We start from the raw sequence: 111,851 nt of genomic DNA, 5'->3' as shown, positions 1-111,851 counted from the left end.
TAAAAAAATTAAAAAAAACCAAAAAAACAAAAACGCAAGTTGCACTTGCGTGGTATTAAAAAGGAGAAAAAAAAAATTAAAAAAAAAAAAAAAAGAAAAGGTAAACCGCAAGTCCCACTTGCGGGGTAGTTTAAAAAATAGAAAAAAAAATATAGGAAAGTACCCCGCAAGTGCAAGTAGCGGGGTACTGATTTTTAAGGGTACCCCGCAACTCCAAGTGAAGTGGTACCAGAAATTCTGAAAAAGTAGGGCATTTTTGCAATTTTTCGAAAAAGTAGGGCATTTTTGTATTTTTTTGCACAAACTAGGGCAGAAAAAAAAAATTTCCTAAAAGGTCTATGGTCATGAACTTCTTTTCCTGGAGAAGAAATAATGATGGGATCGAGTAAATAAGCATCGGCTAACTCTGTGCTAAAAACCGCAGTAAGATAGAAGATGCAAGCGTTATTCGGTATTTTATTTCAATAAACATTTAAATATTTAACCATAAAAAAATATTTAAATATTTATTTTTAAGATGTGTTTGATATACTAAGAAAAAAGTGTCAATAAGATAAGAACAAGCTAAAACAACACAGCACGATTCAACTTGATAAAAACAAGATAAAACAACACAACACAGTTTGATAAGAATAAGATAACACAACACAACATAACACTCTATGTAACAACAAGATAAGAACACACAACACAACTTGATAAGAACAAGATAATACAACTTGATAAAATAAAATAAAAAAACAAAGTATAACAACATAAGACAAAAAATTTATGGGTTTTAGTTTTTTGACTCAATAATATTTTGTGGATAAAATAGTATTTTGATATTTTAGACAACTTATATTTTAAAAAAAAAAAAACAATTGTGTTTCGTGTTAATGAGTAAAAAAAAACAAATTGTTTTATTTCTTGACCCCAGTTTATCGTCTCACTAAAGGGGTTGTTCCTCCAAGTCTCTAATCCCTGGTTTTGTTTTTGTTTTATTAAATATTTTTCCTCAACATTAGTCATTAAATTTTCTAAATTTTTGCTACGAAGTGGAGTTTACACGACGGATTGGAAATTTGGAGATTTTATCATTGTTCAGTTTCAAACGATGAATAAAAAAATTAAACTAATGAAAGCACGTGTTGATAATTCTGAAAAATTACACATTTTTAAAAACATTCATAGAGGGTTCATAATTCACACTCATGCATGCTCGTTCATTTTAAACTTCACGCAGAGCTGGTCCCAGGGCATAGGTCCGAAATGCGACGGTTTAGGACCCATGTTGGTAGGGGTTTAAAAAAGTTTTTAAGATAGGGATGAATATAGAAATATTTGGTTGTTGGGGACAGATATAGCAAAATTCTCTGAAAATGCTCTAAACATTGACATGATAAAGGGGATGAATTGAAATCAGTTATTGTTTTTTACGCGATTTGCTATATATACCCCATGTAGCACAAGTATTTCTATATACACCCTCTTGTAAAAAAAATTGGTTGTTCTTAATAATGTGCTCAAAAATTTACTATCGAAGAAATCAGTGATATTTTTTGTGCCCTTTGTTCCTAATAATGTGTCTCACTAATATTAAAAATATCGATGATATTTATTATCCAAGAAATTGGGATAATTTTCATAACAAAACAAATTCTATTTTAGTTGAAAATATGGGCTTACTAGATAAATTAATCTTAATCTTGTCTCTCAAAAATTCCAAAAAATAAATAAATTATATCAATATAGTAATGTCAACTTTCTTGAATTGATCGAAAGGATTTCATAATTGAATTTGATAATGCAAGATCATGCAAAACACATTCGTCATTATAAAACCAATGTGAGATCATTACCAAAAAATTGATGTCAGACGCATCAGCTTTTTTGTTTTGTTATTCTTTTTATCAATAACTGCATTTCACATACGATGTTTTGCGATGCTAAAATTTCAGTCTACTTTGCATGTGTTATTGTTCTCTACTTTTACGGTATTTTGTTTTGTTTTTGTGTCTGTAGTATTTGATTTATTTTTAGATGTTGTCTAAAAAAATATTTATTTGGTAGTGAAAAGCGAAATAAAAAAATGAAATAAAGAGCTAATAAAAACATAACAATGAACTAAAAAAATTATGATGATGTAAGGGACATTTTTCTCATATTATGCCTAGGACCCGTAAAACTCTAGAAAAACCCTTATTCTTTGGTTTATTTTAACATCAAATGTCTGCAGGTACCTATAAAATACACAATTTAGATGTTCAATTATGTGTTCAAAGGAAGGAACAACTAGACTATGAGTTGTTGTGCAGCAAGCGTGAGTCCGAAGTCTCATATTATTTGAAAAATGAAGGTTTAACAACATACAAGTGGAGTTAGTCATAAACTCATTGTCTTAAACTTTTAAAATGATATTTGGGTGGGGGTGATATGTTAGAAGGTGAGTTGAGTAGTTTTTCATGCAGTGCAGGAAAATATTATACATAAAGGTCGTTGAGGTTTGCAATATTATTGAAGGACGAAGAATGTAGTTGTGGAATGGAAAGAGGAAGTTGTTTCAATGGTAGAAAGAGCTAGTAAAGGACTCTAAGGATATTGTTAACTAAGTGGAGTTTGAAAAGTTAGTTGAAGACAAGTTATAATGGAGTGAGGGATTTGGTTTGGTGTGTAATGTAAAATCTGCACACATATTGATTACTAAAGATATGGTGAATGAAGCATCAAGAATGAACCAAAGTATAAGTAATATTTTTTTTCCATTCGTGAACCAAAATAGATTATCCATAGAAGACAATTTAATTAAGAAGGGGTGTCATATAAGGAGAAGATGGCAATCATCTTTTTTCAGTGGTTGGTGTACTTAGTGAAATGGGTAGACAAATTAATGAGTGTGAGCATGGTATGAGAAGATAAAGGTATAGCACATTTTAATCTATTTTCAGGAATGTTGAACCGTGGTAGAGTTGTTTCATAGTGGCTCGTGAAGTGATTCAAAAATAGACATTGCAAAGAGGATCATCTGCAAGCAAGCAGGACACTTTTTAGATTTTGAGTGTGATGTAGTAAAAAATAAAAGAGTGATGCTATATCGTGAGAGAAATCCTCACGAGAGCATCACGAAATTAGATTTGGCCATTGATAAATCAGCATTTAGCGGCAAACATGGTGAAAACATGGGACCACATGTATCTTAAAAAACAAAAGGCTTGAATGTGTTTTTGGTCCCTTAAGTATTTAATTGGTATCGCTTTGGTCCCTTAACTAAAAAAAAGATTGTTTGAGTATTTTATCTTTATCTCCGTTACCTGTTTTGGTCCATTCCGTTAAATAAATTCAAAAAAAACGTTAGGGTTTATATTATTCATCTTCTTCCTTCTCCTTCCATCCTCTTCTTCATGATCTTCATCATCAATAACACACCAATCTAGAGAAAAAAAAAATCTTTTTCATCATCATCTTCATCAAATCTATAAACATTAATCAATTTCATATCTCCATCAATAACCAATTTCTCATCATCATCATCACAAATCATAAATCCAGAAAATAAAATTAAAACAACCAAAAATCATAATCATAATAACAATTTTTTCACTCAAAAAACATCACTTTCATCTATCTTATTCATTCATTCTTCAAGCATCTAGATTCATCCCTTTTTAAATTCTTATCATGAATTAAAAAAATGGAGAGAGAGAGAGAGAGAGAGAATTCAGAATAGAGAGATCCAAATCCAACCCTTTTTTCTCTTTGACTCTCTTATACCCTATTTCTCTTTGAATTCGGATTCAGACTCCAAAGGAAAAACATGAGAAGAAATTCAGATTCAGATTTGAGATCGAATTAAATTGGTGGTGGAAACTGGAAATGAGAAACTAGAAATTCAGATTCTGATTTAAAATTCAGTGTTGTTGTGTTGCATATGTTTGAAATTGGAAACTAGAAATGGGAGAATAGAAGATGATGATGAAAAAGATATTTTTTTTTGGTTGGTGTGTTGTTGATGATGAAGATCATGAAGAGGAGGATGGAAGGAGAAGGAAGAAGATGAATAATATAAACCCTAACATTTTTTTGAATTTATTTAACGGAAGGGACCAAAACAGGTAACGGAGATAAAGATAAAATACTTAAACAATCTTTTTTTTAGTTAAGGGACCAAAGCAATACCAAATAAATACTTAAGGGATCAAAAACGCATTTAAGCCAAAACAAAACCCACCGCCACCGCCATGTTGCTAAAACCGTAATCCCAAACACATTATGAACTACATCCATATAACTCACTCCATTGCAAGCATGCTATACCATGACATTAGCAGTAGCAAATTGACCCAATTAGATTCAACTTCACAAGCATTAATTAGTTGTTCATATTGGTCCAGCTAGAAAACAAGCATGTTATGCAGGCAATGGAAGCTTCCAAGAAACCATCGACGGTGAGTCAAAGTGGTGACGATCTTCTGGACGTAGAAGGTGAAAAATATTATTAGAGGAGAAATTCTTGTGTAGGAACGAACTTAACATATCATTTTTACAAATAACAAATTAAAACATGACACGTCATTGTTTTATTTTAAAATAATTAGGAAATAATTTAAGAAATGAAAAATAATTGCTCCTCCTCTTTCTCAACCATTATTTGCACTTAGTATTCACCACCACCAATCATGGTTAAAAGAAAAAAAATACGTGTCATGTTTTAGTTTATTGTTTATACGAATGATAGTTAGGTTCGTTCCTACACAAGAATTTCTCTTATTAGAGAGACCAAACTGGTCATTTGAAGAGAGAAACGGAATGAATAAAGGAATGGAAGACGATGTTGTCTTATTCGTGAAATAGTGTAATTTGTGTACAAGTTCTAAGATTAAGAAAAAAAAACTCAACATTTTGTGGATATATTTAAGTATATAAGCTCAACAATTTGTGAACTAGTTCTAAGATTAAAAAAAAAAAGAAAAAGAAACTCAACATTTTGTGCATATATTTAAGTATAAGAGCTCAACAATTTGTGAACTTACAAAATTGGGCCTAGAATTTAGAGAAAAGCTAAATCTCTTAAACTTTGACATGTGAGTTTTAAACCATATAATATTTTTAACTAAAAAAAGTTGATGCCCCAAAATATAGGATTTATGCAATCACATACTCTAATTATGGTTAAGGTCACCATTACCCATAAACTTCATTGAGATAATGATATCTCTAACATTAACAAGCTCACTACATCATAGGAAGGCATAAATCAACAATTTTAAAGCCAAAATAGGGTCGACCTTAGGTATAGATCGGAGGTGCGACGGTCTAGGGCCCATGCTGATAGGGGGAACTAAAATGAATTTTAGGGAGAGGTGTATATAGAAATGTTTGGTTTGTGAGGGTATTTATAACAAGACTATTACTTTTCCCACCTTGCTGCCTCCTCGCGCGCCCTGCAAAATTTACTAAAATACCCCTGGTCCGGATTACGTAATCCGGACTAGATAGTTAGTGTTTTCAAAAACAAAAATCCAGACCAGATGTTATGTAATTTTCGGTGTCTTTCTTTGATGCAAAGGGTCTATGTTGACCGTTATATGAACCCCACACAAGTTGCAATGCATTGCAATTGCAGGGTTTCTATGAACGGTCAACAATGACCATGACACCATCGACACCCCTAAAAAACTAGAAAACATTTGAAGAAAATGTAAGAAAAGAGGTGAGGTGAAGAATGAAGGTATTTGTTGAAGATGGAAACCTATTTATAGCCTAAAACAAGTCATAGATCATTAATACAGTCAATGAAAACGTGTTAGTGGTTGTTGTAACCGTTCAAATCCACATTAATGGCTCTGAATCTTTCCGAATTTTACATTTCGGAACGCCCTTAGCCCTACAGGAAGTGTCAACTTTTCTCTCATTCACCATTATCGCATTAATCCGGAAAATATATTCAGGAAAATAGATGTGCATTCCAGATTTTATATTCTGGAATGCATCAGTCATGGCCGGTGGTCTGCACCACACGTTTTTGTCGGTGGTCAAGTAAAAAAATATGGTAAAACGCATTTTTTGACTGTATTTATGGCCTCCCAACCGTTTTTGACCCACCTCTCCCTATAAATAACCTTCCAAACCCCACCATCCTCTCCCATCCTCTCTTCCTCTTCTTCCTTCTACAACCATGGATTTCCATCGCTGGCCTTTCATAGATAAGGGCCTCGTTGAAAACTTTCAGGGTTTGTATGAACGGTCAATGAGGATGGAACCGCGCTACAATGAAGCGCGGTTCATCTGAGGGTCATGTGGGTCAGTGTGGTTCTTAGCTTGGCCTGCCTGGGCGTAAGTTTGAGCACCCCACCTCCCTCAGGGGCATTGTTTTCTTCTTCCCGCCCTCCTCTTCCCTCCTCCTCTGGTTTTCCTCCAATAGGCAAGCTACTGATATGTCCCATCACGTACCAGTGGTTAGGCTCTTAGGAGATTAGAATTAGGCTTATAGGAGATTAGAAATAGATTTAAGATCTTATGTAATAAGCTTAAAAATTATTGTAATGTATTGTTCACATATTAATAAAATGAGTTGGTTTTATGTTTGTGTCTTTTTATTTATGTTTTTTTATTTTATTTTACGAATTTTGAAGATTAAAATTGCAAAACTTCTCGTAAAACATTATTCTGGATTTTCAAATCCGAAAACATCTGCAAAATTATAACAATGCAAGGGCTGAGCTGAAAGGCTCCAAACATTAACATTATGAAGAGCTGGGCTGAAGTCTGTTAATGTTTTTAGCCCTTATGGCACGATTTGCTATATATACCCCCATATAGCACAACAATTTCTATATAAACTCTCCCCGTAAAAAAATTTGGTTGTTCTTAATAATTGTCAAAAAATTATTATCGAAGAAATTGATGATATTTTTTTGGGTCCTAGTTCCTAATAATGTGTCTCACTAACATTAAAAATATTGGTCATATTTATTATTCAAGAAATTTGGATAATTTTCATAACAAAACAAAATCTATTTTAGTTGAAAATGGGTCTACTAAATAAATTAATCTAAATCTTGTCTTTCAAAGAATAAAAAAAAAATACAAATTATATCAATATAGTAATGTCAACTTTCTTAAATTGATTAAAAGGATTGCATAATTGAATTTGATAGTGCAACATCATGCAAGACGCATTCACGTTCATGAAACCGATGTGAGGCGCATTTGGGATCACGTGGCCCACTCAACTCTTTTTGTTTTGTTGTTCTTTTTATCAATGGATGCATTTGACAAACTATGTTTTGGGGTGCTAAAATTTCAGTCTACTTCACATGTGTTGTTGTTCTCTACTTCTACGGTATTTTATTTTGTTTTGGTGTCTATGAGGTATTTGATTTGTTTTCAGATGTTGTCTAAAAAAATATTTATTTGGTAGTGAAAAACGAAATAAAAAAATGAAATGAAGAGCTAATAAAAACACAAGAATGAGTTAAAAAATTTATGATATACTATGTAAGGATCATTTTCTCATATTATGTCTAAGGCGCGTAAAACTCTAATAGAGCCTAGCCAAAATGTTTAGGAAGTTATGACATCCTTTTAACAAATTGTCATTGTAAACTAGGTCTCTTCTTTTAAGTTTTTGAATCATAACATGTTTAAATTTTATAATTGTTCTTCCTTAGGATTGTAACACCTTCCTTCTACCACCTTAATATATTCCATTTTTGTTTTTTTTTTTTGGTTACTTTTTCCATTTTTGTTTGTTTCTTCAAATTTTCTCATCCTTTAATCTTCCATTTTGTGGGCAAAGCTCCTCCTTCGATTTTTAGATTAGAATTTGTTGAGTCTTTCACTATGGTGATTTTTGTTTCTCACTTAGAAAAATGTTTGTGAGCTTTCAATAATTTTCTTGATTTGATTTTGTTTTAGTTTTCACATCTTATAAATCTTTTTTTTCTCGCTAAACCACTAATCCGCCTTCTGAAATTGAACGGGTCATACACTTACCCACTAAATTTTGTGAATAGGCAAAAAGATATTGTGATTTTGAATAAAATCTAGACTTTATTTCTTCGAATAACGTGTAAGGATCAATTTGATAGTAAATGATATATTTTAGAGACTAATTTCTATGAAGTAATATTATTCAAGAACCAACTTTATAACAAATTAGATACAAATTAACATAATGAACCAAGTTGTTCAATGTCATTCAAAATCAAGATTTTTATCATCTATACCGACCCATTCAATTTCAAGGTGTGAAAATGGTGATTTACCTTCCTTTTTTTCTTTTTCTTGTTTTAGTTTTCCTTTGAATTTATTCTACTTAACTTTGGTCATCATTGGCATGTATTTCGGGTTTTGACCTTTTCAATGTTGCCTCTTCTTTCTCTTTCGCATATTGGTTTAGTTGAAAAATTGAATCATGGATATGTCCTTTCATATAATCCGTTAATATGTCCTTCCATAATGCGAGCAACACATTCTTTAACGCATACTTCCCATCACATGTGAATCCACCAAAAACATCTGGATTCCGTGAAAATTAGGAGGAACTCACGTAAATTTAAACCAATAGAAGGGAATGTGCTAAGAGTTTATTGTTAGCCTTTCTCTAACAATTAAGAAATAAAATATGTTTCATGCTATGAAGCAACACATATACTCCTTGAATTAGGTGTGTGCAGTGGTGTGTCGGATACATATCATATCCAACACTGACACAACACCAACATATACGATCAATGGCGGAGTCAGGAAATTTATGGAGCCCGGGCAAAAAATTAATCGTAAATTCACATGTGACATAATATATAAACAGTCATAAATCGAAATATTTTTTTTTCTAAAAAAAAATCGAAATAAAAGAGGTTTATCATTTTGTCAACAAAAGTACAATTTAAAATAGGGTTATTAATTGAAATTGACTACGTAATATACGTGAAGTCTAAAAATTGACCATGTAATTAAATAACATGTATTCTAACCATGTAATTCGAGTTTTTTATTATTTATAACCTGCAATATACACGAAGTCCAAAAAAGCAACCGAGAGATTGAATTTTTTCATTATTTCCTAGAGGCGAGTTAAGAACGTTAAAATATGGCTTTAACAAAAAAATTATAAATTTTCGACAAACGACAAATTAATTATGAATTTTTAAAGTGTCAGAAGCTCAAAAAACAAAACAACGGAAATCTCGATCTATAAATCGAATTTTGAGCTCATTATTTGTAGAGACATCTATAAAAATACATAAAAAGGATCTGTAAAGTTTCATAGCATTTCGAAGTCGTTTAAATTTATTTTGATTTTTCAATTGAAACGTGCAAAATTGAAGTTTTGTTCCGCGTAAGCGTATACTCACAAGTCAAATTTAGTTCCCTAATTTTGTAGGCATGACTAGAACATGATAAGAACCTTCACAATGAAATTTTGTAATTTTTAAACGAGATACAAATTAATTATAAACTGTTTAAGAAATTCATAATTATGAGGGAATAAAAATTCATAATTAATTTATCCCTGGTCGAAGAAATTTAATTTTGTGTAAAGCTATATTTTAACGTGCTAAACATGTATGAAAAAAATAGTGAAAAAATTCAAACTGTAGGTCACATTTTTAGACTACACGTATATTATAGGGTGGTCAAAATTAAATAAGAAGAAATTCAAGTTATAATGCTAGAATATATGTTTTGTATTTTATTAGATCATTTTTCAAACATAAAGTATATTACAGGGTCAATTTGAACAATTAACCCGTTAAAATAAGAGAGATGAGCCCGTCAATAGTGTGCTAAATAAATTTCCAAGACCTATTTGCGTGTGACAATTTTCAGATTGCCCAAATTTTTCTTTTTGTAAATGTGTTAATGGGCTTTTGGGTTGAGTCTAATGTGCAAAAATTATCGATCGAGCCCGAGCGACCGCCCGGGGTCGCCATACGGTAGAACCGCCCCTGTATCGATTACATCGTATTATATCCTTCTCTCAAATTATTATCGGTGTTGACGTGTATCATGTGTGATTTGTGCTTTGTAGCAATAAATATACCTTTCCAACATGATCCTTTTTTAAGAAGCATGATCAAGTATGAAAATGGCATGAGATTTCACATTTTGTGAAGAATTGCATGATAATTCATCTTTTGAGGCAATTCCTTCATTCTCAAGATATAAATGTAGGGTGTGGGGTATAATTTTTCTCCTAGCCACCCCAAAATTGCCTTAATACCTTGAATGGAGGTTATATGTCGTTTGGTATCCAGCAACAATTAACTTCTCTTCACTCTTTTTTCAACGACAGTTAACTGTCGTTGCATTCTGGTTTTATTCCAGAACAACAACAACTCTCATTATTCTAAAACACAAAAACCCACCAAATTCACTTCAAACTCACCCAAACCAATCTCCATTCAATTTGTTTCTTTGAAGACAATCAAATCATCAAGAATATAACAAGTGTTTAAATCCCCTATATTCACATAGTTAGTTTTATGTGTTGTTATTTATTTTAAATTTGGTAAAATGTTAGTGTTTAAGGTCTTAGAAATAATTAATTTTTTAGTTAGTTTGTGATCACATATTGGAAAGTTTTGGCTGTTTAGATTAGGTTTAAGTTCAAAGGTTATATATGTTTCTTGTGCTTATAAATATATCAATTTTTTTATTATAGTCTCTCTAAAAAATTTCTTCGACTTTTAGTCCCTATAGAATCTTCAATCATCGCTTTTGATCCTTACTTTTAAGTAAACACATACGTAGACTTCCTATTTTTTAATAATTTTTTGCAACAAAATTATAATATTATAAGAATCTCTTCCAAAAATAAAATTTTTTAACTAAACATTAATTTTTATATTTTTGGCCGTTAAAAATTCATATTTAATTCACGTTTTGTTAAAAAATTCAATTTTTTGAGAGATGTTTATAATATTCTGCACATTTCATTAAAAAAAACACCAAACAAGAGTTGAATTAAAAGTAGGCACTAAAAGTGGAAATTGAAAATTTTATGGCGACTAAAAGTCGAAGGAAAAATTTAGGGGGAGTAAAGTGAAAAAAATTATATATTAATAGGGATCACAAACATATTTAACTCTTAAGTTCAATATTGTTGTTTAAAAGTCGAAATAATACAATGAATTAAAATTGTACATTCTGCACTCCAGATGTTTGATAAAATGCTTCATTTAGTTTTTCATTTATTATGTTGTGGAGGTATGGATGACAGACGCATGTTAGACATGGAGACCATGACTAGTAGCTTACACATAGAGAGGCAGACGACGAACCCTATGCTTAAACGGGGATGTTGAAAGCAAAATCCTCTTTTGATGTTTTAAAGATAACAAACAAATTTTATCTTGTTATCTACTAATGAATTTTGTGAGCATGTTTCATGAGAATGATCCTGAGAACGTTCTTGCCTCACAAAATGATTACAAAGCATTTTCATCAAGATACCAAAAGCAAGTAATAGATAAATGGGAACTTTTGCACACATTCAATATATGCATCAAAAAGATCTTAATTGAATTTGATTCTCCTTGTCTCACTAAAGATGGAAATAAAGGATCGTAAGGATAAAGAGATTCTTTTAAAGCTTTTAAATGGCAAAAATAAATCAATGCAATCAAAGACAAATATGTGTACATGGGCCACAAGACTACAAAGGAATAAATCTGAATAGGCCCCATAAGATTTTTGACCCATTAAGGAATAAAAGAAAAAAGATCCATTAAAGAAAGTTTCTTCAAATGATATTTTCATATGACATCATCAAAGGAATCACTCTAGACATCATGCAATGACATCAAGAGTACATCAACTCAAGTGGCCTCCAAGTTTCTTCAAAATAGGCAAACATCTCATAGAGACTTTACAAAAACGTGTTACTTCATGCCCAAGTTATGGTTGGATCACTGAAAAATGTTCTTGAGGACGTTCTCTGAAGACAGCTTGCACACTTGTTCCCCAAGCAACTTTTGGAGCGCATTTTTAGTTTGAAATGGATTCAAACAACTCTTTTATGACCTGTCCTCAAAGGCCATTCGTCCTCTATAAATAGAAGAGGTCATTGAAGGTTTATGGCAAGAGTTTGAAGTACAAAAACACTTATCTCTCAAAAGCAATCAATCTCTCAATCAAGCTCTTCAACAAACACAATCAAACTCCATAAGCTCTCACTATATTTATTGTATCATTATCTCTTTGAGTCTGTATTTGTAAAAGTTTCATGTGTTAAGATATCAAGATAAACACAAAACCAATCGCCATACAAAGCGTGATATTAGTTCTCAAGTTTATTGGGCTTAATAGTTTAAGATAGAAAATTCCAACCTTTCTTTTGCTAGTGCAAAGAATTGTAAGAAGCCTGTTGAGGTTGATAATACAAGGGTTACAGAATGATCTGGTGTGATCAAGACCTTATAGTGTTGGTTAGAAGTTTCTACCAACTGAATACTATAGTGGATAATCTCACATGAAGTGTGGGGACTGGAAGTAGCCGGATTTGGTGAACCAGGATAACTCTCCTGTGTTATTCTCTCTTCCTTACTCTTGTCATCTATTTTACATTATAATTCAAAGTGCTCTGGTCCTAACAACTAATCTTTAATATCACCTTGCTAATTAATTTAATTACTCTCTAGAATAATCTGGTCCAAATTAATCACAACCATATTAATCCATAGTTCTCTGGTCCTCATTGAATTATCACTTTATTAATTATATAACTGTTTCCAGAATATTCTGGTCCAAGATTAAACAACTGCTTAATTACTTAACTAAAGATAAAATCAGATTAAAACTTAATTTTTCTCATTCTGCTTATATAATCATTCTTCAGATTATATTTATATCAAATATTATTTGTTTGAACTAATATCTTAACCAAGAACATTCTTGAGTATATAAACTTGATTTAAAGTTTCAGGAATAATTCTAAAAAGGGTCACAAAACCCCCCTTTATTGCGACGGTTATTGCTACTTCAATGGGGGGGGGGGGGGGGGGGGGGGGGGGGGGTTGCCATTCACTAATCATGTTGTTTACAAGATTTGGAATTATGTTGAAGTATAATTACGTTACTTTATCGTTCAAATATTTAAATTGGTTCAAAGTCACACTCGTATTTGAAACTAATGTATTGACCATTCACTAATCATGTTGTTTACAAGATTTGAAATTATGTTGAAGTAAGTATAATTACGTTACTTTATCGTTCAAATATTTAGTTTGGTTCAAAGTCACACTCGTATTTGAAACTAATGTATTGGCAAAGGCTAGTGTGCTACTATGTGCCATTATTAAGAGCAAATGCTAAATAATTTGATTTAATATAAAAATATATTTTAAAAATCATTGTTTTAACATTTTAATTAAAAATATTGTCAAATGTTGTATTGTATAGAAGAGTAGAGAGAAATAGATAAATGGAGAGAACAAGAGTTTCAATTTTGTTAGATTATTTTAACATGTGTGTTAGAGACATAACTTAGCAAAATTCAATTATAACACCTTCGTCATAACAGAAGACAAGACTTAACCCTTTTTTTTTTTTTTTTTGTTTTGACGTGAACTTAGCCTTAACCTACCACATCCAATTCAATTCAGTTCAGTTCCATTATATTGTATGAGAAACATACTTTACTTTCTTTTTAAGCTTAATTATAATTTTGGTCATCGTGTTTTAACCTGCCCTTTTAAATCAGAACAAAACTGTCATGTCTTTCAATTATCATTTTTGTTGCACTTTTCGTCCTACCCCCATTTTATCCTCCAAAAACGCACATGTCATATTTTTAACTGATGTGGCAAATAAAACACCTATGTGGCACTGCATATGTGGATAATATCATTTATAAAATTGAAGAAATTAATTATATTATTATGAAAAAACATTTTAACAAATAATAACAAATTAAAAATTAAAAATATACAAGGAGGAAACTTAATAGAAACCCTAGTTTCTCAAAATCCCCAATTCCATTTCTCTTCTCCTGAACTAGATTTTGTTTCGTTACAATCTCATCAGACAAGATCTTTATCCCTTTATATGTCCAGATCTCAACTCTATAACAAACAAAGATTCAAACTTTACACACAAACAAAAAAATTAAAACTTTACAAAAAACAAAGATTTGTTCCTGTCCTTTGAAGACACAAAGAAGAACAACACTTCATCTTCATCTTCTACAAAGATCTTTTTACAGCGAATCTGTTCTTGTCCTTTGAGTGAATATGGATTTTTGGATTTGGGTTGATGCCACCCATTTTCTCATAAATCAAAAACAATGATTTCAGATTTGAATTTGGGTTTATGATACCATGAACCTCTTGGAGTTGGATTCGAATTTCAGATTCGGATTCGGATTCAAATTTCAGATTTTGGTTTGTTTTGATTTGGGATAGATGTGAGAGAAGAGAGATGTGTTGGTGTGTGATGGTTTTTTAAGTATGAGTTTTATCCCTAGGTTGATGATGGGAGAAATTTGTGATGTTGTTACCTTTTTGTGCTAAGGAAGAAGAGATGAACACGAATGTTGTTGTTAATTTTTCCAGGGGTTCAGAGAGTTTGCTGCCAAGGATGAAGAGAGGAATATGAGTAGTGTATTTATTTTTAATTTTTGATTTATTTTTTAATTGTTAACTTATATAAATGTGTTTTTTTAATTAATAAAATATGATTTGCTGACGTGTGTACAAGTGTTTTTCCACTTGTGATTTGCCACCTAAGTACTTTTTTGGACACCTCATAAAAAAATACGACACATCAGCTTTTTTGGAAGCTAAAATGGGATAAGGATCAAAAGTGTAAAAAAAAAATGGTAGTGTATATGAACTGCTTTGTTCGATTTTAAAAGGATATGATCAATTTTGTGAGTTGGTTATAATGCGAAAATCAAAAAGATAATTAATATTTTTTTTTAACTACCAGTAAATGGTAGTAACAAACAAGGACATGATTTGCAAGGTAACTGGTGATCCGACACTATCCAACTGTAGTAGACAGTAGACGCAAACTACTAAAGGAAGAACTAAATCATAAATTTTATCTCAAGTCCAATCTAATGTCCCATCTGATCAATAATATATATAAGTAAGATAAGTACATGTACCTTGTAAGAACAAAGTACCGAAAAATAAGGGGTAAAGGTTTCACAGTCTCACGTTCATGAATCATGACAAAAACAAAACGAACAAATTTTGCTTGGATTGCACCACTGTCTCCTTGTCTTGACATGCTACATCTCTAGCAACGTAGGTCGTATGTAACTAGAAACTAGAACTAGAATTATAACTATTGGTTGGCTGTTCTTTTAACTGAAACGAGTATACAGTAGTAGACTAGTAGTTTACTATTCAATCATAGGTAGTTTTTTTTAAATATTATGTCATGTCATGAATTTCTATAAGTTCTTTTTTCTATGAGAAAAATACTCAATCCAATCATTGTTATACACAAATTTATTGAATAATTGATTATTTGACAAATATTTTAAAGTAATTTTAATGTAAAAATTTCTCAATTTCTTAATTTTTTTACATGACTTTCAAAAATAGACCGATTCAGAAAGATTAATAATATCATTTGAGAAGAGCAAAGAAATCACGTCACCAACCTAGATGATCAACATCGTGTTCATGGCATGCACACTAAGATATAAAGCTTCTTCTTATATATTTGGCGTACTTTATATTAGTATTTGAAAAATGCTAACAAAAACACTTAATGTATTGTTTAAACAATTAAAAGTTTGATCTACATACTAATATTTGTATTGATATATTAGTTAAAAAATATGATTAAAATAAATTATGTGAATAATACATATTGTAAAAATACGATATGTATTTTAAAAAGGATAGAATTATTTGTGTTCCAATAGTTTTTTGTTTTGTTTTTGAAGCAAGAATTTTTGTTATTTGACTGGTTGGTTGTAACCAAAATCATACTCATTCATTGATTAGTCATACTCATACCCTTGTGACCTTTGGAACACGAGCGAGACACATATTGCTTTGCCTTACCATAAAGGGGTTTACTTTTTTCAACACTTCCCCACACACACAACCTTTTTCTTTCGAGTAATATACATAGACACCATTTATTCCCATACATCCTTGTACATCCCATGCATTAGGAAGAGAGAAGAGGAGAGAGAAGAGAAAGTGTGCTTGTGCGGGGTCCACGTGACTACGTGTCAGATTTTTGTGTGGGTGTCAAATGATGTATTGCCACCTAAGGGTGTCTATGTATCTTTACTCTTTTCTTTCTGACTCTCTTTTCATTGGTGCCTTTGATCAAGATATCAAGACCTCACTAACCAAATAAACATCACCAAAAACCCACGTTCATTATTGTTCCTCAAAAAGGAAAGTTAAATCCACAAAGTACATTTCACACACTACTCTTCCTCCTAACCCACCACCATAATTCATCCACAAATAAATATAGAAACCACCCATTTGTTCACCAGTTTCTTCTCCATGTAGGATCTAAAAGAGGAAGGAAACAATCCATTTCATTATATTATAAATTCTTAACAAAACTAAAATTAGCTAAATGCCTGCATGACTGCATCATTTCATCATCCACTAACACTTCTCTTTCTTTTGTCTCTTCTTTTTTAGGTTAGTTTTCTTTCTCACTTTCTATTATACGCTGGTTCATTCTGTGTGTTATTATCATTCATTCATATACATAGCAAAAAATAAAGGTGTTAAATTAACTATCTTTCTGTTATTATTATTTTATCCAAAAGAGGATAAATTAAGGTAAAGAAGGGATATGGCTCGTGAGAAGATTCAAATAAAGAAGATTGAAAACTCAACGGCGAGACAAGTGACTTTTTCAAAGAGAAGAAGAGGATTAATCAAAAAGGCTGAAGAACTTTCAGTTTTGTGTGATGCTGATGTTGCTCTCATCATTTTCTCTTCTACTGGGAAACTCTTTGAATACTCCAACTTAAGGTCTTTCTTTCTCTCATGAATGCCTGAAAGTTAGAGTTAGAACACTGTGTTTTTTGGTACTTTTAATTTTTATATTCTTAAAGTTTATGTGTGCATCAATGGAAGCAGACTATAAAAGATGAAAGGAAGTCTATAAATACATTTTCAAATATTGACTAAATTCTCTTATGCTTATTCAAATTTCAAAGTGAAAACAAACACAAAAATTATGTAAAGTAGACAAACTCCTATTGGTGCATTTGTTTAGAACTTATTTTTTCAACTTTTATTTCTACCAACACTAATTAGGGTGTTTGGCTCCCAACTCCAATATCAATTCTTTGGACCACGACCACCTATGACATTAATACTCGATCTATGACTTAGTTAGTCACACCTAAAACTCTTTGTGAGTATAGTTGCTTTTTTTAATAACTAACAATAACCAAATCTTATCCCACCGTGGACTAAAGATCAAATTATGCCATAATGCTCGATCATAAATTCTATTTTGGACTACTCTTTGTTAGTATAAATTAACTGTTGTCATGTTAATTTGACATCGATCACGTGTTATGATTCTTTGTTATTTATTTGGTATAATTTGACTTTGATATTTATGTTATGATGAAGCATGAGGGAAATACTTGAAAGGCATCATTTGCACTCAAAGAACCTGGCAAAGCTGGAAGAACCGTCTCTCGAGTTGCAGGTTGGTTTTATTTGAACATCACTGTATGTTTTGTGAAAACATATTGAATTGAATCACGATTTTTTATGTGCCAAAATGAACAAATAAAACATTGATGATGGTCACTGCTAAAACAAAATCACAAGTTCATTATTGTTGAAACAGATTTTGATGCTTAAATTTAATCTGCAGCTAGTTGAAAACAGCAACTGTTCTAGATTGAGCATGGAAGTTTCTAAGAAGAGTCATCAACTAAGGCAGATGAGGGGAGAAGATCTTGAAGGTTTGAATGTGGAAGAATTACAACAATTGGAGAGGTCACTTGAAATTGGGTTGGGCCGTGTAATAGAAAACAAGGTCTTCAATTCTACCTACTAGTACTTTTTTTTTTTTTTTTTTTTTTTTTTTTTAAATTTATCTCATGATTATATATTTATCTAAAATATCGTTTTGTTTTTTCAGGGAGAGAAGATCATGATGGAGATCAATGATCTCCAAAGAAAGGTTAGAAATATTCAAAGATACTCAACATGTTATATTAATTGGACGACTAAAATTTAATTTGATAGAGTCGATAGAGGAGTTAGAAATGATAAAAAAGATTGATGTTATTACTTATATTCTCCACTTTGATTAAAATTCTTGTTTTACTTTTACTAAAAATTGTAAGGGTCCATCCTTGGAACATTTTTTAGAGGTCTGTATTAGACCAATTTATACATTAAATTGTGTTATTTTCAATATATATTCACAAAAGTTTAAAAATATAAATAACAAATGATGTATTTATTTTAGCTTGTTTCCTACAACCCTTACTTTCATCCCTAAAACAACCGACGTTTACTGAAACCTGCAGGGAAGGCAATTGATGGAAGAGAACGACCGACTAAAGCATCATGTATGATGTTCTTTCTCTTTTCTATTCTAAAATAAGTTTTCTTTTTTTTCTCACATAATTAATTAAGTCCAATATTTGCATGAAATTTTTACTGGTTTTAGAATAAACTTTTACATTAGCTAATAAATTACTTGTATATGATGGATCATAAGGTTGCGGGCATCATTAACGACAGAATGGTTGGAGGTGATGAATCTGAGAATGAGAATGTGGTTAATGAAGGTCAATCCTCAGAATCTGTCACCAACGTTTACAATTCCATTGGTCCTCCCCAAGATTATGAGAGTTCGGATACATCGCTCAAGTTGGGGTGAGTTCAATTTAATTACCACATTATTATTAGTTCACTTAATGCATTCTACATTCTGAATGTAGAATTTCTTTTTGAAGGATTGTGTAAGTAGAGTTGAAAGCTATATTTTGTTTACCGATCTTGTTTAATTTCCTAACGCTTTCATGTGCTATTTGCAGACTACCATATGCCGGCTGAAGGAATGTTTGTGTGCGAGGGATTAACCTTAGAGGCTTGAGATTAACAAGGATTATATGATTGGCTAAATTTCCCAAATGATTGCGATTTTAAGAGTAAATATGTACGTATAGTAATTGAGCAACATGACTTCATGGGGTACTCTATATTATCTCATTTCGAAATTGTTAACGTGAAATAGATTAATTTCCAGTTAGAGTTTTAATATATGAAGCACGAATACAAACGTAAACACCGGATACAACATAGACACTGATACGTCGACATCATTATTAATTTGAGAAAATCACATAATTAGTGTAATTATACGTTAACCTGAACTTAGAAGAATCTGAAAGTTATAGGAAGCTATAGTTAAGCACTAAGTTTTTATTAGGACTCTTGTCACAGCTAAATGGTCTAGGTCCTGAATTCGTTAGGAAAGGGTGAACACCTAACCTAGCAATTGTTGCGTGTTAAGTTCTGCGTAATTGTACCTCTAAGAGTGTGTCATTAAGACCAATTGGTTGCCAGGAAGTCACATAGAGATATAGCTTCGTGAATCACCTCACATAAGTTAAAAAGCTATAAACGGCTATAGCGATGTGAGTCACAATAGCTATACAAAGCTATAATTCTTTAAATCGCGGTAATGTTTAAACCACGCTTTCCATGTTGAGAATTTCTAGATCATTTTAACTATTTTCCCAAACTTAAACTTTTATACTTTAGTGTTGTGACAAATGATTTATTTTATTTTGTTGCAAACAAGTTTTCTACTGAAAAGTTATACGAAGTTATATCTCCACAGTCCTTAGTCCTTGTGGGATCAATATCTTTTTATATTATAACCTGGACAATGTATACTTGCACTAAGTCTTTCCATCTTAAAATACTCATAATGTTTTAGGAGACATCAGTTTAATTGGTTGAACTGGATAACAAATAAACGAATAAAATAACATAAAATATAAGGTACCTTTGATTTGCTAAACAATATCTATTAGATATAACAATCTTTTATGATATTGAATAATTCTTTCTCTAAAAGTATTTTGACCCAACAAAGGACACACTACCATCACCGTAAAAACTCACCCTCAACCATTTTACAAACGTGGCACACATTCGAAGACCATCTCATCACCGCCGTGGGTGGTCACCGGCTATGAAAGGTCAATAGCTTGATAATTGATTGCATTTGTATATTTATTTATCTATTTTCAAATTTTTATTATTATTTTGCTTTATGTTTATCAATCGGCTTATAACTGAATCCCCTCCTTTCCCAATTCCTAGCCATTGGATGAATCAAATGGTGGAAATATTAAAAGAGAAATAAATGAATTGAATGAGGCTTGAAAGAGAGTGGTTAGTTCACCGCCCCACTGTTGCAAGAAAACTTAACCCTATTCACTACTTTTCCTTCCTGCATCGTTTTCTCTTCGCGAGGTCTCACAAACACATGACGAATTTTTGAACAACAAACTTCGCAACTTCAACAGGTAATTGAATCTGATTCGTGCAATGCACCTCTCTCTCTCTCTCTCTCTCTCTCGGGAGCGCAAGATTTTGTCCTGCGTTTTGCTCAGAGGCTCGTTTCTATGTGAATTAGTATGGTCTTTTGTTGAAATCTACTTGAGTGAGAGAAATTTCGTAACTTCAACATAAACCCATAAATAAGCAATTCAAGAGAGAGAATATCAGAATTTCCTCTTCTTCCTCTCTTCTCTCTCGCCAGAATCAACTAAGAAACACAATCCTCTACCATTCTAAGATTGGAAAAGATCTAGGTTTGTGGAAATTATGAGAAATTGAGGAAAAACTTGAATAAAGAGCCAAAAGAGAACATTAGGAGCAGATGAAGGCAAATTTGTGTTATTTCTCTTAGATTGAGTAATTTATTTTATATGTATCTCATACGTGTCACTTTGAAGGTAGTGAGAACCATCATCATTATTAAAGAATTTTGATTCATAATATGCATATGAGATGTTTGTGAACTGTCTTATGTGAGTATTAGTGTTTAGATTAGATGATTTATTAGAGTTTATTAGTAATGATATTGTTACTTAATGTTACTTGTGTATTTGACATTGATAGTTCATGGATTTAAAGAAGTATATGGGTGATTAGTAATAAAAAGAACATATAAAGTTATACGATATGTGTATAGATAATTTAAGGACTTGTTTGGTACTGGATTAAGATGGTGATTGATGGAATGTCTATGAATTGTTATTGCAATAATGTGAAAGTTGATGTGTTGATTAGATGAATGCTAGGTAAATTCTACTTAGTATGAGAATAAACTTAAACTGGAAATGTTTAATTCCTGTAATGAAATAATGATGATGATAGCATAGTTGTATATGCATTATACTTAATTACTATTTGATTGTTATACTTTGATGCTACTTATGTATACTATATATATGTGCAGAGTAAGTAGAAGCATAGGCTATTTCCTAGTTAGTCAGACTTATGTATACTATATATATAACTAGTTATGGAAATGCTAAGTATGAATGATAATATATGATGAAAAAACAATTAAGTTAAAGGTATTCAAGATTACTAGATGTCTAATATGCATCTAGGTAGTACAAGAGTGAATGATAAAAATGATCATTCAATTGTGGGGTAGATAAGGTAATCTCAGAAAACAGTAAAGTAGATGGGGCACCACTTACCGTCTTTTAGCATACTTTACTGGTAGGTAACTATCTTGGCCTCTTGGGTATACCCACACTCGGGAGAAGTTACGAACACAATTACAAAATACAAATGAACGAATAAATCTTACGATCATAGAAAGATTTAATTTTATCTGAGTTTTAACTAATGATTTTCTAAGGACAAATTTATACTTCATCCCTCTTTGGGAACTCACTGAGATAGTAAATCTCATCACATGTTGTTGTTTCTTTTCAGGTATTAATTCATTGGAGGACTGAAGAGTACATAAGAGACTCGTTAGCCATCCAATGTGTTAGTCGGAGCTGGATCACAGTTTGAGTCTAGGGTTAGGGTCTTCATATTGTACTCTTCACTTTCAACGGTTTTGTAAAAAAAATTTTTTTTATTAAGTTTCATTTGAAGTGGAAGGAAGTTTGTTCAAGTATTTCAAGTATTTTTATGTTTTTACAAGATTTTTCCTTTAAGATATTCATAAAAGAATTATGTAGCTTAAAAATTTATTATCTTGTATAAGTTATTTTACAAGAATTTTTTATTTAAAGTTAGATGTCATATTCCGTCTCTATCTTTTTTGTAAATAATTTGCATTTGGCCTAAATCTGCAGAGTTATATGCTTATGAATGGCGGCTTTGCTGAAGCTTGGAAAGAAGGTAAGTTGACTTTTATAATAAGCACCAGCTCCTTTCATTTTAAATTGTGTAAAATACCATAATTATCCATGTTGCAGGGGGTTTTATTTTTCCTATAATAATTAGTGTATATAGCTCATTAAGTTTCTGATAATACACTTTTTATCATCTGAATGCAGAGAATATATATGAACTTCACCAGAGCTTTGGCTACAACATCATGTAGGCATGTGGTAGGGTCAAGTTTTGCATCTATATTTGCTTCACAATCTGTTTATGCATCAGCAAGATGCATGCCTGGTAATTGACGTCATTTATGCTTATAATGTTTCATTTCCAGCACTTGTTTATTGTATACTATTATACTTACACGTACTTCACATTACCTGATGCAGATTTCATCAATCACTCATGTATAGGTGGGGCTGGTTATAGTAGTGGGACTAAAGAATGTGGAATACGGTGAGATAGTACTCAAATTTCAAGTTTTAAAATGAACAATTGATAGCATTACAGTTTAGGTGGTTTAGGATGATAGCATCATTTGGCCTATGCATGGTGAGTAGGGCTAGGAGAAGTTAGTTTACTTTTAAAGATATGCATAAATTACAGAGGGATGGGGGCACTTTTAAGAGGCCGTAATTTATGTACTGCTTTGTGAGTTGATAGGTATACTACATCGGTGATAATATTCCTGATTGGTAGATTGGGTTGGGTTTATTTACATGCTAATAATACTGTAATGAATGGTCCTGAATTTTTCAAGCATATCTCGGCCGTAGACGAAAATGTCAACGCCAAAATTTGTGTGATTGCACATGGAAGAAAGAAGTGACATTAGTTGAAAATTTGGTGCTTATACGTAAAAAGATGGACAATTGTGAAAACAAAAAGCTAGATGTAATTAGTTTTGTTTTACGTTGGCAGGTGCTTCCATGCTAGCTCACAAGTCTGGTCAAGAAGTGATGCAGCGTATGGTTTGAAGCCCCCAAAGAGGGAGAAGTATGTGAGAAAAGGCAGTAGAAACCAGCCTCCTGTTGACGCTCCACACGTCCCTTGTAAAGTCACTGCAACCAAATCTAATCCCGATAAAACGATAGAAATATTTGAAGGCATGACCCTTGTTGAACTGGCAAAGCGTTCTGGAAAATCAGTATCTTCTTTGCAAGATATTCTCACAACTGTTGGCGAAAAAATTCAATCAGAGTTTGAGCCTCTCAGTATGGATATTTCTGAGCTTGTTGCAATGGTATATCCTTCTTAGTCATAGATGATGTTAAATCAGTGAATATAGGAAATCAGTATCGTCTTTTGATTCCATTACTTGTTTGCTAGCCTTTTCCCATTTGTAAATGACAGCTTGTTAGGGAAAAAAATATTTTGCTCATACTCTCTACTCATTGTCACATTCTGCTTCACTTGGAGCATATAGGATTCAAAGTTATCTTTAATAATTTTTTAGTTGCTTGAGATAAAGGCTGCTAGCAATGTTTTGATGGAAATCAATGGAGTTTGAGATATACTTTTCCTTAAATTGATAGTTGGCATTGGTAGATTTTGTGCATCTCCCCATTTGTTGTAAGGTTCAATATGCATAGGAAAGTAAAAGGAAAATAAGTAATCGATAGTACTAGGCCTAGAGTCTTGGTAGGTAGGTTTGGGGAAATATTTAGTTTCAATCCATCATTGTAGCATTACTTGGGTATTCTTACATCTATTTTTGTTTACCTTTCATGATGATTTTTTAGGTTCCTGTTTGTGGATATTTGTTTTCTTTCACTTAATTTGTTCATTTCTGTTGCAGGAAGTTGGTGTCAATGTTAAGAGGTTGCATTCAACTGAAGGTAAAGAAGTTTTACCCCGCCCTCCAGTTGTAACAGTGATGGGTCATGTTGATCATGGAAAAACTTCCCTTCTTGATGCCTTGCGTCAAACGTCAGTGGCAGCTAAGGAAGCTGGTGGCATTACTCAGCATCTAGGTGCCTTTGTGGTGGGCATGTCATCAGGAGCATCAATCACATTTCTCGACACTCCTGGTCACGCTGCATTTAGTGCCATGCGAGCAAGAGGTGCAGCAGTCACAGATATAGTAGTGCTAGTTGTTGCTGCAGATGACGGTGTAATGCCCCAAACACTTGAAGCTGTGTCTCATGCGAAATCAGCTAATGTACCAGTTGTAGTTGCAGTCAATAAATGTGATAAACCAGGTGCAAATCCTGAAAAAGTAAAACTACAGCTTGCTTCAGAGGGCTTGCTGTTAGAGGAGATGGGTGGGGATATTCAGGTTGTTGAAGTTTCCGCGCTTAAAAAGACTGGACTGGATAACCTAGAGGAAGCTTTACTCCTTCAGGCTGATATGATGGATCTTAAAGCACGATTTGATGGTCCTGCTCAAGCATATGTGGTTGAAGCAAGACTTGACAAAGGACGGGGTCCATTGGTGACTACTATAGTGAAGGCAGGGACTCTAGTTTGTGGACAGCATGTGGTTGTAGGCTCGCAGTGGGGAAAAATAAGGGCTATTAAAGATGCAGCAGGGAGGTTAACTCAACGAGCAACTCCGGCAATGCCTGTGGAGATTGAAGGGCTTCGAGGGCTGCCAATGGCCGGTGACGATGTCATTGCTGTTCATTCTGAGGAGCGGGCTAGAATGCTTAGTTCTGGTAGGAAAAAGAAATTTGAAGAGGACAGGCTTAGAGGTAAGATAGTGCATATCCCAACTACTTCAGATGATACTGAGGAGGTTCCAAAGAGGGTTGAAATGGCAGTAATTGTAAAAGGAGATGTTCAGGGAACTGTTCAAGCTGTTACAGATGCATTGACAACTTTAAATAGTCCTCAGGTATGCGATGGTTATTATAACTATAATGTGGTAAACTTTTATTTTTGCACAAAGAACAAGGACGTGGAAGGCCGTCCACAACAGATTTTGTATTAATTGGAAATCATTACATCCGTTACAAGTAATTATAAAACAGTAGGTTTTAAGCATAAGTGTTTGTGATATTTAACTAAGATCACATTAACAGCATGGATGTAAGAGCTTGACCTTTTTCCCTTTTTTTTCTGTTGAAGCCTTTGATCAAGTTATTATTAGCCTTAGATGTTCATTTTTTGCTGTTTTCTATCTCATAAATTCTGATAATATAAATGTGTCACAGTAACGTGGTTTGTGCTTTGTCCAAATGTTGAGATATAAATAAAAAATTCTGATAAGTTTAGTGTTGTTTTATTAATATTTTATGTGCTATTTGTTGCTATATAAAATAACTATTCTGTAATTTCATTGTTAGGTTTCTGTGAATGTTGTCCATGTTGGCGTGGGGCCTATTTCTCAATCCGACGTGGACCTAGCACAGGCTTGCGGTGCATGCATAGTTGGATTCAATGTCAAGAGTCCACCTATTTCTCTTACCCAAGCAGCAACTCGTGCTAGTATCAAGGTATTTTAAGCCTTTTCCCGTATTTAACTACGAGTAATCACTGATTTAGTCCCTAAGATTATAAGACGTCAACTTAATCTCTGAAATTAGCGAAGTTTCAGAATATTCCTAAATTTGAAAATTTTCAGTCATATTATTTTTATTAATAAAATTCAGGTACTGAATTGACGCCATACAATTTTAAAGATTAAATTTGTGATTTACTCATTTAGTTATTTAGTGATTGAAATTTTTTATTTCTTGGGTTCAAGTCCTGGAAGCAGCCTCTTGTGTAAAAAACAGGGTAAGGCTGCGTACAATACACCAATAATGGTGGGACCCCTTCCCGGACCCCGCATATGCGAGAGCTTTAGTGCACCGGGTTGCCCTTTATTTGATATCTGTTTGGTTTGGTTTGGTTTGTAGGTAATTATGCACCGTGTGATTTACCACGTATTGGAAGACGTAGCCAATCTGATAATAGAGAAGGCCCCAGGTACACCCGAGACTCAGGTGGCTGGGCAAGCAGAAGTGCTGAATATCTTCGAAGTGAAAGGGAGCAAATCTAAGGGACCTGATGTGAAAATAGCTGGTTGCAAAGTTGTTGAAGGTTTTGTGAACAGGTCAGCAACCATGAGGCTTCTAAGGAGTGGTGAAATGGTGTTTGAAGGACCTTGTTCGTCTCTTAAGAGGGAGAAGCAGGATGTGGATTCTGTGAAGAAAGGAAATGAGTGTGGACTAGTAATCAATAACTGTTGTGATTTCCAGATTGGTGATGTTATACAGTGCTTAGAACAAGTAGTTAGGAAGCCCAAGTTTATTAAGTCGGAGAGTGGTGCTGTTCGAATAGAGTGCTGATGAAAAGCTGGTACTTCTTTCAGCACACATTTTTGTGGTAAAATTATACCTGAGCTGCCAAAATAACTATTAAATACAGATGGATTGTTATAGTATTGAATTAATTTATTGAAGCCTTTAAGTAGTTTGTATACTAAGTTTTTTGATATGTGCATTGCACATATACTGACATGCGTTCATGAATTACATGTTAGACCGCAGCTCTAGCAAAGTATGGAACTGTGTTAATTATATACCATTTCAAAAGGAAGCTACTACCTTCTTATTAAGAAGTATTATGAGAGGAAAATAATTTGATCCTGGCAGTTTCTGGGTAGTTATTAGTTATTTAATTGCAGTTATTATAAGTAGTTACTTTGCAGTTTGTGTGTATTTTTTTGTTTGCTAGGAATAAATAAGAAAAGACAAGACATAGTCAGTCATCCTAGAATATTTGAGTGGGTTATTTGGAAAGGGAGAGGTCCAAGGCTCTCATCTTTGGCAGGAATCGTGCCTTTGCCTTTCTGTTATATGTAACATTACATCCCTGTTCAAGTTTGTAATTGTATATTCTATGATTGAAGACCTTTCTCCAGAGATTTTTCAATAATAAATAGTTATTCATTAATGTATGATATTGGTACCAGTTTCTATCAATTGGTATCAGATCATCAATCTTGAAATTGTGGTACATCATGCTTAAATGCATATTTAAGTGTTTGACGGTGTCAACAATGCCTACTGGTAGGTATTTTGCACCGATAAATATTTTGTTGCGAAGGGCATCGGAACAGAGAAGTTGGCACAAGTTGTGACTGCGATGCGTGGATGTGCTCGTCCTTGGTGGCACTAACATTATCCACATTCAGGTTGAATATCATTTGTAACTGCCTTTTTGTGGTGTTGTAAAATAGAGCATGGAGAAGTTTTGCTGCTAATGGGCGACAAACAAAGGTGGCAGAGGAGGCTAAGGATTCATCTTGAAGGAGAAAAAATGGTAAAAGAATCAGATCCTTATGTCGACATTAATTTCACTGTAGATTCTGATTCATTATCTTCCATTCTTCCAATATCATGTGCCTACTGTCAGATTTTGGTACCAAGCCTCACCTTGTATCACTCAATTTGGCATATCGTCCAACTTTGATTTTTGAATCTCAGAACCCCACTTCGTATTACAATATTGTCCAAGAACCAAACTCTTATGATGATGTTGATTCCATCGTTGATCCTGATTATGATCACTTCAAGGCAAGTATACTTCATACAATGAAAATGCACATGGAGTGGACCCAGTTTTTACAAAATGAGGAAGTAAGGATACGTACTTTTTTTTGAGCAAGTAAGGATATGTACTTATAACAACTGTTATTAATTATTTAATAGCAGCTGCAGTTACTACAGTTTGTGTGTATTTTCTGTCTGAACTATGAATAAATAAGGAAAGACAAGACATTGTTAGTCATCATAGAATATGTGTATGTCTGTTCTATGCAACATTTCATTGTTGTTCAAGTTATTAGTTATATATCTTATCTCTGATTGAAAACCTTTCTCTAAAGATTGTTCAACGATAAATAGTTGTTACTCAATAAAGTGTTATATTGTTACTAGTTTCTATCACCTTACAAGGATCTTGGTGTATATTTAATCAATGAAACTAAATTCAGAAAAACGATAATATGAAGATTTCAAAATTGAATTTTTAAGAAAATGTATAATAGCCCTTAAAAAAAATGTATAATAGGATATCCATATATACTTCAGGACTAAGTCATATGTATTTACTTTTTTTATTCGAGAACACTTCAATGAGATTTTGTCAAAAAAAAACTTGAATGAGATGATAATAGATATTTTTTAGCTTAACTAAAGGTCTTCGGTTTGAACCCTGGACATCCCATTTCTCCACAATTAAATTGTGTGAGTTCTAGCTACTAGGCTACTTGACAAAAAAAAAAGTCTTCGGTTCGAATCCAACCCTGAGAATGCAACAGTGTTAAACCATTTGAGGGACTGCTCTTTGTAGTTGTGCGCAAAGGATATTCGACTCACATAAAAACTATTTAGAATTTTTATCAAATGTAAATATGATTATTAAAAAAAAAAAAATCGAAAGCAAATCCAAATAATCCAACTATTGAATCACAAGATTTTTTTTTTGATGAAGAGGAAATTAAAAGACAAGAAAACCAAACTAGCCAATCCGCTGCCTAAATACCCAAGAGGTATCCGCAAGCATGATGATATCCAATTGAGGAGGAGGAGAAGTCCACATCTTCAAGGAGTCTGTATTAGTTGCACCAAATTTAGCCAACCAGTCAGCACATTCATTCCCTTCTCTCAAAGTATGACTAAATGAGACCACTCATGGAAGAGAAGAAAACTTCCTAATGAGAGAAAGCAAAGTTGCATGAGGATGAAAATCCTTTTGTTTAGTATCAACAATAAGATCCAAAGCTACCTGAGAGTGAGATTCCATGATGATGAGAGTGAGATTCCATGATGATAGACCTATAACCAATATCCCACGCCAACTGAAGACCCTTCCAAATAGCTGAAAGTTCAGCAAACAAATTAGTAGCTCTTCCACAAGATCCGGAAAAACAATGAATCCAAATCCCCCTATTGTTTCTCAAAAGACCTCCAAAATCTGCATTACCAAGATTACCAAAAGAAGATCCGTCCACATTGATTTTAATAAAGTATTCCGGTGGAGGATTCCAACGCACCTGATGTTTATTTGTTGGGCCACATTGAATCACAAGATTTAATTATGTGAAGAGAGTACATTCTTGAAATTTAAATAAAAATTTAAATAAATTATAGATTTATAGCTATATTACATTATGTATAATCAACATTTACTTAGATTGATTGGCGTCTTAAAAAAAAAACATTTACTTAGATTGTAAAAGCTAAATAATCAATTAGTTTTTAAATTATATAAAACTATTGCGTAATAACTTCAAACAAATCAATAGTTGAAGACTTGAAGTAATGAAAATAAAAAATTAATAAAAAAGTTGTTGAATGTTGATTGGTTTGAGTGGATTTTCCCTTTTAGGAGTAAGTGGATACCAGATTATTACTTATTTTTTATACGTATACTTTCTGCAAGAAATTAAAATACTTTTCTTTTTGTTACTATAAGACGGCTATAAACATGGACAGCTACTTGTGTTGTTGCCTTGTTGGGAGTGCCTGGCTTCTTGAATATATTTTATCTCTCTTATAAGATATGAGAATGTTATGTTTATAACTTTTTAGATGTTCGAAATCTAAAAATAAAAATAAAAATAAAAATTGATGTTCAAGACAGAATGTTATGTTTATACATACTATTTCATTTTCTATGTAGTAGTTGTTTATCTTTCTCATAGTCATTGATTTTTAAATGTTCAAATAACATTATATCCCTTCACCTTAGCTTCTCATCTAAGGTAAAGTTTTTCAAGTTTTGTTGATTATTTATTCATGTGTTGGATAACAAAGTTTCAAGTCTAGTTGTTGAAGGGTATCTATTTGAACGTGAATACCATTAAAACAATAATGGAAGCTTGTAAGAAGTTGGTCGTCTATCCCTGCCTCACATGTCTCCCATGCAAAACATGTCTAGCTCGTACCTCATCGAAAGGTCCAAGTAGCTTTAAGTTTTAATTTTATATAATATCTAATTAATTAAATAGGCTAAGAAATGTGTCATATTATGAGCCTTATCTACTATCACTTTCTTACTAAACAATGCAAGTTCAACATGTTTTGTGTTTTCTTTTTACTCTAACAAGACCTAATTAGAGCTTTTAAAAAGAAAACAAGACCTAATGATCATAGTTGATAGGAAAAACAACGAATACAAAAACAGATCAACCGTCTTTTTAATATCATGTTTTTGTTATCATTAAACTAACTTAATTAATTACGTACATTCTTCATTGTTTCTTCATTGTTTCTTTTGTCATGATTTGAGATTAGTTCATACTGGACTATAAGACATGCGCGTTGCATGGTTGCAAAATTTATTTTCATTTAACTATAAATCAATATAACCAATTAAGTATAAAGTTACTTTGATCAATTATGGATTGATACATAATTATTTAGTAGGGATGTTGTAATAATTATTTAGTTTGATCAATTATGGATTGACATAATTAAATGCTATATTTACCTTTTTTACAAATTGTTGTAAAATTATTAATAATATAAATTATAGTTAATTGTTATAAAACCATAATTATTGATGAATATTACAATTGGGATATTGTTTTTTGAATAAACCATGATGTGTTGAACTATTCCATTAAGTCAAACGAGCGGTCATTGCCCCATATGTTTAATTATTTAAACGTGGTAAAAACCTAGACAGCAATTAGAATAGTCATCCTCTCATAGTCTTTATGATATTTGTCTTTTAAATCCTAATCTTAAAGAATTAATTTTGCCAATTTGTCTCCTAAAAGTTTGATTTTATAAGCCTAACTATTAAGTTATATGCGCTAAGAACAAAATAATGTATACATAGTCATAGATATATTATTATGTTAGTAATAATTCAATGAAACTTTAGACCAATTGAGTTAAAAGTTGAGTCAAAGTTACAGTTGTAGTGGCAGAATGCATTAACAAAAAAAAAAAAAAGTAATGCATATGAAACTGTAGTACTCATACATAAACCCAAACTCAATTATTTCATGAAACTTTGAAGTGGTGCCAGTAAAATTGAACATTTTTGGAAGTTTATTGTTGACTCTTGAATAAGTACCCAATCATAAGACATTAATGAAATTATACACTCTAGTATTTTATTACAAGTATTTTTGACATTTTCATGCATATTAGGAAATATCGTTAATTTTGTATTGGAAATAGAAATTGAGATTGATTTTACAAAATTATTCTTGTATATGTATTTTTTTTGTGGTGGTCGGAGTTTGTACCCCAGACCTTGCATATATTATGCATTGTTCATATCGACTGAGTTAAGCTCACGAGAACGTATTGCAAAAGCATTATTACTTTCGATGCATGATTCTTTTTTTTTTAATTGGCCAATAAAATATATTTGGAAACTTTTTTTTTTGACAAGTATATTTGGAAACTTAATTACACCAAATTTGTTTTTATCAATTTTATTTGACAACATTTAAAATATTAAAAGATAAATCAAGTCATTTGACTGTATCCATATTTGTTTGACAATCAATAAAATACATGATATAATTGTCTCACATTATTATTTTGAAAATAAAAATAAAATAATTGTACATTTCATTAAATACCAAACTCATGACATTCCTTAGTTTGGTTCAAGAGGCCACGTGTCATATGAGAAAAACATTATCATATATGTCTTTGAGAAAAACCTTCAAATATATATAATATAGATAGAATATAGATGCTGCGTTGCTTATGAAATTGTTCCCAAGCACCATCACTAGGAAAAACATTTGATATCTGAAACAAGAAAGACGGTTTTTCATTGAATATGAGTTATTTGAAATCAATCATTCTCATCAATGTTATCAATTATGGATCATGAGCAATTGCAATTTGTTCAAATCCCACGGCACGATGATGTTGTAGTGCGCGATTTGACATGCTAACAACTTATGGCTTAGCATTTAAGTCTTGATAATTAAAATGGTAAATTCTATGGTACATCAAAAAATTTGAGTGCATTGGTACACCTAATCAATAAATTAATAGTTAAATGTGTTATTTTTTGAAGAGAAAAAATATTTTATATCACCTATAATTATAATAATTAAATATCATTTACCAAAAACGTCGACGAAATAAAATTTAATTTTTCTGAATTTTTAGTACTTATAATAGAGAATTTTGATTATTTTTACAATAAAATGTAAAAAAAATTAGTATGATTTTTATAAACAATGAAATAATGTTTTTTCTTATGAAATGACATTTCCTAAAATATAAATATCAACAAATAGCTCTTTATTCCATAAAAATAATAGTTAATTTAAAGATTTTTAAAGTAGGAGTATCGGTACACCTTAATTTGCGGTGTACCGTAGAAGTTCCCAATTAAAATATGAGAATTAGTTTCACTGTAGAAAGAAGATCGTGCATCAGCTATACATGCACTATGAGCTGCATCAATCATGATATAATACTCGAGTAAATTCAAGGAGAGAAAACATCACATAGAAGTGAAGATCTAATTTGTAACATAATATCTTAATAATTCGACAACTGATAGTTGATGGCACAAACAAGATGCTGGAGAGATCTTTCATTTCTTACTGACTCATGATAACTCGTCATGCTTGAATGCGATAATACCCGATATTTTTACGCACAGTGTGATCTGAATCAATGGGATCAACGAGTTTACTTGAAGTCAAAAGAACATTTCTTAGCAATCCTCGTAATCTTTTTCAATAAATGAATCATCTACAATTTTAAATAATAATTAGTAAACAAAACATATTTACATTTCGTTTCCGGTGGTGACAAGTGAAAAACATGTCTAACTTTCCTTTTTGTTAACCCTAACTTTTTTCAACAAGTTGAGTTTCTCTCAATCTTGTTTTATTTTCAAAATTACCTTTGCTATTGTCACTAAATTTGTTTGTTTTTTTTCTTGTATTGGATTAGGTTCTCTGTTTGATGATTTTATTGGATTTTATCACTGATTGAGTTCTCTGTTACTAGATTTGTTTGTTGTTTTTCTTGTATTGATTAGGTTCTCTATTACTAAGTATGAATCATAAGGAATGAGTTGGAATCTTTGGATTTTCAACCAGAATTTTGTAAATATCGTTGGTTGGAATCTTAAACTCTGCATCATGGTGTACAAACATAAATGTTTTGTAGAAAGAAAACATTTATTTTATAAACATATTTCATAGCATCAGAAGTCTTATCCTTGAAGACAATTTAACAATTAAACTTTTAACAGAAGTCTTATCTTTGTTCGATTCAAACATATAAGCCCCAAAAGTCACTGCTTCCCACAGACTGCACCTGAGACCAGAAGAGATGGTAATAAAATCTTTACCACAGTCGATAAACAGATCGTGGATGGGTCGTTGGAAGACACAAATAGACAACTTTGTCAATATCGTTTTGATGCTTTTACAATCTGCATCAACATCCTTGCCTATGCGTATGTAGTTGTGAAAAATTTTCTCCTTATCATCCTATTCATATTTGGCCTCCATCGCATTGAAACAGGATTCTAAACTTCTTGCATAGTAGCCTCCCACTAGCATATTTTCTCCTTATATGTTCTCTTACTTGGAATATGAGAAACAAATGGATCAGTGAGATTATATGACATAGTTGTTGTTGATGATGATTGATGATCATTTGTTAATGTGATGATGACTCTTATTTGAATTATGATTGGGATGTTGTGTGGACGTAATTACTTGATAATACAATTGTTGAGGAGATGATCAATATATTTGGAAGATGTCCTTTATATTATTGTGAAAGTTTGGAGATCATTTGCATTGTTGAGTCCTTACTTGTATGTTCATGCATCATAGTCATGTTGAGTCTTGTGGTTGTAAAAGGGTTGAGCTCTTTTACTTCGGTGATTATGTAAGACGGGTGTGAGATCTTATATACGATGTTTTTGTTGCATCAAAGGTGACGACCTTGAGGTGATTCGGTACCACATGCATTTATGTGTCATGTTTAGGGACATATCATTTTGTTGCATGAGTCCTATATGTGGAATAATTGTCATACTTGTGGTTGCGATTGATTGGTTGTGATATTTGGACTTATCATTATGAATTATTATTTGAGATTAATTATTCATGTCAATTATTTGGAATTTGAATTGGTTTATTCATGTCTAACTGTTTATGTGGATTATGATTGATGTAATACTTACCCCCAGTGGTTTTGACCGCCTACCTGTCTGTATGGATGGATAAACGCTGTGCAGGATTAGTTGCTCTGGTGAGTTGATTGATGCTTGGTTGGATATCGGAAGCTATCTCCGGTATCCGTTTAGTAGGGTCTAGGATAGGCTCTGATCTAGGCGTCTGTTATGTTGGTCTAAATTTATCTGTTTGGATTTATTCATGTTGGAAATTTACCCCTTTTGTCGGGACTTGGAGAACATTTATGTTGATGTATTTTTTATATTCATGACATGTATGCTTCGAAGTATTTTGGTTTATATTCGCTGCGACTGTTGAGATTTGTATGCATGCATGTTGACTTTGAATTTTGTATGATGACGTAGCGTCTATTTCTTGAATATATGCTTTATTCGCGAGTTTTATGGCTTTAATAGAAATAGGGCGTTACAGCTTTCAATTTCTCTGTACTAATCTTGATCATGTAAGATAGATTACCAATTTTCATTGCTACTTTTGATATAACAATTAGATATGATTAATAAAACAACAAAATTATAAAAGCAATTGTCATTTCTAAAGCAAAATGAACCTTACATTTTCTTTCAACAAAGTTTGTTTTGATATGCTTAGCGTCAAACAAAAAATTTGCATTTATGGAAACAAAATTAAAACTAGTAGGATGTGAAAAATAATTGAGTATTCACAATAAGTAATAATATAGAATAAATAATCTAAAAAATTTATATTTATGGAAACTAATATTGTTACAATACACATTTAAAATAATCTAAGATTGTTCTAAACTATTGCATTTTTCACATTTCTCCACACTTATAGATTTTCAATATTATTACTTATTGTGAATACTCAATTAAAATTCCAAAACATAACCAAATTATAAATTATTGATAATTAGTTATCAAACTATCATGACAAAAAAGAAAAACAAATTGTGTCAACATCAATACAATTTTCATGTACATAGGTTAAAGAACATAGACATTTAATTTATTAGTCGAACATCAATGCAATTTTCATGTACATGGATTAAAGAACAATACACATTTTATTAATTAGTGGAACTATAAGTCTTGTATGGACTAGTCTAGTACATGAATTGTTAGCACATGAATGATTTGAACCTGAAACATATAGAAGAACACACTCATGTGTTCTCAACCATACACCACTTGGTCAACCTTTAGGGTTAACAACAAATAATGTTAACAAGATACACCATCTTATTTGTTAAAACTTAAAACTAATGTGTGTCAACAAATTTATGTGAAAACTACATAGTATTTTAGTAAGACATGCATGTTAGAGTTTGAGTAAGTAGGAGCAACTGTGTTGAAATGTTTTCTAAAAAAAAAAACTATGTTGAAATGTGTGTATTAGAGTGTGTTGCTACATATACTAGAGGGGGAAAAAAAGATAATTATTTTTAGTTGATACAATTAGATTTTTTTTTATTCACAATATGGATGCTAAAGAAATCATATTATTTAAACAAAATCTTTACCCTATTTCATGCATGCGGAAAAGAGAAAGAGCAAGTAAAACATTATTGAGAAGATTTTAATGTGTATGTTTACATGGGTGGGTTTAAGAAAGTTCATTAGAATATAGTAATTAGCGCTAAATTTGAAGTTTGAATTTAGGGAAACAAATTGAAAACTATAGTTAGATGAATAGATAGTTTACTTAAGCACTTATGTATAAGATAAACTACTTCAACCATTGAAGAAGAGAGAATGTGATTAAATTGTTTTACATTCTAAGAATGTGATTAAATTTAATCTGCAGGACCACTGAGGAGCAGATCTCTCTCTGGGTCCAATAAGTGAAGGAATTTCACATAAAATTGTTCACTGCTTCAGTGGTAGAGAATCAGTTACAAAAGAAAAATGTCCGAAGTATATCACAACATGAACGGTGATGTACCCTTAGCTAAAGATGAGATGGATTACGCTGATCAAATTATGTTTCTTGAGTGTGATATCAAAAATGCCCAAGATGGGTTGATACCTATTATCAAAATATGAAGGCACTGATTAAAAAGGTAGATGCTGTTATTGTGGGTTGGCAAAAGGAACTCAACCCTATTGAGGAAAAGAGGAGTGATCTTCTTAAGAATATCTCACTGGCTAATGAGGCTAAGACTCGCAATTAACATATATTTTCTTTTTTACTATTTCAGAAATTAACACTAATTATTAGTTTACTACATAACGACATGTATGTGAAATTCTGGCACATATTATTAGAAGACCTTTTCTTAATAGTATCTGATAAAAAAAGTTTTCAATATTGCAATTGATTTGATAAAAATGTTGTCAATTTAATGAAATCATTACATTACGTGAGATAAAGATTGGTGGCAAACAACTCCTGATAACTCATTAGGCGTGAGTTTTCTTTTGAGGTCAGTGAATTTTCTTTTGAAAGTATATTGATAATAGTAATGTATTGACATACGAGAATGTAAGAAACAAAATATAAAATCAAATAAAACTTTAAATTAGGGGATAAGTTCCTTAGCAATACTAAATTAATAATGTATTGGCATCATAATCAGGGTGTGAGCCAGTATCTATGAAGCAAACACACCTTCAGGTAATATATCAAATAGAAGCACAACAAATGACAATATTTTTATCACATCAATTGCAATATTGAAAACCATTTTTATGAGGTATTCTTAAGAAATTTTTTCTAATAATATGTGAAAGAATTTCACGTATATGTCGCTATGTCTTTGAATAAGCATGTTAGTCAAGATAGCTTGCAGAAACAGTTTAGAATGAAAAAACAATTTAATCACATTCTTTTTTCTTTGATGGTTGAGATAGTTTATCTTATGCATAATTGCTTAAGCAAACTATTTATCCATCTAACTATAGTTTTCAATTTGTTTCCCCAAATGCAAACTTCTAGTTTGATGCTAATTAACATATCGAAATGAACTTTCTTAATCTCACCCATGTAAACATACGCATTAAAATCTTCTCGAGAATGTTTTACTTGCTCTTTCTCTCTTATACGCATTTCAAAATAATTATTCTCTAATTTTTGACTAATATTGATACACAGTGAAAATTAAACAATTTTGTCCTTTTTTCCGCAATGTATGTAACAACACACTCTAATACACACATTTCAACATAGTTGTTCCTACTTATTGAAATTCTAACATGAATGTCTTACTAAAATATATAGTTTCCACATAAATTGTTGACACTCATTAAGTTTTAACAAATAAGATGGTGTATCTTGAGAAATATGTGTTAGGTAATGTGTGTTGTTAACATTATTAGTTTTTTTTAATGACTATTTACTTTTCATTTAATTTACTAAATCATTTAAATATAGTGTGCAGTAACATTTAAAGAGGTTAACCCTACGGGGTGGCCGAGTGGTGTAAGGTTGAGAACATAAAAGTGTGTTCTTCTATAGGTTTTAGATTCGAATCCTTCGCGTTCTAACAATTCATGTACTAGACCGGTCCATACAAGACTTATAGTTCTACTAATTAAATAAGAGAAATGTTAACTTGTGTCCTTAGGGCACATGTTAAGGATTCCACTAATAGATACTCCCTCCGGTTCTATTTATAAGAAAAAGTTGACTTTTCAGATTCATTGAATAATTAATGTACTTGGTATAGAATGTAGACCAAATACATCATTTATGCAATGAATCAAAAAAGTAAAATGTTTCTTATAAATAGGACCGGAGGGAGTATTATGTATCAGAAATTGTGTTAATTTATTGCTCAATAAATTTAATATTAAATTTTTTCAATTAATACTTATCATTTGTGGCAAGAATTAAATGCTTAAGCCCTAAGGGCACAAGTTAACATGACTCATTAAATAAATGTGTATTGTTCTTTAACATATGTCCATGAATATTGCATTAAATGTGTACTGTTCTTCAAACCATGTACATGAAAATTGTATTGATGTTGCACAAATTAATAAAATGTGCATTGTTCGTTAACCTATGTGTATTGTTCTTTAACCTATGTTTTTATTTTTGTCATGATAGTTTGATAACTAATTATCGATAATTTATAGTTTGTTTCTGTTTTGGAATTTTAATTGAGTATTGATAATAGAGCTTTTCTATCATGTACAAATTTGTACAAGTTGAGAAGTTCAAAGTATCACCGTGATCATATCTAAAACACAATTGAATCATGAAATCAATCGGACAAGAGCTGTCATCAAAACTCTAGCACCCAATAATTGTAAAAACCAAAGAAAAATCGATAAATAAATTAAAGTGAAACAAAATTTGTTGGAACACTAGAGCAAATAATTGAAAGTTGAAAGAGTAAAAACAAAGTCCCACATTGGATACAACTATTGTTGTGTGAATTGAAAAAAAAAAAAAAAAAAAAAAGAAGTTCTACATATGATATAGAATACATATTAGTAGTGTTTATATAAGAGGGGAGCCACTCCCAAGATGTGCCTTTAGCGTACTCACTTTTGTGAACCGAGAGAGCGCTCAAGAAAATATATATCACACATGTGACGCCGTCGTCTGGGCCGTGTTTGGGCTAGGGATAACTTAATAATTATCTAAAAGCATTTTCTTAATGAATAAGTTTTGTTTAAATCTGATCCAACAAATTATTTGGATATTTCTGGTCTTATCCGCTCGCTTGCATATATTATACAATATTCTTATTAATTGAATTAAACTTACGGAGATAAAGTGAGGTGCAATACACTGTATAAAAAACTCGCTATGGCTAAATAACGTAAAATTTTATCATTTAAAATAGCTATATTGTACGATTGATGTAACAAAAGTTTTCGCAATGTTCAAATTACTTCATCTTATAGATATTTGGAAAGATGTTTAAAAATCAAATATATGATGATATAATATACTACAATATAATATATTATTTCAAAACATATAATATATTAGATGTCGCTATAAAAATGTAGACTATTATAATATCTAGTGCTTAAAAAATAATTTGTTGAATGAGTTAATATGATAAAAATAGGACCCCATGCATTCCTTATGTATGATAAAAATAGTATCCAACATGGGCACCACCAGCTTGCAACAAATTGACCCATCAACCTCTAATCTTCAATCAATTTTGGTTACATATTAGTCTTTCTTTGATTGGAACTCTATCGTCCCTACAAAGAGGACCCATATATTATGGACAAGGGCAATGCAATGTATATCTAGCCATGAAGATCCTGCAAACAAAAAGAGAACACACAACATTCCATTTTTACATCAATAATGCGTATCTCACATTTTCCATAACTTGAGTACTTCAACTAGGATATAGTAGTAGTATTACTCGTGCAATATGCATGGAATAAAATATACTAAAATAAAATCCATTTCAGTCATCATCACTAGTGTGTAAAAGATAATAAATTCAAAACTGAATAGTTTTTAGTCATGTATGATTATCTTTGTTCCTTATAATTTTCCTTTTAATGTAATATTTCTAAAATTTGTATGTATTGTTCACGATTCCTATAAAATGAGAGAACTTCCTAATAATTTTCCTTTTAATGAAATATTTTTAAAATTTTTAAGTATTGTTCACGATTCCCTATGGTTTTCCTTTTAATGTAATATTTCTAAAATTTGTAAGTATTGTTCACGTTTTCTATAAAATGAGAGAATTATGATATTTAGAGATTTACTATAATCTTATGACTTTTTCGTTCTCCAACTCATTAAGATTTTGTGGAGTCATTGCTCTCCAATTTTTTCCTAACCTCCCTTATTTTTTTTTAGGACTTCTCCATTTCTTTAATATAGAAGTCTGTCTTCCTCTTTGGGAGTCCTTTTCCTATCCTTTTGTTATTCATTAAGCAATTAAGCTTAGTGTAATTAAAAGGGTATTTAAGAAATGACGTGACTATCAATGAAGATTGACTAAGTTAGTGAAAGGTTGACTCACTCGCAAGATCTTTGATTAAACTCTCGATGTAATGATTATTTTGGTAGATGGATTTACAATTATCTCTCTTAGCGTTCATCGAATCTTAAAGTCTGTCCTAATTTGATGCACTCTTATAACCTAATTCGCCTAAACAATACAATATGTTAAATTTTCAAAAGACTAAACTATATTCGAATTTGAAAGGAATTTAGGTACTCATATAATTCAAGATATTTGGCGTTGATACATTGATCCAACTAACTCCGAGATTATCCACGTAGAGAAACTACCTCATTCTCCACGAACAAAAATGTTTAGTCAGGTAACTCAATTCATTCATCAAAGTGTCTCAATGATATATATATCACACTTTCACACTAGACTTTTAACGTAAATGCTTCTTGTAAAAAAAAAAAAAAAACTTGCTTTTTCTGAAAATAACTTTGCTCAAAACAATCATAATTGTCTTTTATTTTATGTAAAGAAATCAACGGTATGAACACTATTACAAATTTACATGAGCATCTTCCATCGATTTGCTTTTCTAAATAAAGAAAAAGGCAGCGCAAATGTCGCAAAAAAGAGTAAAAGGTAAATAAATCCTGTTACCCCTTTATTATTACTATGATCAACAAACACAAAACAGAAACGACAAATCATTAATTTCATTGGTTACATCTACAACATCTGTCAATTGGTCACCACATGCAGATTTATTTTGCATCTTACTCAAACCATAAAATATGCAACCATTCCATTAATGTGCCAACTTACTAATAGCTCATATACACTGTCAAAAAAAAGTAACATATCGTATTTATATAAAAACATTATCAATGAATGTAGTTGACAAATGTGGACCTTCCTGGAACTTCATTAGCAATCTAGCATGATACTATATCGTGTTTGTTCATATTAAATAAATAAATTAAATATGTTAGTATTATTCTTTGTATATGGGAAAAGATCTTGACTTGCTTCTGATTTTAATGCACTAAATACTGAAAATAATAATCCAGGATCTGATTCAGATCGTTGAAAATGAACTTGGACTCTTGTATGGGGCATGTGAAAGAATAAAATAATTGTAAAACAATTCAGTATGTGGTACGGAATTCTTCAAACTTGAGAATATTATAAAAAGATGATCAACATTATTAATTTAAAATATAAATTTTATGAATTGTGACACATTTATATTTGTAACTATATATTAGTTTGGTAGCTGTAACTATTTATTTAGAAATTATTGACTACACAATAGATTTTTTGCATGAGATGGTGTCATTCCTTATCAACTCATTTCAAGTATGATCTCCATATATAACTCTATTTTATATGAGATTGAGTTTTTTTCAATACAAACCTTAAGACTGTTGTGCACAAGTGTGAGTAATTATGTTTCACATCGGATAAAAAGTGATGGTTGAACACTTTATAAGTAAGATGACCCGTAAATCTATTGTCTTAAGATTTTGGATAAGAGTGTGATGTCTCTCTCACTATTATGATTGTTCTGGCCTCGTTGTCGACGGTCCCTCTAACTCCCCTCATGACCCATCAATGGTATCAGAGCCTAGTTGGGCAAAAGGCACGACTGAGGTAGCCGGTCTGTTGCGCAGAAAACAACAACGACGGTACATGTAGCAAGTGGCTCTTTGTGCCGGTTCCGTTGCGGAGAAAGCAGCAACACCGATACAAGCAAGTAAGAGCTTCCGCTTGAAGGGGAAACATGATGAATAGATAGACTCACATTTGAGGGGGAGTGTTGTGTGGAAGTGTGAGTTATATGTCCCAAATCGGATAAAAAGTAATAGGATCTATAAACCCATAACCTTAAGGTTTTAAGTAAAAGTGTGGTGTTTCTCTCGTTTGTATGGTTGTTCTAACTTCGATGTGGACGGTCCCCTGACTCTCCTTCATGACCCAACAAATTGATGTAACTAAATAATTTTCCTTAATTTTTTTTTTTTTCATTTCAAGTAAGGATGCCTAAACATTATTTATTTGTGATTGTCCACGAAATTTTTCTCATATTTTTAACGTTTGTGTCTATAATAATGATGAATATGTTATCTATGGAGGGGAAGAAGATAAAAAGTACAGTTTGTCCACCGATATATTTGATTGATCTCATTGAGATGTGTTAAAATGTACTCTCAAAATAAAATAAATTTCGATTACCCTCGTGTCATGACTCATGTGTACTAAGAAATTGAACTTTTCTTCAAATCAATAATCTATTAAAAAGTGTACAAACTTCCATAATTTCTCCAGTGCTGGTACATTGGTAAACAAAAATTTACAGGATGTTTCGCTAAAGAAAGTTTTTTAAAAGTCGTGTAGATTGTCATTAGAGACTTTCTTTTATCCTTTATCGATTAGGTTAAACAAAGAGTTTTATAAAACGGTGGTGGAATCAATGATATTATTTTATGTGAGTTATATTAACAAGTGTTCTAAAAATACTTTTTAAAAATTTAAAGGAGAAAATGATTTAGAAATTTCATGTAAAAAAATTCATATTTAAAGTTTTAATGTGTTGAATATACAATTTGCAAGATTTTTTTTTTTGGAGTTATAAATAATAGCCATTGAAACACTTGCTAACATTTATCTTATTTTATTATTGTGATCTTTATCCATTTCTAAATATAATTGTGTATAGCTATAAAATTGTAGGGATTTTTTTATTTTTTATTTTCATGTAAGTTTTTTACATGCGTCGTTGTGGCCTAGTTGATATAGAACAAAGTTTTTTTGTTAGCATATGCACTTTCCATTTATATGTTGAGTTTTCAATAATTATTGTTATATCATCTATTTATAAAAAGAAAAAAACAAAAGTGTTAAAATCAAAAGAAATCTATATTCAATTAATCAATTATCCGAGTCACTCATTTTATAGACTATTTTGCTTGAAATCACTTGCTTCGTGGATAAAAAACAGTTTATTGGACGTTGTATATTATATATGCAGGAGTCGGAGTTCGAACCTCATAAACTTTACTTCTCCATGTTTAAAATGTATAAGCTCTAACTATTAGATTACTTGAAGAAGAAAAAAAGCAATTTATAAGAGATATATATTTTTTTACAACCATAAGTTAGAAGTATGAAGTATTTATAATATGAACTCTCATATACAAAAGTCAAGAATCGAATATCTCCTTACTTAAAATGTTGGAGCTCTCTAACCATTCAATAAACCAACATATTGGTAATTATAAAAGTATCCAAAAGTGTCTATTATGGACTGAATTATCCTAATTAGCTTAGGTTAAAAAAATGGAAAGCTATAGCCTCATTAAAATCCAACCTCTAACAACCAATGGCTCCATCTACATTACTACAAAAACAGTGATTGTTCATAGTGAAAGGGTAGATTCTCATGCTTGGTTGTTGAAGGTGGAAAAGATAGTGTCCAATTTTACCACCTTGGATGTGTCGGTGGTCACACAAAACAACAAACAAAAGAAAAAGGATTGTGTTGTTGTAAACTCGTGAGTGAGTGAAATTAATAAAAAAAACATTTCCACATCCACACACAACGGTCTAATCTACCACTACCCCAAAATACAATGCATCATCTTTCAACACCTGTGACTCTCTTTCCTGATTCCTATTTCTCTCACCTTTGTTATTAACATTATTCATTTAATATTAAAACTTTAGCTATCATATGTCGATAAAGTTGATAAAACTCGACTACTATATATATATTATTAGTCTAATTTTAATTCCTTAAAGTAAATGATTAGTAGTTTAACATTTGGTTATTGCTTATGAAAAAAAATTGATTGAAAGAAGAGAATGCATCTTGTGTGTTTTTTCAAGTTTGTCAACGAAGATTAATTTTCGGTAATGACGGTAAAAATTTCGTAGCAATAACAAATTAATATAGAAAAAGTTGATTCATACATACTTCAACTTTTGTTTGCATCGTTGAAATTTCGTTAATGGACAATATGTAAGTATCTATATCAATGCAATGAGGAATCAAAATTCTTTGCAATAAGAGAAATTGTGTAATAATTGAATAGTCGTGTTCGAGCTATAAGTTTAAAATATCAATATTTATAAAATAAAAACAAATCTATTTTTTTTTTACTTACAATCAATATCGAACGGCTCTGCATACACTGATATTTTCTTAATTACAAATAATTTACATGCATACTCAGATTATTAAAGATATTCTAATCCTAATGAGTCCGATCATCGAGTCGACTGAACTTTGATACACTAAAGAAAATCCTAAGTTTATGCTGCTTATTATGATAGTGGGCCCCACCATGATAAAGACTCCAACCTCCCACAATTATTAAATTCGGTGACTTAAGCCAGGTGTCCATATTCACAAAACTTACTTTTTCACAAAAAAACTAAAAACATTTCACTCACATAACTCCAAAGAACACACTATATATATAAATACAAGATCATTATAATCTTCATTTGGATCTTCTTCTTCTTCTTCTTTTCTTCTTCTTCTTCTTCTTCTTCTTCATCTTCAACATTACTTCATCAAATTCTTCTCAAGGGTCAAAACCGTCATTTTCTAGATCCGAGGTTGAGCTCCTTTTACCTGAACCATGGAGCCTAGCTTCCTTAATAAAGGAGCAACACTTGTTGTTTCGCTTTCCTTGTTCCTTTTCATTCATCATGTCTCTTCGTCTTCTATGTATTCGGTGAGTTTATTAAATCTTCATTTTTTTTTCTGGAAAGTTTTTTTATTTTTTATTTTTTCTAATTTTGGTGGAACAGTAACATTACCGTTATGTCTTTTATTTCATTTTCAGTAATGTTTTTTTCCTTGGATTATTTTATGTGTGTGTTTGTTTAATTAATTTTCATGTGTGTGATATTGAAAGCTCAACTTTATGCAATTTACTTTGTTAAGTGTTTTTCCTGATTTGTTTTTTTTTGTTAGTTGATTTTATTATCAGAAATCTTTTGAGTTTCATAGTAAATTTTATTTTAGAAAAATTTAGAAATTGGGGTTTGTTTGATCAATATTTGTGTGTTTTTGGGGTGGTGGTGAAATAAAATATATGGGGTTTAGATAATAAGCGTTTAGATTATTTGTTTGATGCTGTTTAGCGTTAAGATTAATTTTTTGATTGTGAATTTGACAGCTTAGAAAATGAAAGTAGTGACTAAGGTATAATGGAATTAATTGGGTTGACTAGGTTAGCTAAATTTGTGTAACTAATTTAACAGCCTATTTATTATATAGATCACATGGTTTAGGACATCCTATTACTCATTTTGGTGTGGTGGGTGAGGTTCTTTGTTGGATAGTTACTTGCAATTAATTTGAGGAAATCTGAATTAACAAAAATAAAATAAAATTGAAGAGGCAAAATTAGGAATTATTTAAGTAAATATTACTATATTGTGTCTAGTGATGGAATGAAAAAAAAATTGTCAAAAAAATGATATGATGCTTGATTAACTTGCCTTGTAAAAGTCACATAATTCCTGTTTAGATAAACAACTTAATTAAGCGCTTATGGCATAAGCACTTATCATATAGTGCTTATATAAGCTATTTTTGTAGCAAATGGTAAATTAAAGTCAAATAGTTCTTGTATAAGCTATAACCTGTTTTCATAAGCTATCTTGAAATTTATGTGATTGGAAAACAACTTATGCACATGTCATAAGCTATTTCTACAAGCTCTACCAAACAGTCTCACAAGTACTTATGTTAGTAGATAAGCTCAGATAGAGACCAATCCAAACAGGCTCAATATCTATTAGAATGAATAACATCGTCGTGTTCATGCTGTTTAAGTCCTAGTTTTTTTTTTCTTGTGCCTTCGCATCTCGTTATGATTTTAGTTTATTGGCTTTCCACACCTTATAACTTGGAACTTGGTTTATGTAGGAAATGAATCCTATAAAACCTAGACATTCACGCCTTCTGAGGAGTGCTGTGCAGCGAGAAACAGTAAGTTAATTGAGCAGCGAATGCTTTCTTTAAACAACTTTTATTTTGGTTTTTGTTAGTTTTGGTTGTTCATTTTATGTATTTTATAATTTGTTATTGTTTTCTGCTTGTGAAGCCAACATCACAGCTTTCCGAAATATGGGCACCACTAGAAAATCAAGGTTGGAAATCTTGCGATGAATCGGGAAATAGGCCAAGTGAGTGAAAGTTACTTTATTTTATCTTTGAGAACACATGATGTTTGGTTATGTATATTTCTTTATCCAATCATTTTGTGACTGGAACTTGAATTGAAGCAGCATTACCAGAGAAGTCTGAAGGATACATCCAGGTATTTCTTGATGGAGGTCTGAACCAGCAAAGGATGGGGGTACGTATTTTAAAGCCTGTTAATTAGATCAAACTTATTCTTTCGTGTGTGCGAAAGGTTTATAATTTATACTCGGTGTTTAATTATTTTTTTAGATATGTGATGCAGTGGCTGTTGCGAAGATACTGAATGCAACTCTTGTGATCCCATACCTTGAATTAAATCCTGTGTGGAAGGATTCAAGGTAATGTCAGAAACTAGAATTTATTGTATTATTTTGTTTTGTGGACTGTGCACAATGTAATGTACTGATCGAGGTTGCTTATGTTTCTCTGCAGCTCATTCGAGGATATATTTGATGTGGATCATTTCATTGATGTATTGAAGGATGATGTTTCTATAGTTAAAGAGCTTCCTGAAGAGTACTCATGGAGCAGTAGGGAGTACTATGCATTGGCTATTCGAGATACCAGAATCAAGGCTGCACCTGTACATGCAACAGCCAACTGGTATCTGGAAAATGTTTTGCCTGTCCTACAAAGGTTAGTAGTTACCTGAATCTGTACTTTTAAATGCTAGTGCATTCATGACTTGAAATGTTCCGGACCAATAAAAACATTAGTCAATTCAATGACTAAGATTATAGACACTTTTACTCATAATTGCAATTACAACTGCTTTAGCATATATATAACGTTATCAATTACAGAACCTGCACTGAACATTGTTTTGAAGATTATTACTTCTTTGTTCTTTAAATAATCTTTCTATCGATTTTAAATGAAGATATGGCTGAGTTTAAGGTGCATATTACGGGGACGCTGCAAGCTCTGTATATTCTCTTTGAATTTTGAAATTCTAATATCATGGTGTTTTTGTTTGATGCAGTTATGGTGTTGCTGCAATCTCTCCATTTTCTCACCGCCTGAGTTTTGATAACGTGCCGATGGATATCCAACACCTGCGCTGTAAAGTCAACTTTCAAGCTTTAGACTTTGTTCCACATATCAGAGCACTTGGAGATTCCCTGATCAGCCGCCTTCGCAATCCTCAACGCTCGTCTGAAGAAATGAACTCCAACTACCTTCAAGAGGTCACAAATGTAGATGATAATAAAAATGCAGGGAAATTTGTTGTTCTGCACCTCCGATTTGATAAGGTATTTATCTTTCTCTCATTTATCATCATCATCATCTGTACATACAATGTTGTAAACTTTGTCTCTGTTTGTTTCTTGATTTGTCTATTTTTTTGGTATAACAATCCTGACATTACAGGAGTGCTAACAACACACTCCCTGCCCTATTGTTACATGCATTTGTCTGTAAATTGAGAAAGTTTGTGCAATAATATTTTTTGGCAGGATATGGCAGCCCATTCAGCCTGTGATTTTGGTGGTGGAAAAGCTGAAAAGTTGGCTCTCGCAAAGTATAGACAAGTGATTTGGCAGGGAAGGGTTCTTAATTCCCAATTCACTGATGAAGAGTTGAGAAGTCAGGGACGTTGCCCAATGACTCCCGAGGAAGTCGGATTGTTGCTAGCTGCTTTGGGATTCGACAACAGCACTCGTTTATATCTTGCCTCTCATAAGGTTTAACCATGTTATTTTTTAGTTTGAAACAGTAGAGTCTCATTCATTTTAATTATCAGTGCTTGTTTTAAAATGACTATGTTTTTCTAAAATATCTTCCCTTTTCCAGGTCTATGGTGGAGCAGCCAGAATTTCTACTTTGAAGCAATTGTTTCCTCTGATGGAAGACAAAAAGAGCCTTACTTTGCCTTTTGAGCGTGCTCTGATAAAGGGAAAAGCTTCTCTATTAGCCGCACTTGACTACTACATTAGTATACACAGTGACATCTTCATTTCTGCTTCCCCAGGAAATATGCACAATGCATTGGTGAGTTCTCCCCAAGATTTACCATATATGACTCCAATGCATATGCATTGCCAATATTAGTAACTTGTCTAGAATACTGATAATGGACCTTGACTTAACCATGTTGAGGCCATGTTCATATTCAATTATTCATTATGAGATGCATTTGGCCATACAAACAGAATTCCTGTGAACATGGGACATTAATGAGTTTGTCATATAACAATTAATTACTCCCTCCGTATCATATTTAGAGTATTGTTTATCTCACATTATTTGTCATTTTAAAATACCAATATTTTTTTACTGATATACTCTTATTTAGTAAATGAAACACATTTTATCATAGAAATTACTAGCACACAGAATAATTTTCTTAAAAAGTGTGTATATCTATAAATGACAATGACACTTAATACATGAGATGGAGGGAGTAACTATAAGAAATCTATGTTTAGAACTGTCTAGACAGCATATTTATGATGTACTGCAAGGCTGTTGAAACAGTTGAATTGAATTTAAAAATGACAATCAATGCTTTGTTGATGATAGGTTGGACACAGGACATACTTGAACTTGAAGACTATAAGGCCAAACATGGCATTGATGGGTCAACTGTTCTTGAACAAAACCATGGAGTGGTCAGAGTTTGAGCATGCAGTGGTTGAAGGTCATGAAAGTAGACAAGGTCAACTCAGGCTTAGAAAGCCTAAACAATCCATATACACATACCCAGTTCCTGATTGCATGTGCCAAGGTTAATAGATTGCTTACAGATTAGTAGGGCTCTATAATATATAGTTCAGTGTCTTATTATTTGACATCTGCATCTGGTTAATAAAATAATTATCACTAATCATATTCACGAGGTTTTTTTTTTTTACGTTTATGATGTTCTTGGTAAGAGTGCTTGATAATAGTAGTATAGTAGTTGTCTTGTGTGAGAGATGTATGTATGAGATGATGGCATTCTTAGCAGGAGCAGTATTATTTATAATGCAATACCAGGAGCCATATTGTTGTTTATCATTCATATATTATTATGCTTTTTTGCTTGAATCACGTTACAGTGTAGAATAAACAATACAAGAAAAAGAGTTTATTGATCAGTCTTTGCAAATCAATCAAATAGGTTAAGAGTTTAAACAGTATTTCTATGAAATTTTTGTACTTTAGATGTTACATTTTGGCTTATATCCTATATAGGAGAACTCACTTGGAAGAGTTTTTTTTTGTCTTGAATTACAAGTGTCTAACAATATCAATAGAACATCAATCTTTATTTTTCTATTTTACTTTTTACCATTTATTACTTCATCTTTTTCCCTTTCTTTCATCTTTCTCATACCAAAATAAATATTCATAATTTCTTTTTTGCATACAATACTAATTACATTTTTTATGTGAGATTGCCTAAGTTTTTCATACGAGGGTAACTGTGTAAAGAAACTCATAATTTCTCTTTATCATATAATACTAATCACATTTCTTAATTTGTATAAAATTGTCAAATGACTTATAATATGAAATGGGAGAGTAATTGTTCTTCAAATCCGCATGTTCTTAATGCATGATATATGCAAGGTCTGGGGTTTGAACCCTGGACACCAAAAAAAAATAAAAAATCTGCATGTTCTTATATTAAATGTACTTAAGTGAATCTTCTCATTTTTTTAATCTCACGCTATAATAAAAAATAAAAAATAGAAGCCATATTTGTGCTATGTCCGTGTGTAAGTTATATAATCAAAAAATAATGGAAAATGATGACGAGTGGCCTCAAAAAAATATTTACATATCAAGACATGTCAGTGTCGTGTTATTTAAAAAATAAGGTAAGATCCAAACTTATTTCATTATTTTTTTTCTCATTCCTGATCTTGGGTGGTAAGAAAAATACATGATAGTAGTAAATTGGCAGTATACCAGAATCATATATGCATTGGTGAAACAGCAAAAATAGTGAATTAATATTACAATAAACCTCAAAGACCTTTGAGGGGTATATGAATTACATGAAGTGATAGCATATACAGCTTCTCAGTGATGAGAATGTGCTCAAATTTTCAGCATTGAAAGACTAAGCCTTCAAACAACTACCTAGTTAAACTCACTGATAACTAAATATTCCTCTAGTAGCAACTACAATCTTACTTCACATTCCCATCTGAAGCCTTTGGAGATCCATTTCCACCCTGGGATGCAGCCATTTCCTTTGTCTCTTGAGTTGTCACAGTGTCAATCTCATCATTGATAGGAAGTGTTCTCTTTGATCCATCCAATGCAACACCTAGTACTATATTCTCTTCAAGAACAGGCCTGGGTGGAGCAGGTTTCCTTTCTCCTTGCTGGTTTGTTGCCATATTTCCATTGGCTTTGTCAGCGTTGTTTGTTGATGAGGAAACTAGATTGTCCGAGTCGACGTTTGGCTTGGTGTTTTTAACTGTTTGAACCTTGGATTGTTTGACATGGATGTCCTTCATGGTTGAATTATCTACTTCCAGACCAGTTACTTTGGAGTTAGAAGTAGAAGACATTTCCGGCACCTCCATGTTTGCCTTGTTTAAATTAGATTTCAGTGGCTTGTTTTCACCCACATCAGAGTTAGATGCCATGACTTTGGCATCTACCTCGGATTCATCTTGAGTTCCTCTAACCTTAGTATCTGGTGCTCCAATTGGTTCAACCTTATCCTCTGTCTTGGAATCGAGTTTAGTTCGCACGGTTGTTTTGTCATCTTGATCAACAGTTGCACGTGTTGATCGACTTTTTGTTTTATCATCTGCATTGTTCTTGTAAGGTGAATCAATCACTAATAATGGGCGGTTAGATACTACTGGTCCAGCACCATTAAATGTGGTATCTGCGTATGGTATGTTGTCCAAGTCGGCATCAGCATATATTTTCTGCAGGGTACGGACTGGTGTTGCAAGCCGGGCCCGGTGATGGCTGATAACTCTAAGAAGATCCAATAGTATAGTTTCCTGTTGTTAAAATCCAATAGATGGAAAATCAGCTTAATCCTTGAGCAAATATAAACTGCTGCCAGAACTAAGATCATATTTGAAGTATCATGTCAAGCCAACAAACAAACAAGAACACGCTTCTAGAATACTATAAACTGGTACACTAAAATTAGGAAAATTTAGCTACATCATCACAATTTAAAGAATAATTCATCATTGTTTACTTCTTTATTATTATTATTTTTTTTTGAGAGGTTGTTTACTTCTTTATGGTTTTAATTATTTAAGACGATTTAAACTTTCAAGCATCTGATATAGGATTGGAAATCAAGTTCTACATATAGCCGTCAAATGAATTACATCTTAAATCCTAAAGGCCTAAAGTTCAAATGCAAATCAATAACACCAAAGATTGAACATACAATAAATGCAAATTAGGGTCGGAATCACCCGATCTTGAATCATCAATGACTGCAATTTTATGGGTTGATTTCTCTATCAATGGTTATAACTCATTCAAAGGAGCCAAATCCAAGCTACAAATATGAAGCAGTCATCGCTCATGGTATATCCATCTTCTACTGATTACTACTAGACTATAAAATAGTGTAAGCAAGATGCAAGTTGCAACACTAGAAAGTTGATTGTAAGGTTCAATGAATGGCACGTGGAAGGGCCTCTCGCCTGATTACTCATGAGTTCTATTCAAATGATCAAATCTATTTTGTAGGAATTTTCAAGCCTAATCAAGAGCTTTGCAGGAGAAGTGCTTGTTTTATCTGATTATTTACTGTCTATCAATAGTTTGCAAGTTGAGTTAGAAGTTATGACTGTGTGAGGAAAGTATCATAAAAGGTGCATATTCTACATAAATAAGAAGTATTCTTACCTTAACACACAAATATTCTTCAAAATGTGAGGTCTTGACAAAACACGAAATCAGAATCTGTGAAAGTCAGAAAAGAATATATCATATTTTATATATAAATACATAACTATCATAAGATAGCACATTGATATATGGGTAAATAGTTTGATTTGATCATAACCAACGAATGTTCGTACCAGTGAAATGTGGGTACACAAATCTGATTTGGGAGAACAAAAAAAGGAAGGTACAGGTGCAAGTGCGACTGTTCAAGCTTATGCAAGTAGATACACACGTAATTAAGGCAGGCTTAAGTTTATGCAAGCTCCTCTGTTGTACAAATATGATGTACTGTAGTGTTCAAATGTGCACTATTACTTCTTAATATTTTTTATAAGGCTTTAGACACTAAATTGTACAAATTATCAATTTATTTGGTTCAGGTACTTATTAATATTTTTAAGTTTTAGATGCAAAAATGTTGAATCTACCCTATTTTGGCTGTGAATACAGTATTAATAAAAGTACCCCAAGTATTTGACCATGACAATTACAATGTAACCTCAGGGTAGCCCGGTGCACTAAAGCTCCCGCATACGCAGGGTCCGGAAAGGGATCCTGCCATTTGGTGTATTGTGCGCAGTAAAACATTACACGTTAAAATGTTATTTAGGATATGTTATTGTCACGTATGCCAAGTATAAAGCATTTCACGTGATTCTATCTAGGATATGTTATTTATAGCATAATCAACGAAAGCACTCGTCGAAGGTCGGCTGCAGATTAAAATATACATGTAATTCTGTCCTGGTACTGATAGCTACCTCAATCTAAAACAGAAGGAATTTTTCCTCTATTTTTTATGGTGCAACCATGTATGTGGCTAACAACTTCTATAATGTGGAATAAATAATTATTCTTATTTAAGACCCCTGTAAATTAGCCCGGAATCATTGATTGCAAGATACTGTAACCAGTTCATACATACCATAAGCGCCTGATTTTCAGGGTTTATGTTGTCCAAAAACACTCTCCTGTGCAACCTCTGCTGCTCAACTTGAGGATTTTTGGCTAATACTTTCCGCATGTCAGCAACAATGTTCTGCAGAAGCATTAAACCATTTGTCATTGGGAAAAATATCATAAAAAATACTGGTGAAAAGTAATTTCAATATAAACAACAAAATAATTTCTTACATTAATCTTATTTACATCCAAATGACTAATGGCTAGGTGGGTTTTGATTCTCCAATGTGTTTTTTGAGTTAGATTCCGCACAACATTCACTGTGAATTTGTGGTTTGGAATGTGTACAGCTTCACGATCTTCACCTCGTATAATTGTTGGTGACCACCAGCCAACATGCTGCATAGCAGGAAAACATAGCCTTACTGAGAGAACTCAAAATCACTACACTGTATTGTATGATTACTTTATGCTAAATTATTATTTAAACAGAACATGATACATGTTTAATATATAATTCCAACATTCAATAATTAAAAGGAGCAATTCTCACCTCAACAGTGCCAGACACCTCATATCCTTCAATCTTCGTTTGAATCCATTCATTTACCACAAAAGGTCGAGTTGCATGAATCATCGCGCTTGAAAGGAAGTTTGTAAATATCTAAACATATAATATTTAGTGTTAATAAGTTCCACAATATCATAGGTAGCTACCACTAGAACAGTAAAGTACAAAAGAATTGGGATGATTATAAGCAAAGATAAATCTCAAACCTCACGGCCAGCAAGAGTCAACAAAACTGTTCCAAAACCTCCTGCTGTGACCCATTTCTGGGTAGAAAAGCCCAGCAATTCCATAAACAATGAAAAAGCAGCAATCCATACTGCAGAATAAACAGCTTTGCCTGCAAATTGGAATCCCATCTGACAAAAACAGATAATTCATCATACGTATGAAATTGAACCACAACCAATAAACAAGCACTTAACTGAAATCCAGGTTTCTACAATTGTTATCTTCCATACATAGTAGTTGCAAAGCTACTAGTCTTCTATAAAATATCTCATCTAAATACATACGCAGCCATAACGAATTATTTTAGCTCCTATACCTGGGAGCTGTCGTATATTATATTCAAGTGATTCGAGTTCTACATGCTTTTCTTTCTGTAAATTAAATTTAATCTAGTGAATTGCTAATGGTCACTGTCTGTGATACAAATTAATAGAAATAAATGGTAAATCTAGAAACCTAAACAAATACACCATTACTTCATCCGGTCTCAATTTTAAGCAAAAATACCTAAAGTCACCCTAATTAAGACTTTTAGTTAGCTGCAATTATATTTCTTAATGTAATAAAAAAAGCAACAGTATTTTCTAAACTACCCTCCATGACAACTTGTTCCATAGAAAATAAAATATACATTATATGCATGTAATTTCAGGAATGATGTCATTAAATATGGTGAAAGTAGTTGAGATTTACTTCTACTTTTTATCACCGAATATGATTATTTTTACTTAAAATCAATACCAGGCAAAGTATATAGATGGGTAACTAACTATATTGCACAACTTTTGTTACCAGCTAAACGATATCAATTAATATATGGGATTGATCAAGTGAGAGTAGCTAAAATAAGAGATGAGAGGAGTACATAATAGCCATAAGATCAAATTAATGGTTAGGATTAAATTCAGTTTTAAAGTGTGCTGCCCCCTTCTGATCTCTCTCTCGCCGCCTACGATTTTTTTTTCCTCGTATTCTCTTCCCTTCAATATTTTTGAAAAGCGTCGCAGATCCAACCCAACCAAGATCATATAACTTGATTGCTACTTTTTTTTGGATATTTGTTTGTGAACGAACAATATCAGCCATGTTTATTCCCCCAAAGTTGTGACCTTTTCATTAGGGGGAGTTATGTTCATTAGTTGCAACAAAGGGAGTTGACAACAAATGTGTAATTCAACACGATCAAGCCACCACAGTGGGGAAAAATAAAGGGAATATAAAGAATCCATTTTTCAACATAATTTAGGAGAAATGATTGAGACTCAACTTTTTGAACTAATAGAAATTCTCAGTCACAATCATAATTAAGTCAAATGGAGAAAGGACTGGGAGATTAGAAGAAATCTTAATGGGTTCCCTTGCTCACTGACGTGAATTTTGGGCGGTGATCTGCAGGAAGAGAAGAAGCAGAAATTGAAGAAGCGTAGGCGTGTGGAGAGAGATTAGAAGGGGGCAACACATTTTAAAACTGAATTTGATCCTACCATTAATTTGATCTAATGGCTATTATGTACCCCTCTCATCTCTCATTTTAACTACTCTTCTCACTTGATAGGCCCCCTTTATATATATATATATATATATATATATATATATATATATATATATATATATATATATATATATATATATATATATATATCATATTAGACTATAACATCAGTTGCCTTAACATATAGAAAAGGTACCAACATTTCTTGTCTCGCTTGCATCTACATTCTCTGTTACAATTTTCTGTGCTTGTTGAATCACACTGCATAAGAATAGCACACAACAATTAGTTCATGGAAGAAAAACAGAATAGGCACTGCAAATTGGATCCAAAGATTTGAGGAAAGTCCTCTAGCATGCTACAATAATGATGTATCTTGGAAACATTCAGTCCTATTGTTCAATAGAGAAAAACAAAAGAAAGCAGTTAGACAAAAAAAATAGAAGGTATCACAATTTTTAAAAATAATAGACAATCGCATAAGGCTTCTCATGAAAGGGGGATGAAAACCCCGAAATAGCTTAATTAACTAGGCATACAATTAAGTGACCAAACAATTCATCATTTTGAACAGATATTTTGAAGGTAAGGAAATAGGCATACCTTGATAAACAATAAGCAAAAGCCACTACAGTCGCCAACGATTTAACAAAATTCAAAAGTCGTTCCTTAACAGCCTGGCTAGCTTCTGTAGGCAGAATTACTGGCTCAAATGCTCTGCAATTAGAAAAAAAGTTAGTAAGTGAAGAATATGTTAATCAAAATAAGATATAACGCATTCATCATCAGAGAAAGTTATTATTTTGTAATAGTGAAACCTGCAAATAAGTACGGCTCCAGTCCATAACAGTAGTGGTCGAAGGTATGAAGTTACTATGTAATGAGTGGTACTTTTTTTCCAACTATTATCACTCTTCTGCAGAATACAGTGTATACTGTTAGACTTACGTGTCAAAAGCATTGAATCTTTAGTGCAAAGCTGAATTATTAAATGATTGCTAAATAACCTGAAAAAACAGTTTCCTTGTCTGAAACGTTAATGGGCCAACACCCCATACTGCAAAAATGATAATGCCAACAGCGGGAATCAACTTTACAATGACTGGACTGTTTTGTAAAACATTACAGCACCTGCAGAAAAGTATGTTAGTGCATACCAATTAAAAGATAGAGCACTTAAATTTGAGCGCTTGATGGCTGCAAAATCACAAAATTCACCTTGTCAGTACTGTAGTAGCCACCTTAACAGAAGAAAGTGCAATTCGCTCGCCTGGCACTAAAAAACAATGACATTTAAAAGAGCGTGATTTGCGAGACAATCTATGTGTTGACCTGTTTATATGATGGAGGTGTTGAAGACCCCTGTAGTCCTGTTTCATGAGCTGCAAAGGAAGGTTGTCTAACTGTAACTTGCATCTCCCCTTTACCCTCTACAAAGCATAAAGTGGTAAGAAAAATGAGAAAAATGCAAAATGGAACCCTGAACAAAGAACATAGAACTGAAGAAGATATTTCTAGTACCCGATCTTTATTACTGTTGAGGTTCCTGCAAAGTCCCAGGCCATGAGACAATTGCAGGGAACCAGGAAGAGCCATTATAGTATCAAATTATATAGCCTTGCAGACGGACGTCTATACTCTAAAGAGATAGAGATGTATTGATGCAGAAACAATGTTTTAACTCAGTTTCCTGCAGTTAAACTCATATTAATCAACTAAAGCATCATAAAAGTTAAGGATTTAAAACATGTACATTATAATTAGAAAATTTAAGCATCACAAGTTCACAACTGCTATTTATTTTTGTGATATGCAATTGACAACACTGAATAAACCTCTAATTGTAGTATCTAACATTTGGGGCACAGCAATTAAATTCCAATATAACTAAGTTACCCTAAATTATTTATTATTAACCAGCAAATGAAACAATTTCATCAATAAAAGAATTGAAAAACTCGGTTAAGTTTTGTAGAATTGATTTGATTGGTTACCTGTGATTGTGATGAATAACAAGAGTTTGTAACCCAATTGGATTTTTTTTGTCTATCTGTTTGTTTTTACGAGGCGCAATGCAAATGCAAGAAAGAACACAACAACAAAGAAATAATCTTTTTTGTTTTTTTATTTATTAATAAAAAAATTAGTTGATTATTGATTGTGGACCCAACCGAAAGTGTTGAAATTCTGCGCCAGAATTTTCATCTTTGTCGTGTCAGCCATGGATTTCATTTCCACGTGTCTACTTCAAACGTTCACGTTTCTGTAGTACTCTGCTTCAAACGCCAATTGTTTTTTGCCCATATTTTTTTTTTATTGTCTAATAGTTGTTGTTTTTCTTTTTTTGGGATAATAAGTTAATACAATCATTATCTCATATGGCATATGCTATTAGTATTTTCAAGATATCTTCATTGAAAAATTGGGTCATATTGTGCTTGCTTCATACTGCAATCCATGATAACTAAGAAAATGACATTAGAAAATACATTTTAATAATAAAGAAATTTTTATATATGTATATTAACCAAAGTTTTCATTTAAAAAACAAACTACACCTTTCGCTCCGTTGTGAAGACTACACCATCATCGTACCAGAACACCGCATGCAATTGTTGCCTCTATCTAATCACTACCGGACAAATCACTTATAAAAACAAACTACACGTAATTTGTGGAACAATTGCATTGAAACACAACAAAAATAATATACATAAGCTAAAACAAATAAATTCCATATGTATTATACAATCTAATGAAATGATCATATACTTAAAACTACCTACATAACAACTATCAACATAAAAAAAAAAAAAAAAAAAACTACCTACATGACTATTTTGCTAATATACTTAACCTATACACATTCCATTTCCATTCCTCTAGGATTTGACAAATCTTTTTTCTATTGCAACTTATTATCAAGCTCCACAAATGGTGACCTTATATCAGATAAACTTTCAGGTTTATTTAACCCTGTAGGAGAATGTACTATCATGTTCTCTTTTACAAACAATCCATCATCATTTTTTAAATTCATTCCTCCTACACATTCTTTCTCAAAAGATTGAACTAAGCTTCTCAACACATGAACGAGATTAGTATCTGCAGTTGTGCAATCGTTCATTTTATCGCCTAATCCCATAATAAAACTCAACAAATTTTCCCTTTCTAGTGACAATCTTGCACCATTGTCAAGCAAACTTCTATTCTCAATCTTGATTTTTTGAAGCAAAACATCTGAGCCTCTTAGCTTATTTTCCAAGTGATCATTCAACTGCTTTATTTTCAACTGTTTTGCATCAATTTCCATTTCAATATCACATGCAAGTAGTTTTAACTGGCTCAAATTCTCTTCCTGCAATTTTAGTTTATTTTCCATGTCATTAATATCATCCTCAAGTTCTTCTATCATTAACTTTTTCTCTTCAAATTCAATAATAGCTAGAGCCTCAGCTTCTGTTATCTTATCACAAACTTCTTGAACCTGAATAATTTCAGCATGCTTCTCCATTAGTTGTGAATTAAAGGGTATCAATGAGCTAATGAACTCTTTTTTCAATGAAGTAACATACTTCATGAGTTCATTTTTTGCCATATTTTTTCCCTTTATAGGAATCTCTTTCTCAAACTCATTGGTTCTTTCCACATTGCATTTTTCAATCACAACACTATCAAACTCTCTTCTAAATTGTTCTGGTTCAGAAGCTTTTGCGTCCCTTTCTTTTAGTGCTTGTTCCAATACAAAAAGATGTAGTTGAAGATAATTTATTTTATTCTCTTCCTCTTCCAACTTATGTTCCAAGCTATCTATCTTTTGCTTGAGTCTTACATTAAAATCTACTTGAGCAAGTAGTGAATTTTCGAGTGCTTTTCGCATTACGCGGCTTTCTTCAAGATCGTTCTTCAAACTTTTGACAAACGACTTCCACATTTGTAATTCAAATTCCATTTCACTTATTTCACATGTTCTATCATCCAATTCAATATTTGGCTTGTCTAGAGCATTATAAACTTCGAAAAGTTGTTCCTTCAAATCCATTTTGGTTTTACACTTTGTTGATTCTTCAAGCATATCCTTGTGGATATTATGTTCTTTACGCTGCGAATTCTGTAATTCATTGTGCTCAGAAATTCCTTCCTTTAACACTAGCAGCATAACAAACATCTCTTCATTGAGCAACATCATCTCAATATTAAAAGATTGAGAACATTCCAACTCCTTCTTGAGCTTTTCTATTGTTGCAGCTTTAACTTCTAACGCATAACGATAGTTGTCAATGTTGTCTGACATTTGTTCTAGCTGAAAGCTCCATTCAACTTGTCTAGCCTTGAAAATTTTGACACACTCTCTGTGAGTTTTTTGCAAACCTCTAAGATTGGATCGTAGCATCGAAATAGAATATGAAGCTCTCGCATCTTGAGATTCCTGAAGTTCTCTTAGAGACTTCCTTAACTGTTGATTTTCTTGCTCTAATTTCTCATTTGAGTATTTTGATTCTTTATAATACACCTCTTGTATTTTCAATGCCTTCCTAAGATCTTCAATATCTTTGTCTTTCTGAGAATTTAATCCTTCAGATTTTGATTTCAAATCTAAAACTTCAACTTCTATAGACTTTCTCTGGCTTTCTTCATGTGCAAGTAATTGCTTACACATGTGTAACTGATGTTGTAGATCTTGTGATACTTTTATATGAGAATCTAACTTGGATTTCAAAAAGGAAATTTCATCAAGCAATGTAGATTTTTCCGACTCACATTCTTTCGTACATGGCTTAAACTGTTTTAACTGATCATTGGTCCCGTGTTGTTCCTGGCGCTCCACCAGACTAAAATTTGAGTTGTGACATTCATGTATTTGGTCTGCATAAATGAACTCATCGGCTTTTTGTAGTAGTTCTTGTTCAAGCTTCTCGGCTTTGGAAATCGCTTCTTGTATTTGATTGACTTGCACATCATGTGATCTCTTCAAGTTCTTATATGAACGCTTTTTACCTCTAAGTTCTGCCTTGAGTTTCTTAATTTCACCTTTAGCTTCATCTAGCTCTTCATAAACATTATTCATTGTTTTCTACATTCAAAAAACTTGTTTGCTACCTATAAATAAAAAGAAATAGACAATGACAGTTAGTAACATTGAAGTTTGCAGCTAAAGAGGCCAAAAGTTGGTGGTTATGAAACATGATTTGAACTGAGTTTGAGAACATATTCCATATATTTCATACTATCTAGGTAAACTATATAATATCAATAACATATGTCAAAGATATTCACATAAATAACTTTTTCAAGTCATTATAATGTACCTCTAAAGTATATTTGTTACTTGGTTAATTGATTGGCTTAGGCATAGACAAATGAACATAATGATAACAACGTGTCATACAATCTCTCATTAATTGATTCAAACTTATGAAAGTGTTGCCCTAATTTTCTATTCAATTATTTATGTGACGTATTTATTTGTTCATATAGATGACAAAATACCTTAATTAATTAAAACATAATATGTATAATAGGTTTCAATTTTTGTTTCATTTGATTTGATTAGATTACATTGGACATGACATAGAACCCTAAATTCAAATTAGGTTACAATGAAATATTTGCATGGCTAGAAATGTTAAATCAAATAACTTGAAGGAGGAAATGAACATACCATACACGTGAAATCCAGAAAGTGTCATGAGTTTGAACGAGCAAAGTGTTGGGTGAAGAATGTGAAAGGAAAATGGAAGAAGAACAAGAGAAATGGGAAGAAGAAGATGATGATTCCATGTTACGTTTCATAACCAATAATAGATTTTAACATCATGTATTAACCGTTTTCCAAATCATAAAAACGAAAAATTAACCATTTCTTTTGACCGGATGAAAAAATAACCACACTAGTTTTTTGGCCCAACGTTTTCCTCCCAAAATCGTATAGCATTCGAAAATACACACCCAGACAAAAAAATATTAATATTGTTTCGAGATACACACCTGAAAACATGATTTTTTTTCTTAGACATGACTAAAAGTTACAACTATTATTTTTCTCATCTCATATGCGTCATGTGCGCTTTATTTTTTATTTTAAAAATGCATTTTATTTGGATTATGAAATCCGAACCATATTATAGAAAAATTCGGATTATGAAATCCGAAACAGAGTAAAACCAAACAAATGTGTCGTGATTGATATCAAACGGGGTAAAATAAAAAAATTAGAGGGTGTGCAAGGGGGTAGAGGGTGGAAAAAGAAATTCTCCAAAATCTTTGCATGACTAAGTAATAATTTGATTAGTGTTGGCACATAGCTCAGGCCTTAGGGGAGAGGTATTCGTGTACTCCCTTTTTCTACATGCATACTCCCATATTTTATTTGAAAATTCTAACATACCCCTCTTATATATTTCCCAACAAAAATCCCTAGTGGAGGAGACATTTTGATAAGGACAAAATTTAAATAAATTTCTTATATGTTTTCATGTAGTTCTTTACATTCCCTCAAAAAAAATGTAGTTCTTTACATAAAATGATCGTAACTATCAATTATTTTTTAAATTCACAATTTTCCCAAATTTTGTTATAATCACAAGAAATGTGTTTTATATGAAGAATCATATGAAAACACATTTAAGGAAATATATCTAAGTTTGTCTTTTAGATAAATAAGACAGGGAGAGTGTGAATAGAAAAAAGAGGGTGTAACTAACACTTCCTAAAGCCTTAAATTTAAGGCTTAATTGCACTTTTGGACCCCTATCTTTCAAAAAATTGCGGTTATGGACCCCTAACTAATTTAAATACAAAACAGCCCCCTATATTTTGATTCTTTGGCAGTTTTGGACCCCTAGTCCATTGTTGACTCGGTCAACGCTGACGTGGCACCCTAAATGAGGTGCCACGTGTCAATTTTTTAATTTTTTATTTTGCCTTGGGGGTCCAAAACTGCCAAAGAATCAAAACATAGGGGGTTGTTTTGTATTTAAATTAGTTAGGGGTCCATAACCGCAACTTTTGAAAAGATAGGGGTCGAAAAGTGCAATTAAGCCTAAATTTAACAAGATAGGAGTAAAGTCGGAGCTTGTTCATAAAGTATGGTCTACCGGTCGAATTGTAACTCTCATCAATGCTTATTATAAGAAGAAAAATATTTATAAAAAAAATTAAAACTAAAACAAATAAACCCTCAATTTAGTCCCGAACTATTGTTCTCTCTCTAATTTGGTCCCTAAAGTATACAACAATCACTAGTTGTTGTAATTTTTGAGCAAAATAAAGCCGTCTAAATTGAGGGATCAAATTAAACCGACTTGATAAACATAAAAGACTTTTTTTACCGTTTGTGGTCTGACTTTTTTAACTACATAAGACTTCTACAAAAATCTCAACTATCTCTCTTTAACAAAAGAGTGTGTCGTAAACTAACCTAGACTAAATTATAGACCTATTGATCTATCAGCCCTATTCACACTTTAGTGGGAAGTTGTTTGAATTGTTTCCATTTGGTGTTCTTTAGTTCACTAAGTTATAAAATCTAAAATAAAATTTCCCAATAATTATACAGTAAAGTGCAATGTGATTGGCCATTAACCAATAGTTGAAGCCTTTCTACTATTCACAATACATAATTGATAAGTCATGAAGAAATAGAAAGGGCAACTACAGGCAGGATAGATGATTGTGCACTAGGCAGTACTCCAAAACACAGTCCATGTGACATGATTGGTAAAATAGTTTTTGTACATCTATTACACCTTGATGATGATAGTGATTCATTCACTTATAGTATACAATTTGATGAGAGTTGTTCCAAGTTGTAATGAAATGTGACTTCATGTGTCTTGGACACCACATACATGTTCCCTTCTATCCGGGAGCATGCCCTTTTGTTTCAGTACTCTCTTTTGGTTGCATTGACCCCTCACCGAGGCATGCTCTTACTCTTTTTTTCTTTCTTTCTGTCGTTTGTAAATTCATCAACTATTTTATTTTAGTTATAATATCTAAAATGATAACAAGAGAGAAGGCTCATCCTATATATCTCCTTGAATTACCAAGTTTATGGCATATATTGAGAGATTGATTATGTTTGGGTGTATCACAAGGTGGAGAGGTAGGATCAGTTGTTCGTAAGACATGATTTAACTAACAATATCGATATTATTATATTTGATCTTTACTTCTATTCAAATTAAATACAACACGAATGTGTGTATGAATTTTAGATGATGTTTATCATTTCTTCTATAACAAAAACGATTAGAGAACTAACTACTATGCAATTCAACCAATATAACCAAGTTGCCGAATTGGTATGATACCGCTTCTTTTTCAATGCAAGTTGCAAGCATAGAGAGACGAAAACATCATCAAGCATCAAAAACTGTTCCAACACTTTGTCTTTTTTAAGGAGATTAAGTAAAGGAAAAATCACGATGATGCAAATAAGGCCAAAAATACGTCACTATATTCCTAAAACACCCCTGCAAGGGTAAGCCATAGGGTGACCAAATACATTATGAATGATCACTACATTCAAGTGGCTAGCTTCGGTTGATTGTAACTATGTAAGTATATCATATCAAGAATCAGTCAAGTTCTATCTCATATATTACCCATTCAAGGAGACATTGCCACATTGGTTACTAGAAAAATGTGGATTCAACATATAATTGCTCAAGCGTATACTATGTTATTATAATGGGTTGAAGTATTCTTGAACTAAATTTCAATATTATTTTTCTTGTAACAAAAGTATAGAAAATATAAATAAAAAATACTTATTTTGTTGTTTGGAGTCCAAGGCACATAGAGTGCTCAAGGGGGGAAGGTAAAGAGTTTCCAGCAAGTTACAAGAAGTCATGTTACCATCAAAGATGGTAGTTGTGTCCCACAGCCCATGTTTGGACAAAATGCAAGTGGCCACAATTTGATTTAACAATTGTACTTTGCGGCTAATTGATTACCTCAATTCATGTAGACCCATATATATATATATATATATTACGAAGATTGCAATAAAAAAAGTTGGAATTTGTGGCAATGGTGTTTTTTCCCCCTCAAAGTGAAAGAAAATAAAATAGAACTAAAAAATGGTGGTTGAGTATTACTTAATCTTGTTAAAGATACTTTACATACAAAGGTCAACTTCAGCAAAACATAGGATACTATACATGGAAATATCATGTACGAGACATGTGAAGAAAAAAAAAGGAAACATTGATATTTGAAAAGGTAAAAGGTTCATAATCATTTCAAAATAAAATAAAATGTATGTGAGGCATAACCAAAACTTGCATTGTAATATATTTAGGTCACTTTTTCCTTAAAAATATATATATATATATATATATATATATATATATATATATTTAGGTCACTTTAGAATTTCAATTTTCTAACAATAATTATTTGTAGAAAATAAAACTTTTAAAATCATAATATATGCATTTTTGCTTATGAGAAGTGAGAAGCAATTTCTTTTTACAATAATACAAGAAATCAAACCTTTTAATCTGTATTAAAAAAAGTTTGATTCTATTTTTCTCAAAAGTAATTGACATGATTAAGTCCATCATTAACTTTGTTTCAAAAAAGAAGTTCATCATTAACTTTTTCTTTTCCTAACAAATTTATTTATTTTCTCTTTTACCAATCACACTACTAGTTTCTATACAATATTATCAATCATCCCTTAATCCTAGATGCTTAATTAATTATAATAACAATATTCTCTATTTTTCACCGCATGTCAGTCTTCAATCATTTTTCGAATATGTTTATGTGGGGGACATGACCTCTAGCCCTCTAAAAGTAAGACTATATTCTTGGTGCACTTAGTCAAGGAATTTCTCAATAACTTTTCTTAATAAAATATTCAACCAAATCCAATGTTTGTGCTAACTGCGCTGCTTACGAGGAAAATGTAGATCGTTTGTTTTTAGGGTGCATGCTGAGTAGCTTAATTAGTTTGAGTTAAACGTTAAGAAGTTGAAGGTTAGTTTAGATGAGCTAATTTAACTTTTGAAAAGAAGAGTTGGAAGTCAATGTTTAAATTTTATCGTAGAGAAAAAACTAACATAACAATTAACATATTAATATTTGTCATTAAATTTTAGAGTGTATTAACTTTGACAACATTTGGTTTCAAATTAGGCAATTAATGGGGCTTATTTTTGCGGACCCTCTTCATTTGTCCGATCATGTTTGGTTAGCCATTGTTTGGGTTAGTTTAATGGAAAGAAATATTTATGTTGTTTGCGACAAAAAGAAGAGACAATCGTTTACTCGAGTTAAATTATCTTTTTTGTGGTTGAAAGCAGTAAACATGAGTTTATTTGTTTTATATTTCTCCGTTTTAAAATGAATGTCGTTTTAGTCAATTGCAAATAAATTAAGAAATGGAATAAAGTAATCAAATGTCAGCAATTTTACAAAATTATCTTAATCAACTATTGGTTTATTTTTCATTAAAGAAAAAAGGATTTATGGATATTAAAGTAGTAAGTTTATATTGGAACTTGTGTATTTTACATTAAATATATATTCTTTTTTATAACAAGTGTGATTTTCAATAAAAAGTTGCTTCTTTTAGTATCCTTAACATGTGCAAATTTGCACATGTTAGAAAAATCCAAGAAAAAATAATACTTTGGAAGTAGTGTAACATAGTATTAATTGAAGGGTACAATTGAAAAGAAAAATTTATTATTGCATTGAAAAGTGAAAGTGACATTCATTTTGAAACAATTTTTTGATTAAAACGACACTCGTTTTAAAACGAGTATTAATTAGTGTTGGGTTACTATTTGTGAAAAAAAGTTGATTCCCAATATTTTTTGAGTGAAATTTATATGATTAAAAACAATACAAATTAAAAAAATCATGCGGTGGTGTTGGATAAATGAAGGGAAGGGAAGGTCTTCGTGGTAGGGAGGGTGGAAGGAGATGCAGTGGGTGGGTCATGTCTTGATGATGGAGGCTTTTGATTTTATTTTTCTTCTTCCTTTTTTCTTAACTAAGTTATTGCGTTGGTCTAATAAATTAAAATGTTAGATTTATCAAATTAAATAATTAATAAATGAAGTAATTAAATTACTGAATTTAATGATTAATTAATCTAATTATTTAAACTGCTCAATAATTAAATCAAGTATTCTTAAAAAAAATAAAAAATATTCAATCAAGTAATTAAATTAATTAAATCATTTTTATGTAAAGGATTTCTTAGCTCAAGGGTAATTTTATACTTTTCAATATAATCAACATTTCTCTCCTTTCTATTTCTCTTCTCTTTCTCTTGTACCAAACAATCCATCAAATCTACTCTATTTCTCTCTTTTCATACTCTCTCTCACCAACTTCTCTCTTTCAAACTTCTCTTCTCAACTAAACATATACTTAGTGTACATGGGGTAGTGTAGGTGCTGATGTTCTTCGTGTTATTGTATTTTCAATGATTTTGTAAGAAACATTTTGTTCTCTCAGTTCTTCCCGAACAAATCTTATATTAGGGAGAACTTTTCGCTGAGTTTATAATTTTATTTTGACTTGATAAAAAAAAATATTCATAAATATTATCATTGATGCGTAACAATTATCTTACAATATTGTCATTTACCCTTCTCTCATTTAAGTTCATTGTCTATGTTGGAACCAGTCCCATAAACAGGGGCGGATTCACCACCCAACTAGCCTGGGCACGCGCCCGAGCTCAACCAATACTCAGGACGGATCTCTTTTGAGACCTATGAGAGCCATACCATCCCCCAAGGTTGCTATATCTACTTTATCTACTTAGCATTTCTTGTTACAACTTCGCACGGACTTGAACCGGCTCCCCCACACTAAAATTAAAATGAACTAACGACTTTATCTACCTAGCATTTCTTGTTACAAATTGAAACGGTTCTATATATATTACATACCATTTTGGCACCCCGAACAAATTTAATCAAGATCCGCCACTGCCTATACTTTATTTGTATCGCTACAACAAATTTACAACAAATTTGAATTTTTGTGACGGCCAAAATCCGTCAATATAGGAAAAATTTATGTAGCTAAATCCGCATGTTAGTGCCAAATGGCTGTCACAACAAATTTTCCACCTTTACCTACGGTTTTTTCCGTAGGTAAAACTTATCATTATTTTATTTTGCTCAAGCTCTATAAATTTCTTGGCTCCGCCACTGTCTATAAAGTCACACCAACAAGCAGAGACGAAGCCATGAATTTAAAGCTAGGGGACCGAGTATAAGGAGCATAATTTGATTAAAAAATAATAACTATTTTTTTAACAAAATTAACTTATTAAAACTATTATTCTCTTATTTTCATTTAAAATTTATCCTAAGTGTAAAATGTGCTAATTTGATAATCTCTGTGATTCCTTCAAGATAAAAGATAATCTCTAATCCTGGCTTCTTTTTTTCTTTTTTGGTACGACAAAGTTGTCATTGTTTTGGATATGTTATTTGGCTATTTTTGAAGATTATAACTCTGTTGCCATATTCTATATATATTCTTTGAGTGTTGATTACTCTACGGATACCCACCTCCAGTTTTTTCCAGTAGAAAAATTGATAACTGACTTCAAATCATTTTCGTAGAAATTTGGTGATCAATTCCCACCATGGTGCGTCTTAGCTTCTTAAAATTGAAAATGATTTGTCCCCAATATAACTTCATATAAGGAATACTCTTGCACAGGCAGCACATCACATAGTCTAACAGTTACCAATTCATTGTTATTGTTGTTAATTGAAATTATAAACTATAAGTTTTTTTTTAGGAAGAAACTAGAAGTTATGATGTTTATACTACCTCCGTTCCTAATTATAAGACCCTTTTGAGAATTTTTTTTGTCCCTTTTTATAAGACTTCTTTGCTATTTCCAACTACATTAATTATTTTTTTACATACATGCCCCTATTAATTATACATCTTTTTCTTCAATCAACAATAAATAGCATGTTGAAAACATAAAACATCTCTCTCTTAAAGGATAAAACTGTAAAAACAATACTAATTACAAACATATTTAATACAAATATTCACCATCTTAATTTCCGTTATTTTTTCAAAAGGGCCCTATAATTAAGGACGGAGGTAGTATATTTAAGCAAGATATTTAAAGTTTATTTTAAATGCGTCTATAAGGCGTAACTCAACTTACAATATCGATATTGTTATGTTGAACATCTTCGTTCAGTTTCAAACTCAAAAAATCACAATTGTTTGTGTGAGTTTCACGTATCACTTCAATTACGAAAAAATCATTTTTACTATATCATTATCCAATTTAATAAGTGTGAGAAATGATACTAAAAATGCATTATGATAATGATGTCGTTAATTACCGAGCCAGTAGTCAGTATAATTATTGAATTTTTTTTTTGTTATAAAGCTAATCAAACAAAAGAAAAGGAAAAAGGCTAAGACCTATTGAAGAAAGTTCCTGTTGCGTCAGTCCTGAGCAAAGGAAGGAGGTCTGCTGGCGGAGATGGAGGAGCGATGAAGTCAACATCTGAGCTATGGCCTATTGAAGTTTTAAGCTTTAGAGATATAAAGTGCCTACGAAAAATACTATTAAGCAATTAAAAAATTAGTAATATGTACATACAAAATTTACTTAGCACCTGTTTAGAATTACGTTGGTTCATCGTCAACGTGCGTTTAAATCCATTTATTCGTGAGAGTTCAGAAGTTACTAATTGAAGTGTTAGGCTGGATATACATTTAATGTTATTTCACCGTTAAAACAAAAATATACCTAATCACTTAAAATTATGAGGTCCATTAAAACTACTCTTATTTTAGAGTGGAGAGATCTCTCCTTCAATTTTACTATTATCATATATATATATTTTTGAAAGTATTATCATATTTTCCTTTACTCTAATGTTTGTCGGACACTAAAATACATCTTTCGATCAAAAATCAATACTTCATCATATTAAAAGAGTTTAACTCATTCTACTAAACCCAACTCTTATTATTGGTCAAACACTCTTTTAATTTAACTAAATCAAATTTATTTTTCAAACAAGTTAATTTAAACTTAATCATCATAAATCCTTTATCTGTCATTGAGATCTTCTACATCATTTTCACCTAAATAGAAAACAACATATTCAATCCCTTAAATTCTTGCTAATTCATCTTTAAGATTAATTTCTTGCTACTTACCAAAGTAAAGAAGAAAACAACATATATCCATTTTAATCCGACATTATAGACACGTGTCAACCAAATGAACCGTACATGCACATGTTGATGGTCAACCACGTCAGCAAATTTGGACGGTTCCAATCCCTTTCATCACAAGGAACCAACGTCCAACATTTTCTCATTAATTAAAAAAACATATTTATAAACAACCATAACACCATAATTCAGAGTGCATGATAATATTATAAAACTCCAAATCCAACCGTTCATCAAACATCCAATTCAATCAGAACCATTGAATACAACACCATTGAAAAAGCAACCACTCTATAAATCCAGAAGAAGACGAGTTTCATAGTAACTGGGGGATTTTCTTCCGTGTAATTCGCGAGTTAGGGTTCCAAATTCGACTCACTGAGTCTCTTCTACCCATTGTGTTCCCGGTTTATTTATTATCGCCGGAGAAATACTCTTAATTTTGTTTCCAGTAGCGTAAATGATCGGATTTTCCGGCGAGAAATTTGGGATTTTTTCCGATGATTCTTTGAGTGTGTGGGGAAATTTCCAATTTTGACCCTAAAGCTAAGGTCTTTACTCAAAAGTGTTACTGGGTTTCTTTGACTGTTCCATTTTGAATCAGAATATGAGATATTGGGTTTCCATTTTTGAGATATAAAATTTAAAAAAAAAAAAATCATTTTTTTTAGGGATCGGATAATTTTTATTTATTTTGGGGGTTAATTTATTGGAGTGTTGTGTTTGAGAATTTTTGGTGACATTCAATTTTGGGGAATGGGTCAGTAAAATCCAGTCAAATTAATTTCTTCAATTTGCTTAATTGGGTTTGATATTTAAGGAAACCTTGTCCTTTGATCAATTTATTGCATCAGTTTCATAATTGCTTTTGTTTTTTAATTTATGATTATAATAGAAACAATTACATTTTTGGCTTTTATGAATTGGTATTGATACCATTTTTTGGGTTCATGAATGGATCATAATTTTTTCTAATATATTGCCCATTCCATGTCTCAAATTTGCTTTGGCTTTCGATTCTTTAACAAATTCCTTGGTTTCGGTCCGAGGGATTAGTCTCTGGAGATTATGCCCGGTTCACACCAAAAAAATCCTTGGCTTCACCTAGTTGTGTAACCCTTTAGCTTTGCAAGTTTGCTATTAGAAGAAAAAAATTGTAACTATGGATGTGTCTTTGACACGTTTGTCTTGTTGGTTATGGGGAGGTAGTAAGGAGAAAGAGCCTATTGTTAATGGAAATCCATCTTCTGAATGGAGTTTTTCATTGAAAGAAAGAGAGTCTTTGAAGTTTCCTTTGATAAAGGGAACAAATAATCAAAGGAAGGTTAGGAAGAAGTGGCAGAGTAGGGAAGAGAGGAGAGTTGATAGAGAGTATGATGTTGTTTTAGTATCATCTGATGGTGGTGGTGGTTGTTTATCAGGCTCTGAATCTGATGACTCAGATTGGTCTATTGGGTGGTTAGAGCCTCATGGTTCTGATTTTCAGAGTGATGATGATGAGTCTGAATCTGATAGTAGTTTTGCTGTTTTGGTTCCTTGTTATAGACCAGGTTGCAAGGAAGTTGAAGGCTCAAATAATCATCTTTTGAGTGCTATCAAGAAGAATCTACCAAATCAATTTTCTTCTGGTAAGACTTGGAACTTGCTATTGAAATTTCTAATTTTTCTGAGCTGATTTACTTTTTTTGCTTAGATGCCTGAACAATCTGTAATAAAATTGGTTTGTTTGGCCTGTTGATGATTTTGATCTTGATGAAGAAATGTGTGTCATTATCATCATGGTTATTGTGTTTGTGATTTTGCTATATTGGTAGTTTGGTAATAATTCAACTGTAAGTGCAATGATGATTAGGTCTTTTAGTTAGCTAAATCCAAAAGCACAATTCATGACAAACAATTCTGCTTTTTTTTATTTATTGTTGGAACTGTCTTCAAATGTATCAATCTACGAGTTTATTGTTTTATGGTTTTTATATTTTAATGTTTGGTTTGTGTAACTATGTATGAAACTGTGGATACTGTAGAGTAGAGACATGCTTTTCTAGCCTTGTAAGTTTTTTTGGCCCCTCTTTATTTTCTGAGTGCTTTCATGCCTCATTTTTTCTCTCTGTTTTAATGGTTTTTGTGTGTGAGTAATGAGTACTTTGAACATAATATCTTTGGTCTATGAGTGAGATTTATAGATCTTTTAAAATAACAAATTGAAATAGAAGATAAGCATTTACTATATCATACTACGTTAATTTGACATGTTAAACAGTTACAGAAGCTTCTATCTTATCTAATCATAGAACTGTTTTCTTGTTTATGGAAAATGAGTTGTTTTTTATATCTTTACGATGATTGAATTTGAATGTACGTTCATGCTTAAATCATCTTATATGATAATAGAACTAATAATGTCACACGGATCAAGATGATTGAATTTAATATGTAACAATTGCTTACTCCAAACTGCAAGATGGGTAATTGTGTTTAAAAAACCCAACCTGCCATTGTAATTGGGAAAATGCTAAATCAAGCGAAGAGAGTTATCGCAAAGCATTTGCGATTAAATGTGATTGGCTACTTATCACCATTACTGCGGTGATTTCCACCAGTTCACGTGATTTGCAGTTTCCTTTTCAACTCACAAAACACACACGCTCGCGAGATTTCAAGAAAAAAAATCTCTACATATAGCCGTGCTGTTTTAGTTGAGGTGTTTGTGCTTGGTACAAATCAAGAAAAATTAATGATGGAAACTCTACTCTATTCATTCACTGTACTCATTTTTCTTTTGATCTGTTGATACATTCATCTCTATCTGTATCCATGCTTATTGTGTTTTGGATTACTGATTGAATTTGCAGCTGGCAACAATTACATGGAACAATGGTTAGCTTCACTTCAGAATTTTGAAGCTTAGAAAACTACTTCCAGTGTGTTTGTAAACTTTGATCTCCACTGCGCCTCGATCGATGGCCATGCGCGGTGGAAGGATTTCTAACACGTTTCCAAGCACATACAGCTTCATCTTTTATGATTAAGGACCTTTCTGACTACCTTTTATAAGTAGAGGAAGCAAAAACAATCCATTATGTATCTAATGTAATCTAATGTAATTTTTTGTACATAGAATCCATTTCTCTTCTTATTGTAAAAGCTCAATTTGCAATGCAAAATTTGTAGCTAGAACATACTATATGGCCAGTCACTACTACAATAAAAAAGCAATACTATATGGATATTAAGTTGAGATTATTATTTGTTACTCAACTTCAATATTCTACTTCGGACAACTAAACACAAATTATATTTTAACAAACTGAATAAAATTTATAAAGTAATTTTTTTATGGTTATAAGGTAATTTTTTTATAAAGTATTTTCTTTCGAGGAATTTGTAAAGTATTTGAATTTGTCGTTTTTTGTTGACGTTCTTGATAATTTACTCTCTTCAACTTATTTACAAGAGAAATTTCACTTTTTAGATTCATTTAATTATGAATGTAGTTTTGGATACAGATTAGCTACATCATTTATCTTGATAATTTACTCTCTTCATGTTATTTACAAGAGAAATTTCACTTTTTAGATTCATTTAATTATGAATGTAGTTTTAGATACAAATTAGATACATCATTTATAAAATGGAGAAAATTTATGTACAATTACTTAGGTGTTTTTCGTATGGTTCTTAACTAAAAATACATATTTTTTTGATATAGCAAACTTTGAGAAAATTATGAATTTGAGGAAATTATGGTGAATTTAGTTAAGAATCATACGAAAAACACATAAGGAATTGTACCTAAGTTTTCTCCTTATAAAATTAAGGTTAAAAGTAATTTTTCTTTTATAAATAAGAACAAAATAGTATCTTATTTTAACTTTTGATTATAATATCTTATTATAATATCTCAATTTAATATTTGATTATAATATCTCAATTTAATAAATGGTTTGACAAAAAACATGCTCACTCTTTTTTGTCAGGTAGCCTAGCAGTTAGAATTCACCTTATAAGATGAATAAATGGGGTGTCCGACGTTCGAACATCGACCCCTGCATATAATAATGTATTGTCCTACCAACTGAGTTATGTTTACGGGACACATTAATTAAGAAATGTAATAAATATGATAGTTTTATTAAATAAGTATTTTTTAAATTACTTTCTGCTCATTAATTACAAAAATTGGAAGAAAAAAATTATATTAATATCTTTGAGCAAATTTCCAAGTACGATTTTTTGTGAACTTTATGATTTTAACCTTTGAATAAAGGGTTTTTTTAACGAGTACTTCAATAAATTACTTTTTGGGAGAACCGTATTACTTTTTGGCCTCATCTTCTGCAACATTGAAACCCCTTGCTTGAGAATAAATGTTTGCATTATTAAGGATTGTATAATGTATATCAATCAGGGGATATAGTTTAACTAACCAAATATTTCATAAGAAATGAGAGAACAAAAGGAAAGAAAATAAGAAACTAGAAATTGACATTAGAGCATCCAATAGATTGCAATTACTAGTAATCACCATGCAAAAGTAAACTGTTGAGAGGAAACAATAATTAAAGAAAAATAAATAATTAAAGGGAGATTAGTCACTTTAGTCCCTAAATAGGAAAGAAGTCGTCATTTTAGTCTCTGAATGCAGATAAATTGCAAAATAGTCCCTAAATGTAGACTCTGTAAGTCAATTTAGTCCTTAAATGCAGACTCCGTTAGTCAATTTAGCCCCTGAAAGTAGACTCCATCAGTCACTTTAGTCCCTGAAATTGACCAACAGAGTCTACACTCAGATACTGTTTTGCAATTTCTCTGCATTCAATGACTAAAGTGACTACTCATTTTCTATTTAGGGACTAAAGTGACTAATTCCCCATAATTAAAAGAAACATTTTACACGCAATATTTATTTTTTTTATTAAATTTTACATATAATTCTTATATGTAAGTGAACAACAACATAGGTATTATCTCCATAGTGCAAATACAAGTGAAATATTTTCTATCTAGGGCCCCTCTTCTCAAGCTCTAGTAGAAGAAGCTTTCTTATACAAAAAGTGTTAACTTTCCATGACAAAAGCCGGCCACCTTCCCATCACATTACTAGAAGCTTTACTAGACGACTTTTGTGCGATGAAATTTAGGAATAGATTCTTAAAGAAGACACTTATAAAGTTAGGAGATCAAAACATTAATGTCAATTATTATGGTGTTATTTGTTTTTTATGCATATGTTTGAGATATGTGCAAAGTTTAGACCATAAGAGGCTAATATAAACGCATTCGATGTCAAATATAATTGATAGTATTTTGATGTTTAAATAATACATAGTATTAAACAAAAAATTAACTAATATATTTTACGGAAACAAAAAAAAAAAAACTAAACAAACAAATGATCAAAAACATAATTTAGTTTGAGTGGTAAACAACTTCAATTTCTTAAACATATTATTAGAGGTTCACCTTTAAAAAAGATAACTCTTGAAAAGAAAAATGGCAGTAGTTTCTACAATTTTATTCAGAAATTTTTAGAATAAAAAACAAAAATTTAAGATCATCATTCGTTGAAAACTCGTTAAACAAATTACATGGAGATTCATCAAAAGTATATTATAGTAAACGTAACCATTAGTTAAATCAAAATAGACTAGAACTAGTATAATTTCAAATAAAATGAATATAGTCATTGTCAAAAAACTTGTAAGACTTATCTCAGCTGACAATGTTAATATAATTAGATTGAATTTTTTTATCTAAATTCAAACCTAAAACATCACATTTGTGAGTTTTCTGTCACTTCGTGTAGGACAAAAAAAGGTGCAGTAATAATACATTTTTTTAAAAATATAAATTATTATCTTTCATCAAACATATTTTCCTCAAAAAAAAAATCATTAAATACATGAATAATTTTGTCAAAAATAAATAAATATATGACTATTTACGGCATTTATTAAAAATGAAAGAGCTGATTACAACTAGCATTCAAATTTTGTAACAACCATCTTTGAAAATTTTGAACTTTGATCCTCTTTAAAAGCATTGATTTCCTTAATAAACACCCTAATTAACTCCAAGGATACTGAAATCTTTTTGTTTTTGAAGCAAGGATATTTGAGATCTCAAAAATAAAAAAAGTCTAAGAAAAGAAAAGAAAAATAAAAGGTGGGTGTCAAAAAGCAAAAGGGGGGAGGTGCTCATGGTTGTGTGGGCGGTGTGAACTGGCAAAGCTAACATTGCCACGAGCACGTGGGTCATCGCTCATGTCTTGCAAACATTATTTATTTATTTTGTTATTCTTTCTTTTCTTTTCTTTTTTTGAAATGTTATCTTTTCTTTTTAAAATTTAGAACCAATCGAAAAAATTATACATAATTTTATACTAAATACTTATTTTGCTCTTATTTTCATAACTTTTAATTTGTATATATATTTAAATTTTTATATCACAGAAATTAATTTCTTCTTTTTATTGTAAAGGAAATATATTTTGACATTAAATTCGTGCGAAGTTTGCTCCCCTCCATCATCTCATAATTAGTACAATAACATCTTACACGTTTTCTCTCTGTCTCACTTTCTCAATGTCTTTTTCTCTATCTATCTTTCATTGAAAATCTTTTTTCTTTTCTTTTCTTCATAGTTACTTCTTTTTTATATTTTCTTCTTATGGTCCTTTCCATCATGGATTCCATGTCTTCTCTTCCCTATCTTTTCATAGATAGATAGAGTAAAAGAAGAACAAACACGCTTTGCATGTTTTTGACTCTCACACGTTATAGTTAATAATAAGATCTTAATATCATCAAGGACCAAGGGAAAACCAAACAAACATTACAAAGAAAAAAATGTTGCAGAGAGCAGCTAGCAATGCATATTCATGGTGGTGGGCTAGTCACGTCAGAACAAAGCAATCAAAATGGATGGAGCAAAACCTTCAAGGTTCATTATTAGCTTATAATAATAAGATCTTCATTCTCTTTTTCATATATTTTAAAATTACAAGTTCATGCTTTGGTTTTAACGTTAAATATATAAACATATAGTATATGTTTTTTATCATCAATTTCAATATTGTTATTAAGGCTTACATGACAAAACAGTATCTTATGTACAATATATTTGTATTCTCTTTCTGCATGAGTGAAGAGGTTTAAGGAAGATGTGTTATGGTTTTATTGTTTTAAGGAACAGTGTTTAATATACTCTCAATAGGTTTAATAGTTGTATATGATTCTTACTATGCTTCTCTGCTTACTCCAATTTCCAAAATTTGACCTCAACTAATCAAAAGCATTCAATGTTTTTCATTCAACAACTCCAATTATTATGATGCTTTTCACAAATTATAAACTTTGATCTTGTTGTACATCTTAATTTTAAAATAAATTGTACTGATTTGAAGTCATTTCTATGATTTTAGGATTTTAATATGCTTACCTTGATCCTATGTGTGTATGTAACTAGGGACACTGATTATCTTATTGTAATTAGAAGATTAATTTAAGATTAACAGTGTACTTTTATATGTAAGTCTTTGGTAGATGACAAACTGAAATGTATATGCAAAACTGCAGATATGGAGGAAAAGGTGCAGAGTGCTATAAAACTCATAGAGGAAGATGGGGACTCATTTGCAAAGAGAGCTGAAATGTATTACAAAAAGAGACCAGAGCTAATAAGCTTTGTCGAAGAAACATACAAAGCTTACCGAGCTTTAGCCGAACGATACGATCATATATCAAAAGAGTTGCAGAATGCCAACACCACCATTGCTTCTGCCTTTCCGGATCGAGTCCCGTTTATGGATGAAGAAGATGACGATGGATCACCGAGAACTCCAAGAAGAATACCAGAAGGGTTCAAAACAAACATCCCAAATCCTCCACTTAAAGACTTAAAAAACGTAGTAACAGCAGCCACAAAGAAATTCAACGCCAAAAAGATTGCCTCAGCGGCAGCTACTTCTGAAGTTCCTAAATCTGGATTGAGCAGAAAGGAAGCACTTGAAGAGGTTAGCAAGCTACAGAAACAGATTTTATCTCTACAAACGGTGAAGGAGTTCGTGAAAAGCTCGTATGATAATTCCATTGCTAGGTACTGGGAAACTGAAGATAAGATCAAGGAATTACAAGAGAAAGTTTCTGTTCTGCAAGATGAACTCGGAGAAGGTATCGTTATCGAAGACGATGAAGCGCGCCGTTTGATGGCAGAAGCTGCTCTTAAATCATGCCAAGAGGCAATAGAACAATTGCAAGAGAAACAGGAAAGGTCAGTTGATGAAACCAAAATTGAATCCAAAAGGATAAAAGATGCCAAGGCCAAATTAGGCTCTCTCATGAATGAGTTCGAATATGATCAGAGCAAATCCAAAGAGCCAAGGGTCAAAAGAGATGTAAAAAGTGTAGAGGAGAGAAAGGACCTGGAAGAAGATGAGGGTCAATTGACTCAACAGATACAGGACTTGCAGTTGTTACAGGAGACTGTAAAAGTGCGCTTTGAGGCTAGCTCCAATTCCTCTCTTGCTGCGACAGAAATGGCCGAGAAGATTGATGAGCTTGTGAACAAAGTGATTATCTTGGAAACTGCAGTTTCATCTCAGACAGCTCTAGTATATGGTTTGAGAACAGAAACTGATGAACTTCAAGGCCATATTCAAACTCTAGAAGATGATAAAGAAAGTCTGATAAAAGATAAAAATAAACTGAACGATCAACTGAGAGAAATGGAACAAAAGATGCTTGCAGTACAAGATTTAAACCAAACTGTTGAAGATCAGAATAGCAACCTCCAAACTCATTTCACCGAAGCACGTTGCAATATTAATCGCCTCTCAGTGGAAGTCCAAAGTGTGCAGCCAAGTGAGGAGGTTAAGGTTCCAGATTCATCACAGATACAAAAGAATTCATCAGGCGAGGCTGATTCAAAACATGAAGCTGAAGGGAAAGTTCCATTGAATCAAGACAATGTCTTGATGAATGATGAAAATAAGTCAGAAAAGGAACATACTGGTTTGTTAGAAGATGCATTAAATTCGGATAAAGAGCAGCCAAATGAAGAGGTTAAGGTTGCAGGTTCATCGGAGATACAAAAGAATTCATCAGGCCAAGCTGAATCAAAACATGAACCTGAAGGAAAAGTTCCTTTGAATCAAGACAATGCCTTGCTGAATGATGTAACGAAGTCAGAAAAGGAACAAAATGGTTTGTTAGAAGATGCAATAAATTCAGATGAAAAGCAGCCAAATGAGGAGGTTAAGGTTGCAGATTCATTGGAGATACAAAAGAATTCATCAGGCCAGACTGAATCAAAACATGAACCTGAAGGAGAAATTCCATTGCATCAAGAAGACAATGTCTTGCTGAATGATGTAAAGAAGTCAGAAAAGGAACATACTGGTTTGTTAGAAGATGCAGTAAATTCAGGTGAGGAGCTTAACATTGCCAATAACATAGAAGATAAGGTAACATCGGATACCAAGTTCAAGGTAACTGATTCACCACAAAATGGTGTACAGCAACAACCAAGCCTTATCTCACAAAATGGTCTAGACACAGAAAATAATCTTAAGGTCACTAGTACCTTAGAAATGGAAGGAGCGACCGCAGTGGAAAACAAACCTCTAAAAGAGTTAACAGATCAAGAGAAGACTCTCAACCTTGGTAATAGTGATGGAAAAGAGACAGTTGCTATGAGTACAATTACAACTACCGAAAATCAGGAAGTCGGTCAGCACCAAACAAGCAACAAGGCAGATCATAGTTCTTCGGAGAGTTTTAAGAAACTGCAAGAAAATGATGTCAAACAAGATCCATCTAAGACGGGGAATAATCTTGGAGTTGATCACAAAGAGCAGGAAACAACACCAGATGATGAACCGGATTGGCGGAAAATGTTTCTGGATGGAATGCAGGATAGAGAAAAAGCACTTCTAACCGAGTACACTAATACTCTTCGGAATTACAAAGATGTTAAGAAGAGGCTCGCCGAAATAGAGGACAAAAATCAAGACAAAACCTTGGATTCTTGTTTGCAATTGCAGTTAAATGAACTGAAGACGTCTAATTACTTGAAAGATCAAGAGATAAGAATTTTACATCAGAAACTTAGTCTTTTGCAGATAACCATGGAAGGAAATGAGGACTTGGCTAACTCAATTTCAGTTCCACCGCAAGAAGAACATGACATTCAGCAACTACTAAAAATTGATCAACCTGCATCTCCATCAGCTATTGAAGAGAAGTTCCGGTCCAATATGGATGAAATTCTAGAGGAGAACTTGACTTTCTGGTTAAAATTTAGTACAACTTATGCTGAGATACAGAGATTTGAAACCACTATCAAGGATTTGCAAACCGAGGTATCAAAACTCGAGGAAAACGGAAAGTCTTCTGAAGGTAGTGCAGGCATAAAGCATTCTCTAAAATCAGATGCAAGGCCGATATACAAACACCTGACAGAGATTCAATCTGAAATAACAGTCTGGGTGGAGAAAAGTGCCCTGATGAAAGAAGAACTGCAACGTAGATTGTCATCTTTGTGTCTCATCCAAGAGGAGATAACAAATGCATTGAAAGCCAGTGCTGAAGATGATGACTTTAGGTTCACAAGCTATCAAGCAGCCAAGTTCCAAGGTGAGGTTTTGAACATGAAACAGGAAAACAATAAAGTTGCTGATGAACTTCAAGCAGGTCTAGATATTGCAACATCTCTTCAACTTGAAATTGAAAAGGCACTTATAAAGTTGAATGAGCAATATGAGTTGTCAACTTCAAAGCGACAAGAAAGTGGAGACCTAAGACAGTCAGAAACTAAAGCCAGGGTTCCTCTCAGGACATTTATCTTTGGTGTGAAACCAAAGAAACAATCCATATTCTCCTATATGACCCCTCGAATGCATAGGAAGTTCAACTCTGCCTCTGCCAGGGATCAGAGTCGTTTGTAGAATATTTTCTTAGTTTCATATTTTGTCTCTTTGATCATTCATCTCTTTTTGAAAATTCTTTTTATAGTTTCATTAGGTAGTGGATTGAGAGTGTGTTTTGACCCTAAAGGAAGAGATTCATTTTTTTTTTTTTCATTTTTATTACTTGTACATAAGCAGGAAGTATGACAAAATGTAGTGTTTGGTTTACTTGTGTTTTGAGCTATTCTTTTCAACATATATCAATGATCCCGTTTTCTGTCTATTGTTCTCTTTAACACCAAACTACCTGTGACTGAAACCTTTTATCGTGAAGTAAGATTATGATGTCCTTGATGAAAGTTTAAGCAATAAAATTCTATGACAAAATCACACTGCATATGCACACTTGCATATATCCAAATTCTACTATTCTAGTATATATATAATAAATCTAAATATGTTTGTGGTCCCTATGAAATGAATGAATTTTGGCTTTGATTCCAATAAAAAATTTCTTTGATTTACATTCATCTAAAATTTAAAAGTTTTTTTTTTGAAGGAATCTAAAATTTAAAAGTTGTTTCCTATCTTTATAAAATGGACAAATTTTTATTGAACCCCGTCAATATTTTTCTTTGATTTTTATCACTCTACAACATGACATCTCCTTTTGTGATGTTCAATTTAGGGGTTGATGAATTTATTTTTTTGGACAGTAACGTGATATACATTCTAACATGACACATACTTTATTAATTAGCTGTTATTTGAAAACTGTGAAAGAACCATGGGCATTTAAATGCCTCTATTACTGTTATAACAGAGTTGAGGTGACGTTCAGAAGAATCGGATATTGGACTCAAACCCAAGACTTCCATTCCAGGACTTGGTTAGTTTTTCTGGGAAGAGGAAAGTTGGTAGTAAGAGAAATACTAACCTCTAAGTTGGCAGGTTGGTTAGTATGCTTGTGCAATAGTTAGAATGAGCCAATAAGAGGCTGTTTTGTTAGGCATGATGGCATATAGGTTGACTGGTTGGACTGGGAATTAAATCCTTAAGGAGCCTTGAACTATTAGAAGAGATTCTTTGTGCTCTTATCAGTATGCTTTCTTATTATCTTTTTAATATAAAGCTTGTTTAACAAAGCAGGGCTGACAACATGAACCGGGAATCGGATAACCGGTAACTAACGATTTCATGGCTAGCAATCCAACCTTAACAGGGAAACAGTAGTTACTAATCCCAAAATTAAATATAAAAAAAGGTAATCGTCAAACTGGTAACAGTGGATAGCAAAAAATTGCCATAAATAATGATCTTGCAAGTAAACACCAGCAATACCTGGCAGATATCCCTTCTGTAGGGTTTAATTCATTCTGAAACTTCCATACACGATCCAAATTGTGCGTAATAATTCAACATAATAACCCTTTTTCTGATTTACATATATTTAAAATAAGGTTATCCTACTTTCAAATTTAGCAAGGCCAGATAACTTACTATATCTATAAATAGGTTCTCTTGCTTTTCCCTCAAACAAGGCAAGGAAATAACACAGTTCTTAACCAATCTAGCGCCAACACCTGGTACAATCACCTTGAGAGTAGGCATTCCCAATATGGTATCAGCCGACTAAGTGACTACCTTCCGGAAAAAAGATCCTGATTAACAGGTTATGCAACATTTCATCACATGGAGACTACCCTGTTTGAGAACCCATCAACTTTAGAAACCTCGGCAAAAACTCTAGCAACAACATAACATCACTTGCTCTTCTTAGCATCTTGTGGGAACTGCACCCCCATGAGCCCAAGCAAATTGGATGCAGGACCAGGAAGCCCTTGTTGGGAAGAAAAGGAATCAAGCAAGCTTTTTACTAAATTTACATCCACATCTACAGGAGAGAAGTCCTCATCCATGTCTTCTGCTGCATGTGATGTTCCCTGGAAGAAAAAAAAATTAAAAAAGAATCAGTCATATAACTGCATTCAAGCACTGACTAAAGTTTGTCAACGAAAACTACCCCGCAGATGCCCACACTTGTCAACTACTTATAAATAGAACCCGTGTTAAGACCGATAGCCAAAATGAAATATCTTTGCATCTTCGTGAGACAAACTACTTATATTTCTTTTTTTTTACCTTTCAATTGACTGTGTGGTTTGGTCACATTTATACATCCGTAAATAAACATAATATTTATAATTAGAACATTATTTGCTCGTGCAAACCCAAACAAAATACCTCATCCTTCTTTGGAATTTGTTCACTAGCACGAACAAAACTTTTCTGAAGGGTTGTTGCCTTTAGTTGTTCATTCATAGCATCAGAATAAGACTGCACAAAAGCATCCTCTTCGTCATCATTATCCTCAGCAGATTCAACCCCATCACTCTCGTCAGAATCATCTATATAATCATCAATAAAAATATCAGATCCCACAATAGATGCTAAGGTGGAAGGAACACACAATAATTTGGTTGAATTCCAGTAATCAATTAATTTGCTAGTCCTACATTTCTATGCATACTAAAACTCAGGTACCAGTTACCTTTGGTTAGCATATTTCATACAGCTAAGAAAATGTATTGGTCTATGTTACATTATTCAACAACAAACGTGATGACATAATCAATGCCCAACTTCAAACCAAATGGGAGATCAAACCTGAGAGATCTGAACCAAAGTGTGCGTGCATGTATAGCACAGCATCAAAAACATAAATGTGGTAATGCAATGGTCGTAAAGTAACACAGCTCTTCCACAAATAATTCATTGGCAAAAATAAAGACGAGTTCAACATAAAGCAAGAGAGGGTCTATTTAAGTAAAATTACATAATTGGATAAAAAAAACCACTAAAACTATCAAAGTTTACAAAATAAACATGGACATAAAAATCTTACCAAAGTCCAGGTCAGATGATGATCCTTCTTCAATATTACTGTTGTCAGCTTCACCTGGACGCTTCATTACTGATTCCATCTCTTTGAAAAATTGATCCACATCAAAGTTCACTTCCTTATTCCTTCACAAGTCCCAATATAAATACATATCATCACAATGAAGTAAATAGCAAAACCACAGAGGTAACGTTAGAAAACCGGTAATTTGGTTTGGAAAATTAAGTAATATAAAAATGAAATAGAATGATTCCCACTGTTGTTGGGTGAACAAAGGAAGAAGAAATCCAGTGGCTCAATACAAGAAAATTACAAACATAATAGACGAGAAATATTTTTTTTTAAAAAAAACTTAATAAGCAACACTTCCAAGGGCAGCAAAAGAACCCTTAATACCCCCTTCCCCATAGACTTCCCTAGTTTTCCCTTATATTTTAAACCAACTCACCCATAGACTCCGTTATCGTCTCTCCACTCACACATTCTATTATTACAATAATCCCTATTCCTAATCACTCAAACATGATGTTACAGTAATCCTATTCTTTCTCATTGTTCCCACTCTCATCCTTGCTAGCATGCCTCTTCTTCCTATGTATACTTGGGTAATTGATGGTATAACAGAAAACATATTAAATCTCACCCAAATGTGTATATATTGTGAATACGATAGCATAAATTAATTAGTAGCGGGAAAAACCGCTCCTCAGCTTATTAATATTATCATATATCAAATAGAACTAGTTGTTTAAAACAAGATATCAACACCTACTTCACCCTAAGTCAGTTTCTGCTTAAAAACGAAAAAACTGTGTACTAATTAATTATAGTAGAACTTGTTAAATAAGCTGCAATGTTATGTAAGTGCGATCTAAAGTAAGCTACAAAGCATTTAAATAGGCACTTTGAGAAATGCTTATTGAAGAATAAAATTTCAACAAGGTTAAATTGGTCAGAAATTATTTATAAAAATAGATTCCACCTAAACTGTTTTTAGCTTTCACATAAATCTGTTTTTAAAGTTCTAATTTTTAGGTTATTAAAGTAAGCACAACACAGTGTTTTTGGAATACAAAAAAACTTCATTAATAAGCTCATTTGTGCAGGATAGAAATACTTCATGAGTAATTTATTTGGCACAACACCTCATTAGTACTTGCTGCAGTAGATAAGCATATATAATCTGAAATTTAATCTCATTCAAACAGGACACATAGACTTGTCTGAATTTCAGTCTTAATCAAAAGGTTGGAGTGTTCGACTTGGATTGTATAAATGTGGAACTTAATCTACACTAATGGCCAAACATCATGGAAAAATAAACCCTTTCATGACCCAAATTCTCTCACAGAAAAAATTCATATACAATAACCGTTGGAACATGGAAGCATGCATATCAAACATGTAATACTTAAATGAATAGGTATGCAGTGAAACTGACCTGTCTTCAGGAGCTTCAGCACCCTCAAAACTTGACACCATGTCAACAAATGCTCGCATGCTTTTTGCTACATCACTAGGATCAAACTCATCAGCATTTGAACCAGTATCTTGACCCTTTTTCTCTTTCCCTTTACTTTTGTGTTTTAAGTCATAAAGTTCCATCTCCTTTTGTCTTTCCATAAGAGCAGAATTTAACTCTTCCTCTCCGTTGTAAAGCCAAGAATCATCGTCAGATGGAGGAAACTCCTGGCCTTTAAATTCGTCCACTGAATAAGGCAAAGCAAGAATTTCATCGATGCGTCTAACAGGAGCACTCATCAGGTCACTGCAAAAATTTTCAACTTAGCAAATAGCAATGATAAAAGAACAAAAGTCTACTGTTGGAAATTAAAACATATTAATACTCCACTATCCAAGTAGCTTAGGTTAATTGTATAGCAAGTAGGCTAAGATCAAAGTATCTTAGCAAAGAGTGCTAGCATAACTGCTACCTTCTAAATTTGCATTTGTTATTTATTATCATTGTAGTTACAACGTCTTATAAACTAAGCATGCTGCTGAGTGCAAAGAAACTCAGGCACATTCAGAAAACTTCTCTTTCTATTATCACATGGTTACACAAGCTCCTGATCTAGGGGACTCTACTTCCGTAAACAACTAACTCTTAAGAAAATCTGGCTATGTAGTTTTTGCGGTCAGCATCCTCTTGATTGGGGACTGCACACTATCAATTTATCCTATTAACCACCGTCTGTAATTTTCCGGAAACCATTCGTACACTTTCTGGCAACCATTCATACACTTTTGGCAGCCATCTGTACACTTCACGGCCAATTTAAACAGTGATGTTCCTCTATATTTGACTTTGTTTGCACTCTAGTATCTGTAGAGTTAAGTTGGACTTTTGCAAAACCAATAATAGTCTAACTGTGTTTATAGCAAATGCAATGTGTCATAGCTGGATAAGTTTGAAGACTTTGGTATCTCTGTTTTTTTTTTTAGTCTTTTACCAAGTAGGAAGTTTTGTATAGGTAGAATGCAAGGATACAATAAGTGGCTTGTTGACTTTGTTTGCGCTCTAGTATCTATGGAGGAGATTGTGAATCCATTTGCTCAAGGAGGAAGCTCTCAACTCAAGAATAATCAGTCAGAGAACGCCAGAGCATTCAGCTTGCCTATTGGCTAAAAGTAAACTCAGTCGCTTAACTAGTACTGAACTAATTGAGGATGACCCAACATGTATTACATGGGATGAGGAAGACTCAATGATTATGGAATGACTATGGAACTCAATGATTCAATAGATCAGTGATACATGCATGTTTGTTTATTGGCACTGCAAAGGAAAATTGAGATGCTATTGAAGGCAAAAGATGTTGCCCAAGTCTATCATGTTGCCCAAATAAATTTCTATAGTTAAATTAAGGCTATATGAAGGAGCTATTGAAATCGATCCAAACTTCTGTTTTAGAGATGAACGCAAGCAGGCAATTCTTCTCAGTTGAAATCATTGGATGGATGGAATTGGATCATTATAGTGATAAAGATTCGTTTGCAGCAGACTCAGCAGTCCCTAAGGAGTTTAGTGAACAAGATAGGTTTTATGACTTTCTTGTGGGACTAAATCCTAAATTTGATCAAGTAAGAATTCAGATTTCTATCCATTCATACGAAATAACATTTATAGCAAAAGCAAACAAAACGTATCCTATCCATTCAACTGGATCTCTGACCAAGTCATTTTAACCAAATAGTATTTCCAGCCTTAGCTTAGCATTGATAAAATAACAAAAACCAAGTAAACTCATGAGCTAAGAACAAATAATATCACAAACTAATTCAACTTAAAAACAAGACTTGATTTGAAACGCAATGGGTGTATTCAATATTAAGAGTTATAGTAAACCCAAGGAGATTTGCTAGTATCTACCTATTCTATCAAATAAAATGAGTGCACGTAAAGGTAAATCATGCATGTGAGTGACAAAGAGCCAAAAAGCAGTTCACTAACCTGGCTTTGGAGTGAAGAGAAGTGTTTCTAAAATACTCTTGAGCATTTTGCATCAACCTCTGATACTCACTGGAACCTGGAAGCAACCCTTGAAAGTAACCACTTTTCTCCAAGCTCTGCCTAAACGCTTCCCAAGTAGAACCCTTCCCTTCAACCCCGTCACGCTTCCGCTGCTGATACATCATTTCCATCCCACAAGCAATCTTCAACCCCAACTCCGCCTCTGCATACTCCTCCCGATGGTCTCTACTCGGGAGCTCCGGATAAACCTTTGGAGCCCGAAATGTCTGCTGAACAAGCTGGGCATACATAGCCCTGGACATCTTCACACAAACGCAAACCAACTCCTCCTCCCTCCCTTTCCCCAAAAATTTCTCCATCTTCGCCGCAAATTTCATGGAATCAATGTCCCTGTCGTAGAAACCTTCCACTGACAATGAAATCAAGCATGGCTCGTGTTTAAGAACCATTGCAACCGACACCGGAACCCTAACCCTAACCGTATGCATATTCTTCTTAGCTCGGTCTGGGTAATCCTTAATCCGGTTCATAACAGCGGTCTGAACCTGTTCAGAGGCTCGCGATTCGGACTCAGAGGTTATTAGGAACTTAAGTGAATCCATTAGGGAAGGGGTAGGGAGACGGTTACGGGGGATGATGTGGATATGGCCGTTACGGATGAAGATACGGTTGTCGGAGTTTTCAGGGTCAAGCCAACGAGGAAGATGAAAGGCGGCTTCGATGAGGAGAAACTCACCATCAGAGTCCCAAACGCGGATGGAAAGGGAAGGGAAGTGGCTGGATATGTGGAAGAGGAGGAAGACGGTGAACCATTCGTCGTCAAGGTTGTCGCCGTAGCGGAGGTGGCCGTGGAGGTGAGGGAGGTTGGAGGAGGTAGGGTTTGGGGGAATGGAGAGAGACAGGGTGAAAGGTTGGTGTTGCCAGATGTAGTCAGTGGTTAAGGGTGAAATGGTTTGTAGGATTTGGAGGTGGAGGGATTGGAGGGTGGTGGCTGTAGTGGTGGTGAGGGAATCGGGGTATATAGCGTAGAAAACGGTGTCGTTTGATCGCATTGTAGTGGAGGAAGAAGGTGGAAACTCCATTTTTATCCTATCTATTCCAACTTATCCACTAAACTTCAGGGCTCGTAGCTAAGATGATTTCCCTGCTGCAATTATGTAAAAGTAAGTAAATGAATCAGTGTTTAAAAAAAGAGGAATGATATTTTGACAACCAACTTTAAACAACTTTTAGGGACAACCTTTTTTCTTCCTTTTTATTGGACAATAATAATAGAGAGAGAGAATAAAAGTATAATGAGTGTATGAGAGAAAGAGTTGTCACAAAAGTTGTCTGAAAGTGGTTGTTCGAATATCATTTCTCTTAAAAAAAAAATAATGAATTAATGTTTTATGGAATATAGGGCCGTTTGGATTGGCTTATTTTTGAGTTTATGAAAAATAACTTATGCAAATAAATAAGCTTTTATGATAATTCATAAAAACTTGATAAGCTTATCAATAATACATAAAAAGCTTATTTATATGCATAAGCTGTTTTGAATAAGCTCAAAAATAAGTCAACCCAAACAAACTAGTAGTGTTCAACATCAAGCACATAATCACCATCCTTAAACCCTAAACCCTAAGCACACAATTTTGCCGATGTTTCAAGAAAAAAAAGTGTTCAAAACCAAGCAGACAACGTTTCCACATTAATAAAAAGTAAAAAGTAAAATCCAAATTCCTAAACTTTATGAATGGAGACAGATAGTTAAATCATAGTAATTTTTCTAGTCACAGACTACGGTATGAAACTCAGAAGGAGTGTGATAGATAATAGTAAAATCAACAAATCAAAGTTTGGTTATGATTATGATTATGATGATAATAATAAGAATCGAAACCCAGTTGAAAAAGAAATTGCAACTCAGTTCTAATGGCAGAGAGTAAGAAGGGGAAGAAGACAAACCTGGAAGTGCGAAAAACCCAAGGGTGTGGCGGCGTGACGGACCGAGCGGGAAACTGTGGAAGGTAAAACTTAAAAAAGAAGATGAATTCTTTATTTTGTGAGAATGAAGAATAATGGAAAGTGATTACGGAACAAAAACAAATTAATGAGATAACTTTCCGATTGGTTTCGGGGTTATCTAGAAAGTAAAAGTAAGTTGTCTTTCATACCATGAGAAAGTTGGTACTATTAGATCAAATCAATAAAATAATTTTATCATACTCTCTCCGCATTAGATTTTTGTACACACTTTTACTATCATTCCAAGTTAAAAAAGAATCAGATTTTTTTTTTCAAACATTCTAAAAAAGTTTTTTTCAAAATAAAACTTTTTTTTAGTATAAAAACAAAAAATTAGTTAATATTTTTTGAAAATAAAAAACTTATTTTCCAAAATTTTATTTTCTTATAAAAATAAAAAACTTTAATTAAAAAAAAATTAGGATTTTTATTTTATTTTTCAGAATATCTCATTTTATTACGAAATTAAAAAAAATAGAAAAATAAAAACTTATCTTAGTTTCCAGAATTTTATTTTTATTGAAAAATAAATAAATAAATCTGAATTTTTTTTTCTATTTTTTCGATTTTTTTAATTTTTGGAAATTAATTTTCATAATTTTTAAAATTGTTGGAAGATAGTGTGAAGAAAAATCTAGTGTTGAAAGACATGTAAAGAATATGTTCTTCACTTAATCCAATCATTGAATCCAACTTTCCCATAGTAGAAAATGATGGGCCTTCCCATGTGAAATGCCACCGAGAAAGTATTATTTATTTATTTTTGACAAAGTATTATTTCTTATTTTTTGCGTGTTCATATTATAATTAAGTTGAACTTTTGTCATTTACTATCTTTTTTTCATTTTAATTTTTTATGTTATAAAATGTGAATATTATTATCCTTTTTATTTTTAAATTATATAATTCTAATCTAAAAAACATGGTTTATATTATATAATCGAAATCAAAAAGTTGGAAACTCTCCCTCAATTAAGCAATTTTTTAATTTCGTCGTAAACTACTTTTATATGGTGACTGATTAGGTTAAGGTTATTAGGGATCGTTGCCCCACTTACCGTTTAATTTTGGTAATGTTTGTGTGTAATTTTATTTTTTACCATTAAAAATCAAGTGTTGCCCCCACATAACATTACTAAATAATTCTATTTGTAAAGAAATATGAATATGTAATAGTATGAAAGATAAAAAAAATAAATAAAAAAAATAAAGAATGAGAGATAAATTGTTGAATAATCATTTATTCGCATACAAAATCCAAATCACCACACATTATGTGATTCTTGATATATTTTTTAGCCAAAATCATCACATTTCAAACCTTTTCAAACATCAAATATAGGTTAATGTTGCATTTCTACAGTTGATTGTTCTTCAATTTATTTTTTTTCCTAGTTGTTGAACACATTCAGATTATATAAGCCGAACTTGATTTTCATCTTTCCAGGTTATATAATTCGAACCGTTTGAGATATGCTGAAAACTTCTTTTTTTTGTTATTCTTTATTTTTTATTTTTTATTTTGTTTATTTTTATGTGTGATTTGGTTATTTCATATATGAACCAACATCGAACGGTATTAGATACAACAAACCTACAATAACAGCATCTACAAGGCGAGAGTGGTTACAACATACCTAAAAAAAAAATGCTTTTTAAAGGAGAAATTATGCGTTGTTGTTGGGTGAGTTAGAGAATATTTTCATAAATTTGTTTAGAGCTTTTTTATAAACATTTGATTTGTACACATTGAAGGTGAGAAAAAACACAGGAAGGAGAGGTTGAATTGTGTTAGCTTTTTCTTCTTTTTCTCCTAAACTGAAAACACTGATCAGAAACAGATAGAGTTCCACTTCTGAAGTGATGTTCATAACTAGATGCAGCGGATAAAACACAAACACACACACACACACACACGCGCACACACACACAGAGAGAGAGAGAGAGAGAGAGAGCAATTATACAAGTTCCTTCCACAAACCGGAAGTCAGTCATGTCCCCCTTGCACTTCCAAGGAGAGTTCACTATGTAATATTTGATTACAATTGCTCACTACTAAAACTAGCAAGAGACTTCAAATTGCTCAAGCACAACTGCAAGAGACTTCTTAATTCAAATAGAATTACAAGAAAAATGTTTGAGGCTGAACACTTGATATACAATCAGTGGTGTTCACAATACAAATCAAATACAGACTCTTAAGACTCTAAAATTTCTAAGATATGAACTTTGATAAGAAATTCTAAGTGAACTTTTGAATGCAGAACAATTTCAGCAGAGTTTTGGCAATAGTAATTCTTGATATTGTTCTGTACAAAACTCTAAGTCTTCACTCCTTTATATAGAGGTGTGAAAGAGACGTTGTGAATTGTCAGCGCATTTAAAATAGAGTCGTTTAAAGCTTTGATCAATCATCAATGATCTTTTGCCTGATATGGTTATTGTCCTATAAAGGATCAATTTCAAATGCATTCCCATTGTGAAGGAACATCTTTGCAAGGAGAGTTCACTATGTAATATCTGATTACAATTGATTGTTCCTGGTTGTTGAACACATTCAGATTATATAAGTCGAACTTAATTTTCATCTTTCCAGGATATATAATTCGAACCGTTTGAGATATGCTGAAAACTACTTTTTTTTATTATTTTTTATTTATTTTTTGTTTATTTTTATGTGTGATTTGGTTATTTCAGATATGAACCAACATCGAACCGTATTAGATACAACAAACGTACAATAACAGCATCTACAAGGCGAGAGTGGTTACAACATACCTAAAAAAAAAATATGTTTTTTAAAGGAGAAATTATGCATTGTTGTTGGGTGAGTTAGAGAATATTTTCATTAATTTGTTTAGAGCTTTTTTATAAATGTTTGATTTGTACACATTGATGTTTTAATTGTCAAATTAATCACTTTTGATTATTTAAAACATTTGTAATTTTTAAGTTATTTATTTAATTGATTGTGATTTATCGATAACTTAAAACATTTACTTTTTAATTATTGATTGAAGAAAAAATGTATAATAAATAGGGGCATGTATGTAAAGAAATAATTAATGTAGTTGGAAATAGCAAATGAGTCTTATAAAAAAAAAAATCTCAAAAGGGTCTTATAATTAGGGACTGAGATAATTTTTTTTCAACAAGCAAAAATAGAATATATAGATTACCAAAGGTAACTCATCTCACATAAGACGTGCATTCTGTATACAATCATTTTTTTTTTTTTGAAGAAATCAAAATGGAATATATTAACAGCGGCAGTGAAAATGCCTCAGTACAAGGTGTACCAGGACACCCACCCTGAAAAACAATCTCTCAAACACTGTAATTACAATAAAAAAGGTCAGTCAATACCCAAACACAGTAAAGGGTTCGACCACCATCTCTAAGAGCCGTACACAAAAGTGGTATTATTAGCTTTTAACCACCAAAGCAGATGAAATTTTGCTTTCTCTAAATGCTGTAAAATCGGTGTTTCAATGTTAAAAACACCCTGTTATTGTGTGAAATTCTAGTGAACTTGTTTTAATATGTTCTGCGAGATGTTTCAACGTTTATAATGTTCCGTTCAATGTTCCAACATCACGAAGTAAACAGAAATAAAAACAAGAAAATAAATGACAGGAAAGTAAAAGACACAGTGAGTTTGTTGACCCACTTCGGTGACAAACACACCTACTCTGGGGGTTACCAAGTCAGGAAGGAAATCCATTAGTGTAGTCCTTATTCAAAAGCTCTCAGCAAACTCCTCGTTTACACTTTATGACCTAGGACCTACCCGTCTAGACTTCAACCTAGGAACTCCTAGATCTGAGATCCCATCTCACTATCCTATCAGTCAGTCACGTTCTTCCGTTGTATTATTATGTGGGAAAGAGACTTATAACTGGGTATTTTGGTGGGTGGTTCTCCTTTGCACACCTTGTGCGAGGTGAATCACCTCTTGTGATTTAATATTTTCGATTTTGGCTTGTTAAAAAAAAATCATTAAGAATATATATATATATATATATATATATATATATATATATGTATTTGATGTTCGCCCTCCGATTCATCAAAGACAAGATCATATATATAATCTAAAATTTGATTAAAAAGTAAGTGAAGATAGAATTATTTCATCTAAAATCAAACTTAGGATAACCAAATATATATTATTAGGGGTAGCCATGGCTCATTCAATAATTTTTTTTTTACTTTGGAGTAGCCATGGCTACCCCTATGTTAGGCAAGCAATCGCACCTGCCAATAAGGACATTGTGAAAATTTACGTGTGTTTTATGAAAATAATTTTTTTACTTGTAGGTTAGCATTTCGTCGCAACCAGAAGATACTTGAAGGCTTGATTGAAACTAAAGAAAAAGAGAAATGATATTTGTACAACCACTTTATGACAACTTTCTCTCTCATACTCACATTATATTCTTACTCTCTCTTTTCTTTTTTCTCTCTCCATTGTTTTTGACCAATGAAAAGAGAGAAAAGGAAAGTTGTCAAATAGATTGTACCAAATGGTTGTTCATATACAATTGCTCAAAGAAAAAAGCCAACAAAGTTGTTTACTTTGTCATGATTTTCCACCGAAAAGTTATCTCAACAAAATAAAATAAAACAAAAAAAAGTTTAACACAACACACATTAAATAAAGTAAAAAATAATAAATTTGATTAAATTTTTTTTGATAAAAAAACAAAAAATAATTAGAAACAAAAGAAAATGGAGAAAGTGATGAGGCAAGAGAGACTATTTTTTTTTTTGCCAAGAGGCAAAAGAAGATTGAATTTCACATATCATCATCAATACAACCAACAGCCATGCTCAAAGGTCATTTTAGTAAATCCACTCCATCTCCTAACCGATCACTACTACTATATATATATATATAATTCACTCTCAACTCTAGTGTGAGCTTGCTACTCTCTTTTTTTCATATACGTACATACATTCAATAAAAATATCATCCTTATTCTTTCCATAACATTGGGTTGATTCCATTACCATCATTTTGTTAAAAAAAATTGTCAATGGAAATTGGGTCAAACTCAAAATCATTGAACAAAAGAAGTTGGAATCCTCTCAATTATTCAAAAGATAGATTCAATTTTGTTCCAAACACTGATCACAATCCAAAAAACTTAAATTCATGGGCTAAGAAAACTGATTTCGTACTTGATTACTCAGGAGAAGTAGGGTCAAGTGAAAGTGAAAAGTTTGAACTTTTTCAATCGAGAGGAAAAGGGTCTTCATCTTCTCCGGAGATAGAGAAAGATTCAACTGTGGAGAGGATAGAACATGACAAGGATATTGAGATCCAACCAGCAAAAGCCCGTTGTTGCCTTTGGCTCAAGTGTTTGGGAGTTTAATATGAAATCTTCATTTACGATGATGATGATCAGTTAGAAATTAGATTCATGTTTGTTAATGTGCTTAGTTAATTTTAAAAACCATGTTATGTTTTGTGTTTATCTAAATTTTATCCATGAATTAAACTAACAAAATATTTAAGTGCAGACCTATGCATATTATACAGAAAAAATATATACCAAATAAAGGTTGCTCCCAAATACTTAATGCAATCCATATCATAAAGAAAAAGACGTAAGAAAGAGAGATCCCTTGTTTTCTAGAACTTACACGTACTAAAAATAGGTCATATTAACTAATATTTGTAAAACATTTGTTAAGAAAATAAAATAAAATAAAATAAATTTTACACTAATTTTGTTTTTAAAATTTTAAAAGCTAAACTACAAAATTTCAAGATAATTTTATTATATTTTGAATTCTTAACTAATAATACTTAGAGAAAATTGTTAACATATTTCTTCAAAAATTTACCCCAAAACATCATTTCTCCTTTTGAAGTAAAGGAAAAAAGAGAGAACCTTGAATGTCACATTTCAACTAACGGCCACACTCCAGGGTCATTCTGGTAAATCCACTTCCATCTCCTTCACCAGTCACTCTCACTTCCTAAAAAAAGCTCTCAAACTTCCACTGTATGCATTTTCTCTCATACACTTTTTTCTGTTCATGTAATAAAAATCCAATCTTTATTCATTCCACAACATTGTATTGATTTCATCACTTCAAATTTCTTCAAAAAAAAGTGTAAATGGAAAACAAAGCTGAACCAAAAGTTGCACCTTTTGTTCCAAAAACTGGTTACAACCCAAGAGAATTACGTTCATGGGCTAAGAAAACTGGATTTGTTTCTGATTATTCAGGTGAAGCAGGGACTAGTGGAAGTGAAAAGTTTGAACCTTTTCATCATAGAGGAAGAGGGTCATCTTCTTCTCCTAAGATAGAGATAGATCCAACTAGGGGTGTTGAGATCCAACCAGCTTCACAAGGAGGTGTTTTGGAGGAGAATGTGAGGAAAGAGAATGAACCTGTTTTGCCTTTGAATGGTGATGGTGAGAGGAAAGTTGGTTTAAGAGGGAATGGTGTTAATGTGAATGGTAATGGTGGTAATGGTCATGGTGTATCTGCAGTTGCTCCTGTGACAGAGGAAAAAGATGAGGAGAATGTGATACATGGTGATGGTGAAGTTAAGGTTAATGTGTTTCCAGAAGGAGTTGATTTTGGAGATGGTGGATGGAAAGGACCATCTGAACTGAAGTGTGGACTTAAAGAAAATCCGGGTTTCGGTTAGTTTATTATGTTTATTGTTTTTCTGTTGGTTATGATTTTGAATTATGTTTCATATGGTTAATTTGATTCATTATGTTACAATAGGTTATATTTTTAGTTTGGAATGCTAGTTTTGGTTGGTTTGAATTGAAAGTAGTTTGGTTTAACTTGAATTTATGTGGAAAAAATTGATGTTTTATGAACACTTGAATTTTGGACTGCATAATATTTAATTTTAAGCATTGTGAATTGAATGTGGTTAACTCTCTGTGTGTTTGGTTGATGCATATTATCTTGTTATAGAATAGATTAGGAAGGATGTCATGTATGTTGCTTGTATTTGGGCTCAAATACCATTACTTGATTTGAGTTCTAGTTTATTTACTACTACTTTTCTTTTCAACCATTGCTTATGAATTCTTTGCGTAGAAGAGAACATATGAATATGAATGAGGAAAAAAAAGATAAAAGATGTCTAGAATTCAAGGAATTAATAAAACTGCTCACCCAACATGATAAGCTTATTCCATTCTTTCCCCTTTAAGTTGAGTTTTTGCTCAATAATTAGTTGATCTAACTCTGACCCTGCATGAGTTTTGCCATGTCTGAATGCTGGCGCACAACCAAGAATGTCCCTCTCAACACCTCCAAGCCTTTATCTAGAAATAAATCCTCTACTTCAATGTGATTCCAAAGCCGAGATTAAAATAGCGGTCACGGTAATTCCGCATCTTGATCCTTGAGATTGCGGAGAGTTTTGGTTAAATGCATCCAATGCAGCCTCAATTGTATTTGCATTGTGGCTTCGGCAACATAAAAAATAGTTATGTCGGCTCCTAAATCACAGTTATGGACCATTGGTTGAAACCCTACATGGGCCTTGTCAACTCAGATTATTGGCCTGAAACCAACAAGTTCGATTCTAGTTGCAATATGAATCCCTTTGAATCCTGTCTATATAGTGAAAGAAGTTTTGAGAGAAAGATCTAGTTGAATCACGAATCCTAGTCGAGAATACTATTACTTGACGTGCCTCAACACAACTTAGATAACTTGTAATGAAAGTACAGAAGTGAGGGACCATGTCTCTGATCAATTATCATATTTTCCACCTCTAAAACTGTTTTCAAGTTGTTTATTGTTTAAATCTGAAAAACAGGTTTTCAAAATTGTAATGCAGAATAATATTTAAAAGGAGCAAAGCTAGATAGTCATAGTACGAAAAAGTATCGAAATTCTTTTGACCAATGAGATGAATGCAAGTGTTTATGGCTTCTAACCATTCACATCTATAAGCAACTTAATAAGGATGAACACATAAGATTCATACTATTCGTTTAAAAATCGTTTGTAATAACCAACCAGCATTTTCCTTTTAAAAATTAAATGAGAAGATAATCAAATAGGCCCCCTGGTTTTTCCCAGTTTCTATATACATATCACTGTCTCAACTAACCACTGTCTGGTTATTAACAAGATAAATTAACATGATTATGTTCTTGGTAACTTGCCCGAAAAGTAATAATTGATTTTTACTTACACTTTTGTATCTTCAATTGCAGTAGCTCTTATCTATTATGGCTTACAGCACTATCTATCATTGGCTGGTTCACTTGTATTAATCCCATTAGTCATGGTACCAATCATGGGTGGAACAGATGTAAGTGTATGATGTTATTTACCATTTATTACTCTCTAGTCGATAGTTCTTCAAATTTTTTTAATTCACATTTACATTATTCTGATGACAGAAGGATACTGCTACCGTAATTTCTACAATGTTGTTTCTTTCCGGCATCACAACTATACTGCACTGTTACTTTGGTACCCGACTTCCTTTAGTGCAAGGGAGCTCGTTTGTGTATTTAGCACCGGCATTAGTCATTATAAATGCTCAAGAATATCGGAATCTTACAGAACACGTAAGTTCCTACTACATTTACAAACAGAAAATCTTAATTCATCAAACACTCAAAGCTTTTTTTAAGCATAAATATCATTATACTATAAGTAACAACATTTAGATATCCTGTTACAAATCACGTTAAAATTTGGTTTTTATCCTGTTCGTTTGAATATATTCTCAATTCCCTTATTAAATCCTGCATATTTCAATTGCAGAAATTTAGACACATAATGAGGGAACTCCAAGGTGCTATAATTGTTGCTTCAATATTTCAATGTATCTTGGGATTTAGTGGCTTGATGTCTATCCTACTCAGGTAACAAAAAGTTTCATGCTATATCTTCCTTGTGTTCACCAAAACGTCTTTTTTCTCGTGTTGAATTGTTTACAATGTGTGTGTAGTACCATGCGAGATAAAGAGACACATGATATTCGTCAATGAAGCTGTTAGAAAAAAATAATACCTCGATATTACTCTAGAATATCTTGGTTTGTCCGTTAGGGTCAGTTTTCAATCTTATCTTAGATCATTTCCTAGGACTAATTATTTATATCTTTTTCCTATTATTATTATTTTTATTAAATTTGTTTCCGTTCCAAAAAAAAAATGGTTTCCTTATTTACCTAATACTAGTCTTTTTATCAAGCTACTATCGAGCCAGTATCATCTTATTATCAATAATATTCAAATTCAAAGTTATTTTCTCTCTTCCTTTTATCTAATGTCCCACAACTTCAGCAAAAGCAATGAAAAATATTGAACTTTTATCAATAAGAGGTGTCACAATTTCAGTCTCGTATGTTAACTATTTACAATTTGTGCTAGGTTAATCAACCCTGTTGTGGTTGCGCCAACGGTTGCTGCTGTAGGTTTAGCGTTCTTCAGTTACGGTTTCCCACAAGCTGGTATTTGCTTGGAAATCACTGTTCCACAAATTGCATTGGTTCTATTATTCACTCTGGTGAGTCATGCAGTACCAATGCAGGGTTCTTCAGTTATCTGAAGAGTTTTCTAATGGTTGTGATTTATAAAGTTACTGCTTGATTTATAAACATGTCACGGTATTTTGAAATTTTATTAAATAATTTATGTTTAGAAACTCATCATTTCTTCTTTTTGTCATGTTTGAAGCATCTTCGAGGAATATCTATCTCTGGACGCCACTTATTTCGAATTTATGCTGTAAGTACTCTTAAATTAGGACATTCTTTCTTCATTTTATATTCAGAATATGTGATTATAGCCTAAAATAACAAGCACTTATGAATTACTTTTAAATATTTGCAGGTTCCGTTGAGCGCAACAATAACTTGGATATTTGCATCCCTTTTAACAGCTGGGGGTGTATATAATTACAAAGAATGCAATCCCAATGTACCAAGTTCAAACATTCTTACCGATGCGTGTAGAAAACATGCAGATACCATGAGGCATTGCCGGGCTGATGTTTCCGATGCATTGTCCACTGCTGCATGGGTCAGAATTCCTTATCCTTTACAGTGGGGTATCCCTATTTTCCACTTCAGGACTTCCATAATCATGGTCATAGTGTCACTGGTTGCTTCTGTAGATTCGGTAAGTATCATATTTACATTTTTAGATGGATTTTCATGTTGAAAGCAAGGATCGCATTCAGTGGCGTATCAAGACTCTGAGTCACTGGTTTATCCTTTTTGCAGGTTGGAACTTATCGTGCTACGTCGCTTCAAGTTAATTCAAGGCCTCCAACTCCAGGAGTTGTGAGCCGAGGAATTGCATTGGAGGGTTTCTGTAGCATATTGGCTGGTCTTTGGGGTTCAGGTACCGGTTCAACGACTTTGACAGAAAACATGCACACAATTAACACCACAAAGGTGGCAAGTAGGAGAGTAGTGGAACTTGGAGCAGTTTTCTTGATCCTGTTCTCATTTGTAGGTAAAGTAACAACACTTGGTGACCAAAGTCTATAATTGCAGAATTATATTGTTAACTAATAATATATTTTGATGCTTTACACCTGAATTGAAGTTCGAATATTTCTTTATACATGCAGAACATACATTTGAATTGTATTTTTATTTTTTATTTTTTTTGTAGGAAAAGTGGGTGCTCTCCTTGCTTCCATTCCACAGGCCTTGGCTGCTGCTATACTGTGTTTCATGTGGGCTCTTACCGTGGCATTGGGCCTATCGACTTTACAGTATGGTCAATCACCCAGCTTCAGGAACATGACAATCGTCGGCGTTGCATTGTTCCTTGGAATGTCCATTCCATCTTATTTTCAACAATACCAGCCTGAGTCAAGTCTTATACTGCCCAGTTATCTGGTTCCTTATGCGGCAGCGTCAAGTGGGCCATTCCATTCAGGACTTAAACAAGTAAGTCATGTCGAATTATATTTTACTATCTTGACACCTTATTGTAGTATCACTTAAAAACTTGTTTAGACGGTGTTAGTGTATAACTAAATACAGTTGGATAATGTTAAGAGGAGCTAAGCTGTCATTCTCTGTCAAAAACTTGTCAGCTTGATTTTGCTATCAATGCTCTTATGTCCATGAACATGGTGGTTACACTGTTGGTGGCATTTCTACTGGACAACACTGTCCCGGGAAGTAAACAAGAACGAGGAGTGTATACATGGTCGAGAGCTGAAGACATTGCCGCGGATGCCTCACTGCAATCTGAATATTCGCTGCCAAAGAAACTTGCGTGGTGTTGCTGTTGGTTGAAGTGTTTGGGAGTCTAGTACTTTGGACATCAACAAAACAGTAATGCAGATCGTGAAGAAAAAGGTAAATGTACATTGTAATATAGTTACTGCTAGCAACATTAAATTGGAGAAAGCTTTGAATTATTCATTATGCTTGGAAAGTTGCATAGTTACTTTCACATGTAAGTCAAATTGTCTGTTAAAAATTATTATGTACTTAAATATTTAATTATTTTTATCGATAAATATATAATTTTTTCAATTTTCACATTGAGTATTTAAGAGTTCTAGCAAGTCACCAACAAGGGGGAGAAAATGCAACTAAGTTAAGAGTTGGTAGAAGTTTCCGAAGTGTATTTTTGAACGGCGTAAATTATCTAACTTCTGTACGGCTTAAAATTTGAGTTTCTTTCATGTGTACTGTGTACATTTTATTTATATAAGTAAAATTCAAACTCGGTATTTCAAAATTTACGACACTTGCACACTCTGCGCATCAACCACTTGTGCTAAACTTTGTAGTCATAAGCGCACATATCAACTCATGTTGAGGGAATTTCTTTCCCCTATTTAAATTCTTTCAGGCTAATAATTGTTAAAAAAATGTTTATGATAAGGAAAAGTCAGTCACAACTCACAATTCTCAATTTAACTGTACAAAATCCAATGGACCAAAAAATATATATTGGTATTAACTTGTAATTTTAGCTGATTTCTTGCTCTGCCATTCCTCAAGGAAGGAACGCAGTATATGATTTGGTGTAAGGGATGTGTGCTTCAGCCTCAAATTTGTCATAGGTGATGTATCATGCCCTGAATGCAACCACTGTTCTATTGCTTCCAGTTCATAAGAAAATCCATCTGCTGCCACATGTGGATTTTTCATTACCTCCTGTTCACCCAACATCATAAGAAAACATTAGTAGTGTAAACAAATAAACAAAATTTATATAAACGTCTAGTTATATTCTATATTTATAACAATGTAGGTATTAAAAAGCAATCTTTAAAGAAAAAGGTATTACAAAATATTAGAGTGATAAGATAGTTATATATGGTTATTGGTTAAGTATCTATATACATTTTGTTTGTACTATTATAGTATAATTATCAAACGCTTGAATTATATAGTTGTTCGATCATATATTATCATCTAGTTTTGATAAAACTGTTATTCTATAGCGAAATAAATTACAAACTATATAATTATTAAATTTTGTTTGCCAAATTCCAAGTTTTATGTCAAATTTCTAAATAAAGATGGTGATGGTGATGTAGTCATTGAATGTATCCAAATTACAAAAACATCTTGTGTGTATTTCTCTAGTTTGGGATCTTCGACTATGTCTTCTGTTTGTCGGTTTAGGCTATGAAATTACTAAGAAAAGACATGTTTATAGATGTTTTTGAAGTTTCGATTCATTCAAGACTATATTGCCACCTCCCCGCACATTTACGAATCAAAATCACTATTTACTCCAAGTAAAATTAAAAGATCAAGAGACCAACCTGAAGAATAGGGCAAAGGAAAACACTAGGCACATCACTAGAGCCCTCTCTATCTATGCATCCACCAATAATTACCTTTCTATCTTCCTTTGCAACTATTTCATCACCCTTTCTTCTTATCTTATTGAGCTCCTCTAAGACCCTTCCAATGCTTAGATTTGGGTTGGGCTTGCTTTTCACAGATATGGAAATCATAGCCAGGCCCACAAGTTCTTTTGCTAGATCCAATGGCCATTGTCCAGCCATGTCATCAAGAATGTTAACCAAAGTCTCTCTATCCATACCCACAGTCATGGGCTCATCAACGGGCCCGGCCCAATTTCTTCCAGTCAAAAGCTGCATCAATAAAATCCCTAAGGCCCGTAAATCCGACTCGACGTTGCATTCCTTGTCATCGTCACACTCTTGAAGCCCAAAGCCTGTGATTTTTGCAACTAAATTTCGGTCTAGGAGGACGTGGGCCGGGCTCAAATGACAATGAACAATGGGCCTTTGCGAAGATGAATTAAGAAAGGCCAGGCCCGAGCAAACTTCGGCCGCTATTCGTATTCGATCGTGCCAACGTAAGCCCCGGTTTCTTCTCCTAGAAAACAACATGTCTTGTAAACTCCCATTGCCCATGTATTCCAAAATTATGCATTTGGGCTTGGAGCAGAAGCCTACCATGGCAACTACATGTGGTTGCCTAATGTCACCGAGAAACCTCACCTAAATTTTAGTAGTCATTAGTAAAGTCATGCTAATAGTAAATGTAGGAACTGAATAAAACAAACTGATGCTGTATTGTGGAGGGGCTAGGACTGTTCATGGTTCAGTTCAGAAAGAAAATATCAAACTGAATATTTAGGTAAATCTGAATTGAAGCGAATATTATTACAGTTTAAAACTGAATCGAACTAAACCGGAAAAAACTAAGCTGGTTCAATGTAGTTTGTGAACAACTTGTCATAATTCGATTCTTTTCAATTCAGTTCAAATTTTAGATTTCTTGCCACCCTTATTTCTTGCATAACATAAAGGAGTTTAATTACCTTGGTTTGGAACTCCTCTTGAGACAAAGAATGAAAAGAAGACATCATCTTAATTGCAACAGTGGAATGATTGAACCGTCCTCTATACACATTAGTCCAATCCCTACCAGACTTCAACCTCAACCGCTCTGAGAAGTTATCGGTCGCCAACCTCAGCTCCTCCTCACTGTACTCTCTCATTCCAATACTCGTGATGTTGTCACTCAGCCTCGCAGCCATGCCTATTATTACATATAAAGTAAGTTAATAATTAGTTAGGAGTTAGTTAGTTTAGTTATCTTTGTATTCCACGCCTATTTTGGTGCACCTAGTAGTAGTATTTTCTTTTTCTTTCAAAACTTTTTGTTTAAGCAAATATCAAATTTAAAGTTAGTTAATACCTATGGCATCCTTCTGCTTGCAAAATTCAATCCTTCTATTTAACACATCTCTTTGCTTCCTTAACTCCTCTATCTCTCTCACCATTTCGGTTCTCTCCCTCACTGCTCTCTCTACTTGTGTCTCTGCTCTTGATCTTGCCATTGTTGACAATTGAAGCTTGTTTGATAGTTCTGATTGAAGCTCTACCAATGAATTCATCCTTTGTTTTTTCTCTTTAATTTCTGTTCTCATTTCTTCTCTTTGCTCTTTCTCCAATTGTAATTCCTTGTTTAGGTTCTCCTTTGTACTCACTTCTTCCCTTATTCTACCTTCAATTTCTTCAGCCTAAAAATGTACCATAGTTAATTGTTACATGTATGAAAATAAAAATAAAAATAAAAATTCACATGTGTCTCCAAATTGGTTTGACTTAATAAATGTATTAACTTGTTTTGAATATTACCCTGCTGTTGCATAAGCTAATTGCCCATTCAGCTTTTGTGCGTCTTTCTATATTTTCCTTAGCCTCTTTCCTCTTCAACTCAATGGTTTTGCGAGCTTCATTTAGCTTATTTTTCAGCATCTCAATTTTTTCTGCAGTACTCTAAAATCAAGCAATATTTTGATCAATAAAAACATAACGTTGAATTAACTCTAAAAAAAAATAAAATCATAACATGATATTATAAAAAAATGAAATGTCAAACGTTTGGTATGAAAAACTTTTTGTATCCAAAAGCAAAAATGGACAGCTAATCACGGATTTAGGACAAGATAGAGATTTGAAAATGTAGTCCATACTTTGTGACCTAAAGTCCTAAACAGACCCTAAGTTCAAATGCTGTTAGAGTCAAAGTGTTGGATTTTTAAGAAAAGTAAAAAAAATCACTTGAATGTGATAGCCAATTTAGATTTTAGAGAAAAAAAACTAGGTGCAATTTATTGTATTTTTTTAATTTTTTCAATTCAATACATCAACTGTGAGTCAAATAATATAAATAAAATTACATCTACAAAAAAATATAAATATAACTATTTTAACTCCCATAAATACAACTCATTTGATAAAAAGTTGGAATGACATTTTGCATGTTAGGAACACGGTACAAACCTACGATTTTTAGAAAAAATAATTTTAAAATGAAGCATTAACAAATTTTATCCAATCTTTCATTATTGTACGGTGAAACAAATTATCCAAGTATCTAACAACTCCAAGAACAAACCAACAAAGCAAAACAAAACAGAAAGATAAATATTAACATTAATCAATGGCCACATATTTTAATGAAAATATCAATCTATAGTTTAGTATTATTTACCTTGTTAGAATTGTTCAAGTCAGTGACGTGTGGCTCAAATTTTGGACAAACGTGCAAGCCATCATTTTCCTGCACGTAGCTTCCTTCTTCCAAATTTGAAGATAGCAACTCTTGATAATAATTTTCTATGTCTTGAAGATAAAACTCCCATTGATTTTGGACCAAATTGGTTGATGAAGGAGATGCACTTAATCTATTCTGAGAATAATAATTTGTTTTGTCACTGAACATTTTGTCTAGCCAATCTTTAAAAGTTACCTTATCTCTCATTTTAGCAACCATGACTCCACTATCATCCTCCATGATTTTTTCATCATTGTTTCCCCTTAGAAAAACTTGTTTGCCACCACATATAATGAATAATTCACATAAACTAGGCTTGTGTTGATGAACATAGAACAATCCACTAATAGCACCTTTTGATTTCCTAAGTAAAAAATTAAGGAAAATGAAGCATTAAAAAAAAACCAAACATTTTAGAAATTTTCAAGATTAGATGAGCAAGGAGTGAAGATTTACATACAAGGAAGGCTTCATGAATGAAAATCCCATGACTAGTTTGGTAATTTCTAGCTCAGTTATCAAGTCTATTACACGTTTTTGCATAGGTTCATCAAATTTCTTAACTTCAAGAATTTCTGCTGACACCTGCACTATGCAATTCAACTTCGTTTCAAAGATTATTTTGCTTTGAGAAAACATTTTCTATTTTCATACGTGGTTTCTTCGAATATACAAAATTGCCACCTTATTTCATTTTATTTCCTTATCTCAAAGAAATGAAAAAACAATTAAAAAAAGAACTTTTTTTATATGATATGAGCAATTGAACTTTGTTATTCAAGAACTAAGATGAACACACCTTGCCACAAAAAGCAATATATTTAGAAAACAACTTCTTGATTCTCTCTTTCTCATCTTTCCTTAAAGCTTCTAGTTTCTCATCATTCAAAGATCTTGCTGGAAGTTTCCCAACTACAACAACACAAATACACAATCACAAAACTAAACTAAACTCAATTGAATTTCAAAATAAACAAGGAAAAAAAAAAATCTTATGCACAAGCCAAACTTACATGGTGTATAAACATACTCCTTAGAAATGTTATGAGTAACATGGAGAATAACAATGGAAATTGGATGAGATTTCCATTTCTTGAGTGCCCAATTCAAAGTATTAAATCCATCTTGTGCATCATCACCAACAGCAACATAGATTTTCTCTAATTGTGTTGCATCCATTGTCTAGATTGTGTTGGAAGAGGTCTAGTGTGAAAATAACCTTATAAAAGGAAACAAAGAATGTTCGTATGTTATCATCAATTTCAAGGCTTTCATTTGTGAATTTTTTTATAAGTGTTTGGTTTGAAACTTTAAATTATTATAATATAAATGTTACTCCATTATCATGAATTGAAAAAGAAGAGTCTGAAGGAAACGGCCAGGTTTGGACTTTTGTGTATGGCATGTCATGATTGGTAAATGGAACTGGGGTCATATCTATTTGCAATTTCTATGGTAATACTTATAATTCACTTTTGTCTTCTATAGATTAAAATAAATAAGCCCTGTGAAATTACTAGCTTCACAACGATTCAATGATTATCATTTTTGAACTACTTCACTGCATAAATTGTACAATACTGAGAGGACTGAGTGAAGTATGCACTTTCTCAACAATGGCTTCAACAACGTATAAAAAGTATGTTTTTAACCTTTATTCTTCGGCCTATGAAAAATAGATTACGCAAATAAATAATTTTTTATGTTAATTTATAAGTTTTTATTGATGAAAATTGTTTTTCTATAAACTATTTTCACAAATTTATGAAAAATACACAGGTTATGTAAACAGAGCAATCCAATAATTTTTTTTAAAGTTAAATATGTTTTTTCGTTTTTATAAATATTTCAAATATTTATTTTAATCATCCTCAAAATTTTCTTCGAATTATAGTACCTAAAAGAATTTCATCCACATTTTTTGTCTCTACTCCAATGTCTCAAGCCAACACCATCAGACCAACTCAAGTAGTGTTTGAATTTTTAAGCGCAAAAAGAATAAAAATACATATTTTGGTAAAAAAATCTCTCTTGTTTTTAAAGAATCTTATAATATTATAAATATGATCACTTTTGATCTATGCTTTTAAATCAGGTCATATATAGCCTTTATATTTTTTGAATGAGTCTTTTGAAAAATGTTTAGAATAATATACCAAACACTCCCAAATTTTTCAGAACAAAACATAATCGAATTAAATATAAATTTTTAAACGACACAAACATAAAAGCTTATATTTAACTCATCCCTTGTCAAAAAATTTTAAACTTTTGCAAGAGATAATTATATATTATACTAAACATAAGTGCGACAAAAAAAAAATTAAAATTTTAAAAGATACATATGAGTTGATTTAAACGTAGAAGTCAAAAGTTGTGACGGTTAATATATTGAGATCGGATCCACCATGATGGCCACATAATTGTATATATTCAGATCAGATCCAAGGAATAAAACAAGAAAAATATTACAATACTTATGAAATACATAACAAGTTTTTTGACCCTATGAATATCTCAAATTTTAAATGATATACATAAAAGTAAAACTTTTTTTTTAAGAAACCAAAATGGAATTAAATAACCAAAACCAAAAGCAGTTACCAAGCATAAGATGTGCCTAAATAACTACTACAATATAACAGAGTTTGTCACAAATGAAAGAAGAACACGAAAGTAGTTACCAATACCCAAACAACTAAAGGATTTGACCACCACCTCTGCATGCCAAACACAAACATAACATTTTTGGCTTTCAGCCATACTAACAATAACAATTTCACCTTGTCTAACTTAAAATAAAACTTAATATAAATTATTTATAAAACTAAAAATTTATTCATCCCTTTAATCTTCGTCCCTTTTTAACACGTCATACTTTGTGCCTGTACGGTTGACTAATTAAATCAAAGAACATGCTAGAAGTATACATTGTTTTTTAATTGATTTGACTTTTTTATAATAATTTTTTTAGACGTTTATTGATAATAATTTGATTTGACTTAAGTTTGTAAAGAAAAGTATTCTAAAGAAAACAAATTGATTTGACTTTAATCAGTAATATAATACAAATAATTTAACAGGGGTATAGAGATTGATCAAATTTTTAGACGTTATAAAAAGAGTTTTTTTTAGGGAAATTATAGAAAGAGTTAAACTCATCAAATAACATCCTACCAAATAAAAATTTTGCAAAATAAATCGTTTAACTGAAACTTACTACAATTTTTTTACTATCATCATGTAGATAGATCATAATTGTATTTTTGAAAGAAAGAAAGAAGATAGATCATAATTGTAAACTTCAACATTAGCTCATAATCATAATTAATCTCCTATATCATCAAGATGAGTCAAGATTAACATCAACGATGTAATTGTATTTAACATTAATCTTGACAGAAATATGTTGATGGCTTGGAAAGTGATATAGATTAATTTTAAAAGTTTTTTTTTTTTTTTAGAGGAGATTAATTTATATGATAGTTTAATCCAACAATAATGTGAACAATGTTATATCACCCAATAACGTTTATTAATATATATTATTATTTTCAAAAATATTACAAATTGGATTGAAAGGCAGAACCATTGATTTAACTTTAACTAAACTTCACTAGTAGTATAATCCTAATTATGGATGACAATGAATCAAACCAACTCAAACAAAGTTTAAGATTCGATTCAACAACGAATTCATTAAACTTGAACTTGGTTCATGAACCAAATGAGTTTTGAACTGAAAACAAAGTGCGTTAATCTAATGAGCTGAACTTGAGCTATATACAACACGACTTATGGGCACATAGTTTCTATAAAGAGCAAATATTTATTGAGAAACATTAAATTTCAATCTTATAAAAAATAAATTGGCACAATTTAGGATACATAATTTCTATCTTTAAAATTGTAACTTATGTCTTAAGGGCACAAGTTAACATTTCGTTTGATTTAATAAACTTTTAAACGAATTGTCCCACATGAGAATTTTTGAAAAATAGAGAAGAATATTTTATCTAAAAAAACAACAATGTATGACAGAGAAAGGCACTCTTAGTTTGAGTCTACATCGCAGTATTATCTATTTATAGTGTAGTATCGTCATTGTTTTGACATTTTTGACAATTTTTTTTTTTTTTTTATATTATGTGATTTCAAGAGATGAGTCAAAAGTAACAATTTAAACTGAATTGTCCATGAACTATAAATGAATTAAATTTGAGCTAAAAAGGTTTGTTTCAAAGTCAAATTGGATTTCAATCTAAATCAATTTTTATCGAATTAAAACGAACTCAAACAAATTCAAATTGACTCGACTCATTTTCTTCTCTAAGTCTAACTAATGAGTTGTTCATGTATTTATTCAACAATATATACCTTTTTTTTTTTTTTTTTTATCATAAATGCATGTTGGGTTGTAACTGTGTGAAAAATAAATCGTGTTAAGTTTTAAAAAATTTCGTCAGCATTTTTATTTTCTGTAAAAGTTTTCATCAACATTTTCAGTCCATGTAAAAATTTTGTGTCAGCATTTTCGATCCCTAAAATGCTAAAGGAAAATGTCACAGAACTCAAAAGTGTGATTTTATTTTGTAGGGACTAAAAACAAAATTTTAAATATTTTTGGAAACCATTTACTTAATTAACCTTAAAAATAATTTAGAAATGACCCACATTTGACACACAGCGCCTAACAACATAGTGTTTTTAGTGTTTCAAACAAATAGTCCCACATTGAATACTTGTGAAAAACAAAGGAGAACACTATCTATAAAACCAGAAATGTATGAGAATGAAATATCAATTTCGGATTTGAGGTTACTACGCGTCTTCATTGTCCAGCGTAAAGTCATCATCCATTGTCCTCATTAATGGGCATTTACATCTTTCTATTTGGTTGGTGTCAGTAGAGCGAAAAGGGAAAGGATAAAGGGAAAGGACGGTTGAATTGTAGTGGTGGTGGAATATCACCGCAATCCAACTCTCCTTCCTCTTCTTCTTTTCCTTTTCTGTTTCTCCATATGTACCACTTCTGCTGGAGGTGGTTTCGGCCAAATTGGTTTGCACGAATTGCCATCCAAAATATGTTTCGGACATTCAGTAAATTGACCATACAAAATAATTAGTGTGTTATGAGGTATTCCATCTTCTTGAAAGCCTCTCTACTTCAACCCAGGAGTTTTGACGTATGATTTCAATTTTACTTCTTCCTTTTAAACACGATAAAGCACAAATCAAACAAAATAAATGTACATATGTTAGAACTTCAACACTCCTATTTAGAGAAATTAACATATTGACAATGGGGAAAAAAGATAACGTGAACATTAGTAACATTAATCTAAGTTAAAGATGAAAAGCCAAACCATATTATTACTACTTAGTACTCACCGCATTTTCTTTTAAAATTTGAATTATATCTTTTGAAGCCATAACCTACTGCGTTTTCCAGTATATTCCAGTGATTCTTGTCTTAAAATTTCTTTTTCATGTCTTCTACCAAATCATGTAATGCTACATAACCATACTCACTTATTTTTATGAGAGATTTTTCCAACAGCACAATAATTTGATCTTTCATGATATCACCATTTATGAGCATGAAGTATTTCTTTGACCTTTGTCGATTTATATCCTTTGAAGCAACAAGCAATGTCAAGAAAAAAACATACTTCTCTTCTTCCTGTAAAGCATCGAAGCTCATTTGAAGTATTGTTTGGATTTTCTAATCATGAATTTTTTCGTAACAATCTAGTGTATCATTAAATTGTTCTTTTGTCTTATTAAAAAAGGGAAAACCAATGACTTCCAAAGCGAGTGCGGAAGACCAGAATCATATGCTACGACAAGTTTTTTAAAACTTCTGCGTAACATGAACACATTGTCATTCTTCAAATCTTTCATTTGAAGCTGTCAAAGTTCTCTATTTGCAACAATACATTGTAACAATGCAACAATACATTGTCTATTGACACTCAAATGGGTTAAAAAGTTTTAGCTGCTAAGCTTTCATTGCCTTTTTATGCTGGGTGTCATTTTCTTATTGTTTTATTAATTAAGGTTGTACGGAAAACTAGGGGTGTATTGGATTAGGATTTTAAAAGACTATTTTAATAAAAAAAGTCTTTAAGATTTTAAAAGATTGTGTGAGATTGTATTGATTTTGTGAGATTTTAAAAGACTTTTTATGTAAAAGACTTTATACACTCAAGATATTAAATTGAGAATGATGAAAATAATATTAATTAGAGTTATAAAGGGAAAAAAGTAATTAATATTGTATTGAAAAATAAAATGACTCAGTTATTTTGAGATTTTTTTTTTTTTCTTCAAATGACTCCGTTATTATGGGACGGAGGGAGTATATTTTTTTTACCAAAGCAAGCTTATCAGATATGTGCGATTGGGTGATCCCTTATCCCTTCTTCTTTTTTTCATCGCGGAGGAGGAGCTTAGTAGAGGAATTTTGGACTTGGTTAGCAGAAATAACTTGGTTCCCAGCCATTGCTTGTACGCCGACGACATTCTTATTATCTGTAAAGTTAATATAAATAATGTCAAGCATATCATGGAACTTTTTGAAAGCTATGGTAGCTATTCTGGTCAAATTATCAACAACATTAAAAGTACGTTTTATTCTAAGTCCATCCCTCTTTCTAGGCTTTGTACCATATCTGGCCTCACTGGTTTTAAGCATGCCTCCATGCCTTTTACTTATCTGGGGATACTTTTGTTTAAAGGAAATCCCAAAGTTCAACATTTTCAGCCTATTGTTGATAGAATCTGTTCGAAGCTGGCTTCTTGGAAAGGTCCTCTAGTAACCATCATAGGGAGCGTTCAACTTGTCAACTCGGTAATTATTCGCATGCTAGTATACTCCTTCCATGTGTATGTCTGGCCTATCTCTTTGATTAAGCAGCTTAGAAGAATGTTTACTAATTTCATTTGGAGCGGAGATACTTCGACAAAGAAGATTTGCATTGTATCTAGGAGCAATATTTGCAGGCCCAAAGTTGAGGGTGGGTTAGCACTGCGAGATCCTTTGATTGTTAATAAAACTGCAATGTTGTTTCTTTGTTGGAAACTCATCACCTCTGATGAGCAGTGGGCTCTTATGTGCAGAAATAGTTTTTTCATAACGAGTTCTCCGATCAAGCATCATATTGCTTCTTCCATTTGGCTTCGGCTTAAGCCTTTTGTTCAGCCTGTGTTGAATAATTCTAATTGGAACAT

The 111,851-nt window shown here is 32.2% G+C and overlaps 10 protein-coding genes across 17 annotated transcripts; 6 read left to right on the top strand and 4 right to left on the bottom strand.

The window, feature by feature from the left end:
- The first annotated feature begins 16,272 nt into the window (after positions 1-16,272).
- LOC11409914 (MADS-box protein JOINTLESS) lies at positions 16,273-19,199 on the top strand. The gene is made up of 8 exons (XM_003613006.4): positions 16,273-16,610; positions 16,742-16,949; positions 17,562-17,640; positions 17,812-17,976; positions 18,082-18,123; positions 18,476-18,517; positions 18,670-18,827; positions 18,989-19,199. Exons 2-8 carry the CDS (start codon positions 16,768-16,770, stop codon positions 19,005-19,007), a joined length of 687 nt encoding a protein of 228 aa, XP_003613054.1. The 5' UTR covers positions 16,273-16,610; positions 16,742-16,767; the 3' UTR covers positions 19,008-19,199.
- A 1,140-nt stretch (positions 19,200-20,339) lies between these two features.
- On the top strand, positions 20,340-27,207 carry LOC11410944 (translation initiation factor IF-2). 3 transcript variants are annotated; one of them, XM_024783787.2, is made up of 9 exons: positions 20,340-20,491; positions 21,921-22,011; positions 22,292-22,337; positions 22,496-22,616; positions 22,712-22,778; positions 23,244-23,565; positions 24,121-25,158; positions 25,610-25,759; positions 26,165-27,207. In XM_024783787.2, the coding sequence occupies exons 3-9, from the start codon at positions 22,308-22,310 to the stop codon at positions 26,594-26,596; spliced, it is 2,160 nt and encodes a 719-aa protein (XP_024639555.1). In that variant the 5' UTR covers positions 20,340-20,491; positions 21,921-22,011; positions 22,292-22,307; the 3' UTR covers positions 26,597-27,207. The 3 variants fall into 3 exon arrangements, with proteins under 3 accessions (XP_024639555.1, XP_039690838.1, XP_024639556.1); XM_039834904.1 differs by having other exon boundaries at positions 21,921-22,047; XM_024783788.2 differs by lacking the exon at positions 21,921-22,011 and having other exon boundaries at positions 20,350-20,491.
- Positions 27,208-44,751: 17,544 nt separating this feature from the next.
- On the top strand, positions 44,752-49,606 carry LOC11415534 (O-fucosyltransferase 39). Its single transcript, XM_003613001.3, has 10 exons — positions 44,752-45,048; positions 46,251-46,313; positions 46,429-46,510; positions 46,613-46,683; positions 46,779-46,867; positions 46,962-47,165; positions 47,512-47,782; positions 47,987-48,214; positions 48,324-48,521; positions 49,053-49,606. The coding sequence occupies exons 1-10, from the start codon at positions 44,953-44,955 to the stop codon at positions 49,260-49,262; spliced, it is 1,512 nt and encodes a 503-aa protein (XP_003613049.1). The 5' UTR covers positions 44,752-44,952; the 3' UTR covers positions 49,263-49,606.
- An 800-nt stretch (positions 49,607-50,406) lies between these two features.
- LOC11416530 (mechanosensitive ion channel protein 2, chloroplastic) lies at positions 50,407-57,709 on the bottom strand. Of its 4 annotated transcripts, none has more exons than XM_003613000.4 (13): positions 57,586-57,709; positions 57,113-57,281; positions 56,810-57,021; positions 56,599-56,722; positions 56,410-56,507; positions 56,195-56,308; positions 55,792-55,852; positions 54,078-54,227; positions 53,854-53,964; positions 53,532-53,699; positions 53,323-53,436; positions 52,356-52,412; positions 50,407-51,484 (listed from the first exon to the last, which is right to left on the bottom strand). In XM_003613000.4, the coding sequence occupies exons 2-13, from the start codon at positions 57,185-57,187 to the stop codon at positions 50,651-50,653; spliced, it is 2,118 nt and encodes a 705-aa protein (XP_003613048.2). In that variant the 5' UTR covers positions 57,188-57,281; positions 57,586-57,709; the 3' UTR covers positions 50,407-50,650. The 4 variants fall into 4 exon arrangements, with proteins under 4 accessions (XP_003613048.2, XP_039690204.1, XP_039690205.1 ...); XM_039834270.1 differs by having other exon boundaries at positions 56,810-56,973; XM_039834271.1 differs by having other exon boundaries at positions 56,810-56,961.
- Positions 57,710-58,496: 787 nt separating this feature from the next.
- Positions 58,497-60,659, bottom strand: LOC11415533 (uncharacterized protein At4g38062). The gene has a single exon (XM_003612999.1). It carries the CDS (start codon positions 60,657-60,659, stop codon positions 58,497-58,499), a length of 2,163 nt encoding a protein of 720 aa, XP_003613047.1.
- A 9,350-nt stretch (positions 60,660-70,009) lies between these two features.
- LOC11416529 (uncharacterized) lies at positions 70,010-73,057 on the top strand. Its single transcript, XM_003612998.4, has 2 exons — positions 70,010-71,421; positions 72,646-73,057. Exons 1-2 carry the CDS (start codon positions 70,956-70,958, stop codon positions 72,699-72,701), a joined length of 522 nt encoding a protein of 173 aa, XP_003613046.1. The 5' UTR covers positions 70,010-70,955; the 3' UTR covers positions 72,702-73,057.
- Positions 73,058-76,402: 3,345 nt separating this feature from the next.
- On the top strand, positions 76,403-80,982 carry LOC11408596 (protein NETWORKED 2D). Its single transcript, XM_003612997.4, has 2 exons — positions 76,403-76,735; positions 77,371-80,982. Exons 1-2 carry the CDS (start codon positions 76,642-76,644, stop codon positions 80,736-80,738), a joined length of 3,462 nt encoding a protein of 1,153 aa, XP_003613045.1. The 5' UTR covers positions 76,403-76,641; the 3' UTR covers positions 80,739-80,982.
- A 1,035-nt stretch (positions 80,983-82,017) lies between these two features.
- On the bottom strand, positions 82,018-89,182 carry LOC11409913 (protein ecdysoneless homolog). Of its 2 annotated transcripts, none has more exons than XM_003612996.4 (6): positions 89,027-89,182; positions 87,056-88,223; positions 85,043-85,369; positions 83,605-83,726; positions 82,944-83,107; positions 82,018-82,642 (listed from the first exon to the last, which is right to left on the bottom strand). In XM_003612996.4, exons 2-6 carry the CDS (start codon positions 88,156-88,158, stop codon positions 82,463-82,465), a joined length of 1,896 nt encoding a protein of 631 aa, XP_003613044.2. In that variant the 5' UTR covers positions 88,159-88,223; positions 89,027-89,182; the 3' UTR covers positions 82,018-82,462. The 2 variants fall into 2 exon arrangements, with proteins under 2 accessions (XP_003613044.2, XP_024640166.1); XM_024784398.2 differs by having other exon boundaries at positions 87,056-88,220.
- A 5,645-nt stretch (positions 89,183-94,827) lies between these two features.
- On the top strand, positions 94,828-100,565 carry LOC11407359 (nucleobase-ascorbate transporter 11). The gene is made up of 10 exons (XM_003612993.4): positions 94,828-95,751; positions 97,297-97,394; positions 97,486-97,656; positions 97,856-97,956; positions 98,467-98,602; positions 98,773-98,823; positions 98,929-99,216; positions 99,321-99,555; positions 99,718-99,998; positions 100,148-100,565. The coding sequence occupies exons 1-10, from the start codon at positions 95,217-95,219 to the stop codon at positions 100,367-100,369; spliced, it is 2,118 nt and encodes a 705-aa protein (XP_003613041.2). The 5' UTR covers positions 94,828-95,216; the 3' UTR covers positions 100,370-100,565.
- Positions 100,566-100,875: 310 nt separating this feature from the next.
- LOC11405490 (putative U-box domain-containing protein 50) lies at positions 100,876-105,934 on the bottom strand. Of its 2 annotated transcripts, XM_003612992.4 has the most exons (9): positions 105,632-105,931; positions 105,418-105,530; positions 105,079-105,203; positions 104,556-104,982; positions 103,697-103,837; positions 103,254-103,578; positions 102,874-103,094; positions 101,843-102,550; positions 100,876-101,225 (listed from the first exon to the last, which is right to left on the bottom strand). In XM_003612992.4, exons 1-9 carry the CDS (start codon positions 105,795-105,797, stop codon positions 101,025-101,027), a joined length of 2,427 nt encoding a protein of 808 aa, XP_003613040.1. In that variant the 5' UTR covers positions 105,798-105,931; the 3' UTR covers positions 100,876-101,024. The 2 variants fall into 2 exon arrangements, with proteins under 2 accessions (XP_003613040.1, XP_013453701.1); XM_013598247.3 differs by lacking the exon at positions 101,843-102,550 and having other exon boundaries at positions 105,632-105,934.
- Between the last annotated feature and the right edge of the window lie 5,917 nt (positions 105,935-111,851).

This window comes from Medicago truncatula, chromosome 5 (genome assembly GCF_003473485.1).
Source record: "Medicago truncatula cultivar Jemalong A17 chromosome 5, MtrunA17r5.0-ANR, whole genome shotgun sequence".
NCBI classification, from domain to species: Eukaryota; Viridiplantae; Streptophyta; class Magnoliopsida; order Fabales; family Fabaceae; genus Medicago; species Medicago truncatula.
This window is presented reverse-complemented; position numbering and strand designations above follow the sequence as displayed.

Coding starts and splice junctions, on each gene's coding strand:
- LOC11409914 (XM_003613006.4), top strand. CDS start 16,768: ATGGCTCGTGAGAAGATTCAAATAAAGAAGATTGAAAACTCAACGGCG. Junction 17,641..17,811: donor AACCGTCTCTCGAGTTGCAG/GTTGGTTTTATT, acceptor TTTAATCTGCAG/CTAGTTGAAAACAGCAACTG. Junction 18,518..18,669: donor ACGACCGACTAAAGCATCAT/GTATGATGTTCT, acceptor ATGGATCATAAG/GTTGCGGGCATCATTAACGA.
- LOC11410944 (XM_024783787.2), top strand. CDS start 22,308: ATGGCGGCTTTGCTGAAGCTTGGAAAGAAG. Junction 23,566..24,120: donor TTTCTGAGCTTGTTGCAATG/GTATATCCTTCT, acceptor TTTCTGTTGCAG/GAAGTTGGTGTCAATGTTAA. Junction 25,159..25,609: donor CAACTTTAAATAGTCCTCAG/GTATGCGATGGT, acceptor TTTCATTGTTAG/GTTTCTGTGAATGTTGTCCA.
- LOC11415534 (XM_003613001.3), top strand. CDS start 44,953: ATGGAGCCTAGCTTCCTTAATAAAGGAGCAACACTTGTTGTTTCGCTT. Junction 46,314..46,428: donor GTGCTGTGCAGCGAGAAACA/GTAAGTTAATTG, acceptor CTGCTTGTGAAG/CCAACATCACAGCTTTCCGA. Junction 46,684..46,778: donor TGAACCAGCAAAGGATGGGG/GTACGTATTTTA, acceptor TTATTTTTTTAG/ATATGTGATGCAGTGGCTGT.
- LOC11416530 (XM_003613000.4), bottom strand. CDS start 57,187: ATGGCTCTTCCTGGTTCCCTGCAATTGTCTCATGGCCTGGGACTTTGC. Junction 56,508..56,598: donor CAAGGAAACTGTTTTTTCAG/GTTATTTAGCAA, acceptor TGTATTCTGCAG/AAGAGTGATAATAGTTGGAA. Junction 53,700..53,853: donor AGGTGTCTGGCACTGTTGAG/GTGAGAATTGCT, acceptor CCTGCTATGCAG/CATGTTGGCTGGTGGTCACC.
- LOC11415533 (XM_003612999.1), bottom strand. CDS start 60,659: ATGAATAATGTTTATGAAGAGCTAGATGAAGCTAAAGGTGAAATTAAG.
- LOC11416529 (XM_003612998.4), top strand. CDS start 70,956: ATGGATGTGTCTTTGACACGTTTGTCTTGTTGGTTATGGGGAGGTAGT. Junction 71,422..72,645: donor ACCAAATCAATTTTCTTCTG/GTAAGACTTGGA, acceptor TTGAATTTGCAG/CTGGCAACAATTACATGGAA.
- LOC11408596 (XM_003612997.4), top strand. CDS start 76,642: ATGTTGCAGAGAGCAGCTAGCAATGCATATTCATGGTGGTGGGCTAGT. Junction 76,736..77,370: donor GATGGAGCAAAACCTTCAAG/GTTCATTATTAG, acceptor GCAAAACTGCAG/ATATGGAGGAAAAGGTGCAG.
- LOC11409913 (XM_003612996.4), bottom strand. CDS start 88,158: ATGGAGTTTCCACCTTCTTCCTCCACTACAATGCGATCAAACGACACC. Junction 85,370..87,055: donor TCTCTTCACTCCAAAGCCAG/GTTAGTGAACTG, acceptor AAATTTTTGCAG/TGACCTGATGAGTGCTCCTG. Junction 83,108..83,604: donor ATCATCTGACCTGGACTTTG/GTAAGATTTTTA, acceptor ATGATTATATAG/ATGATTCTGACGAGAGTGAT.
- LOC11407359 (XM_003612993.4), top strand. CDS start 95,217: ATGGAAAACAAAGCTGAACCAAAAGTTGCACCTTTTGTTCCAAAAACT. Junction 97,657..97,855: donor ATCGGAATCTTACAGAACAC/GTAAGTTCCTAC, acceptor TTTCAATTGCAG/AAATTTAGACACATAATGAG. Junction 99,217..99,320: donor TGGTTGCTTCTGTAGATTCG/GTAAGTATCATA, acceptor TCCTTTTTGCAG/GTTGGAACTTATCGTGCTAC.
- LOC11405490 (XM_003612992.4), bottom strand. CDS start 105,797: ATGGATGCAACACAATTAGAGAAAATCTATGTTGCTGTTGGTGATGAT. Junction 103,838..104,555: donor ACTTGAACAATTCTAACAAG/GTAAATAATACT, acceptor GCTTGATTTTAG/AGTACTGCAGAAAAAATTGA. Junction 102,551..102,873: donor AAGAGGAGTTCCAAACCAAG/GTAATTAAACTC, acceptor ACTAAAATTTAG/GTGAGGTTTCTCGGTGACAT.